This window comes from Myodes glareolus, chromosome X (assembly GCF_982192425.1).
Source record: "Myodes glareolus chromosome X, mMyoGla1.1, whole genome shotgun sequence".
In the NCBI taxonomy this organism is placed as follows: Eukaryota; Metazoa; Chordata; class Mammalia; order Rodentia; family Cricetidae; genus Myodes; species Myodes glareolus.
Window position 1 is genome coordinate 101,700,984 of NC_142053.1, and position 144,179 is coordinate 101,845,162.

Genomic DNA, 144,179 nt, shown 5'->3' on the forward strand with positions numbered 1-144,179 from the left:
AGAAATCAGATCATTCACCCAAAGGGTAAATGTCAATCTTTATTTAGCACATGTAGGCTTATATACTTGGAGGCAAGAGGATGAGAGCCCCCCTCCCACCTGGGAGTGAGATCATAGTGTTGACCACTTGGCACCAGCAGCCTGAGCCTCCATGCAGAGGGTATCAAGCTGGGAACCCTGACAGACAGATGGGAGGAGATTTAGGGCACCTGTGAGGATCTTCCTTAGCAGGTGAAATTATCATAGCAATGACAGAAACAAGGCTTTTAACTAATTCCCTCAGGCTGCCAGAATGAGCAGGGGAAGCTAAGCTGGTTAGTGTAAACAATTCCTGCATCCTGTGTTTTGGCCTCAAGGAACAGGGAAGACAGGGCTCTACAATGAGCACCTGATTTTCCACAAGGGAGCTAAAGGTATACAATGGAAGAAGGAAATCATCTTTAACAAATGGTGCTGGCATAACTGGATGTCAACCTGTAGAAGAATGAAAGTAGATCCATATCTATCACCATGCACAAAACTCAAGTCCAAATGGATTAAAGACATCAACATTAATCCGACCACTTTGAAACTTATAGAAGAGAAAGTGGGAAGTAGTCTACAAGATATAGACACAGGAAACTACTTCCTAAGTAGAAGCCCAGTAGCACAGACAATAAGAGAAACAATGAATAAATGGGACCTCCTGAAACTGAGAAGCTTCTGTAAAGCAAAGGACACTGTCAGTAAGACAAAAAGACTACCTTCCGACTGGGAAAAGATCTTCACCAACCCTCATCAGACAAAAATCTGATCTCCAAAATATACAAAGAACTCAAGAAACTAGACACTAAAACTCCAATTAACCCAGTTAAAAACTGGGGTACTGAACTGAACAGAGAATTCACAACAGATGAACTTCGAATAGCCAAATGTCACTTAAGGTCATGCTCTACCTCCTTAGCAATCAGGGAAATGCAAGTCAAAACCACTTTGAGGTACCATTTTTCACCTGTCAGTATTGTTCTTTTTTTAAAAATAATGATGATGGGATGGCCCCAGGTGGCTCGCAGAGTCCAACAAGGATGGCTGTGAGTCCCTGCAGCCCATGCGGCTGGGGGAGTCAGGTGGGCGGTTACGTCGGATAAAAGACTCATAGGACATAGTATTATTTAAAGAAGAGGGAGACATTTATTGCTTAAAGAAGACAAAAACAGAGAGAGAACAAAGACACACGTATACACGAGACGAGACAAACACACACACACCTGCACACGCACCCACACACACACGAGAAAGAAGTGAGAAGATGGCGGCCTGGGGGGGGGGTCCAAAGTGGCTAGGGTGGGCGTGGTTAGCTCTTAAAGTGAGTCAATGGAATAACATTTCCGGATCCTTTTTATAATAAAAAGTAGAAGGTTTGACATTACAGGTTGAAGGAATTGGGGCGGCGAATTCTCAAGACTGCTTCCAGCTGATTTGTGGGCGTCGTCTTTGGGGGGTGTGGGGGTGAGGGAGATCTGAGAGAAGTTGGGTGTTGGTCACATCCTGGCATAGCTGGTTTCTGCTCCCGACAGGACAGGTGTCTGTGGCATGGAAATCTCTGGTGTCTCTTGTACCTGGTTAGGGTGTTGGCAGAGCAGAGTACAAAGTTAAACTGAGAAAAAAAAATTTAGGATCAGGGAATTGAGGGGTTTGTATCTGACCTGTTTATGGTGGGTTTTTTAATTCGGCTCCCTGGAACTCTATTGTATTAAGAACTCCTTGGGTTTGTAAAAACAGAAATTATAATGAAAAGTATTTTTATTTGGTGAGACAATTTGGCAAAACCTCTCAGCTATCAGACTGTCAGAGATCTTTGAGAAGGATAAGATTTTATTTGAGTTACTGATTAAACAATGACAGAGAACTTACTTGGTTGGCACCCAGAGCTACTCTTTTTGGGTCCTCCCTGGTCGCTGAAGGTTGCATTTGACCTTTTTTGTTTAATGCAGAGCCTGTCAGGCTTCAGAAGACCCTGTGGGCTAAGAAATCTGTAGGAAGACAGGTCTACCTTGACCTGGGCAGGTAGGCTGTTAATTCCAGTGATCCTGTCCATGTTTGGAGGTCTCCAGTTTAGGTGATAGGCAGTTTTTGCCCAATGGTCAGCACTTGGCAGTCGAAGCAAACTGCAGATGGGCACCCCCCCCCACACACACACACACACGAGAAAGAAGAGAAAAGATGGTGGCGGGGGGGGGGGGCGGGGGGAGGTCCAAAGTGACTAGGGTGGGCGTGGTTAGCTCTTAAAGTGAGCCAATGGAATAACAGTCAGAATAGCCAAACTCAAAAACACCAATGATAGCCTATGCTGGAGAGGATGTGGAGTGAGGGGAACACTCATGTATTGTTGGTGGGAATTCAAACTTGTGCAGCCACTGTGAAAATCAGTGTGGTGGTTTCTCAGGAAACTGGGAGTGAACCTCCCTCAGGACCCAGCAATTCCACTATTGGGAATATACCCAAGAGATGCCCTATCATACTACAAAAGCATTTTTTTTCAACTATGGTCATAGCAGCACTATTTATAATAGCCAGAACCTGGAAACAACCTAGGTGCCCCTCAATAGAAGAATGGTTAAGAAAGGTATGGAACATATACACATTAGAGTTTTAGTGAGCGGTAAAAAAACAATGACATCTTGAATATTGCATGCAAATGGATGGAAATAGAAAACGTTTTACTGAGTTAGGTACCCCAGACCCATAAAGAGGAATATGGTATGTACTCACTCGTAAGTGGATTCTAGCCATAGTTAAAGGTCTTTGAGCCTATAATTCATGATCCTAGAAAAGCTAAATAAGAAGGTGAACCTGAAGAAAATCGTATGGTTATCCTCCTGGATATTGGAAGTAGACAAGATTTCCAGGCATACTTGGGTGCACTGGCGGTGGGGGATGGAAGTAAGGGGAGATGGTTAGAGAGAAAGGAGGGCAGGAGGGTAGGGGATGGCTTGAGGGAATGTGATGGGGGGAGGGAGGAAGGATGGATATGGGAGCAGGGAAGTATATATCTCAACTAAGGGAGCCATTTTAGGGTTTGCAAGAGACTTGATTCTGGAGGGGTTCCCAGGCCCAAGGAGAGGTCCCTAGATTTTTCCCTGGGCATCAGAGAAGAGGGTGCCTGAACCGGCCTTGGCTCATAACCATACTGATGAATATTTTGCATATCACCATAGAACCTTCATCTTATGATGGATGGAGATAGAGACAGAGACACATATTTGGAACACTGGACTTAACTCCCTAGGTCCAAATGAAAAGCAGAAGGAGGGAGAACGTGAGCAAGAAAGGCAGGACCAGAGGGAACCTTCATCTGACAATAGATGGAGATAGAGACAGAGGCACACATTGGAGCACTGGACAGAGCCCCCAAGACCCAAATGAGGAGCAGAAGGAGGAAGAACATGAACAAGGAAGTCAGGACCGCGAGGGGGGTGTTCACCCACTCATACAAGGGGACTGATCGAATGAGAGCTCACCAAGGCCAGCTGGACTGGGACTGAAAGAGCATGAGATCAAACCGGATTCTCTAAATGTGGCTGACATGGGGGCTGTCTGAGAAGCCATTGACAATGGCACTGGGGCTTGTTTTGTCTGCATGTACTGGCTCTTTGGGATCCTAGTCTGGTTGGATGCTAGCCTTCCTAGACCTGGAGGGAGGGGGGAGGAACTTGAACTTCCCACAGGGCAGGAAACCCTGACTGCTCTTAGGACTGGAGAGGGAGGGGGAGAGGGAGTAGAGGGGAGGAGGAGAGGGGGTGGGGGGGATGGGAGGGCATGGGGAGGAGGGGAGGAAGTGGAAACTTTTATAAGCAAATAAATAAATAAATTTGGAAAAAAAAATGGTGTGGTTGAACACTGGTGGCAGAAAGACTTTAGAAGGGAATGTATGAGGGAAATCAAGAGATAAAAGGGATGAGGGATTACCTCAAAGATAGGGTATATGAAAAGCTACAGTGAAACATTTTATCTCATAATCTAACTTTTAAAAAAGAAATGACAGGGTAGTAGAACACATGAGAAAAGAAAGAAGAGTCGTAGAGAACCCTGAGTATATGATTGTTAGACAGAGATGGCAGGGAGGAAATGTTAAAGGGGAAGGTAGTGGATGAGTGAAGCAAAACTAAAGATAAATGAAAAACTTTATAAAAACCTAATAGCTATTAATCTAATTTCAAATACAATTTAAATAATAAAGAGTTTACGGCTGAAAACCTGCCTCATTTGTTAAGATCACCAACTACCCTCCCAGAAGTCCCACTTTCAACTTCCAGAACCCACATGACAGCTTGTCACTTTCTTTTATTCCATCTCCATATGATCCAATACCTCTTGTGACTTCCAAAGGCTCATATATACATACACGAGAAACACACACAAATACATAAAATTAAACAAAAAATTAAAAGTCAATTTATTAAATTTTTAAAGAAATATAGTTTTCTCTTATATTTTATTCATTAAATAAACTAAATAAATCTTATTAAATCCAATCCTTTCAATGTCCTCTTAATTCATTCTTTTTCCCTCTTGTTCCTCCTATCTGCATTTTACTTCCTTTTTGAACAAATTAAAATCTTGCTTTCCTCTAGTTGATTTGTCATTGGCAATTTGGTAGCTACTGCTGAAGGGGAGACACTTTTCTCTAGGAATGTAACCTAGTAAGTTTAGCAGGCGCTGGTGAAGAGCTGAAAATCTAAGAATAATATATGAACAGCATAAATTGGCCTTACTAGATTCAAAGAGAACAAAATAGTACACAACATGAGTGGATAGAGAAGGGAGTGGACTGAAATAAATTATCTAAAATACGGAAAAAAACTGTAATTTTTTAAAAAAAAAACAAACAAACTTGCTTTACAACTTTAACATTTATTTTCTGTTCTCTTTTTGCTCTCAGTCCAACCTGACATTAAAAGTGTACAGTTTGAAAAGTTGTACTCAGATCTGGATGACAATTGCAGGACAAATTTGGTATCAGTTGGCTTTTAGCAGCTCCCTTTTTCTTTCTCCAGGCTTTGGGAACACAAACTATAAAATTTTCCAGCCTGTTTCCAGTCTATGTTTCTGCCACTGGGTGGTGCTCACAGTACATGTTAGATCTTCTGTTTGCATGACTACCACACAAAGAGTATCTGGAAACCAAATAACACATGGATTTGTTTATTTGCTGGTTTCATTTTGTTTTGTTTTTCAAAAGTGACTGATGAGGTTGGGGAACTGTTAATTTGTATCACATTATGCCTGTTTTTAAAGTTGATTGTGATTCTCGATTCATTCTGTAATCTTGAAAGGGCATGGCTCTCACATCCCATAACTTGTATTGATACAACTATAGTGGTAGTCATATTTGATTATTAACCTACGGAAAGGCTGCTAACAATCAGAACAGATCTGAAAAGCTCAAGTGCACTGAAGGGGTCATCAAAAATGTAGCCTTGAGAGTATTTCTTTGCCTCATGTTTAAATTTCTGAATTTCAAATAATTAAAAGTTATGGATAGAAACACTGAAAACCTTATTTCTGAGAATGGTATAGCCAATGCATTTATAATCACACAACAGCTTGGTTACCTGTCATAAGCCTCCATAAGTGTGAGCCTTGCAATAGTTAATCACAAATAGGGGCAGGCCATAATTCTACCTCTTCATGCAGAAGCACTGAATTCTGAGGAGGTAAACTCATTATCTTCATAATGTACCTCCTGAGGAACTCCTTATGCTCCAGAGTACAATTCCAAACTCATAGTCCGCAAACAACCCTGGTTAGACTCAATGAACACTCAAAACAAACAGGAATGAAAGTGGGGAAAGGACTTGCAGAGAAGATGGGTTTTAGTAAAGGTAGAAGTAGTATGAAAGCAAGTTGGATGTTACAGTAATCTGATTATAATGTATACAAGTATAAAACTATTAAAGAATAAATTTAATACATGTTATTTAAAAAACACAGAACAATGAGTGATTGTTTACACAGTATGTGTGGAGTCCCTGATTTGCTTTCAGGCGCCCCTAGCAGTGAAAGGAGGAAAAGAAGCAATAAAAAGACAAGATTTCTTTTTAAAATCAAAATTTATACTGTTGACAATGTTGAAGTAATGCTATGGTGTAATATACAAAAAGAATCAGAAGCTAAATGATTACAAAATATATATCGTTTTCTATCTGGAGGATGTGCCTACAATTTTTCAGTATTTTTTTTGTTTAAAAAATTTGAATTTATACCTAAAACTCATGTGATTATATCTCTTTCTTCCTTGATTCATTTATACGCGGTTTTGTTGTATCTTTTGCATTAGTCAATTACTAATCTGGGCATTAGTAACAAAGATTCAAGATGTAAGAATATTGGTATTTCATTTTTAACTTTGAATTTGTTTTAGAAAGAATAATATGAGTCAAAGAGGTCCTGATTATTTGAAAATATATTGAAGTCTCTTTGTGCCACTCCACAAAAATAAAATTTCTTAGCAATAGAAAATTAATATTGCACTAATATTAATCAGTGCTGGAATTCTATCTATATAAAGTTTGATTATAGTTTTTTCTTGCATATTTTAATTAACATGCAACACTATTCATTTCAGTATATCATTTTATACATGTTTTCATCTTTAACTTCAAAGTAGTTGCAATCTTTTGAAAAAGAATAAAACATTCTTTATTAATTTTTAAAATTTTCTTTTATATTTCCTTGAATTTTGTTCTTTAATTTCTAAATAGAACCTGCGGAAAAATTAAGGCACAGAACTTACATTTCCAGAGGAAATTTTAATAGTGTATTTGTAAATTTTATACCTCTCAGCGATATGTGAGTTTCCATGTCAAAACAAATTACTGAAATCTACATATATAAATAGATTCTGAGGTGTCTCCAAAAGACTCATATTCACCGTGAAAATTAGAATGTAGCCTTTCTTGGTTATTTGATATACGTACTTGTGAGTATTTAAAGGCCTCACTTTTGAAATCATTTTGGATCAGGTAGGCACTACATTAGTAACTGATATCATTGTAAGAGAAAAGCAAAGGAAATTTGGATACATGTTTAAAGACACAAAGAGTAATGTAAAGGTCATGAAAAGGCAATGATTGGGTCATGTTGCCACAAATCATGGAAGACCAACTATTTTCAAGAACCAGAGGGATGTAAGAAAGGGGTCCACAATACATTGGTGAGAGCTTTGAGAAGAAACTTTTTCAGTACCTTGATTTTGGATAGCTGGTATCTTGAATTGTGAAAAATAATTCATTTCAGTTTGAAAAACTGACAGTAATTTATTAAGGCAACCTTAGGAAATTTATGCATATATCGGGAAAATTTTACTTCTAATTAATCTTAAAAAGTCAATTCCAAAACCTAGTTTGTAGTTCTCACAAATTTTTACTAAGTTCTCAACTTTAGGCAAAAGAAAAGAAAGGTAACCATAAGAGTAGGTTTTATCACAAATTTCTTTGTCCTGCCTTATATTGTTGCTGATGTTTAGCCAGGCTTAAGGTAATGCCTGACTGATACTATTTCACAGTAGCTCATAACTGGTTTGCTAGAAAGCTTCAAGGACTGAAACAAGAGCCAAGATTCATAGAAAGGACTGGTAAAGATTGTGGAGAATATACTCAAACAATTCTAAAAGGTGTAATAGGCAATGTGTGTAGGAAGAAAGACAAAATAAATAAAATTCCTAGTCATATCTTTATCAAGAGCAGCGATTAAAAAAAAAAAACAAAGAAATTCTTTTACCTTTGAAGGACTATTTTGTTTTCTTCTTGTTTTAAAACCAAAAATAAATCTTCATTAAGTTGGCAAGTTGCATTGTTCACATAAGTATCCTCTATAGACCTCTGTGTTAAAAGATGCCTAGAGCTCACAAATTGTAAAACATTTAAGAGTGGATGGAGTGGAAGGAAGTTAGGTCATTGTAAGAAAATGCTGAAAGGGGATATTGAAATCTTGTTATTTTCCTGTCTCTATCTTTACCTCCAGCCACAAAGGAAGCAATTTCCTCTACTTTATACTCACAACATTAGAAACTATTTTGCCTCAAGCCAAAAAGCAACAATGTCAACTGACCACAAACTGAAATCAACACATACTTTTCAAACTCCTCATAATTCTCTGAAGTATTTTGTTAGACCTGAATTCAACATAGAAGAAGAAAGTAAACGGCATATGTATCTCCACACTGAGTAAGACTTCTAAACTACAATTTCATAGTTTAGATTAAAGTACTTTTCAGCATTACCTTGTATTAAGTAACTCATATGCTCCTTAGAAATAGAGAGTGTATTACCAACCTAAAATTGCATTTAATTTTATTGCATAACATTTTCCTTAGTATTTATCCCTACATGCTGTATTCATTTTATGGTATATACTAACATCATATCTATGTTTTAAAATGCACACACTTCCATGATTCTCTATTTGATTTCTAATACAAGTAGTATATGTATATGACTCCAATGGTATCATATATCTCAACGATAAAACCATAAGATACTCCATATTGGATAAATTTAGATGCTTGCTTCTACATATTTCCAACTACCTCATTTATTGGAAACAAACCCTGAAGGGCTGTTTATTACTAAGTATATCCCCCTTATTATCAAGGATAAACTAATGGATTTTTTGTGACATAACCATTCCTCATACAATTATATTGTATGAAATACGAAAGAGAGAAAATGCAACCTTTAATTTATTTTGATGTTTTACATAATAAATTGCATATAACTGCTGGATAAATTCATGGCAAATTAATTTTAGGGTTGCAAACCTTATAGTCTATGTTAATAGCTTCAACATTATTTTTTAAATTACCTGACATTAATTTCTGTCTTTGAAAACATCATATACAAAATAAAAATCAATGATTGATACACCTTTTATTCTGAATATATATTAGATACATAATAAATTATTTTCTATTACTACCCAGCTACTTTTAAGGGGCTCTAAAATATTTAATTTCTACTTGTGGATGTAGACTGTTAATTGAGGAAGTTTTTTTTTTTCAGTGTACTTTCTATGGAATGACTAGAGAGACAGCACAAGTGGATGAGAAAAGTCTAATTTCCTTGTGAACACAGGAGGGCGCTAAGAGGTTTGTTTTTGCTTCATCATTGTTTTAGTAACAAAAAGGCAATATGAACATTGGGGCCTATTATTTTAGGAAACAATCACTACTCTCCTACGTTTCAGTCTATTATATGGCATTATTTCATGAATGATTGCATTTTGAAGTTTTTGAAGTTTTTTTTTCTTTTTTATGAGGCTCAATTTAACATTTTTGGCATTGGAAATTTTCTGACTATTCTGTATCTCTGCAGTCATTTGGATCTCACAAGGTTAATGTGATTCAATAGGATGAAAGCAGACCATTTTCTGTGTATTGAGTGCCTCAAGGACATTCCTCCATTTTGTGAGGTAATTTTCTTCCTTTCTAATACTTCTATCTCCTGTGCTTTAGATAAAATTATAAAAACTAGTGCATTATAACATCTGTAATTCTGATAAAAAAATTAGCTCTTAACATATAGCACCCTAAAATATGAACAGAACAGTAGGTTAAATAAAAGATATTTTTACTTTATGTGAAAATAATAACTACCATTTTAAATGAGATTATCATATCTGGTCTGTGTAATAACACAAAGACATATTTTATGGATTTTATTTGGTACACAAATATGTTATCAAATGATTTATTTCAATTTTACATATTAGGAAACTGAGAAAACAATTCATCAAAATGTGTAATGAGTAAGATTTGATCACAATTATTAATGCCTAATTATACCCAAAGCAATAATTTTCTGATACTCAGTAGTATGCTTGTGTTTGTATCAACTTTATATAGGAGCATGTTAGAAATATCACTATTAAATTCCCACCACAAAATTACTGCATCACACTCATCATTTTAACAATCTCCTGTGGTGATTTGAATGAAAATGCCACTTATAGACTCAGATATTAGAAAGACTGGCCCATGGTTAGTAGAAATATTGTGAAGGATCAGGAGGTATGGCCTTGGGAGTTAAATCACTGGGAGTAGCCTTGGAAGTTTAAAAAGCACAAGCCATTCCCAGTTAATTTTTTTTCTTTCTTAAACTCTTGCTTGATCAAATGTAAAGTCTAAGCAACTGCCCCACTGCCATGCTTGTCTGCCATACTCAGTAACATGGTAGTCATGGATTCCAACTCCCTAGAACCATGAGCCCTAAATTAAATGTTTTCTTTAGTAAACAGCTTTGTGTTACTTGTAATAGCCAGAACATGGGAAAAACTTAGATACCCACAACCTAAGAGAAATCCTGTTGAAGAGAGGAAGAAGGGATTGTATGAGCCAAGGAGTTCAAGGTCATTACAAAGAAACCTACAGAAACAAGTAAACTGGGCTCTTAGGAACTCACAGAGTCTGTAATGACAGCTGGGAACCGGCATGGGACCGACCTAGGTTCTCTACATATGTGGGACAGTTGTGTAGTACGATCAATTTGTGGGACTTTTAACAGTAAGAGCAGGGCTTGAACCTAAAGCTTTGAGTGAATTTTGGGAAAATATTCCTCATAATTGATTGTCTTGCTCAGACTTAATACAAGGGGAGGACCTTAGTCCTACCTCAACTTGATAATGCCCTGCTGACACCCATGGGAAACCTGCTCCTTTCTGAACAAAAAGCAGAGGAGAAGTGTGGGAGTGGGGTAAAAGAAAAATGGGGGAGAGGAGGGAGCAAAAACTGTGGTTGGGATGTAAAATAAATAAATGTGATTAAATAAATTTAATTAATGAAAAAACTTGTTTTGGACATGGTGTTTGTCTTTTTGATAGAAAAGTAATAAGACAAGTGAAGTGAATTTAAGTTGACTAAATATAAAATATACTTTAATATAAGCCTGGAGTACTTGTCTCCATAATGACCTCAATAGTATACAGGAATCCTTCCTGTCCATAATGACATATGTATATATAAAATGTGAGACACCATGACCCTGCTGATTCAAAAACTGTGTACAGAATTGAAACCTTTATGTGCATACAGTTTTCTCTCTTTATCCATGTATTAAGAATAAACCGTTTTTCCTGTATAGTTTTGCTCTTGTTTGTTTGAATCAACAAATATAGAAAATACAATCATGAAATATTAATAGTATGTATCATCTGTACATATTTCAGAAAATGATTTAGAAATTCAACAGTGTAAGAGTTCAATTATAACAGAAAAAAATCAAGAAATTATAATGTTACATTGCAATAAATGTTAAAAATAATGCCTTTCAAAGTATCATATTGTGTTTTATTCTCACATCTTGTGGTGATATGAGAAGGTAAATGCTGCCTACATAAATTATTAAAGAAATGAGTCACTTAGTCATCCTCCAGTAGCAATAAGAATACAGATGATGTATTTGATACTATTATTCTGATGTAAGTTAAAGAAGTCCTATGTGATAAACAAGTATATACAATACAAATGCATACTGAGTAAATGAAAGATTCATGATATACCCAAGGGAGAATATGACAGCAAGAGTTTTCATCACAATTCTCAGTATAGCATACAATTTAAAATTTTGGAGTTGTTGATTTCACGATTGTTCTATTTAATACTTTCAAGCCATGGGTATCCATGAATAACTGAAAATCTGGACAGCAAAGTTAATGAAAATGAGGGAAGGAACTAATGTAGGTATTACAAAAATTGGTATTAACCAAAAATTCTCTTTAAACCAAACTTGAGTAGGCCTTTTCAGTGTTCTGTTCCTGACTGTTACTTACAATATATACAAATATTGCCATCTTCATTTGAGTTTCAATGGGAACACTACTGGGTCAGTTTTAAGAAATATTTATCCCTTACCTTTGACAGCTGATCAAATACCTCATCTCTTTGTCCTCTTTGATATTAATTGTTCATCTCTTACCTTGTATACCTTATCATCTCTTGGCTTTTCAACAGCACTCATATTAAGTTGTTTTGCTAAAATGCTGGAAGGCCCCTCGTTTTATACTTTGTTTTTAGTCTTAAATTATTGACCCTTTTCCTTGGCTATAAATTTCCATTTGTTTGTGTATTATTAATTTTATCAATAAAATATGATTTATTATCTTTAACAAATATGAGTTTTGCTTTTAAACACTGCTCTAATATATGATTTCTAAAACCATGATAGTACAGTACATAACTTGACTTCTTTTCCAAAATTAATTACAATAGGAAACATCAGAATACATATGAGAAAATATCTCCATTATTCACCAGTTTATAATAATCCCAAAATTCTTGTATATAGAACACACTGTAAATTACTGCTAAATTAATAAGAGGAATCCTTGATTTCTAACTATTGACCCTCCAGGGAGATTGGCACACAACTTTAATCCAGAATACATGTGAGAAAATATCTCCATTGTTCATCAATATGTAATAATCACAAGATTCTTGTATATACAACACACTGTAAATTACTGCTAAATTAATAAGAGGAACCCTTGATTCCTAACTATTGACCCTCCAGGGAAATTGGCATGCAACTTTAATCCAAGAACTAAGTTGACAGAGACAATCAGATCTCAGTGAGTTTGGGACCAGCTTGGGCTATGGAGCAAGATACCATCACAAGCAAAGAAAAACAGAAATAATGAACAAAGCAAATTCCTGACACCTATTTAAACCTTTGTTTATCAGTTATAAATTCTTACCTATTTTTACAGCAGGAGGCCTCTGAATAAAATCTGTTTAATAAAATACTCTTCTACTAAAATAAATAATGAATAAATTGGATCATTTCAGTCTTATTTTTCCTGTCACTAGTATTTCTTCCTGCTTTATTGTATTTCCTTTAAATATAGAAACCCTTCCACTTCTTGCTTAAGAATATGAGCAAAGAAGTCAAAACCATGATTGGGACATCCACTGAAACTGTTTGTCTGAGCTAATGAGAGCTCACCAACTCCATCTGGACAGGGAAGAAAACAACATAGGACCAAACTAGACCCTCTGAATGTGGATGACAGTTGTATGGCTGGTGCAGACTATAGGGCCACTGGAAGTGGGACCAGGATTTATCCCTAATGCTCGTACTGGTTTTTTGGAACACATTACCTTTGGATGGATACATTGCTAAGCTTAGATAGAGTAAATAGGGCCTTGGGCTGCCCAAAAGCAATGTGCTTTACCCTCTCTTAGGAGTAGATGAGGGTTTGTGGTGGGGAAGTGAAAGTGACAGGAGGAGGGGAGGGAGTGGGAATAGGGATTGGTATGCAAAATGAAAAAAAATATAGTTTGTTTTCTTTTTAAAAAATAAAATAAAATAAAAAGAAAGAAAAGAAACTTTATATTCCACCACTATCACAGTATCTCTCATTCATCTCTCAGGAGGGTGATTGAGAAAATGAAAGGTCAAATATTTATTCAACTTATATAAGGAAACCTAATATAAGAAAGAGTTAACAGTGTTTACCTGTTTATTATAACTAATTACTACTTCTATTACCCAAGGGAGAGGTTGGTCATAATAGCAAACTCTCTAAAGAAATGCATTGAAATTTTTTTAAATTAACAGATTCAAGAAAAGGATGCCTCCAATGACCTTAAAAATTCTTAGTGGAAATAAGGAGGTAGGAAAAGCAAAATTATACGATAATATAGTTTTAGACAATTTCCTGTCTTTTCATTATGATTTCCTTGAAATGTGTCTTTTGATGTTTACTAGATGTTTTATAAATGAATAAACTATTCATCAAAAATTATTTTAAGTGGATTTTATTAATGATGGCAAGAAGAGAAGGAATATATTGGACATTTTATTCAGCAGTATCGACAATATTTGAGACATAAGTGTATTTGTTAGCTTAGTATGCAAAATTAGTGTGCTACAATGGTAGGATGTGGATATCTTCCATGTTGGGGTTCCCCTTAGAACATATGGTTAATATTATGTTGATGCTTTTTAATATAAATTAGTTGGCAATGGTGAACAGTCATCTTTAAAATTTGTCAGAGTCTGATTATATATTTCAGATTTAAATAGATATTTTCCTTACTAAGACAACTGCAGAGACCTCTTGCGCTAAGTATAAATTCTTATTTTAAAATTTAAAGCAAACTAGATTTAAAAATAAATTCTTGAGGACATAGGTGAATGGTAGAAATGGAGCTGCACAGACTGCTCTGTGGTCAAGTATACTGAGTGCTTGATAGCAAAACTGGGTTCTGATTTCAGGCCAGACTTCTGTACTGGGAAGCTTATAGTTCCAAGGAGTCTGATACCTACTTGCCTCCTTGAGCAAGTGTGCTACACATAAACTTACCCAGGTGCATACATAAAAACGTAAATAAAAATACAGCTTTAAAACATGATAGAAATAAACTCTCAACTTAACTAGATATCTACTTATAGAGCCCAAAACCTCTCTTGTCTGGTAGTTACCTTCAAACTCACTGCTCAGGCTATCTGCTTTCAAAAGTTTACCCCTTCCATTCCTTTCCATCTCTTCTCCTCAAAAGCCAAAATCCTGACTCTGTTTATCAAGACACTCAGTGCATTGTTTCCGTCTGAAGTGTCAGTCCCTGCCTGACTCACTCAGTGCACCTATAAACTTTCACTGCTGAGTTGGCGCATTTTTTTAACCTCTTGCTAAGAATAACATTTTTATTCTTTCTCCCCTTGCCAACTCCATTTGCCCAACAAGTGTTGTGATATCCATCATGTTTCCATTATTGTTTCTTTTCTCTACTTTCCAAAGGTAGTCGTCCAAAAACATTTTTAAGTTATTTTATCTGTAAAACCAAGAACCTACTAAAGGGATCCCGATAAAACAAGCACTTTGACTGTAATGAATTAGACAAATTTTTCATGATGAAATTATTTATAAAAAGAAGCTAAAACAGCTATATTATGGAAAACAAGTTCAACTGATATCCCAAAGTCTCTTGCTACTCATTTCTCTCTATATTCTTTTCTTTTTTGTTAATAGTTACTTCTCTTCAGTAGTTTTTGAAGAAGAACAAATAAGTTAAATTTCCACTTTAAGCTTTTCTTTTTAATTATTTGTGAACTCTCACTAGAGATGAATACCATTGGCAATGTTGATATTATCTAAACTTAAGACACCATAATTGTCATTGTCAGTTCAAAGAAATATTTCTGTTTAGCTGAAACAGGCAATACATTTATTTGATTTAGCTGACATAGGGTCACAAAATTTGTTTGAAGAAAGTATTGAATCCAAGACAAGAGAAACGTACAAGTTCAGTGACTACTATTTCTCAGCACACTTTACTTCTCTGTATATTTATCTTGTTTCTATTTAAATATGTTTATGTAAAATGTACAGCTTGATGATAGAGAACTTTCCTAACATTTGTGAAGACCGCGGTTCAACTCCTAACACTGCAAAAAATAATTTTGTTGGCCAGGTCTGAGGGTACAGATCCTTAATCCCAACACTGAGCAAGCAGAAGCAGGTGGATCTCTATAAGTTTGAGGTCATCCTTGTCTACGTCTCAAGATTCATGGTTACGTAGAGAGACTGTTTTAAAATAATCAAATATTAATTAATTACTTAATATGTTTATTTTAAAATTAACAAAAGAATAATATTTGGACAAAAAAAATCAACAATTTTTCCCCTGGAAAAAAGACAGCTTCTAATTCATAGTTTATAAAATATAGTTCAGATGGAAGCTAAACAGAAATCTGGGAGCTAAAGAATACTACAAAGTCACACTGAACAACAAACTTCACACAACAAATTTATTGGGAGGGAAAAAAGGGAAGTGTGACTGCTTCTGCTCGGGTGAGAATCAACAGCAAATTGAACAGGATACAGAGCTTATATGAAATTCATGGGAATGGAATGAAACTTTTCAGAGTGGAGATTTCCAGGGTCGATATTTTGGGATTCCATGTCTAGAAATTGGGCTTTTTGCTCTGTGGGACAGGGGCAGGATCCAGCATTTAGGGCACTTATAATATTCTGTGGGAGGAAACCAGGCAGTTAGAGGTCCTTGGGGGAAGGGCCTGGCCACTTGTGTGCCTGGAAGGTCCTACACATATTCTTCTATTTTCATATTGTTGCTATATAGATTACTGAGCGGAAAGAATAAAAAAAAGTTTAGTAGCTTTGTAATTCCACTTTGTGATGGAGAGTAGAAAATGAATGTTACATTAAGTATAAATCAATTCATTTCTAACCTTTAATTGATGTTAGATTCTGAATTTATACCAGAAATGTTAAAATAATTGTGTTGTGATTACATTACTTATTTAAAACTGGTATGCAGTTAATTTACCCATGTTACTCAACGAGTTTCAGCGCTGGAATGGGTAGGGCTGTATGAACCATTCTAGAATGTGTGAGTGAATACAATTGAAGTCTAATGGTCAAAACCACATAGTCAAGTGGAAAGAAAGGGCCACAATGATTGTGTTCTTCTCCCGGATCTATTTATTTTTCCCTTTACAACTAATCATTTCAGAGGATCCAAGACTAAGGAATCAAGGATCATGAGTTATAGCCATCCTCTTCCTAATGTGAACAACTTTGTAAACACCACTTCAACCAGCACCCTGAAGCATGTATTTCACGAATTTGGGCCTGTTGGTGATGTATATATCCCCCAAAACCACTTACCCAAAGAACCTGATGGCTTTGCCATCATCAATTTCTACAACAAATGTGATGTTAAAGATGCTATGGATGCCTTAAATGAGATTTTACTGCATGGTTATAAACTGCGGGTGCAGATGGTACACAACAATGATCCACTGTATATTCAACCTGTCTGTGGCCAGGGAGGGCAACACCATTTCAAGAAAGAGAATCATGAATTCCAGAGTCACAGTAAGAGACACTGTTGTCCCACCAACAGGATCTAATCCAGATCTCACAACAGATCTTCTCCAGAACCCTCAGAATCCAGATCTCAATCTCATTGCTTGCACGGAAGATTGCCATCAACCAAAAACTCCAACTTCAGCTCCTCAATGTCCAGTTATCAGTTGTCAGATACTCCCTGCCCAAGGTCTAGAAAGCTTCCACAACCAAAATAGAAGAAATCCAAATCTAGATTTTCATGAAAACATGACTTCAAATACACTGAGAATCTTGATACTGTATTCTATTATGCTCTCTTTGAATTGTTTGAATGCTAAGGAAGGAGCAACAGCTACTAAAAGATATTTGCTTATAAATGTTACTGAACTAATCCAAGATAGATATTTTAAAAATATCTTGACTTCAAAATTGAAGTCAAAAGGTATGATACTTTGGAGATGAGGTTTTGTTTTTGTTTCCACAGAAAATGAGAGGCTGTGGATTCATTCTGAATAAACAAAAATCAGGTTCGATCAAGGAAGATCACCTGAGAAATCTCTGATAGGAACAGATGGTCCAGATGTCAGAGTTCTACATCCAGAACAGATTCAAGATGCTCCTTGAGATGATCAAGACTCAAAGGATATTCCAGTCAGGACTTGATGATAATTATGAATTTTCTTTAGGTACCCATAAGCTTATCAACATTCCCAACTAGCCTTAAGTAGCCTGGAATACTACGGCCATATTCCCTACAATTGGACTATGGATATTTTCCTTTGTTTAAAAAAACAAAAAAGAGGGGGAAATGGTATGGGAGAATTGTCTGTATTCTGTCAATCATGTTTTAAATAAAAGTTGATTGGCCAGGGAGGAAGTGTAGACGGGAAAACCAGATAGGAAGTAGAGGTGGAGTAAAGAGAACAGGAGTATTCTGGGAAGCAGGAAGCCCATTCCTCCCACTCCTGCCCAGACTCCAAAGAGGTAAGATGTGACCTGCCCTGCTGAGAACGGAACTGAGATGTGTGGCTAGCATAGATAAGAATAATGGGGTAATATAAGCTACAAGAGCTAATAAGAAGCCTGAGCTAAAGGGCCAATCAGTTTTATAACTTGTGGAGATCTCTGTGTGATTTTCTTTGGGGCTTGCTGGCTGTGGGGTACTGGACAGGCTAGAAACCCCAACAAGCAGGCCCCTTCATGTTACATGTGTGTGTGCGTGTGTGTGTTATTGTCAAAAAACATGTGGTTGTTTCTGTATGGGCTTTTTTAGAGTCTTCATTCTATCCCATTCAGTCACATTGAGTTTTTTTGAGTTATTTTCTGTTGGTTTTTTTTTTTTGGCACACATGCCACATTTTGGTATTATGGCTTTGTGCTCTGTGGTATAGTTTGAAATTAGGTATTATAAATGTGCAATGATATCCTTTCTGCTAAGCATCACTTGGGTTACTCAGAATATTTTAAGATTTCATATGAATTTTAGGAGCGTGTTTTCTATTGCTACAAAGAATTTTATTTGAATTTTTGACAAAGGTTACATTGAATTTTTGGATTACTTTGGAACTGAGCAAGTATTTATAATTTTGAATTTAACAATACATGGAAATGAGAAAGTCCATTTTCTAGATTCAACTTTGATTTTTCTTTAGTGTTGTAAAAATTTAACTGTAATAGTCTTTTATCTCATTACTCTACTTTTCTTCCTGATATTCTATTAGCTTTTAAGCAATTGGAAGTGAAGTTATTTACCTTGATTTTCTAGAAACATGCTCATTGTCAATATATAAGATAGGTTTTTTCTTAAAATATTTCCTAAATCACAGAGTTTTCTGATAAAATACTTTGGAAGTTTTAAAGATAACATCATACAATCTATAAGATGAATTTTAGGACTCCATTAAACTATGTTGAGAGCTTGGATATTTTTGTGTTATTTTTAATTTTAGAGAAACTTTTTCAGATTTCCCCACATTTATTATATAATTTGTTGTAGGTTTCTCATCTGTGGTAATGATTATCTAACAACATATTTCTTATCTGCATAGCTTTTTAAAAACTTTCATCAACAAGGTAATTTGAACTTTATCAAAGGCATGTTCTGTGTCTGTTGAGACAGACATGACCAAATCATGTCTGAAGTAGTCTGTTTATGTGGTACATTACATTTTGTGATTTTCATACATTTAAATATTCTTATAATGTTTATAATGAAATAAATTTGATTGTGGCATATAGTTTGAAAATTATTTTTCACTAAATTGGCAAAAAAATAAATTGTGTATATACTCATTAGAAAAATGTTCTACAGTATTCTTTTGATGGATCTTTAGTTGGTTTTGGTATAATAACATAAGAGTGTGTAGAATGATTTTTATAACACACATTCTACTCACATTCTATAGAATATGTTAAATAGCATCATTGTTATTTGCTCTTTAAAGATATGGTAGAATTCAGTGATGCATCTGTCTGATCTAGGTATGTTTTTCTTCTTAGTAGTAGTCTTTCTCAAGGCTTTGATATTGTTGCTATAGATATTATCAAGACACATAAGCCTTCCTAGGCTTATATTAATATGCATAATGTGTCCTAGTTTATCTAAATTTATAATCTTATGGTATCAAATGTAGATTAAAAAATTCTTTAATACCCTCCTGAATTTCACTAATATATGTGGTAAGGTCCTCAGTTTCATCTCTAAAGTTATTGATTTGAGTCCACAATTTATTTTTATTAGTTTGGCTAAGGATTTATTTATTTATTTATTTATTTTACTTTTTGGAAAATATCTTTTCTTTTTATTGTTTGAACTCTTTCAATCTAAAATATGTTAATTTCTGCCCTGACCTTTATTTTTTCATTCAGCCTTCTATACTGAATTTGGTTATTGATTTTTCTGGTTTTTCTGTGACCTCAATATAGATCATTGAATTATATATCATTAAATTATTATATATGTCACTAAAAAATCATATCCGTCTGATTTTTAATTTGAATATTTGTTATTATAAACTTTAGAATTTCTATTCCTGTTTGTGAAATGTTTAGGTAAAATAATGTTTAATTTTCATATTACTCTACTGTGCTGTACATAAGCTTGCAAATTTCCAGGGTCTGGAAAATTTTCTGTCACAAATACATTGAATAGATTTTCAGTTGTTTTAGTTCTCATCTCAGCTTTTGGATTTTTACTGAAGATGGTGCCTTGATAATTTACCAACATCACTACTTACTTAACTGATAATTTCTGCTCCTTTGCACTTTTTGGCTATCCTATCAGACTTTTTCATAATACACAATATTTACTATATTTTTTTTCTTTTTGAAATAGAGTTTTTTCTTTATTATCTTAACTCAGATGATTCACAGTGTCATCAAGAGACAGCTTGAAATCGATCATCCTACCTTTTAAGTAAAAGCACAAATATTTTGTGGAGACCAAAATCATGAACTATTATTATAGAACTGACAAAATTTCTTTTGAAGTAGTAAATAAAACAGGTATAACCAGTTTCATCAAAACGATGAAATGTGGTAAGTTTTTTTTCATTTTTAAGTATTTTTATTCTTTTTATTGAGATACAAATTTTTCTCCACTTTCCTTCCTCCATCCCCTCTCTTTCTCTTTCTCTACCCTCTCCCATAACCCCCATTCTCCCAATTTACTCAGGAGATCTTGTATTTATGTATTTATTTATTTACTAAACATTTCCACCTCCTACCCGTCTCCCTTTTCCCTCCCCCTCCCCACCTCCCCTTCCCTCTCTAGTCCTAAGAGCAGTCAGGGTGCCCTGCCCTGTGGAAAGTCCAGGGTCCTCCCACCTCCATCCAGGTATATAAAGGTGAGCATCTAAACAAACCAGGCTCCCACAAAGCTAGTCCATGCAGTAGAATCAAAACCCAGTGCCATTGTCCTTGACTTCTCAGTCAGCGCTCATTGACAGCCACATTCAGAGTGTCCAGTTTGATCACATGCTGTATCACTCCCAGTCCAGCTGGCCTTGGTGAACTCCCATTAGATCTGTCCCACCGTCTATGTGTGTAGACACAGCCCTTGTGGTCTTGACTTCCTTGTTCATGTTCTCCCTCCTTCTGCTCCTCATTTGGACTTTGGGAGCTCAGTCTAGTACTCCAATATGGGTCTCTGTCTCTATCTCTATCCATGGCCAGATGAAGGTTCTATGGTGATATGAAAGATATTCATATCTTGTGTGTGTCTATGGGACAAGGTCGGTTCAGGCACCCTCTCCTCCGTTGCCCAAGGAACAATCTGGGGACCTCTTCTTGGACCAGGGAACTCCTCTAGAGTCAAGTCTCTTGCAAACCCTAAAATGGCTCCCTTAATTAAGATATTTACTTCCCTGCGCCCATATCCACCCTTCCTCCATCCCACCCATCCCATTCCCCCAAGCTCTCCTGAATCCTCCCCTTCTCCCGTCTCACTACCCAATTCCCCTTACATCCACCCCCCAACCCCATGCACCCAACTTTTGCATGGCTATCTTGTCTACTTCCAATATCCAGGAGGATAACTGTATGATTTTCTTTGGGTTCACTTTCTTATTTAGCTTCTCTAGGATCACGAATTATAGGCTCAATGTCCTATAATTATGTCTAGAATCCACTTATGAGTGAGTACATATTATATTCCTCTTTTTGGGTCTGGGTTACCTCACTCAGTAAAGCGTTTTCTATTTACATCCATTTGCATGCAAAATTCAAGATGTCATTGTTTTTTTACCGCTGAGTAAAACTCTAATGTGTATATGTTCCACACCATTTTTAACCATTCTTCTATTGAGGGGCACCTAGGTTGTTTCCAGGTTCTGGCTATTACAAATAGTGCTTCTATGAACATAGTTGAAAAAAATGCTTTTGTAATATGATATGGCATCTCTTGGGTATATTCCCAAAAGTGGAATTGCTGGGTTCTGAGGTAGGTTGACTCCCAGTTTCCTGAGAAACTGCCACACTGATTCCCAAAGTAGTTGCACAAGTTTGCATTCCCACCAACAATAGATGAGTGTTCCCTTCACTCCACATCCTCTCCAGCATTGACTATCATTGGTGTTTTAGATTTTAGCTATTCTGAAAGGTGTAAGATGATATCTCAAAGTCGTTTTGATTTGCATTTCCCTGATCGCTAAGGAGGTTGAGCATGACCTTAAGTGTCTTTTGGCCATTTGATCTTCTTCTGTTGAGAATTCTCTGTTCAGTACAATAAGACATCATAAAGAGATCAAGGAGATTCGAATTGGAAAGGAAGAAGTCAAACTTCCATTATTTGCAGATGACATGATAGTGTACATAAGCGACCCCAAAAACTCTATCAGAGAACTCCTACAGCTTATCAACACCTTTAGTACTGTGGCAGGATACAAGATCAACTCCAAAATATCAGTTGCCCTCCTATACACAAAAAACAAAGATACTGAGAGGGAAATCAGAGAAACATCACCTTTCATGATAGCCACAAATAGCATAAAGTATCTTGGGGTAACTCTAACCAAGGAAGTGAAAAATCTACTTGACAAGAACTTTAGGGTTTTGAAGAAAGAAATTTAAGAGGATACCAGAAAATGGAAGAATCTCCCATGCTCTTGGATTGGGAGGATCAACATAGTTATTTATTTTTATACTAAACATTGAAAATTATTTGAGATGGCATTTCAACTCATTTTAATGTATATTTAGAAGATGATTAATGTTATTCACCAATTTCATCTATCTAAGTATCATTTGTATTGTTTTTTTTGAGACATCAGGAATGCAACACCCTTGACAGTAATTAGAAACGCTATAAAACTCAACTCAAATACACCTGAAATAGAGATAAATGTGTTCCCCAATAAGACACATGAGAATGTCATGAAATAATTGTGAATTGCCAAAAGTAGGGGTAAGGATGTACTTGTCTATACAAGAGGGTCAAGAAAAGCTCCAAGGTAACCAACAAAATAAAGAACAGTTTTCTTATACAGATGTTAGGTCCCCAAACTGAAGAGTGTTGGTGTTTCAAAAATTCAGTTTTAACCAGAAAGCTACAATTTTCTTCCAGTGAAAAATAGGGTTGAACATTATCTTTAAAAATCCCACTATAATGAGTTATTCCTTATTATAGATTTATGTCAAGATAATGAAGAGTCTATTATTGCAGGTTTTATTTCTTTGCTGTTGTCTTAGATGTATAAGTCTAGGTTCAATATATTTTGGTTTAATAGGCAATTTATGTCAATTCCAGATTTTAGTAATATTGAAAATTATTTAAACTATTTGAAAGATATAAATTTCATTTAATTTTGTCAGTATTTTAAACAGTTTTATAACTTGACCTCATGAATTATCAAAATCACACCATTAAGGAAATAGTAAATCTAAGTACTATTTTAAAATTAATCAATACAAAATGTTCAAAATCAGCTCAAAATATAATTTTAAAGAAAATTCTAGTACTGAATAATAACTACAGTATACTTGGTTAAATTAATATCATTACTACAAGCTGCAATACAAACTGTGATGAATTTATTTTGATGAATCTTCTATAGTAATCTATTAGATTATAATGTATAAGAAAATATTGAAATATTACGTTTTCTGATTCTCTTTTTAATTTCTCTAGAATTATTAAAAATAACATGAATCTTTGCAAAGGGATTTGAAACCAAATGCCCTTTCTCCCTTTATTGGTAAAACTACGCTGTTTTATTAGGAAATGTATTAATTTTTAAAATACTTAACTATGTAAAATATTCAAATATTAGTTTTCCCAAGCTTACTGTTTATAGACAAAGTTTGTGCATACTATTTTATGATAGATCATTTTTTTGAATTCTTTTTTCATTTCCTTTTTGGTGTTAACTGGTCTAGGAGATAGGTAGTCTTGTGTGATATACTTAGAAGGAATTTTATTAGGAGACTGGCTAAACTTTTTGTTACAGTATGAAAGTATGTTAGATGAGGAGTAAAGAGAACTATATTTTTCAGTAACAAATTGAGTAATTAAAAAATTGTGATATCTTTAAATAAGCAAATTTTAAGATTTGAAACCCAAATTAATAAATCAGGACTAGTCTTTCACATGTTTCTTGCAGGAGAAAATAGGGAAAACAAGCAGAGGCAAACAGAAAATTCAGAATCAGAGATATTTGTGCAATCAAATCTATCAGAAGAAAGTAGATCTGAAACACTGACTGGAAAGCTACCTATCACAAGTCACATGGGAATTAATAACCAAGATCTTCTCAAAAAGGGAACATGTGATGAAAATAAGTCACCTCTAAATTTACAGAATGGAGTGTTAAGCTGGTCCCACTTTACACTGTGTGTCTTCAGAGAATCTTAGGGAAATTGACACAGATATTTTACAGAATTGAGCACCACCAGAGTAATATAGTAGGTAGCAACTCCAGAGTTTAACATTTTGGAGTTTCTTTCTATAATAAATACCATTTCAGTAGAATATTCACCAGGCTGTTTCTGTACTACTTCTGTGAGTCTGAATAGTTGAGTTTATTTTAATTGTAAATAGGATCAAGTGTCATTTCAGAATTTACAGAGATATCTTACATTGTTGCAAATCATATTTGATATTTTTCATTGCCTTTATTTGTATGTTACAAAGTCAAGAGGCCAACATCCTCAATACTAAACTTACATGCTGCAAACTCTAATTAAGTGGATCCAAAATGGGGAGAAACTTGTTAGTAATGAAGTAATTGTGAAATAGGATAACACCAAGGAAGGATTCTGATATGACACACATCTGGAAAAGAGAGACAAAGAATACTGAAAAATACCTGACAATTATCTCCAATATAGTTATGGAGACCCCAAAGTTAAGAACACTGATACTGAGAAATACTTCACTAACTTTCCTACTTCTTACTCTCTCACGATGTGAAATATATATTATTATCATAATTATTATAATACTATGGACAACTAAATAGATTAGTCTATTCAACTCAAAAATCATAGTAAGAGAAATTGCCTATCAGATCAATAACTAGATAGAAGGTATTTAATATAGACCATGCAAATAAACCAAACTATCATAGTAAACTGAACAATTAATCTGTTTTACAGTTTTTCTTCAAAAGGAGCTCTTGAGAAAAATGTTATCAGCATGCAACCAAAGATAATAAATTTGTGGAGTTTTATATTGTTGTTGTTATTATTATTTAAAATCATTCAGTCTATATTTCTTATGAACTTTCCTGTTAGATAATGGTATTTCCTATCTTTTGTAACATATCTCTGTTATTTTGTATGCCTTATTTTTGTGAACTCAGGCATGTAACCACTTCAATAACACAAAGTAATGGTGAAAAAGCTCTATAATCAAGTGCTCTGAACTGAAAACAACTGCATCTATTCCTGAGGAATAGCCTTTTTATGTTTTAGACACAATTGTGAATAATCACAACCAAAGAAAAATGTGAGGTTACTAACATCTAGTATGGTCTAGTGTGATTATATCAAGAATATGTTCAAACCTCTTACAATTCACAGAATGTTTCCCAAAATAATCATCTGAGTCAAAACCAAAGGTTTAAGTTTTGAAAAGTAAACTGCTCTAACAACACATAATATTACTTTTCTCTTCCACTAGTTATGTGGAGTATTACTAACAAAAGTCATAAAAGTTTGTTCTTAAATGTGGCCTCATATACATCCAAAGAGGAGTCCACTTTAATAGTTGGGTTGTTCCATATGCCATAACATCCATGTTATAATTATTCTAATCATTTAGACTAATAATAAATAAATATAAATTCAAAATTCTTGTAACAATGAGTTACAAAAACCCTTTACAAATTGTTTCATTAAGCCCATGTCTATAATATTCATAACTTAAAATAATGTTTCATATTTAAGACCATAACATGCAAAGAACATAAATGTAATGTTATAGATTCTGAAAATAATTGACAATTATGCATTTTAGCTAAAGCCTAGTAGTTTATTTAACTGGAGGATACTTGTTTGGTGATATTAATTGCCTTATTGTGAACTGTAAGAAATATTTTGGCATACCTTCCACAATGGTATATAATTTTATGCAAATAGTAAAATGCTAAAGATTTCTACTGATTCCCAGTACATTTTTCTCAAAATTTATTCAGTCTATAAAAATGAATTTTAAATGCTTCTTTCTTTAAAAATTTAGTCTGTATAATTTGAGAAATAGTCTATAAACATGAAATCTATATATAATATGTTCAAAATTTACACTTTCCAGACCTCAAAACTCTTGTGGCCTCAAAACTCACAGACATCTGCCCACCTCTGCCTCCCGAGTGCTGGGAATTAAGGCATGTGCAGCCACCGCCTGGCTCATCTATATTTTTTACAAGGGGCAATTCTAATAAAGAACAGATATTTTCATTCAAACAATCTTAAAGTATGACAAAAAGTGAAAATATAAAGATAACAAATTTGGGACACAAAATGAATACAATTCAACCAATTAGGATGTCCATAGAGTAACAAGTGTTAAGTTTATAAATGGAAATCAATGCTATGAAATTAGAATTTGTTATTTATGTTGAATTTTACAATACATAATTTGGAATTCAACCACAAAAATGTAGAAAATCTACATTCTGAGTCTAAATATTTGGAGATATACATATCCAAGGACTATCACCAGAGCAATGATTTCAATTGACCTAGTAGAGAACATATAAGAAGTGAAACCTCAGAACTGTTTATTGATATATCATAGATGAAAACTAAGTGACCTTAATTAAGTAATTTAAATATTTTATAAATTTTGGTGATACATGTCATAAGACTTCTTATCAAAAATGTGAATGAGATATAGATGGACTTACACAAAATGAGACTCCAGTAATTAAGTTGCAAATTAGGAATCTTTTTCAAGTTTTCCAAAAAATAATGTCTTTTCAGTAAAAAATTCCCAGAAACAACTATTAAATATGAATATGGAGAATGTCATATTTGTGAGGTAGCAGTAAACTGAGTCTGAATTTTCATTTTAGTATATTTTTGATATGTGCTTCCCCAATGTTTAAAAATTACTTATTTTTATTATGCTAGTTCCTCTGTATATTTCTTCTTTTGAGACTTCATAAATACAGCCTCTTCAAAAGAAAATCTGAATGCTGTTTACCTTTAATCAATAAGTCTCAGTTGACAATAATCATTTCCCTCCCTAATGGAACTTTTTAAAAAGTGATTATGGGTTGACAAATTGAGGATGGGATTAAAATAATAAATATCCTAGTGATAACTAATATTCCAATGATGAGACTTTAGGAATGCTATCAAATATCATTTGATGCACAGGACTGCTTCCAAATAAAGCCACATGCCAGCCACCAAATCAATAGTGATTATATTGATAAATATTGCTCTATCTCCAAGATGGCTTTTACTCTTCCAGGGGTAAATAAATTTTACAATCTAACAAAGGTGAAGTAAAGTATGTTGGTACTTGAACATGTTCTTATATGCATACAATGAAAATTACATAGTTGTCAGGTCCAAGTGGAATCTTCATTTCCCAAATGTTATGATACTCCAAAAGTGACAGTCTTAGCTCTGCTGCAGTTGAACTATAAAAGAATTGCTGGTCAAGAGATGAAACCCTACAGATGGCATTCCTCAGAAACCCATAAAATGTATTTATTCCAGACAGAAAGGGCCTCTTCCCTTGGAAATATACATGTGGTTACAAATTGTAACAGAGACTGCACTTTTGTTTTCTGGTCACCCAGACACAAATAATCACACAGAAAGTATACTAATTAGAGCACTGTTTGATCAATGGCTCAGGTATATTTCTAGCTAGCTATTATATCTTAAATTTACCCATTTCTATTAATCTATGTTTCACAATGAGGCTGTGACCTACTGATAATGTCCTGCTGTTTTCCTCCTTCAGCAGCTACTTGCCATTTGCCTGACTCTGCCTTGTTTCTCCTTGCATTAAGTTTAGTTTTCCTGCCTAGTTCTATTATGCCCTGTCAAAGGCCAAAACAGCTTCTTTATTAACCAATGGAAATAAAAATATCCACAGCATACAGAGAGGAATCCCACATCAACATATCAAAGCCAAAAACTAACTTCCAGGTTTCTCTGGTTCCTAGTAACACATCATTGTTATGAAGACTAACACCCCCTACACTAGCTTGCTGGCACTTCTCATCTCCCCTACTATTCCTATACTATGCTAATTCACAGGCTGTTCTAGCTAACCAACCCTCCTTCCTTCTCAATAACTTATAACTTGCAATATTGTCCCAGCATTTTTGCTATTTTCTCTGCTTCAAAAAGAGAGCCCTGGCATTCAACACTGACACGCCCTGATGCTTCTGACTGTTCACTCTTTCATATCTGACTTCTACCCAACTATGTAGTGGTTACATCAGTGGTTTCTTTAAAATGTAGCACAATGGATCAACATAGTCATTTGATCTGATTTACAATTTCAGGCCAAAATAACATCGTGGTAACAATATGAGTTATTCATATCATTTTGAATCCAAAACATTTTTATTTGCCAATTTCTTTAATAGAATTATGCTTCAAACAGTTCCATGCATTATCAAGTGGCATACATCGTTCAAAACCCTAGAAATAAAAGTATAAATTAATGAGAAACAAATAAAATTGAAATTTAAACTAAAGCACTAGTATTGAATCTGAACTGTAATGTATTTCTTAATCACATCAATATCTTTACCATGAACTAAAAGAAATTGATTTTTGATAACTACTAACTGGGATTTTTTTAAATAGACATTTTCTGCCTTTCTCTAAAATGTTCCTAAATTTATCTAGAAAAAAAACATTAAGCTTCCCAATATGAATTTAAACTACACTTTTGTTACTTTTAAATCAAGATTGTGTCATTAGCAAATATACTCATTCTAAAATTATTAAATCTTCACAAAGTATCTAAGTCTTTAGGCTTCTTTTTATATGTCTGTGTTTTTTTAACTAAAAGTGGATTCTTCCTCATACTATACATTCCAGACAATCTCCCATCCCTTGATTTCTCCTAGCACCCCCACGTCCCCTTTCCTCCATACGCATTCCCCCTCCATTTCCCTTCATAAATGAACAGGCCTCCAAGAGAAAACAACCAAGTACAACAGAACAAGTTACAATAACACAGGGCAAAAGACTTCCTATTGAAGCTTGACAAGGAAACCCAATATGAACAGGCATAAAAGTCAGAGACATACTTGCTTGCACCCTTAGGATTCTCACAAAATTACCAAGTTAATAGCCATACAATAAATTCAGAGGACTTGGTGCATATGGTTTATAAATTAAAGATTTTGAGAAGTATTTTATGATGAGTCTGATTTATAGAATTCCTTCCCACTTTTTCCCCTTTTGTGATATCAGGTGAAGAAGATCCTTTGCATGATATGCTTAGTTGTGATATTTCTAATTACCAGACAACTACTTTTGAACAATGTGAAGTTATCACTGAAAAAGACCAAAAAGAATGCCAGTCTTGGACAGAAACATCTCTGAGCAAGTCACAAGGTGATGATTTCATTAAAGGGGAGAGTATTATTGATAATTGTGAGAACCCTGCTCTGAAACATGACCATTTACATTTTGCAAGACTTCTTGGGGAAGAAAATATTGAGAATAGCCAGAACCAAGTGGAAAATGCACGATCTAAGTCTATGTTTAAAAGGCCACATATATCAGAAGGAAATTCAACTGATACATTGGTGGCAGTTCCATCTACCAGAAATCAGACAAGAAACAGAAGCAGGTCACCCAAAATTGGAAAGAAAGACCGTGGATGGAAAGTAAGTTGTTTAAACTGGCAACACGATTGTTCTGTTTTATGGAAAGGTTTTACTGTAATTATGAGAGCAAGAGCAGCCAGAGGTATTTGGAAGAGTACAAAATAAACAAATGAGAAGTAGAGGGAACATAGCCAGCCTACTGGACATTGCCAGGGCTATCTGTGAGAGATGGTAGAATATCAGGGAACAGTAAATAGAAAAAACAAAATGAAAATAGCAGTAACTGAAGCCCAGAAGAGTGAGAATAGCCAGGGTGCATGTATTATCAGTAGCTGAAGGAGGAAATCTTTGGGAGACTGGTGTGGGGGCATTGAAATGTACTTGTGAGTAGGAACTAAGGTACCATGGAAGGTAGTCTGGACCTTGATATGCTGACAGAATAGCTATATGAGTGTTTGCTAGAGGTAAAGGAAATTACTACTTTGTAAGGCAGGAAATTGGCTTTACACATTCTTGTGGTGAATGGCTTTTTTCAACCTACCAGACATCTCCCCCATAGTTCAAGTTGAGTTCATTTCCAGATATTTGGGATGCCTTTTGGGGTTTGGATAATTGAAATTTCTTTTAGGCCTGACGCAAGTCACAATTAAATTCACAGAGTAAAATATTATGCATTTTTATCCCATTACCAAAGAATGACTGGAATGTGTTACAGATCATTTTGAATGTGGCATGGAGTGTTCATTAATTTTTTGACAGCCATTTTCAATGGGATTTGATGACATACCCATATATGTTTGCTTAATAATAGTCATCATTTTTGAATATATGGTCTATTTATTGCTCTCTGTTGTGGGAGTAACTTCTGCTGCCTCAACCAATAGTCGCTGAAATACGAGCCCACAGTGCAGCGGGGAACGACTACTGCTCCGTCAGCCAATAGCCACTGAAATACCAGCCCACTGGGGCGTGGTATATTTCTCTTTTAAAAAGAGAAGCAGATTCGGATCAGGCTCTCTTGGTTCCGGTTCTTGTTTCCGGTGCTTGGTTTCCGGCTCCTGCTCCCGGCTCCTGCTCCAGCAACTAGGCTCCCTTCCTGACGGTTTATGGTGTATGTAAGTTTTACCCCCCAAAATAAATAACCCCTTAAAACATAACTGGTGTGGGATTGATTCGCGGATAGCTCTCTTTTGAAGAGTCAGATGTACATCTTCAACGTGCAAAGATTGTTGCATTATACTAACCAAGAAGCTTTTACCTGTAGACAATTGTGTCTATCTGTGATGACATGTTTAATCTTGAGAAACAATTGTGAGCTGTTTAAACTAAGTTTGGGGACCATGCTATTACTTATCTACCATAGAAGAACCAAGAATGCTTATTGTTTCACAAAATTCAAAGGACACTTCCACACTGGAATTATCTGAGCCTAAACTCAGTAATGATGATGTTTAAAAAAATGTTCTAACCCTAGAACTGGTATTTCTCTCAAAATGTGAGCTGTGGATGATTATTATTATTACTATCATGTCAAGGGTGATTGAAATATTTTTTGTTGGTCATAAATATCACCTCAGCTACTTGTCACACCCGTTTATCCAAAGAGTCTGTAATGTTGGTCTGGACTCCAATTCCCAGCCTGCCAAGCACTGACTCCTCCTCAGGGAGGGTCAGGAACACTCACTCAGGAACAAGCAACACGTGGTTTTGGGTTTGCTTGTGTGCTACCTCTGACTTTCCCTCACCATGCTCTCCCAGTCACCCAAGACTGTGCCATCTATTAAATATGAGCAGAGGCAGGTGGATCTTTGTGAGTTTGAGGCCAGCCTGGCCTACAAAAGCTAGTTCCAGAACAGGTTCCAAAGCTACAGAGAAACCCTGTCTCAAAACAAACAAACAAAGAAAAAACCCACGAGCATTTAATGTGGTTTAATCTGGTCTGATTGAAGTTCTTTTTTGCCAGTGGAACAGATTGTCTTAAGATTTCTCCTAACAGTTGGAGTGTCCCACCGAAAGTGTCCATTCCCTTCTAGTGCATGCCCTCTGCCAGGCCAGATTGGCCCCAGGTAAGTTCCTCTTTTAAAGTGCATGCCCAGTAGGGTTTGGGGTGACCCATTTTCTTTTCAGGGTTTCCAATGAAGCTGTGGGCCCATGCCAGAAAACCGACCCATGCAGCAAAAGCCAGACACTTTCAGTGAGATGAATTTTGATTGATCCAGGACAGGGGACATTCAATTTTTCACAGCTCCATCTTCGGGTCAAGAATTGTCCCCGCGGACGTCCTGTGACACACTTGAGTCCCTCCGGTATGTGATGAAAATGGGTTTCTTGCAATTCCAAACTGATTCCAAATTGACCATAAGCGCCTTCTTACAAAAAATCCTTTTAAATTGTGGCTATCTCACCTAAATTAAGAATGTTCCAAAAGCCCACGTTTTTTAGATGCACGTTCTTGCCCCTCCTTCTGTCTCTTTCGCTCTCTTTCCTCATTTGGGTCCAGCGGTTTGTCCTGCCCCAACTTCCATTTCCTCTGCAGCCACTCTGCTCCCCCACTTCATTGCTGCTTGCTGCTTCCCCATCAAACCCAACTGCACCGGGATTCTGCATCAGCTGTTTCCCTGGCCTCTGCTGCCTATGCTGGGATGACTCTGGCCTCCCTCTGCTCCCGCCTTCCTTGCTGCTTGCTACTTCCCCGCCACATAATGGCACCAAGATTTTTAAGTTGGTCAGCTGACATAGTTTTCCAAATGTGTCCTATTTGTCTGTCTGTTAGAATGATGTGACCACAAAATGTTTATTTAAGTGTGTATGTTTTTGTGATGTGCTCAATTTAAACTTCTGTATGCATGTGTGCTTATGTTAAAATATGTAAAATTTATATCTCCAGATTACAACAGCTCTGCAAAAATACAAACACGTGGGTAGCCGCCATTTTAACCTGGCCGCCACCTTTTGTAAGTGCAATCACATGTGCAAGTCCACTATCTTTGGTAAGGGTAACTATATGTGCTAGTATTATACTATCATTGATAAACTGTAACTAATTAAATAAAATACACATCTAAATTTAGCTTATCTGCCCAGTTTAAAATAACAGGTATCTGGTTCTCAAGTGCCTTTATAGATCTGAGATTATGGCATTTTAACAAGAAATTCTAAAACAGACATGCAGCTTCCGCAGGAACATTTAGCTCCTCCAAGAAGACAGAAGACCTTCTGCCTCCACTCCTTGCCTCTGGGCATTGCTGGGCAAAGCAATCCACAAAGCAAAAAAAGTGGCCTTTCACCTCTCCAGCTTTCTGGATGTTTCACCCGGGAATTGATCTGATCATTCTACCAAGCCAGGTAGACTAAATCTTCCCTATACAGAAAAAGTCCTTGGGCTTCTTACACTCAACAGCTAAGGGCAAACACTGCTTCTAAGACTGGTGTTTTCCAATAACTAGAAGAGGATTTGAGATTGCCTGCATAGCTAAAAAGATGTCTCATTTGTGCCCATTTATCCCTCCCAGATCTGTCTAAGGGCATTTGACAACTTAAGGTACTGTTCTTCAACAGGTTTCACAGTCCAGGATTAACAGTTTCAGGTGTATCTTCAGAGGTTCAGAGTTCCCAATTTACTTTAATTGTATTCTAAAATGTTCATACCTTTCATCCTAAAGCAAAAACCATTTGCTATGGTGTAAATCTGTTCCAATTTTCTTACAAGGTCCTGGAAAAGTTCTGCTGCTGTATTAAAATCTGTTCTGGGGGGAAAAAATCCTAACAGTCTCCAGAGCTTTTTTCAAGCATATTTTACAGGTCACTTTTGCTGCCTGGAACAAGAGCAACTCATAAAGTGCTCACCAGATAATGCCAAGCACCTGCACCCGTTCTTGGTACTTTACCATTGATACCAACTCTCCTAGATGAAAGACACCTACCGACTAAAATCTGATTGTATTTGATACACCTGAGCCTCGCCTGTCCAACCAGAGCAATTCCTTGTTCCATTTTTTTCTGGCAGTTAATGCATAGGACCAGTAATAACAATTTTTCCCCTAGGAAACTGCCTTCTCTTCACCCTCAAAAAGCAGCTGCCTAAGGACTCCAGGATGCCAGCAAATCAGATGCCACCCCAGTCACTCTTCTCGCTGAGCATGCCAACTCTCAGCTCTCCCCTCTCCCACATCACCCATGTCTGCAGGAAGTAACCAGACTTGAGCCAACACACATTTATCCAAAGAGAGCCTAAAATGCTGGTCATAAATATCACCTCAGCTCATTGTCACACCCCTATATCCAAAGAGTCTGGAATGTTGGTCTGAACTCTAATTCCCAGCCTGCCAAGCACTTGGACTCCAACTCCCATTTTGCCAAGCACTGACCCCTCCTGGGAGAGGGTCAGCACCACTACCACAGGGTATTTAGGGTCACACTGTAAAAAGGAACACATGGGTTTGCATGTGTGCTCATTCTGCCTTTCCCTCGCCATGCTCTCCCAGCCACCCGGGAATGTGCTGTCTATTAAACACGGGCATGTAATGTGACTTAATCTGGTCTGATTGGAGTTCTTTTGTGTCAGTGGAGTGGCTCATCTTAAGATTTTTCCTAAAAGTTTTCATCATGAAAATGGTATTAAGTTTGAATCTAATAGATTCAAACCTAATCTAAGGATGCCTTAGGTTCTTCAGCATATGCTGCTATATACTATATTATTTCCAGTGTATTGATTTGGTACTATAGGCAATTAATGTCAATTCAAAAAAATCATTAAAACTTAAATACATATGGAAGATACAATTGTCTTTTCTGAACATGCCTTCAACTTTATTAGCATTTTTCTAAAATGTTAATGAGTTGTATTGCTGAAGGTATATCTTTTGTCTTTTCTAGGACTTAAATAGTCATTAAAACTGAAAAAATTCTGATGACTATCTGTCTTAAGTAGATTATTGCTGAAACACTATGACCAAAAGTAAATATGGGTGAATGGGATCATTTCATTCTATAAAATACATCTTTATGTTTACTACATACATTCTAATATGTTTATCACTGGTTATAAACCACTTTCCCCTTCTTTCTCTTCCATAATGAAACTTGAAAAGGATAATGATTTCTGAAATACATTATATTAAGTTAATTATAAGAGCTTTAAGTGTTAATTCATTAGAACAAAATGTGTGTTATAAATAGTTATCATGAAAAAGTATATTCAAGTGATTTTAATTCTATATAAACTTCACTTCATTTTTCATTACCTACAGTAGTTATATAATAATAAGATCATACATTTTCTCAAAATAATGCTAGAGAGTAGCCTAGAAGCAATTCCCGTGAATAATGAAAATTACTTTATAATATAAGTGAAATTGCAAAACAAGTACTTAATCTTACCTAGGGTATACATTGCTTGACCATATTAGTATCTTGACTCTGAGATACAAGAAAGTGGCATTTGACCTGCCTTAAACAATAGAATATCACAAAGATTCCCCTTATATTCTTCCTATTTTGTCTGTTTCACCAAGGATGTGGTTAATAATTTTGGCATTAGATTTTATAACTATGTATCTCTTAGTCCCAAAATACTGGAAAAGGCTGCCAGCTATCTTTCCCTGGCATGGCTTAGGCCCAAGAATTTTTGAACAATATCTCTGTTCATCACTTTGCAGAGGACCTAGTGATTCTCAAACTAGCACGGCTCAGCTCAGACTTGATTTCCAACAAGTGAAACACTGAACAATTGTCATTCACCATTTTCCCTATCTATGAGCCAGAGAATAGTTCTATGACACTTGCCTTAGGTTCCCATGATGGCCTGTGTAGGAAAGAAACTTTTTTGTCTCTAGAAATACCTAGTGTTGAATCAGCAAGAGTCTGCTTTTGCAAAAAACGTTTTACAATTTTAAAATTTTTCTGAGAATTTCATGTGTGGGTATACTTGTATTTACATCATTCTTGCCTATCACTCTCTTCTAAAACTCCAACCATATATGCCCGACTCCTTACTATATATCAGCGAATTACAGAGTAAATATATTGTTGCTCATATGGACATGTATATATGGTCAGATACTTTGGATTGTGGATTGAATGACCTATGGCACACTTCTCATTCCGGGAAGAAATTAATTATCCATACTCTCACAGCATCAATTGACTGCCTGTAGCTCTTCATTTAGGAGTGGTACCTTATAAGGTTTACTCTATCACCATTGGTATGTGGTCTGGTAAGAACATTATGCTTCTTGTTTAAGCAACCATATTGAAAATGGCTTCTTAAAACTATTCCAATAAAATACTGAAAGCAAAGATTTTCTGAACATCTTTAAAGTATGTAGAATCCAAGTTTCCTATTTCATTGCACTTCAAATCTGTACAGTGATGAGTGCAGGCTTAACTGTTTTATAAGTCTATTTTATTTCCTTTTTTTTTTTTTTACTTTGATTCTCCCCTGATTTTCTGCTAGTACAGCTACCACAAGGGCTCTTCTCTCTTCTCTCATACTTCCTTACAAATGTTTTGGTACTTAGTGTATTGTGCAAATTTTCTGAGACACACTGCTCATCTTGAGCTCCATCTACAAATCTCTTAACTGTACTCATTTCATACTAGAAGTATCCCCAATTGGCAATAAGCCTATCAGAATAATTTTACCCTTTTTTATTTTTTTATTTTATTTATTTTAATTTTTTTAATTCATAAAAGTTTATTAATTTATAAAAGTTTCCATTTCCGCCCCTCCTCCCAACACCCTCCCACTCCCCTCTCCCCCTCCTCCTCCCTCTCCATCCCTAAGAGCAGTCAGGGTTTCCTGCCCTGTGGGAAGGTCAAGTTCCTCCCCCCTCCCTCCAGGTACAGGAAGGTGAGCATCCAAACAGACTAGATCCCAAAAATCTAGTATATGCAAAGGAAACAAGCCCCAGTGTCATTGTCAATGGCTTCTCAGAAAGACCCTGTGCTAGCCACATTCAGAGAATCCGGCCTCATTCAGAGAATCTGGTTGGATCACGTGCTTTTTCAGTCCCAGTCCAACTGGCCTTGGTGTACTCTCATTAGATCAGTCCCCTTGTATCAGTGGGTGAACGCACTCCTCACGGTCCTGCCTTTCTTGTTCATGTTCTCCCTCCTCCTGCTCCTCATTTAGACCTTGGGTGCTCAGTCTAGTGCTCCAGTGTGGGTCTCTGTCTCAATCTCCATCCATCAACGGGTGAAGGTTCCCTCTGATCTTGCCTTCTTTGCTCACGTTCTCTTTCCTTCTGCTTCTCGTTTGGACCTAGGGAGTTAAGTCCAGTGTTCCAATGTGGGTCTCTGTCTCTATCTCCATCCATCGCCAGATGAAGGTCCTATGGTGATATGCAAAATATTCATCAGTATGGTTATGGGCCAAGGCCGGTTCAGGCACCCTCTCCTCTGTCCAGAGAACAATCTGGGGATCTCTCCTTGGACCTGGGATCCCCTCTATAATTAAGTCTCTTGTAAACCCTAAAATGACTCCCTTAGTTAAGATATATACTTCCCTGCTCCCATATCCATCCTTCCTTCTCCCCCCCCATTCCAATCCCCCAAGCTTTCCCCATTCCTCCCCTACTCCCTTCTCTCTACTGACAACCATGGTTTTCTTCTATCACTCATCTTATTGGATACCTGCCTCCTCATTTTTCCTTAGTTAATGTCTGGAAACTAGACTACGTCTTGATTGAGCATCCTCTTCCATTTTTATGGTATTTGAAGCAAAATTTCAAAGCACTCTTATATGTTGCCTCTCTATTTTGTCGTTTCTTTCTGATATTTTCCTATTTCATGGTCACAGGTACAGACAATCATTTGTTACACGTGCCTAGTGGTACTTTTTAAGAGTCTACGTATCCTGTTTTTATTATTAAAAATATGGCAGATAGTGAATTAAGACAATACCAATATTGGACAGTAACACTTCACTCAAATAGTCCCAGTCAAAGTAGAGAGGTGATTGTTACTTGTACAATACAAGCTTGACTGCCTGAATCACTATTACTTGCAATTTTTTCCACAGAATATATGGAAAATAACCAGAGGCAAATAGAATATTCATAATCTGAATCAATATTTAAAACACCATGTGTTTCAAAAGAAGATGAACCTGAGATATTTATGGTATATAATAGATCTCAGAAATGAACAAGGAGTATCCCAGGACTTCTGAAGACCAACAGTTGGATTAAATGTAGATAACCTTTAATTTTTCTGAATTCAATACTTTGGAAATTTATGTATAATATATTACCCAAGTCTTTTGAAAATCTTGAAGTAAATAAGGTTCTGATATTTACTAATAAATAGAAACACAAACATTTACTCAACATTTAAGATTGTAGTTGCAAACTATAAGACACTTAAAGGCTTTTCCAACAAGAATGTTACCAAAAACACTATAAACATTAGTGGTTCTCTTGCAGTGAACCGTGATTGTTTTGTCTTTTCTTGATTATGAATTAATTACAGACTGTCTGCTGTTGTAATTAGTAATAGCAATAGTGCTAGTAAACTGTTTTAAGTTAGTAAGAGAGAATCCTGGTGAAATTTTGATATGCTCTTATGTTGCTGATTGCAAATGATATAACATTTTTGTGTGTATTTTACCTTTTGAGAAGTCAAACAAAAGAAAATTTTTATCAGCAAATGAATTTTGCATAATTCTGTTCTCCTCAGAGACATATGTTAACATCTGTAAAACAATTTGGTTGTGATAATGGCTATCTCTGGTTATGTTAATTCTGTCCAGTGTAACAGGGCAAAGAATGATGCCAATCACTTTTTAAATACAAAGAATGCCACCCAGTACATTTACTTTGCCTTCAAAAGTTGGTTTTTAATTAATTTTTTTATTATTATTAATTTATAAAACTTTCCACTTCCTCCCCTCCTCCCAATACCCACCCACTCCCCACACTCCTTCTCCTCCTCCCTCTCCAGTCCTAAGGGCAGTCAGGGTTTCCTGCCCTATGGGAAGTTCAAGTTCCTCCCCTCTCCCTCCAGGTCTAGGAAGGTGAGCATCCAAACAGACTGGGATCCCAAAAAGCCAGTACATGCAGATGAAACAGGTTACAGTGCCATTATCAATGGCTTCTCAGACAGCCCCATGTCAGCCACATTCAGAGAATCCAGTTTGATCACATGCTCATTCAGTCCCAGTCGAGCTGGCCTTGGTGAGCTCTCATTAGATCAGTCCCCTTTTATCAGTGGGTGAACACACCTCTTGCGGTCCTGACTTCCTTGTTCATGTTCTCCCTCCTTCTGCTCCTCATTTGGACCTTGGGGGCTCAGTTCAGTGCTCTAATGTGGGTCTCTGTCTCAATTTCCATCTATAGTCGGGTGAAGGTTCCCTCTGATCCTTCCTTGCTCACATTCTCCCTCCTGCTTCTCATTTGGACCTAGGGAGTTAAGTCCAGTGTTCCAATGTGGGTCTCTGTCTCTATCTCCATCCATCACCAGATGAAGGTTCTATGGTGATATGCAAAGTATTCATCAGTATGGTTATGGGCCAAGGCCAGTTCAGGCACCCTCTCCTCTGCTGTCCAGGGAACAATCTGGGGACCTCTCCTTGGACCTGGGAACCCCTCTATAATCAAGTCTCTTAAAAACCCTAAAATGGCTCCCTTAGTTAAGATATATACTTCCCTGCTCCTATATCCATCCTTCCTCCTTCCCCGCCATCCCATTTCCCCAAGCTATCCCCCATCCTCCCCTTCTCCCTTCTCTCTAACCATTTCCCCTTACTTCCACCCCACACCACCCGTGCACCCAAGTTTGTCTGGCAATCTTGTTTTCTTCCAATATCCAGGAGGATAACTATATGATTTTCTTCAAGTTCACCTTCTTATTTAGCTTCTCTAGGATCACAAATTGTAGGCTCAAAGGCTTTAATTATGTCTAGAATCCATTTATGAGTGAGTACATACCATATTCCTCGTTTTGGGTCTGGGTTACCTCACTCAGTAAAGCGTTTTCTATTTCCATCCATTTGCATACAAAATTCAAGATGTCATTGTTTTTTACCGCTGAGTAAACCACTAATGTGTATATGTTCCACACCATCTTTAACCATTCTTCTATTGAGGGGCATCTAGGTTGTTTTCAGGTTCTGGCTATTACAAATAGTGCTGCTATGAACATAGTTGAACAAATGCTTTTGTAGTATGTTAGGGTATCTTTTGGGTATATTCCCAAGAGTGGAATTGCTGGGTCCTGAGGGAGGTTGACTCCCAGTTTCCTGAGAAACCGCCACACTGATTTCCACAGTGGCTGAAAAAGTTTGCATTCCCACCAACAATGGATGAGTGTTTCCCTTTCTCCACATACTCTCCAGCATAGGCTATCATTGGTGTTTTTGATTTTAGCTATTTTGACAGTTGTAACATGGTATCTCAAAGTTGTTTTGAGTTGCGTTTCCCTGATCAGTAAGGAGGTTGACCATGACCTAAAGTGTCTTTTGACCAATCGAAGTTCTTCTGTTGAGAATTCTCTGTTCAGTTCAGTACCCCATTTTTTATTTTTTTTATTTTTTTTTGAAAGTAAATTTTATTAAATTATAAAAGTTTCCATTTCTGCCCCTCTTCCCAACACCCTCCCACTCCCCCCACTCCCTCTCCTCCTCCCTCTTCATCACTTAGGGCAGTCAGGGTTTCCTGCCCTGTGGGAAGTTCAAGTTCCTCCCCCCTCCCTCCAGGTCCAGGAAGGTGAGTATCCAAACAGACTGGATCCCCAAAATCCAGTATATGCAGAGGAAACAGGTCCCAGTATCATAGTCAATGGCTTTTCAGAAAGACTTCGGGCCAGCCACATTCAGAGAATCCGGCCAAATTCCGAGAATCTGGTTAGATCACGTCCTCGTTCAGTCCCAGTCCAACTGGCCTTGGTAAACTCTCATTAGATCCGTTCCCTTGTATCAGTGGGTGATAGCATCCCTCGCAGTCCTGATTTCGTTTTTCATGTTTGTCCTCCTTCTGCTCCTCATTTGAACCTTGGGGGGCTCAGTCCGGTGCTCCAATGTGGGTCTCCGTCTGTATCGCCGTCCTTCGCCAGATGAAGGATCTATGGTGATAAGCAAAATATACATCAGTATGGTTATGGGCCACGGCCCATTCAGGCACCCTCTCCTCTGTCCAGAGAACAATCTGGGGGATCACTGCTTGGACCGGGGATCCCATATATAATCAAGTCTCCTGTAAACCCTAAAATGACTCCCTTAGTTGAAATATATTCTTCCCTGATCCCATATTCATCCTTCCTCCCTGCCCCCCCATCCCAGGCCACCGAGCTTTCCCCATTCCTCCCCTACTCCCTTCTCTCTAATCCTCTCCCCTTCCATCAACCCTCCCACACCCCATGCACCCTAGGTTACCTGGGACTCTTGTCTATTTCCTACCTCCTGGCGGATAGCTAAATAATCTTCATCAGGTTCATCTTCTTATTTAGCTTCTCTAGGATCACGAATAATAGGCTCAAAGACCTTTAATTATGGTTAGAATCCACTTATGAGTGAATACATACCGTTTTCCTCTTTTTGGGTCTGGCTTACCTCACTCAGTAAAGCATTTTCTATTTCCATCCATTTGCATGCAAAATTCAAGATGTCTTTGTTTTTTACCGCCGAGTAAAACTCTAATGTGTATATGTTCCACACCTTTTTTAACCATTCTTCTATTGAGGGGCACCTAGGCTGTTTCCAGGTTCTGGCTATTACAAATAGTGCTGCTATGAACGTAGTAGAACAAATGCTTTTGTAGTATGTTAGGGAATCTCTAGGGTATATTCCCAAGAGTGGAATTGCTGGATCCTGAGGGAGGTTGACTCCCAGTTTCCTGAGAAACCGCCACACTGATTTCCACAGTGGCTGCACGAGTTTGCATTACCACCAACAATGGATGAGTGTTCCCCTCACCCCACATCCTCTCCAGCATAGGCTATCGTTGGTGTTTTTGACTTTAGCTATTCTGACAGGTGTAAGATGGTATCTCAAAGTGGTTTTGATTTGCATTTCCCTGATCGCTAAGGAGGTTGAGCATGACCTTAAGTGTCTTCTGGCCATTCGAAGTTCATCTGTTGTGAATTCTCTGTTAAGTTCAGTACCCCAGTTTTTAATTGGGTTAATTAGAGTTTTAGTGTCTAGTTTCTTGAGTTGTTTGTATATTTTGTCTGATGAGGGGTTGGTGAAGATCTTCTCCCAGTCAGAAGGCAGCCTTTTTTCCTACTGACAGTGTCCTTTGCTTTACAGAAGCTTCTCAGTTTCAGTAGAACCCATTTTTTCATTGTTTCTCTTATTGTCTGTGCTACTGGGGTCCTACTTAGGAAGAGGCCTCCTGTGCCTATATCTTGTAGACTACTTCCCACTTTCTCTTCTATCAGGTTCAAAGTGGACGGATTAATGTTGATGTCTTTAATCCATTTGGACTTGATTTTTGTGCATGGTGATAGATATGGATCTACTTTCATTTTTTTACAGGTTGACATCCAGTTATGCCAGCACCATTTCTTAAAGATGCTTTCCTACTTCCATTGTATACCTTTAGCTCCCTTGTCGAAAATTAGGTGTTCATAAGGTTGTGGGTTAATATCTGGGTCTTCTATTCAATTCCATAGGTCGACTTCTCAGTTCTTATACCAATACCAAGCTGTTTTCAATGCTGTAGCTCTATAATAGAGTTTGAAGTCAGGGATGGTAATGCCTCCAGAAGTTCTTTTATTGTATAAGATTGTTTTGGCTATCCTGGGATTTTTGTTTTGCCATATAAACTTGATTATTGTTCTCTCAAGGTCTGTGAAGAAGTTTGATGGGATTTTGATGGGGATTGCATTGAATCTATAGATTGCTTTTGGTAGAATTGCCATTTTTCCTATGTTGATTCTCCCAATCCAAGAGCAGCGGAGGTCTTTCCATTTTCTGGTATCCTCCTCAATTTCTTTCTTCAAAGACTTAAAGTTTTTGTCAAATAGGTCTTTCACTTCCTTGGTTAGAGTAACCCCAAGATATTTTATGCTATTTGTGGCTATCATGAAAGGTGATGTTTCTCTGATTTCCCTCTCTGCTTCTTTATCCTTTGTGTATAGGAGGGCCACTGATTTTTTGGAGTTGATCTTGTATCCTGCCACGTTACTAAAGGTGTTTATCAGCTGTAGGAGTTCTTTGGTAGAGTTTTTGTGGTCACTTATGTAAACTATCATATCGTCAGCAAATAACGAAAGTTTAACTTCATTCTTTCCAATACGAATCCCCTTGATCTCCTTATGTTGTCTTATTGCTATTGCTAGAACTTCAAGCACTATATTGAAGAGGTATGGAGAGAGTGGACAGCCTTGTCGCATTCCTGATTTTAGTGGAAAGGCTTTGAGTTTCTCTCCATTCAGTTTGATGTTAGCTGTCGGCTTGCTGTATATTGCTTTTATTATATTTAGGTATGATCCTTGTATCCCCAGTCTCTCCAACACCTTTATCATAAATGGGTGTTGAATTTTGTCAAATGCATTTTCAGCATCTTGTGAGATGATCATATGGTTTTTTTCTTTCAGTTTATTTATATGATGGATTACATTGATAGATTTGCGTATGTTGAACCAGCCCTGCATCTCTGGAATGAAGCTGACTTGATCATAATGGATAATTTTTCTAATGTGTTCTTGGATTCGGTTTGCCAGTATTTTATTGAGAATTTTCGCGTCGATGTTCATGAGTGAGATTGGCCTGTAATTCTCTTTCTTGGTTGTGTCTTTGTGTGGTTTTGGTATTAGGGTAACTGTAGCTTCATAAAAGGAGTTAGACAATGACTCTTCTGTTTCTACTCTGTGGAATACGTTAAGGGGTATAGGTATTAGCTCTTCCTGGAAGTTCTGGTAGAATTCTGCATTGAAACCATCTGGTCCTGGGCTTTTTTTGGTAGGGAGATTTTTGATAACAGCTTCAAATTCTTCGCGACTAACAGGTCTATTTAGATTGTTCACCTGTTCTTGGTTCAACTTTGGTATATGGTACTTATCTAAAAAAATGTCCATTTCTTTTACATTTTCCAACTTTGTGGCATATAAGCTTTCATAGTAAGATCTAATGATTCTCTGAATTTCCTCTGTGTCTGTGGTTATGTCCCCCTTTTCGTTTCTGATCTTATTAATTTGCATGTTCTCTCTCTGCTGTTTGATTAATTTGGATAGGGGTTTGTCAATCTTGTTGATTTTCTCCAAGAACCAGCTTTTTGATTCATTGATTCTTTAGATTGTTTTCTCTGTTTCTATTTTGTTGATTTCAGCCCTCAGTTTGATTATTTCCAGTCTTCTAGACCTCCTGGGTGAATCAGCTTCTTTTTTTTCTAAATCTTTCAAGTGTGCTGTTAAGTCTCCAATGTGTGCTTTCTCCCTTTTCTTTAATTGGGCACTTAGTGCTATGAACTTTCCTCTTAGCACTGCTTTCATAGTGTCCCATAGGTTTGAGTATGTTGTGTCTTTGTTTTCAATAAATTCAAGGAAGAGTTTAATTTCTTTCTTTATTTCTTCCTTAACCCAGGGGTGATTTAGTAGTTGACTGTTCAGCTTCCATGAGTTTGTTGGCTTCCTGGGGGAAACATTGTTGTTGAATTCTCATTTTAGTCCATGGTAATCTGACAAGACACAGGTAGTTACTAATATTTTTTTTGTATCTGTGGAAGTTTGCTTTGTTACCGAGTATGTGGTCAATTTTCGAGAAGGTTCCATGTGCTGCAGAGAAAAAGGTATATTCTTTCCTATTTGGGTGGAGTGTTCTATAGATGTCTGTTAAGTCCATTTGATTCAATACCTCCAATAAATCTCTCAATTCTCTGTTTGGTTTCTGTCTGATTGACCTGTCCATTGGTGAGAGAGGAGTGTTGAAGTCTCCTACTATTAACGTGTGTGGTTTGATGACTGCCTTGAGTTCTAGAAGAGTTTCTTTTACATATGTGGGTGCCTTTATATTAGGAGCATAGATATTCAGAATTGAGACTTCCTCCTAATGAATTGTTCCAGTTATGAGTATGAAATGTCCATCTCCATTTCTTCTGATTGATTTTAGTTTGAAGTCGATTTTGTTAGATATTAGAATGGGCACACCTGCTTGTTTCTTAGGTCCATTTGCTTGGAAAACCTTTTCCCAAACCCTTACTCTGAGTAGGTGTCTGTCTTTGTGGTTGAGGTGTGTTTCTTGTAGACAGCAGAATGTTGGATCCTGTTTTCGTATCCAATCTCTAAGTCTGTGCCTCTTTATAGGTGAATTGAGTCCATTGATATTAAGTGATATTAATGACCAGTGGTTGTTGACTCCGGTCATTTTTTTTTTTTAGGTAGTAGAGTGTATGTGTTTTTCTTCTTTGATTTGTGCTTGTGAATGGTCGCTAGATGTTCGAGTTATTGTAGGCCGTGTTGGGAATGTTGGATTCCTTCGGTAGTGATTTTCCTTCTAATACTCTCTGTAAGGCTGGATTAGTAGCTACGTATTGTTTAAATTTGTTTTTATCCTGGCATATTTTGTTTTCTCCGTTGATAGTGAACAATAGCTTGGCTGGGTATAGTAGTCTGGGTTTGAATCCATGGTCTCTTAGCTTCTGTAGTACCTCTATCCAGGATCTTCTGGCTTTCATGGCTTCCATAGAGAAATCCTGTGTAAGCCTGATAGGTTTACCTTTATAAGTTACTTGACCTTTTTCCTTTGCAGCTCTTAAATTTTTTTCTTTAATATGTGTGTTTTGTTTTTTGATTATTATATGGTGAGGGGATGTTTTTTTCTGATCCAGTCTATTCGGTGTTCTGTATGCTTCTTGAACCTTCATAGGAATATCGTTCTTTAGGTTGGGAAAGTTTTCTTCTATAATTTTGTTGAATATATTTTCTGGGCCTTTGATCTGCAGTTCTTCTCCTTCTTCAATCCCTATTATTCTTAGATTCAGTTTTTTTATTGTGTCTCAGATTTCCTGAATGTTTTGTGAAGAGAATTTGTTGGATTTGCCGTTTTCTTTGACCAGAGCATTTATTTTCTCTATGGTATCTTCAGATTCTGAGATTCGTTCTTCTATCTCTTGTATTCTATTGGTTATGCTTGATTCTGTAGTTTCCGTTCGTTTACCTAGGTTTTCCATATCCAGCTGGTTCTCGGTTTGTGTTTTCTTCATTGCCTCCATTTCTGTTTTCAATTCTTGCACTGTTTCCTTTACTTGTTTGATTGTTTTTTCTTGGTTTCTCAGGGTCTCATTCACGGATTTATTTATTTCTTCAAACTTTTTGTTATATTTCTCATCTATTTCTATACTCATTTCTTCAAACTTTTTGTTATATTTCTCATCCAATTCTTTAAGGGAGTTATTCATATCCTGCTTAAGGAACTCTATTGTTTTCATAATGGCCCTTTTTTCTGCTTCTTCTGGGTTAAGGTGTTCAAGTCCTTCTGTTGTAGGGTCCTTGGGATCTGGTGTTTTCATGTTGTTTTTCAGATTGTTGTATGAGGTCTTGCCTTGGCGTCTGCCCATCTCTTACTTCAAATGTTCTCTATTGGAACTTCTGTTACCGGGTCAGGTTCCCTTCTTGGGCAGGGACTTCACTGACAGAATGCCCACCTTTCCTCAGGCAGGCTATTGAAGCTCAGGCACTCCCACTTTCCAGGATGTGCTTACAATGCAGGCTCAGCTTGCAAGGCAGCTGAGCTGGGGAAAATTTTATGGCCCCAGGGGGGAGGGAGAAATATAGGAATTCGTACCTGGATGGGAGCTGGGATGGCAGGCGGGAGGGGGTAGCCAGCACTGCAGGGCGACCTAGGCGACTGTGGGGTTGGGGAACACCCAAGCTCCTCCTCACCGGGACCCTGCCATGGCCCGAAGCAAACTCACCCCACCGATGGTCCTCTGCTAGAAGTCAGGGCCCCTGCTGGATGGGAGCTGGGATGGCAGGTGGGAGGGGGTAGCCAGCACTGCAGGGCGACCTGGGCGTCTATGGGGTCGGGGAACGCCCAAGCTCCTCCTTGCCGGGACCCTGCCACGGCCCGAAGCGTACCCCATTTTTTAATTGGGTTAATTAGAGTTTTAGTGTCTAGTTTTTTGAGTTCTTTATATATTTTGGAGATCAGACCTTTGTGTGATGAGGGGTTGGTGAAGATCTTCTCCCAGTCGAAAGGTAGCCTTTTTGTCTTACTGACAGTGTCCTTTACTTTACAGAAGCTTCTCAGTTTCAAGAGGTTCCATTTATTCATTGATTCTCTTATTGTCTGTGCTACTGGGCTTCTACTTAGGAAGTGGTCTCCTGTGCCTATGTCTTGTAGACTACTTCCCAATTTCTCTTCTATCAGGTTCAAAGTGGTCAGATTAATGTTGATGTCTTTAATCCATTTGGACTTGAGTTTTGTGCATGGTGATAGATATGGATCTACTTTCATTCTTCTACAGGTTGACATCCAGCTATGCCAGCACCATTTGTTAAAGATCTATCCCTATTCCATTGTATACCTTTAGCTCCCTTGTCGAAAATCAAGTGTTCATAGGTTTGTGGGTTACTATCTGGGTCTTCTATTCGATTCCATAGGTCGACTTTTCTATTTTTATGCCAATACCAAGTTGTTTTCAATACTGTTGCTCTGTAATAGAGTTTGACTTCAGGGATGGTAATGCCTCCAGAAGTTCCTTTATTATATAAGATTGTTTTGGCTATCCTGGGTTTTTTGTTTTTCCATATAAAGTTGATTATTGTTCCCTCAAGGGCTGTGAAGAAATTTGATGGGATTTTGATGGGGATTGCATTGAATCTATAGATTGTTTTTGGTAGAATTGCCATTTTTACTATGTTGATTCTTCCAATCCAAGAGCAAGGGAGATCTTTCCATTTTCTGGTATCCTCCTCAATGTCTTTCTTCAAAGACTTAAAGTTCTTGTCAAATAGGTCATTCACTTCACTGATTAGAGTTATCCTGAGATATTTTATGCTATTTATGGCTATTGTGAAAGGTGAAGTTTCTCTGATTTCCCTCCCTGCTTCTTTATCCTTTGGATATTGGAAGACAACTGATTTTGGGGGGTTGATCTTGTACCCTGCCACATTACTAAAGGTGTTTATCAGTTGTAGGAGTTCTTTAGTAGGGTTTTTGGGGTCACATATGTACATCATCATATCATCTGCAAATAATGAGAGTTTAACTTCTTCCTTTCCAATTCGAATTTCCTTGGTCCTCTTATGTTGTCTTATTGCTATTGCTAGAACTTCAAGCACTATATTGAAGAGGTATGGTGAGAGTGGACAGCCTTGTCATGGTCTTGATTTTAGTGGAATGGCTTTGAGTTTCTCTCCATTCAATTTGATGTTAGCTGTCGGCTTGTTGTAAATAGCTTTTATTATATTTAGGTAAGATCCTTGGATCCCCAATCTCTCCAACACCTTTATCATAAAGGGGTGTTGAATTTTGTCAAATGCTTTTTCAGCATCTTGTGAGATGATCATATGGTTTTTTTCTTTAAGTTTATTTATATGATGGATTACATTGGTAGATTTGCGTATGTTGAACCAGCCCTGCATCTCTGGGATGAAGCCCACTTGATCATAATGGATAATTTTTCTAATGTGTTCTTGGATTCGGTTTGCCAGTATTTTGTTGGGGATTTTTTCGTCGATGTTCATGAGTGAGATTGGCCTGTAATTCTCTTTCTTGGTTGTGTCTTTGTGTGGTTTTGGTTTCAGGGTAACTGTAGCTTCATAAAAAGAGTTTGGCAATGACTCTCCTGTTTCTATATTGTGAAATACATTAAGGAGTGTAGGTATTAGCTCTTCTTGAAAGTTCTGGTAGAATTCTCTATTGAAACCATCTGGTCCTGGGCTTTTTTTCGGTAGGGAGGTTTTTGAAAACAACTTTTATTTCTTCGCTACTAACAGATCTATTTAGATTTTTCACCTGGTCTTGATTTAGCTTTGGTAAATGGTACTTATCTAAAAACAAGTTCATTTCTTGTACATTTTCCAACTTTTGGGCATATAGGCTTTTGTAGTAAGATCTAATGATTCTCTGAATTTCCTCTGTGTCTGTGGTTATGTCCCCCTTTTCATTTCTGATCTCATTAATTTGCATGTTCTCTCTCTGCCATTTGATTAGTTTGTCTAGGAGTTTGTCAATCTTGTTGATTTTCTCCAAGAACCAGCTTTTTTTTTTCATTGATTCGTTGGATTGTTTTCTGTGTTTCTGTCTTGTTGATTTCAGCCCTCAGTTTGATTATTTCCATTCTTTTACTCCTCCTAGGTGAGTCTGCTTCTTTTTTTTCCAGAACTTTCAGGTATGCTTTTAAGTTTCCAATGTGTGCTTTCTTTGTTTTCTTTAATTGGCCCCTTAGTGCTATGAACTTTTCTCTTAGCATTGCTTTCATTGCGTCCCATAGTTTTGAGTATGTTGTGTCTTTATTTTCATTAAATTCAAGGAAGACTTTAATTTCTTTCTTTATTTCTTCCTTGACCCAGGGGTTATTCAGTAGTTGACTATTCAGCTTCCATGAGTTTATAGGCTTTCTGCGGTTAGAATTTTTGTTGAATTCTAACTTTATTCCATTGTGATCTGACAAGACACAGGTGGTTACTAATATTTTTTTGTATCTGTGGAAGTTTGCTTTGTTACCGAGTATGTTGTCAATTTTCGAGAAGGTTCATTGAGCTGCAAAGAAGAAGGCATATTCTTTTTTATCTGGATGAAATGTTCTATAGATATCTGTTAAGTCCATTTGATTCATTACCTCTATTAATTCTCTTATTTCTCTGTTAGGTTTCTGTCTGATTGACCTGTCCATTGGTGAGAGAGGTGTGTTGAAGTCTCCTACTATTAGTGTGTGTGGTTTGATGACTGCCTTGAATTCTAGAAGTTTTTCTTTTACATAAGTGGGTGCTTTTATATTAGGGACATGGATGTTATGGATTGATACTTCCTCCTTATGAATTGTTCCTGTTATGAGTATAAAATGTCCATCTCCGTCTCTTCTGATTGATTTTAGTTTGAAGTCAATTTTGTTGGAAATTCGAATGGCCGCACCCGCTTGTTTCTTTGGTCCGTTTGTTTGAAAAACCTTTTCCCAACCCTTTACCCTGAGTAGGTGTCTGTCTTTGTGGTTAAAGTGTGTTTCTTGTAAACAGCAGAATGTTGGATCCTGTTTTCGTATCCAATCTTTTAGTCTATACCTTTTTATAGGTGAGTTGAGTCCATTAATATTAAGTGATATTAATGACCAGTGGTTGTTGACTCTGGTTAATTAATTAATTAATTAATTAATTTTTTTGTGTAGTAGAGGTTGTGTGTTTTCCTTCTTTGAGTTGTGGTTGTGAAGGGTCGCTAGATGTCTGAGTTATTGTAGGCAGTGTTGACAGTGTTGGATTCCTTGGGTTGTGATTTTCCTTCTATTACTTTCTGTAAGGCTGGATTTGTGGCTACGTATTGTTTAAATTTGTTTTTATCCTGGAATATTTTGTTTTCTCCATTGATAGTGAATGATAGCTTGGCTGGGTATAGTAGTCTGGGCTTTGTATCAAAGGTCTCTTAGTTTCTGCTGTACCTCTATCCAGGACCTTCTGGCTTTCATGGTTTCCATAGAGAAGTCCGGTGTATGTCTGATAGGTTTACCTTTATAAGTTACTTGACCGTTTTCCTTAACAGCTCTTAATATTCTATCTTTAATCTGTACGTTTTGTGTTTTGATTATTATATGGCAAGGGGATGATTTTTTTTTATCCAGTCTATTCAGTGTTCTGTATGCTTCTTGAACCTTCATAGGGATATTGTTCTTTAGTTTGGGAATGTTTTCTTCTATAATTTTGTTGAATATATTTTCTGGGCCTTTGATCTGCAATTCTTCTCCTTCTTCTACTCCTATTGTTCTTAGGTTAGGTTTTTATTATGTCCCGGATTTCTTGAATGTTTTGTGATGAGACTTTGTTGGATTTGCTGTTTTCTTTGATCTGATCGTTTATTTTCTCTATGGCATCTTCAGAATCAGAGATTCGTTCTTCTATCTCTTGTTTTCTATTGGTTATGCTTGATTATGTAGCCTCTGTTCGTTTACCTTGATTTTCCATATCCAGTCGGTCCTTGGTTTGTGTTTTCTTCATTGCCTCCATTTCAGTTTTCAATTCTTGAACTGTTTTCATTACCGGTTTGATTGTTTTTATAGGTTTCCCAGTGTATCATTTACAGATTTACTCATTTCTTCAAACTTTTTGTTATACTTCTCATCCAATTCTTTAAGGGAGTTATTAATATCCTGTTTAAGGGACTCTATTGCTTTCATAATGACACTGTTTTCCACTTCTTGATTAGGGTGTTCAAGTCCCTCTGTTGTAGGGTTGCTGGGATCTGGTGTTTTCATGTTGTTTTTCAGATTGTTGGAGGAATTCCTGCCTTGGCATCTGCCCATCTCTTCTTTCAATTGTTCTCTAATGGATCTTCTGGTACTGGGTCAGGTTCCCCCCTCTGATGAATCTTCTGCTAGAGGATCAGTACCCCTTGCTGGCCAGGAATCTAGCTGAGCTGACACAGGGCCTACCTTTCCACCTGCAGGCTATTGAAACACAGGCACTCCCTTCTACCGGGTTGCACTTCCAGCCCAGTCCATGAGTGCAAGCTGGCTGAGCTGGGGGATTTTATGGCCCCGAGGAGGAAGGGAGGAATAAAGGAAGGGTTTCCTGGGTGAAAGGTGGGATGGGACAGGAGGCAAGAGGGCTTAGCCCCTGCAGAGTGACCAGGGAGTCAAGTGGGTCGGGGAATGTCTGAGCTCTTCCTTGCCAGGCTTCTTCTGTGGGTCAGGAGCAAACTCACCCCTCTGATGAATCTTCTGCTAGAGGATCAGTGCCCCTTGCTGGCCAGGCGGTGCTTTACTTTAAAACCATACTCAAAACTAAGAATTATCGTTTCTCCCTCTGGGTTCAGTATGATTATTGCTATGTAATAAGTGCCAACTATAATGTTTTTTTTCGTAAGATGGTTTCTTATATTTCCAATGAAAGCATGTTACCCATGATCCTAGAAATAAAGCTATAGACTAATAAATTTTAATAGACAAGTAAATTTTAACTTTGATATTTGTATTTTATCTTGAGTAGAACTTTTATTTGAGTTTGCATAGATTGCTAAGCAGGAAGATCACATTGTGTTTTTTCCAAAGGAAGTGCATTCAATTTATAATCTTCATTTTGCTTATGACTGTAGATCCATGGGATCTGATTATTGGTACCTCGAAAAGGCATCTGCACACACAAGGCATACATTCACACAGACAAATAAACATGCACATAACATAAGTAAACTTTTTAAAAAACACTTTTTAAAGCTTCGAACTTTTGGGGGATTGTATTAATATCTTGATTAGATTCTTCTCCATGGTGATATATAAGATTCTGAAACATTGAAAAGAAGTACTCTCTGATAACCTTTAAATTTACATAAATTTGTCTGAAATAAGCTAAGTTATTTCAAAGGCAGCTTTGAAATCCTCTTGCCTTTACTTGTAAATTTGGATTTTTATATTTTGCAAAAGTATTGACTCCATGTGATGATGAATCAAATTCACAATAAAATATTTGAATATTTAGGTGTTTATTTTCTGTTTTTGAAACAGTATCAAAGCAGCATTTGTTCTAATTTTGACAGTTCCTTTCTAATTAACTTGCACTTTATGTTTGCAGATGGAGTAAAGACTTTAGACAATGTGCCTAGTGGTGATTCTGTGAGAGATCAACTTACCCCACTTCAATACTCTGAAAATAGGACAAAAATGGAGACACTGGAATGTGGGTTTTGGAAAAAAAAGTCAGAGTAATACAAACAATGGTGATACCAGTGGAGAGATGAGATCTACCATTAATAATGAGAACTCCAGTCCACAAAATGACCATGTATTACTTTCAGGACTCAGCTATCATGACAGTAATAGAAACAACCAGAAGCAAGTACACCATCAACAAACTGAGGCAACATGTGTACTTATCTTTACACCAGAAGAAGATACAACTGAAATTTCAAAAAAAAGACCCATTTAGTAGAGATAAAAGAAATGTCCAAAGTGAGAGTCCAGAAGTTCTGATGGTTGGAGAAATAACTGAATGTAGGCTACCTCAACTTATTCTGAATTCTACTTTAAAGAAAAATCATTGTGTAGCACCTGAAACTTTTTCTCATCTTAGCTTGCATGAGCCTTTTTCTATTTTTCTACCAGTTTTTCCATTGATAGATAATTTGGTCATATCTGAGTTGCAAAGAAATTATTCTTTCACATCTTCTCCAATAAGAGAGCACACAGACAACGCTGCTCATTGAGGTCAGGCTACATCTGTTTCACCAAATAACTTTATCATTGTGGAAATTAATAAAGAAGAATATGCAAACATCTGTTCATTTTCTAATTAAACAAGTATGCAGAATTCTGAAATAATTTCGGTGTCTCAACTTCAAATACTAGTTTAAATTTTGCAATAGCTGTAGCATCTTATGGAACATCAGGACAAATTCAGAAAATTTTGAAGTTGAACATAATTGCATTGAGATTGATTTAGAAGCTTGTGACTCATCTTCAAGTCAAAATAGTAGAAGAGTTCATTCTAGTAATAGTAGCATTTCTAGTTCTGTTTCTAGTTTTATTTCACATTCTACCAGAAATTCTAGTCCAACTTACTCAGTCATTTCCTTGTCAAGGCCCAGCCAACAGTTTTTGACTGTTCCCAAGATTACAGACAGTGCTATTGTCAGGATCCAGGTACTGGATGAAGGTTCTGTGATGACAACTAAGGTAGTCATCAATCTGATTACAGGGGAAAGTCAGTTTAGGTGCCGTCTCAACTATTGCTTAGATTCTTAGCTGGGTTCATCCTTGTGGATTTTTGGGAGTTTCCTTAGTGCTTGGTTTCTCAATAACCTTCACCACAATGACTCCATCTTTCAAGGTATTGCTTTTCTTGTTCTCCTTCTCTGTACCTTATGCAACTCGATCTTCTTGATTCCTCATGTTCTCCTCCCTGATCTTTTTCTCCTCTCCCTACCCCCTCTGAATCTCCCGCAATGCTGCCAATTTACTTAGGAGATCTTGTCTACTTTCTCGTCCCAGGGTGATCCATGTATGTTTGTCTTAGAATTTTCCTTTTTTCCTGTCTTCTCTGGAATTGTGAACTGTAGGCTGCTTATCCTTTGCTTTATGTCTAATATCCACTTATGAGTGAATACATATTGTGTTTGTATTTCTGTGTGTGGGTAATGTCACCGAGGATTTTTTTCTAATTCCATCTATTTGCCTTCAAATTTCAAAATGTCATTTTTTTTTTACCACTGAGTACTACTCCATTGTGTAAATATACCACATTTTCTTTATTTATTCTTCAGTTTAGGGGCATCTTGATGGTTTCCAGGTTCTGGCTATTACAAACAATGTTGCTACGGGCATAGTAAAGCAAGTGTCCTGTGGTATGGGTCAACATCCTTTGTGTGTATTCCCAAGAATGGTATTGTTGGGTTTCATGTAGATTGATTCCCAATTTTTTGAAATACTGACATACTGATTTACAAAGTGGCTGTATAAGTTTGCACTCACACAAGCAATGGAGGGGAGTTCTTCTTTCTCTGCATCCTTTCCAGAATAAGATGTCATTAATCTTAGACATTCTGATTGGTGTAAGGTAGTATCTCAGAGTCATTTTGATTTGCATTTCTCTGATGGCTAAAGAAACTGAGCAGTGCCTTAAGTGGCTTTCAACTATTAAAGATTCCTCTGTTGAGAATTCTCTGTTTAGATCTCTACTCCATTTAGTTGGATTATTTGGTGTTTTGATATCTAGTTTCATGAGTTCTTTGCATATTTTGGAGATCAGTACTCTATCCAATGTGGAGTTAGTGAAGATATTTTTTTCCATTCTCTAGGTTTTAGTTTTGTCTTGTTGAGTGTGTCCTTTGCCTTACAGAAGCTTTTCAGTTACATGAGGTCCCATCTGCTAATTGTTCATCTCAGTGTCTGTGGTATTGATTTTGTGTATTTAGGAAGTAGTCTTCTGTGCCAATGAATTCAAGGCTGCTTCTCACTTTCCCTTCTATGAGGTTAAGTGTGATGGGATTTATGTTGAAGTCTTTGATCGATTTGGACTTGAGCTTTTAACATGTGGATATATGGATCTATTTGCATTCTACTACATGTAGATATCCAGTTATGTTAGCAACATTTGTTGAAGATGTTCTGTTTATTCCATTGTCTAACTTTAGCTTCTTTCCTAAAAAAAAAAAAAATCAGGTTTTCATACGTGTGCGGATTAGTTTCGGGGTCTTTTATTCTATTCCATTGATTTACCTGTCTATTTTGTGCCAATACCAAGCTGTTTTAATTGTTATAGCTCTCTAAATAGGGATGGCGATGTCCCCAGAAATGCCTTTCTTGTATAGGACTGTTTTGGATATCTTGGATTTTTTTGCTTTTTCATATGGAGTTGAGTATTGCTTTTTCAATGTCTGTGAAGAATTGTGCTAGAATTTCGATGGGGATTGCACTGAATCAACAGATTTATTTTGGTTAGATTGCTATTTTTACTATCTTTATCCCACCTATCCAAAAGCATGGGAGATTTTTCCACTTTCTGGTGTCTTCTTCAGGTTTTTTCTTAAAGGTCTCATCATAAATGTCTTTTACTTGTTTTGTTAGAGTTAACCCAGGATATTTTATGTTGTTTATGGCTATGGTATAGGGTGATGATTCTCTGATTTCTTTCTTACCCTGTTTATCATCTGTATATAAGAAGGCTGCTGATTATTTGAGTTAATTTTGTATCCTGCTACATTACTTAAGCTGTTTATCATCTATAGGAGTTCCCTGGTAAAAATTTTGGAATCGCTTATGTATACTATCATAACATCTGCAAACAGTGAAAGTTTGATTCCTTCCTGTCCAATTTTTATTTCCTTGATTTCCTTTTGTTGTCTTATTGCTCTAGCTTGAACTTCAAGTTCTATGTTGAATAGATACAGAGAGAGTGGGCATCCTTATCTTGTTCCTGATTTTAATGGAAATGTTTTAAATTTCTCTCCTTCTACTTTGCTGTTGAAAGTTGGCTTGCTGTATATTAACTCTATTATGTTTTGTATGTTCCTTGTATCCCTGATTTCTCCAAGACCTTTATCATGAAGGGGTCTTCTTTTGTCAAAGGCCTTTCCCACATCTAATGAGATGATTATGTGTATTTTTTTCTTTCAGTTTGTTTATATGGTGGATTATATTGACAGATTTTCATATGTTGAACAATCCCTGCATCTCAAAGATGAAACCTATTTGACCATGGTTGATAATGTTTATGATCTGTTCTTAGATTCAGTTTGCCAGCATTTTATTGAGTGTTTTTTGCACTAATGTTCTTGAGGGAAATTGACCTGTAATTCTCTTTTTTTGGTTGTAACTCTGTGTGGTTTTGGTACCAGGGTAATTATCATATTGTAAAAAGAGTTTGGCAATGTCATTTCTGTTTTTGTTGTGTGGAACAATTTGAGGAGTATTAGTATTAGTCTTCTGTAAGAATTCTACACTGAAGCCATCTGGTACTGGGTTTTCTTTGGTTGGGAGACTATAGAAGACCGTTTCTATTTACTTAGGGGTTATAGGTCTATTTAAATCATTTATCTGCTATTGATTTAATTTTAATTTTGGTATGTGGTGACTATACAGCAAATTGTCCTTTAAATTTTCCAATTTTGTGGAGTACAGGCTTTTAAAGTATGACTTGATGATTATCTGAACTTCCTCAGTGTCTGTTGTTTTGTCTCCTTTCTCATTTCTGATTTTGTTAATTCTCATATTCCCTCTCTGCCTTTTGGTTAGTTTGGATAAGGGTTTGTCTATCTTGTTGGTTTCTTCAAAGAACCACAGTGATTGCTTTTTCTGTTTCTACTTTATTGATTTCAGCCACAAGTTTGATTATTTCCTGGCACCTACTCCTCCTGGGTTTGTTTTCTTCCTTTTGATCTAGAAATTTTATGTGTGTTGTTAAGTCACTAGTGAAAGATTTCTCTAAGTTCTTTATATAGGCACTTAGTGCTATGAACTTTCCTCTTAACACTGCTTTCAAAGTATTCCATAAGTTTAGAATGTGTATTCATTTTCATTGTATTCTAGAACGTCTTGAATTTCCTTCTTTATTCATTCCTTGACCCAGGGCTGATTCAGTTGATCATTGTTAAATTTTCATTAGATTTGGGGCATTCTCCAATTCATGTTATTGAATTCTAACTTTAGGCAATGGTGATTTGACACAATACAGGGGATTATTTCATTTTTTGAAAAATCTGTTGATATTTGCTTTGTTACTGAATATGTGGTCAATTTTTCAGAAGGTTCCATGAGCTGCTGAAAAGATGGTATATACTTTTGTGTTTGGGTAGAATGTTCTACAGATGTCTGTTAGACCTATTTGAATCATAACTTGTTAGTTTCTTTATTTCTCTGTTAAGTTTCTGTCTGGCTATCTGGTCCAGTTGTGAGAGTGGGGTGTTGAATCTCCTACTATTAGTGTGTGTGGTTTGATATATGATTTGTGCTTTAGTAATGCTTCTTTTATAAATGTGGGTACCCTTGTATTTGGGGTAGAGATGTTCAGTATTAAGACTTCATCTAGATGGATTTTACCTGTTACAAATATGATAAGTCCTTCTTCATCTCATTTGATTAATATAATTAGAAGTCTATTTTTTAGATTAGATCAGCTTCACCATCTTGTTTCTTAAGTCCATTTAGTTGGAAAATTTTTTCCAACCCATTACTCTGAGGTAATATCTGTCTTTTGAAGTTGAAGTGTGTTTCTCGTATTCAACAGAAGGATGGATACTGTTTCTGTATCCATTCTGTTAGCCTGTGTCTTTTTGATAAAAGAATTGAGACTGTTGATAGTAAGAGATATTAATGACCAGTGATTGTTAATCTTTCTTTATAAATTGGAATACTTTCAAATATCAGCCTCTTAAAAAAAATCTAACATCTTGGTAAAACTCTAAAACCTCCTTAAATATTCAAAGTCTTTCAACTGTGGGCTCTCCTAAAAATAAAAATAAATTTTATTTCATAATCATATCAAAGCAAAACCACACAGAAACAGTTTACATCTCAGTACATTTAGGATTCACCTAAGACCATTTGAGCTATTCCAAAGGGCTTTTAAAAGATGCAGAATTTGTCCCATAGGCTCAGGCCAGCTCTACCTCATTGCTGCTGCTCTAAACGGTGAAAATTTCATGGTTCTGACATACCCAAAATTCTGGGGTTTCCTGCTGCAACTGGGTTGCACTTTTACCAAATGCCTCTTAAGGCCATTCTTTACACTGATAGACCTCAGCTTCTCTCCATGACCCCTTCATTCCTGAGAGTTCAACTCTCACTGAGGCTGCATCTTCAGCAATAGTTTCTCCTTGCTTTTCACAGTGTCAAATCTCATCTGTTCTTCACGACACCTTCATGCCTGTATAACAAGCACCATGTAGGACTTGCATTTGACAAGTTTTGCTGCTCAATGCATGGAACCTTAACTGTCTTTAACACAGCTTCTGTGTGCTGATCCTGAGGAAACACTTTCCAGAAGATTTTAAATTAATGATGTTGGTGTCTTTGTAATTGCTACTATTTTCTTATCTTCAGCTGACCAGCATCAGTTATCCAATTTAAGCAATAGTTTCACTTCTGTGGTGCTAGTCACTTCTTAATTACACATGAGTGCAGCTCCAGATCACCATAAAATATTTATTTCTTAATTAATTAATTAATTTTCCAGACCAATCACCATTTCCCTCTCTCCCTACTCTCTTACAGTCCTCCCCAACTTTCCCTCTTCCCCACTCCCATCAGCTTAACCTTTCTCTTTATAAATTTGCAGGCCTTCCATCTATATGAGCCATCCATGGCACATCAAGTTGCATTAAGAATAGGTACCTCATCTCCTATTAAGACTGGATAAGGAAACCCAGTAGGAGGAAAGTGTGTCAAGAGCAGAGAATAGACTCAGAGAAAGCCCCTGTTCCCACTGCTAGCAGTCCCATAAGAAGACCAAGCTATACAACTATAGCATATACACATATGACCTAGGTCAGTGCCATGTAAGTTCTTTCACTGAATGTTCACTCTCTGTGAACCACTATGAACACAAATTAGTTGATTCTGTGGTTTTTCTTGTTATATCCTTGGCTACTCTTTCTCCCATAGTGCTGCCTTCCCCTCTTCTGCAGGATTCTCCAAGGTCTGCCTAATGTTTGGCTAAGGGTCTCTGCATCTGTTTCCACAGTTGCTTGATGAAGCCTTTCTGATAGCAATTAGGGAGCAATGCTCTACAAGTATAACAAAATACCATTAGGGATCATTTCACTGGTTTCTTTTTGTCATTAATGTTGTATTCTCTCCTTGGTCTCTGGTCTATCTAACCTCTGAGTCCTGGCCCTCCAGGCAGTGTTGGAGTGGGTTCCCTCTCATGGTGTGAGTCTCAGGTTGTATCAGTTATTGGTTTGACACTCCCATAATTTCTGCTCAAACTTTGTTGCAGTTTATTTTTGTAGGCAGGGTAAATTGTAGATCTAAGGTTTTGTGGCTGGGTTGGGGTACCAACCTCCCAATTGGAAGTCCTGCCTAGTTATAGAATATGGGTAATTCAGACTCTGTATACCCCATTGCTAATCCAGGGTCACCCTCATACATTGTTGGGAGTTTCCATTTCACTAGGCTTCTAGCTCATCCCAAAGATGCTCCTGAACCCAGTTCAGTACTCTCTACCTCCATCTTCTCTCCTATCTGATTCCTCTTGTTTCCATGCCCACTCCCACATGTAGACCCCTCTCCCCATTTACCTGTGATGTCTATTCTATTTCTCCAATCACAGTAAGATCCATGTGCACACCCTTGAACTTACCTTCTTACTTAGTTTATTTGGGTCTATGGACTATAAAATAGCTATTGTTTACTCCACAGTTAATATCCACCCATAAATGAGTACACACAATACTTCTATTTCAAAGTCTGTATTACCAAACTCATCATATTCTTTTCTTGATCTGTCCGTTTCCCAGCAAATTTCATGATGTCATTGTTTTTAACAGATGAGTGTTACTCTGTTGTGTAAATGAACCACATTTTCTTTATCCATTCTTAGGTTAATGGGTATCTAGTTTGCTTCAAGCTTCTATTACAAAAAAAAAGCTTCTGTGAACATAGCTTTTAGTGAGTCTCATTGTGGTATGTAAGATCATCCTTTGGGTAAATGGCTAGGAGTGATATAGCTGGGTCTTGAGGTAGGTGGCCTCTGAGTTTTCTGAGAAATCCACATATTGATTTCCAAAGTGGCTGTACAAATTTGTACTCTCACCAGCAATGGAGGAGTGTTCCCTTTGCTCAACATCCTTTCCAGCATGAGATGACCGTTGTGTGTTTTTGTTTTTATTTTTATCTTAATCATTCTTATTGGTGTAATGTGGAATCTCTGAGGTTTCTTTTATTGATTTACATTTCACTGATAGCTGAGGATGGTGAAAACTTCTTTAATTGTTTATGAGTTTTTGGATTCTTATGTTGAGAATTCTCTATTCACATATGTACCCCATTTAAAAAATTTTAGCGTTTTGTTTGGTGATATTGAGCTTCTTGAGTCATTTGTATAATTTGGAAATCAGCCCTCTGTCAAATGTGAGGTAGGTGAATGTCTTTTTCCACTCATAGGCTGCCATTTTGTCATATTTAGAGTGTCTTTTGCATTACATAAGCTTTTCAGTTTCATGAAGTTCCCTTTATTAGTTGCTGATTTAATGCTTGCACAACTGGTGTTATGTTCAAGAAATTTTCTCCTGTGCTAATGCACTGATGGCTAATCACTACCTTCTCTTCTATCAGGTTCAGTGTTTCAAGATTTAAGTTGAGGTCTTTTATCCACTTGGACTTAAGTTTTGTGCAGGGTGAGAAATAATGGATCTATTTGCGTACTTCTACATACAATTATCAGTTAGAGTAGAACCATTTATTGGAGATACTTTCTTTTTTCCATTGTGTATTTCTGGTTTGTTTATCAAAATCAGGTGCCTATAGGAACATTTGTGTCTTCAATTTGGTTGCATTGATCAACCTGTCTGTTTTTATGCCAATAATATGTAGATTTTATTACTATTTCTCTGTGATACAGTTTGAAATCAGCTATGGTGATTCCTCTAGAAGTTACTTTATTGTGCAGTAATATTTTAACTATCTGGGTTTTTTATTTTTTATTTTTTTTAAAGTAAATTTTATTAAATTATAAAAGTTTCCATTTCCGCCCCTCTTCCGAACACCCTCCCACTCCCCCCACTCCCTCTCCTCCTCCCTCTTCATCACTTAGGGCAGTCAGGGTTTCCTGCCCTGTGGGAAGTTCAAGTTCCTCCCCCCTCCCTCCAGGTCCAGGAAGGTGAGTATCCAAACAGACTGGATCCCCAAAATCCAGTATATGCAGAGGAAACAGGTCCCAGTATCATAGTCAATGGCTTTTCAGAAAGACTTCGGGCCAGCCACATTCAGAGAATCCGGCCAAATTCCGAGAATCTGGTTAGATCACGTCCTCGTTCAGTCCCAGTCCAACTGGCCTTGGTAAACTCTCATTAGATCCGTTCCCTTGTATCAGTGGGTGATAGCATCCCTCGCAGTCCTGATTTCGTTTTTCATGTTTGTCCTCCTTCTGCTCCTCATTTGGACCTTGGGGGGCTCAGTCCGGTGCTCCAATGTGGGTCTCCGTCTGTATCGCCGTCCTTCGCCAGATGAAGGATCTATGGTGATAAGCAAAATATACATCAGTATGGTTATGGGCCACGGCCCATTCAGGCACCCTCTCCTCTGTCCAGAGAACAATCTGGGGGATCTCTCCTTGGACCTGGGATCCCATATATAATCAAGTCTCCTGTAAACCCTAAAATGACTCCCTTAGTTGAAATATATTCTTCCCTGATCCCATATTCATCCTTCCTCCCTGCCCCCCCATCCCAGGCCACCGAACTTTCCCCATTCCTCCCCTACTTCCTTCTCTCTAATCCTCTCCCCTTCCATCAACCCTCACCCCCCCATGCACCCGAGGTTGGGTTTTTTATTTTTCAATATGAAGTTAAGCATTATTATTTTAAGTTCTATAAAGAATTGTGTTGTTATTTTGATGGAAATTGCATTGAATCTTTAGATTACTTTTGCTAAGATTGCCATTTTTACTATGTTAAATGTATCAACTCATGAGCATAGGTAATCTCTATATCTTCTGATATGTTCTTCAATTTTCTTTCTGCAAACAGTTAAAGTTTTTGTCATACAGGTCTTTTGCTTGCTTGGTTAGAATTACACCAATATATTTTATATTATTTGTGGCTATCATAAAGGCTATTGTTTCCCTATTTTTTCTTCTCAACCCATTTATAATTTGTATATAAAAGGGCTACTGTAGTGATATTTCATCTGTATTTTAATAAAAAATGTTTGCCTGAGAATCAGAGTATAAATCAGCCACTCTGGTCAGCCTTACAGATAAGGCAGTGGTGACACATACTTTAAATCCAGTAGCCACACTAGTTTGACTTAGAAACCAGATGGTAGTGGTGCACACTTTTAATCCCAGCCCTAGAGAAAAATATAAAATGGGAACAGATAGCTGTGAGACACATTCTCATTATAAGGTTTCCTGGAGGTAAGATTGCCATTTTAGACTGAGGTCAAGGTAAGAATCTATCACTGGCTACTTTGTTTTTCAGACCTTCAGGCTGAACCCCAGTTTTTCTCTGAGTTTTTGTTAATCTTTCTTTATTCAGACTACTGAGTCTTTTGAGTTTATATTGTATCCAGCAACTTCTCTAAAGTTGTTTACTGGCTGTAGGAGTTTCCTGTTAAAAATTTGGGATTGCTTGTGTATACTGTCATATCATCTGCAAATATCAATGATTTGACTTTTTCCTTTCCAATTTGTTTCACCTTGACCTGCTTTAGATATCTTATTGCTCTAGCTAAACTTTCAAGTACTATGTGGAATACATATGAAGACTTGTTTTGTAGAAAGCCTTGTGATCCTTGATTTTACTGGAATTGCTTTGAGTTTCTCTCTGTTTAAATTGATGTTGGCTGGCAGTTTGCTGTATATTGATTTTGTTGTAGTTTGGTATGTTCCTTGTATCTCTGATCTTTCTAAGTCTTTCATCATGAGAGGGTGTTCAAATTATTCAAAGACTGTTTCAGATTTTGAAACTGTATCATCTAATGAGATAATCATATGTGTTTTTGTTTGTTGAACCATCTCTGCTGCTCGGGGATGAAGCCTACTTGATAATTATATGGTAAAAGGGCTAGATAAATAAACACTTGGTAATTCTGTAGAAGAGCCAGATGAATAAACACACCCTGACCCTGAAACCAAAGTCAAAGAACCACACCCTGAACTCAGCAGGAAAACAAACAAGCCCTGAGCAGGTATAACAGCCAATCCTTGAGAATGAAAACAACTAATCCTTGAGCATGAAATACAGCCAGTTCGGAGTTTGTACAAGCCCAAGGTTTAAAAACTGATCATTTGCCACATTGAAAATCTTCACCCTTGAAAAATTTTGACCCTAAGAAACTTTTACATAAGTGTGTACTTGTTCAGCTTGGAGCTGCCTTTTTCCACCCTGGCAGAGGCAGTCATACTCCTAGATTCCTCCCCCACCCAATAAGTTTGTTGAATGAGTTTTGAGTAATTATCTTTTGCTAGTATGAGGAGGGGCACAGAAGTAACAACTTACACCTGAGCAGAATAGAGCTGAGAAGGTCTATAACATCTTTTGCAAGAACAGGAGAAAAATTGCTGCATTCCTGTGTGAATCCCCCCCCACACACACACACACTGGAACAGAGCTACAGGTATTGCCTGGTTTACAATGGCCAGAATACCTTTCTCTTCAAAGTTGTAACACAGTTACTGCCTGGGTTCTGATGGACAGGATACCTTTCACTAGAGAGCTTGCCACAATAAAGGTGGATGTTCTTTTGGATATGTTCATTAATTCAGTTTGTAAGTATTTAATTGAGTATTTATGGGAGAAATTCGTCTGTAATTCTCTTTCTTTGTTGAGTCTATGTGTGGTTTTTGTATCAAGGTGTTTGTGGCCCCACAAAATGAAATCAACACTGTTCCTTCTCTTTCTATTTTGTGGAATAATTTCAGAAGTACTGGTATTAACTCTTCATTAAAAATCAGTAGAGTTCTCTTTCTGCTACAACCATTTGGTCATTGGCTTTTTTGGTTGAGAGATTTTAATTGCTGCTTCTATTGCCCCAGAACTTATAGGTGTATTTAAATTATTGAATTGCTCTTGATTTCATTTTGGTAGGTGGTATCCATTAAAAATAGTTCATTTCATTTTTATTTTTTAGTTCATTGGAAGATGGGGTTTTGAAGTATGAACTAATGATTATTTGGATTTCCTAATGTTTGTTGTTATAACCCCCTTTTCATTTCTGGTTTTGGTAATATGGATAATTTCTCTGCATTTTAGCTGGTTTATGTAATGGTTGTTTGCCTTTATCATTGATTTTTTTCAAAGAACCAACTCTTTGTTTCATTGATACTATATATTATTCTTTTGATTTCTATTTTATTGATTTCAGCCCTCAGTTTGATTATTTCTTCCTTCCTATTCCCCTTGGAAGTGTTTGCCACTTTTTCATTCTAGAACTTGTAGGTGTACTGTTAGGCCACCAGTATGAAGTATCTTTAATTTGTTTTTCTTTTTTATTTTATGTTCATTAATTTATTTATTTTACATTCTGCCTGCAGTTTCACCTCTCTCCTCTCCTCCCTTTACCTCCTTCTACCTCCCATCTATGTCCCATATCTACTTCTCCTCTCTTTCTGTTAAGAAATGGCAGGGTACACATGCATATCAACAAAACAAGACACTTAGTGCTATGAATGTTCCTGCTTTCTTCATGTCCCATAAATTTGTGTGTGCTATATATTCATGTTCACTGAATTCTAGGAAGTTTTTAAATTTTTATTTTTTTTCCATGATCCAGTGATGTTTCAGTAAAGAGTTGTTTAGTTTCCACAAGTTTGTAGACTTTCTGTTGCTTCTGTTGTTGAAATCCAGCTTATTCTTTGGTGGCCTGATAAAGTACAGGGGTTTAATTTAACTTTCTTGTATCTGTTGAAATTTTCTTCATGACTTAGTATATGTTCAGCGTGGATATTGTTCCATGAAGTACTGAGATGAAGGTTTATTTTGTGTGTTTGTGTGTTTAGAAGAAATGTTTTGTAGCTATCTGTTAGGTTTATTTGAGTCATAACATCTGTTAGTTTCCTTATTTCTCTGTTTACTTTTTGTTTGGCCTGTCCATTAAGGAGAGTTGGATGTTAATGTCTTCCAAAATTAATGTGTGAGGTTTTGTGTGTGATTTAAGCTTTAGTAATGATTATTATTTTTCTTTTTTATTACTTTATAAATAATACCAATCAAAATTTCCTCTTCCTTCCCTCCTCTCACTTTCCTCCCACTCTCCCACTCACCCTCCTCCCTTCTCCCTCCAGTCAGTCCTAAAAGAGGGCAAGGTACCCTGCCCTGTGAGAAGTCCAAGGCCCTCCCCCCTCCATCCAGGCTTAGGAAGGTATGCATCCAAATAAAATACGATCCCCAAAAGCCAATACATGCAGTAGAGATAATCCCAGTGCCATTATCATTGGCTTCTCAGTCTGACCCATTTGTCAGCCACATTCAGAGGGTCCAGTTTGATCTCATACTCGTTCAGTCCCAGTCGAGCTGGATTTGGTGAGCTCCCATTTACTCAGGCACACTGTCTCAGTGGGAGAATGAACCCCTCGTGGTTCTGATTTCCTTGCTCATATTCTCCCTTTTTCTTCTATTCAACTGGACCTTGTTAGCTCAGTTCAGTGCTCAGATGTGACTTTCTGTCTCTATCTCCATCAGTCGCTGGACGAAGGTTCTATGGTGATATTCAAGATAGTCATCAGTCTGACTATGGAACAAAGCCAGTTCAGGCACCCTCTTCTCCACTACCCAGGGTCCTAGCTGGGGTCATCCCTGTGGACTCCTGGGAACACTTCTAAAGCAAAGTCTCTTGCCAACCCTAAAATGGCTCCCTTAATTAAAGTATCTCCTTCTCTGCTCCCATATCTGTCCTTCCTCCATTTCAGCCATCTCACTCCCCCAAGATCTCCCCAATCCTCCCCTTCTCCCTTCCCTCTCCACTTCTCCTCTTCTTCCCACACCACCCCCAACCCCATGCTCCCAACCTTTGGCTGGTTATCTTGTCTGCTTCCAATTTCCAGGGGGAATCTACATATGTTTTTCTTTGGGTTCACCTTATTACTTAGCTTCTCTAGGATCGCGAACTACAGGCTCAATGTCCTTCGTTTATTTTACAAATGTGTGTGCCCTTGAATTTAAGGACTAGATGTTAAGAATTGCAGTGTCCTCTTTTTGGACCTTTCTTTTGTTGATATGTCACAACCTTCTCCATTTTGTTGAATAATTTTGGTCGAAAGTTTATTTTGTTAGATATAGAATAGCTACAAAGGCTTGCTTCTTAGGTCCATTTGCTTGGAAAATCTCTTCCCAACTCTTTATTCTCAGATGATGTCTATCTGTTTTAAACAGTTTCCAGAAAATATGACCTTAATGATCGAGGTTTATTTTGAAGTTAAGCTGGTTAAAGCTCTCAAGATCCAGAAAGATTCACTATGACATTCAAGAATCTGGCTAATTGGATCTGGGGGTAAAATGAAATAAATCAGCTCACATATATTACAGCTACATGTTCTATATTCCCTGGAATGAAGAAGAAATGAGAAGAAGCAGCAGATTTATGGCTGATCTCCACAAAGCTTTCAGTTTATGTAGGCATACAGACAATTTAACAGTCCCATAGGTGGTAACAATAGTATCAAGCATGCATTTTCACAGTCACAAAAACTAGTGGATCTGAGAAGGAGTTACTTTAAATCTCAGAGAGTTCATGGCTGGGAGCACAGCACTGGAAGCTATTGTGGGCTTGATTTGCTTTAGAATCTAGCTGGTAGAGTTAAAAAGGAATCTGTTCTGTGGACTTTACTTTTGATTCCATCAGGGTGTCCAAGTGAGACTTTTCCCTCTGAAGTTAGTTTTAGTGATTCAGGACTTTTTCCTCTATAAACAGTTAATTTCTTGGTCTACAATCCAATTTTAGTTGAAACCAAGGTAAAGGATAAATTCAGACTATTAATAACATGTTAGATTAAAGTACAATAGATTATACCTTTTGATAATTTTGAGTTATCTAATAATAATACCTTTTTTATTTACCTTACTCAAAAGTAATACCTTTTGAGTTTGATGTTAGAGCAGACATATTGCCTCCTGTGTAAGGTTCCTTTCTTATCCGTGAGTGTTGTCAATAAAGAAAGTTTGTGGGGGATCATATTTTGGCTGTGAGAACAAAGGTTTTACTGAGTGAATCCTTTTTACACCATGGATTCATGGTGTGTGGGTAGGTATCTGGTTGCCCTTACAGGAAAAGAGAGGTTTATATCCTGCTGAGATTCTACAGAAGGGATGAATGCCATAGATTAACAATATTTCTACAGAACTGACAATGATTTATCAAAAAAAAAGCAGGTGTCCTCGTAGTTACATAAAAATGGGTTACTCCAAATAGATGTGTACATATACACTTCCCATGTATTAGTCCAATAGATCAGTCAGCTGTACATTCACTGTATAATACTTGGGAGATCACCACACTTGATGATGTTTTTATCTGTGTGATCATTGCTAATTTCTCATATCCAGCTGACAAGCATCAATTATACCATCAAAGCAACAGTTTCACTTCAGTGATGCTGGTCACTTTTAATTGCAGTGACTACAGCTCCAGATGACAAGACACACCACAAATTCTTAACAACAACAAAAAAATCACACAAATGGCCTGGTAGAATTTTTCCTTCCTCTGAAACTTCACAGTCCAGCACCGCCCCTCCCTTTGTTTGTCTAACTTGATGTCAATATTGTGCCTATCTTCTAACATTCTACAGAATAAGCCTCTGGTCCCTGCAACACTTGTGAAGCTCCAAAGATTTTCCACAATCCTCTCCAAAACAAATGGTCAGATATATCAAAACTATACCTCATTTCTAGTAACAATTTCTGTATTAGTTTGCATTTCTACTGTTATGATAAAACACCTTGATGAAAATCAGCTTAGGGAAGAAATAGTTTATTCAACATACATATTCTGGATCACAGTCTGTTGATGGAAGACAAGGGAGGAACTAAAACAAGTAAGACAGAGACCATGGATGGGTGCTGCTTACATGCTTGTTCCTTAAAGTTTTCAAAACCTCCTTTTATTGAATCCAGTACTACTTGCCAGGAGTGTCTCCAAACAAAATGATCTAGGTCCTACTCTACCAATTACTGATTAATAAAATACCCTACGGTCTTGCCTACAGTCTGGTTTTATGGAATAATATTTGCAATTGAGATTCCTTCTCAGATGACTCTAGTTTGTGTGAAATTGATGTAAGAACTAGCCAGCACACTTGATTGCTATGTACTTTTGTATGATGTCACATATATTGTAAATGCTTGATATGAGACCTTGGGCCTAGAGAAATTATTTGCTTCCCCAAGCATTTGTTTCAGAATGGAAATAACTTTTAATATTTTTCTTTTCTTTTCTTTTCCTTTCTTTTCTTTTCTTTTCCTTTCTTTTCTTTTCTTTTCTTTTCCTTTCTTTTCTTTTCTTTTCTTTTCTTTTCTTTTCTTTTCTTTTCTTTTCTTTTTTGAGACAGGGATTCTCTGTGTATCTCTAGCTGTCCTGTCCTGTAGACCAGGCTGGCCTCAAACTCACAGAGTTCTGCTTGAATCTGTCACCTGGAGTGATTGTATAAAGGCATGTGCCAAAATCTCCCGGCTCTGTTTTATGTATCTTATTTTACAGAAAATTCTAATTTCACAATTTTACAGGTTTGGAAGGAAACTTAAAATTTATCCAATGTGGCAATGTTCCTTATTCAAGAAAGAATACTTTAACTATGGTTTAATAAGTTTCAGATATATCCTAAAAGTTTTATCTAATAATATGTGTCTCAGGGATTTTACAGCCTTGGCCAGTATGTTGTGTATTAAAAAAAAATGGCAACCAATCCAAAATTAATTAAGAATTAATGTAAGAATTAATATAATCATCCACAGTCAAATGAAAAATGGTGTCACTATCATAACTTGTTGTTAAAAATCTTAACACCCTTATAATCTTGTCTGATATTCTTGCAGCTTGTCCCAATCCTTTACACCTTAGCTTTTTCTTATACTCTGTACAGAATCCTTTCAAAAATAGGTACTGCACTTACAAAGTGTTATGGAATAGGAACATATATAGTTAATAATCATTTTCAATGATAAAAAGATAGAATTAAAGAATTTTGTGAACAAAATTAAATATGATTCAAAAAGACAAGTATATCATCATTGTTCACAAGTGCATGATCTGGATTTAACAATGGATGGATGGATAGATAGATAGATAGATAGATAGATAGATAGATAGAGGAAAAATGGAAGAAAGTTTAACTACTTTGAAAATAAAAGTTTCAAAATAAAATTATATATAAACATATATATATATATATATGTATATACATATATGTATCAGAAATGAAAGAAACAAACCTAATATTTTACACATTTATAAAGTTAATAATTAACAAGTAGAAACATGGAAGATAATCAATAAATAATTGAGTACAAAGAGACACTTGCAACAATATTTTGCTTAAAAATTCATAGAAAGTATGTATTTCCTATAGCTTCTAATGACCAGTATTTATAATAGAGGGTCACCCAACAAGAGAAATGACCTTGAGATAGATAAATGCCACTGTCTGAGTCAAACCTGAAAGTAGAAAACTGCGAATATAAACTCTCCTTGGCCTTTCTTTTCTCAGTTCATCTAATGTTCTGATAATAGTTCCAGATCAATTAATTTATTTTACTAAGACAAAGTATCTGAGATTTATCACCATCCAGTAGCACCACTGACTGTGAACCAAAATTCACTTTGAAGAAATTGTTTATTAATTATATACAAAACAATATACAATGTTAATTATATAAAATTAAAATAAAATGTTAATATTTGAAAGTAAAGATGTGAAAACACTTGGGAACCCAATAATTTTGCATAAAAGGGACTCAACCTCTTTTATACTTCTAAAGACAAAATTTTCTCTTTGGATAGAGTGTATAGTTTACAAAATATACCAAATGAAAAAAAATTTGCTACCTAGAATGTTCTTTGCCCAATTTAAAAATTTTCTATGATGTGAGCATACAGCCTTGATTGTCATACTTTATGAAAATCTTCATACTGAAAGCTAATTAATTTAATAGATATCTCACATATTTAATCTGTCATAGTCTAGGTTGCTTACATATTTTATAGTATTTTGCCTATTCATTTTTAATATCTGTCAACTATTTTTCAAGCTGTTAATTTTCATGTTGATGTTTGTATTGGCATAGAATGTCCCAGGGCAATACCTGGTACTAACGTTAGAGTTTGTAAGTATTGTTCTTTGTTAAGTATTTTCTCTTAGAAGAACCTGTCCACCAACAAAACAATCCTGATCAGACTGTGATGCGGGAGAATTGTCTGTATTCTGTCAATCATATTTTAATAAAACGCTGATTGGCCAGGCAGGCAGTATAGGTGGGAAAACCAGACAGGAAGTAGAGGTGATGCAATGAGAACAGGAGAATTCTGGGAAGCAAGGAGGTTCCTCTGCCACTCCTGCGCAGACCACCGAAGAGGCAGCATGTAACGTGCCCAGCTGAGAAAGGTATGGAGCCATTATGGCTAACATAGATGAGAATAATGGGTTAATATAAGTTATAAGAGTTAACAAGAAGCCTGACCTAATGGGCCAATCAGTTTATAATCTTATGGAGTCCCGTATGTGATTTTCTTTGTTGCTTGCCGGCTGTTGGGGTACCAGGAGGGACAGAAACCCCAACAATCCAGCCCTCATGTTACAAGACTGGATCAGACTGAATTAAAGATGCCCATGTTTAATGGAGTGCTGCCAGGTTGCCCTGGGAAACATGGAGGGGGGAAGAGAGAGAGAAGAGGAGACCACATGGAACCTGGAGGCCATGTATTCATTCTCTGGAGAACAGTTTAAATAGCCTGTGGGAGTGGTCCTGACCTTCCCTGGTGGGGGACAACCATTTGATGGGCTTTCTTGACTCTCCCTGGGTAGAGGTCACCTTTTGGTGGACTTTCTCAGAGGTGGAGTTTGGACTGAGGCAATTCCCAGAGGAGGGAGCTAATGCCAGGAGCTGAAGGGAAGCCCCCAGGCAAATAATCCAGACTTTTTGTTTAAAGGGATGCCAGGGAGCTGGAGTGATGCTTCTGACCAAACATTTCAGACTTTTTGGGTAAAGGGGTGCGAGCCAACTGAGGCGAAGCCCCTCAACCAAACATTTTAGACTCCTTGGATAGAGGGATACCAGATCAAGTCTGTCTTCTTCCTGTGGACATGGGGCAATGTGGGAGAAGTGAGAGCTCAGAGTTGGTGGGTGTATGCACTGCAAGAGGTATGGCTGTATCAGCATCCACTTTACTCACTTTACTGTCATCCTGGAGACTCAGGCAGATGTTTATTGAGGGAGATGAGAAGGCAAGTAACTAGGAGAAAGATATTTTGTAATCATTGGCCCTATGAATGGGACTAGGCATAGGAAGAGTCATTAACTGCCTGAAAGAATGGGACAGAGAAATGTCCTGGTTGTACAGGTGAGGCTTGGGTGTATACATGAGACACAATAGCAAATAAAACCAGATTTTAGTTGGTAGGTGTCCTTGATCCAGGAGAAGGGTACAAATGATGAAGTCCCAGGAGCTGATGCAAGTGTTGGTATTGTCTGGAGAGCACTTTGTAAGTTGGTCTCTGCAGACTGTTAGTTTTGTTTTTTTTTTTTTTTTTGGATTTGCACATAAGCTTTATTCAACAGGTTTCCAAAGCTACTTAAATTTTTTTTTCTCTGTAAATATTTTACTTTTTAATAAAAGAAAACAAACTATCTTTTTTTCATTTTACAAACTAACCCCACTTCCCATTCCCTCCCCTCCTTCCATTCCCTCCACCTACCCTCCCTCCTTACCCCCATCTACTCCTCAGAGAAGGTAAGTCACATTGCTTTGGGGAAGGCCCAATGCCCTCCCTACCATATCTAGGCAGAGCAAGGTATCCATTCAAAGAGAATAGGTTCCCAAAAAGCCAGTACAAGCAGTAGGGATCAATCCTGGGGCCCCTGCCAATGGTACCGCAGGCTGCCCCAGCCATACAACTGTCATCCACATTCAGAGTTCTAGTTTGGGCCCATGCTGCGTCCTTTCCTGCCTGGCTGGAGCTGGTCAGCCCCCACTAGCTCAGGTAAACTGTTTCAGTGGTGTACCCATCATCGACACAGACACATAAAGCAAGCATACTGTAGAAACACACCCATATACTCACACGAACATAAAACCATCATACTGTGGAAATGCACTCACATAAAACAAGCATATTGGGCCGCATTATTCTAACAGACAGACAAACACTTTTAGGAACCTGCGTCAGCTGACCAATTTAAAAACCCTGGTGTAGGCTGCAGAAGTCAGGCAAGCACACAGGTGGTCCCATTAAGGACCAGATTAGCAGATGCTGTATTGAAGAACAGAAGCATAAGGATGGAATACCTAGGCAGCTTAGAGTGTGAGAACAGGAGGACTGGATCCATTGTAGGGAGAATGCCAGCATTACATATTACATAGTAGGAATACAGAAAAACAGCGTAACAACCTACCAAGGGAATGAGGTCATTAAATTTATTTCCAGAGCCCAGAAAATTAAGAAATCATTGAAGAGAATATAACTTGATAATTACTTTCAGGAGCATAAAAGAAAGAAGCCTAAGTATATGAGTAAAAGATGAACCAACGACGACTTTGAACCTTAGGATTGTGGGTTAAGCTAAGTGACAGAGTGTTAACATAGCGTATGTGAGGCCTTGAGTTCCAATCTCAGGACCTTCAGAAAAGAAAAACACATGTTTTAAAAATAAAGACATTTCTCATGATAAGAAATGATATTTTGGAGTGATACCTTGTGTTTTAATAATAAAAAAAAAACTTGTCTGAAGTTCAGAGTAGAAAAAAGTTGCACTGATCAGCTTTCAGGCCAGGCAATGGCGACACACACCTTTAATTCCAGTAGCCACACTAGTTTGCCACAGAAACTGGGCAGCAGTGGTGCACACCTTCAATTCAAGCTTTACAGAGGACTATAAAGTGGGAGGAGACAGCTCTCACTCACAGTCTTACTTTGAGATTCCTGGAGTCAGGATTGCCATTTCGAGAGGTAAGAGCCAGTGGCTGGCTGTTTTGCATTTCTAACCTTCAGGTTGAACCTCAAATTCTTTCTCTGGATTTTTATTAATTGTCCTATAATATTCACTGCTTTTACTTTTAATTTGTTTCATAATGAGGCTAAATTTGTCTTATCAGCAATGCATTTGTGAATTGCCTGTTAAAGTTACATGTTGTTTTTAAAAGTATTAAAACAGATTTATCTATTTTCTATGATATTATATTAATTTACAATAAATATTATGCATAGAAATTAGTACATACATATGTGGATGACAGATATAGAGTTAGAGGAATAGCTAGAGGTAAAGGAGGAGAGATGGAAAGACAGAGAAAAGGAGGGAGAAAAGGAAGAGAAAAGGAAATTAAATGAGAGGGGAGGAGAAGAAATAAGGGAAGTAAGAAAATGGAACTCCATCATTATGCAAATGGATATAACAACTGAACTAGAAGATAAATACTATTATATATTCTGCATGTGAGTAATAAGCCTTTACTGTATGCATCCTTCAATGTTTATTTATTTTTTCTTCATGAGAACTAATATGTTAGGGGATGGGATGATATGATTGATGGTGGACAGACCCTTCCCAGTATCCTTTCCTAGGCATCTATGAATAGGGCAACCCCAACTGAGTGGACAACTGAACAGTCATTATTGTAGCAAAGTAGTTTTGTATATACTTTAAGTACTCATTTAAGAAACAAGTACTCATTAAAAAACTGAGGTTGTAGATAAATTGGAACCCATATACACAGTTTGTAGAATTTTAAAATGAATGTGCATTTGTGTATAATGAAAATTATTTTTCTTTATGTTCTCAATAATTTCTAATTTCAAGAATATGGTTGGTTAGTGAATTTTTTCGCTATGTTGTTTCCCCCTTTCACTTCTTTTTAAATTATATCGCAATTTTAAACATTTATACTAAAAAATCCTTTTGTCATTTTCCACAAACTTACCCAATAATACCCTCCCCAACTGAAAGTTGTTTTTCCATCAAGTACTCTCCTAACTTCCACATCCTCTTTTTGTGTGCAACACACTGATTTTAATTAGAGATTCTGGCAGGGACACATTTGGGAGATTACTTACTGTATCAAGAATAAGTTCTCAGTGGATACACCACTGTAGAAAAATGGCATTTTGTAATCTCAACGCCAATGACTGCCAATACTCTCTAGAGTTGGGGAAATATCATGTGCCCCTCCTTCAACAATGATCAAGGGTTTAATCTTTTGCAGGTCTCAGTCACAAAACCACATCTACAGTAAGTTTATGTGTGTAATGGATGTGCCATATTCAGATATCTTTTTACTGTACATGTCTCCATTATCTGGATCTCAGATTCTGTCTCTGTCCTCTTTTCTTTTTCCTGAACATAGGAGAGGTTGGTATAACTATCACATTTGCATTCTATATAACTAGTTTCCAAAAACTTTTGCAATAAAATTGACAAAGTATAACATTTAAGGAACCAACACAGAATGACTATTGATCAGAGTAGCCATTGCTTTGAAAGTATATGTAACTTATGTGGAAAGCTATTACATATTTAAGTTAAAAATATGTGGTATTCATGTAAGAATATGCCTTATAAAAGAGTTAAGAACAAATACACTATTGTTATGACAGCATAAATGTAATCAAAATTGTACTTGAGATAGTATTATAATATAGACCACTCACTAAGATAGAAAAAAATCTTATGTGTGAGGGTTAATGAAAGAATGGGAAATATTTTTAGGTTTCACTCCAGAGAAAAAAATGAAAATCATGTGCTTTCACAATGAACATAAAGTGACAAAATAATAATTTTCATAGAAAATATCTTCTTTCTGGTTACTAGGCACTAGAAAAGCACTTCAGAGGGCCTATTTAAACTCCAAATTTAAAGAATTTTCTCTATACATTGTATCCATATATACAGTTATTAAGAAAGTCTTAGAAATAATATGTTTTCCAGAATGAAATTGAGTAAGAGCTACAAAGACCTAATAATGAAAATTTATAGTATATAGTGAAGAAAACAGAATTGAAAAAATTCACATCAATAATATATCAATATGCCTGGCGCTTGAAATAATTCCTTCATGTTCATAAGTTATTCATCTCAATAACTAGAAAAAACAGATTAGCATATTTTAAATCTAAAATAATGTTGGTTTCATCACTGAATTTTTGCAAAATTTAAAAGTCTAAGTTGACTTCGTCATGGTTAATTTTGGTTTCACATATTTTTATTTTGCACACAAAAATGAAAAATTGAATTTTGAAATCAGGATAGGCCTTGATGCCATATATAGATGACAGATAGATAGATAGATAGAATCAACATCTTATAATCTAGTGATTACTATATGCAACATTCTTGATATTTGCTACATTTTTCGTTGCTAAAACAAAATCACAAGATGAACAATTAAGTATTTGTTTCTACTCAAAATTGAAGGATGAAATTCACAATGGTATAGCATTCATGATAGTAGAACCCATAATCAGGAAGAAGAGAGACATGAATACTACTGCTCAGCTTCCTTTATATTATTTATTTATTTATTTGCTCCAGGACCCTAGCCAAAAGAATTGTGTTATCCGATATTAGAGTAGTTTTATCCCCTCAAATAAAAAACCTATACACTACCTCAGAGGCATCTCCAGAGATTGTATTTATAGTGATTCTAAACTCTGTCAAAATGATAGTCAAGATTTGATATCACATAGATTTTAACTTATAGTTATCTTCAAATTGATATTTCAGAGATATTTATTATTTGAAGGATACTAGAAAATATAAGATTTTTATACCATACTATTTCACAAAAGCATATTTATTGGAAATATTTGTATATCATTAAAACAAATGTATTAAAATGTATTTTTATTTACATATTTTTAGAAATTCTTAAAGTCCAAAAAACCTGAAGTCCAATATGGAAATTGAACATCTAAAGTATTACTGTATCACCGTAACAATTCTCTTTGCTTCCTGTCACCCCAGGCACACACAACTTTCTTTTATAAAACAATTAGAAAGAGAATAGAGAAATTAAATTTCATCCTTAAATACTTCATGATATGTTTTTTACAGTTAGGATCATGCTATAATATATCTATGACAGCCCTAATAAGAAAACAAATACTAAACAACTATTATTAATTATATTAAAATGTTGTAAGGGGAACAGTGGGCCACTTCACGCCACCCAGTTCCTGGCTAGTTTACCCAAAATAATTACATGGAAACTGTGTTTATTTAAACACTGCCTGGTCCATTATATCTAGCCTCTTCTTGGATAACTCTCACATCTTAATTAACCCATTTCTAATAATCTGTATATCACCATGTGACCGTGGCTTACCGGGATGAGTCTAACCTACGTCCATCTCAGAGAGGAAAGCCATCACTTCTCCCTGACTCTGCTTTCTTTTTCCCAGCATTCTTTTTGGTCTGCTCCACCTATCTAAGTGGCTGTTCTATCAAGAGGCCAAGTCAGTTTCTTTATTTGACCAATGAAAGTAACATATAGACAGAAGGCCTTCCTACTCCATTAAAATTATCTGAACTTCATCTAAAATGTATATTTTAGTTGTTTTCATTAATTAATTTCCTGTAATTGAATAAGCTTCAAGATTGTATTTTGCTTTAGTTCTCTGTGATCCATTCTTATGGATCCATTCTTATGGATGAGCAGTTACTTTAAACTTATAGTTGTTCCTTTATGCATGTGTGTATTCATATTTGTATGTGTGTATAATTTTATTTCTGTGTTTGCTTGCTTTTTAGTGTGAAATCATATATGTGCACATGTGTATAAATGACAGAGGACTCTCTCAGATGTAGTTTCTTAGGAGCCATTTAACTTGGATTTTGAAAGAAAGTCTTTCACTGGGTTGAAACTCGCCAGGTAACCTAGGTTGGTTTTCAAGTGAACCACAGATATCCAGCTGTTTTTTTTTTTCTCCCCAGTGTTTAGATTAGAAACAAATAGCAACACACCCAATTTTCTTGATTATATTCTGGGGATTTAACTCAGGTTCCTATGATTACATAGAAAACATTTTCAGAACTAAGTCAGTTGTTCTCAACCTATGGGTTATGACCCATTTGGGGCCACACTCAGCTTTTTACATGGTACATCAAAGACAATTGGAAAAAATAGATATTTACATTATGATTCATAACAGTAGCAAAACTACAGTTATGGAGTAGCAATGAAAATAATTTTGTGTTTGAGTACACATGGCTTTTTCTTCTGGGCTACCTACCAGCTGCCAAATCATGACAGCGATTTATTATTAGTTTTATCTAGCTTAGGCATATTTCTAGTTAGCTATTTTGACAATGTGTTTTTCTTTTTGCCTTGGAGCTTTTTATTCTTTCTTACTTTGTTGCTGTCTCTATGTCTGGTTGACTGATGGCTGTCTGGCTTCTGAACCTGGGTATTTTCCTCATTCTCTCCTCACTCTTCTCTCATTCTGCCTTTCTCCTTCAGCCAAGATTTCTCCTCCTATTCATTCTCTCTGCCCACAAGCCACATCTATCCTGTCTCCTGCCTAGCTAGTGACCATTCAGCTCTTTATTAGACTAATCAGGTGCCTTAAGTAGGAAAGGTGAAGCAAATGCAACACATCTTTTCACAACTAAACAAATGCAGCATAAACAATTGTAACATATATTTGCCTTGCTAAATAATATTCCACAAATGTTGGGGGTTGTAGGTACACAGGTTCCCCATTTTTCCGAGGTGCTATGCAGGGCTTTTCTGCTGCCTGGTTCCACTGCATCAGCTTGAGGGTGTAGTATAGAACTGCCCTCTCCTGTTATGTTAATTTCACCTACGTCCCAAGGGTGTAGCTTAGAGAGAACTCTCCCTTTACTGTTATGGTAATTCCACCTGCAAGCAAGGTTCTCGCCGCCCGCAGGCAAGGTTCCCGGGTCAGCTTTTCTCTGAGCCTGAGCACGCCCACCTGGCTTCCTCTTTTCTCTGTTCAGCTGCTCTCCGACCTTGGGTGCTGTCCCCTAACTTTTCTCTTTCCTTGATCCTAATGGGGGGCTGGTGTCCTTTTGCCCCACAGTATATATACCCGACTTATGCTTAATAAAGCTGCCATTTGCCACTTGCTCCTTGGCAGATGAGCCGGTCTCTTTGTATGTGTGTCATCTGTTTTAACTCCTAGGACGATCGTCCATTCTCGTGGGCTCGAGTCAGGAAAAGCGCGTGCCTGTTTCGAGGTTCGGGTGTCCACAGAAAAGTGCAGAAGCTTACAGGGGGTTACCATATACAGAGCTATAGTAAAAAGCCACAGCATTAGAAAGATTTCAATCTACTAAACTCTATATGCTGTCTCCCCATCCCTAGTACTGTAATATGTTCTCACTCAAGATTCCAGTGAAAGTGTGTTAATGCTCACATTCATATTAAATGTCTTTAAACACCTCAACCAAGTGATTCTGTAACATTTACATTACATATCATCAATATACATATTATTTTAGGTCATGAAGCTACTAATGACATATGATATAACCTCTGATTTCTGTATTGTGTCTTGTGTTCCATTTGTAAATAATAACTCATGAAAGTGATCATGCATTGTTTTCAACATGTTTTTGGCATATGGCTTAAGCCACTAATAATATTTTTACTACAGAGGTTAGTGTATAATTGTGTAATACCTCACATATTTATTTTCTAATGTTATATATCAAGGGAAATTTGTGTATATATTCTAAGTCTTAAATTATTTTCTAAAATCATATCTTTAATTGATTATTCATCCACATAAAATCATTGCTGTCATCACTTTTCTTCTACCTACAGGTTTTCACTAAAGTCATTTCCAAGTGGGTTGCTGCATCTTTTTTGGTATATGTCTTATGAAATTTATCTATTTTGCATGTTTATTCCTTTTGGAATTGAATTACACATAGAAAAATTCAAATTTAAGCACATGGCTTTAATTCTAGCACTCGGCGGCAGAGACAGGCAGATATCTATGAGTTTGAGAACAGCCTGGTCTACAAGAGCTAGTTACAGGATAGCTTCCAAAGCTACAAAGAAACCCTGTCTCAGAAAACAAACAACAACAACAAAAAAAGGAAAAAAAAATAAAATCTCTTGTCAAGGCTGGATGTGGCCGTACATGCCATTAATCCCACCACGCAGAGACATAGGCAGACAGATTTCTTAGTTTGAGCTCATCCTAGTCTACAAAGCAGCTTCCAGGAAAGCCAGGTCTGCACAAAGATTACCCCATCTCTAACAACAACAAAAAGCTGTTCTTTTTCTACTCAAGTCCATAAGGTCAGAAACAACCATACTTTTGAAATTATTTTAAAGTTTTATTTAAAATATTAAAATTGTTTGGATTGAAACAGTCCTCATTTGATGGCAATAATAGATATAAAAGAAATATTACTAAGAGATCCAAATGACTTTATGCATAATTCTTACACAGTCTATGCTTTCATGCTTTATCACTTGTTTTTGAAATTCACTGAGTGCCCAGAAAAATTTAAAAATAGAAAAGCAAATATTTTTCTTAGTTTCTTCTGCCTCATCCTTTTACTGAGAAAATAAACAAATAGTCAATTGTTTAGATACTTACTAGTATTGTGTTATACATGACCATTTAGTTTGAAAATTTTCCCATTTCTTTTCATGTTTAGTATTGTGTTGAACTATGTAGACACTAGAATCAGATGTGCCCCATATCTTTAACCAGGAAAGAGTAAATCAAATACACACTGTAAATCAAAGACTTTAAAAATGATAACAGGTGCCAATTAAGTAGATGTAAAAAATAAGTACTTACCAAATTTATTTAAAATTCCCAATAAGCCATTGACAATACTTTATTAAAGTTTAATTATTATGATTTCTATTTTATCTGCCAGGTCATTAATAATCCATTTTCACTCTATCTTTAGTGGTTTAAAAACTATGATGATCCAGTCTTTCTTGGTAAGATTACAAAAAGAGGAATGCTGTTGTTTAGATAGAGTTTGAATATAATCAGTCTTTTTCACATTCATTCTTGCCATGAAGCCTTCTTCTTTTATGTAATGTATTCATTCAAAAGACTATTTACCACTAGTCACCTTAATGTGGCCACCAAACATTCAATTTTCTGCCTCAAAAAATTTAAGATAAACAAATATTCTTTTTTGGGGGGAGTATAACAAAGGTTTATTTATTAGGGTATAAACTCAGAGAAGGAGTAGTTATCCGCAGTCCTTTGTGTGCATTGGGCATTGGAACCGAATTCAGCAGTCAAGAGGTCCCTACACTCTTTTTTTTCAACTGTCTGAAATTTATTAAATTATAAAAGTTTCCATTTCTGCCCCTCCTCCCAACACCCTACCACTCCCCCCACTCCCCCTCCTCCTCCCTTTCCATCCCTAAAAGCAGTCAGGGTTTCCTGCCCTGTGGGAAGTGCAAGTTCCTCCCCGCTCCCTCCAGGTCCAGGAAGGTGAGTATCCAAACAGACTGGATCCCAAAAATCCAGTATATACAGAGGAAACAAGTCCCAGTGTCATTGTCAATGGCTTTTCAGAAAGACTCCAGGCCAGCCACATTCAGAGAATCCGGCCACATTCAGAGAATCTGGTTGGATCACGTGCTCTTTCAGTCCTAGTCCAACTGGCCTTGGTGAATTTTATTTTATTATCAGCAACTTGATAAATTGCAATAGCATTAGAATATAGAATGATACAGAGAATTAATATAAACATGATCTTTCTATATACTACCATAATTTTTCTTTGGATAAGGAGTAATGGCATATTCTGCAAGGACAAAGTATTCTAGACATACATATTTAAAAGGGACCTTTGGAGTTGCAATTTCTAAAATGAATATTTATCAAAATGAATTTTGTCTCTATATTTTAGTTCAATGAATTATAGGTCCCTAATTTTTAAATTTGCAAGACTTAAGTAGCCTAAATCAAAGCAGAATACATTTTCTAAGTTATTCAATGGAATTTTAATGCTGTCTTAAAATACGACTTATTCTATATGATAAGCTAAATATCCATTCTAAAGCCAAATATATATTGTTCTTAACTTTTAAGTGTTTATAGTCAACTGGAAAAGAAACAATGAAAATTGAAACCAAATTCATGCAATTTTACAAGCTGTAAAAGTCTTAAAATAAAGAATAGACTATTTTTGAGAAACAGAAATAATAACCATCATGGTATATATTGAATATTTCTTTGAAGATGTCCTAGGAATAGTAGTTAGCTCCACTGGAAAAACAGGTAAGCTGGCAATTTGATAAAATGAACGATGTCCAAAGACAAGCTTTCTTACTGTCAGTGATGGAAATATAGAAAAAGAAAAGACAGGCAAATCTCAAATGGCATAGGACCAATCTTCACTTCACTCTGATTAATGTTTTAGTCATTTGAGTAAATGACAAAAGCTTTGCTGAATGATACTTTCAATGCAGAACCCACTTACAAAATAAAACCTCATTGTTCATTATGAAAATTAATGGACTATCTTCTCTCATTCACATTTTGACGTTAGAGCATGATCATGTTTGGAAATGAACAATAGAACCTAATCTTGAGTTCCTATTAAAGAATTTTGAAATTTTATCAACAAAAATGGTTAGGCATATTCCTCATTTCCCTGATCCTTCTGTAATTTATCTTTAGAGCACTGTCTTGTCTTTCCTATCATAATGAAAGAAATAGTCTTCATTGTGGCTGATAATCATTCTGTCTGTATTTTTATATTGTCATAACATTTCCAAGGACCTTCATCCATCTGACTCACATACCATTGTTTTCTTTGTTCATTTACTTGTACAATCCCTCCAAAAAATCAAGAAAATGATAATTTAAAGCACTTCAAATTTTCAAAAAAATTTCTGTATATCTTTTTGATGTCTCACCCTTTACTCTATTATTACCAGCAATATTGCCATTCCATTAGTTTATTTTATACTTTTAGTATCTTTGGGAAATAATATGAATTCTCCATTTTTACTTCTTTATCCCCATTCTTTTGTCAACCTGTTGAAATGTAGCTCATCCTCTAGTCACTAACCCAAGAAATATCATTAATATCACATAAAATTTCTGGATTTCTTTAAATGAAATCATGTATAGGTTACTTTACTACTAAAATCCAATGTAGTGTTTCTCACTTCCATATTCCTGAGATTCCCTTTCTCCTTCATTTCTAGGATTAATCATCATTTTGGTTACAATATCATGATTTGTGATTTCCAGGGAATCCTTCTTGAAGTTTTTCAAGAATATGTATAATTGTAAATGATATACTGTTTGGTAGGTGCTTCCAGCCTTTATTTTTTCCCATTTTCAAGAAAAATGTTTATTGGAATTTTGTTACTATGTATTTATTTTATTAAAGAATTTGGACATGCAGAGAGTAGTGTGCTTGAATTTATGTACTTATATATTTACTTATTTTGAGTTCTGGTAAACAATGGATGAGGAGAAGAAATAGAAAATAAATAAAAGAAATACTTAATTGCTTAAGATTTTTTATGAGCTTGGATAAACATTTATTGATAGTTTTTTTACATATCATGTATTTCCTTAAGGTATACAATATTATATTTGACATAGTTTTGACAAGTGTAAAGTTTGTAGAAAATATTTTCTGTGAAATGCTTTTTTAAATTTATTTATTTATTTGTTTATAAAAATTTCCACTTCCTCCCCTCCTCCCCATATTCTCCCATTCTCCCCACTCCATCTCCTCCTCGCCCCCACTCCCTCTCCTCCTCCCTCTCCAGTCCTAAGAGCAGTCAGGGTTTTCTGCCCTATGGGAAGTTCAAGTTCCTCACCTCTCCCTCCAGGTCTAGGAAGGTGAGCATCCAAACAGACTAGGATCCCAAAAAGCCAGTACATGCAGACAAAACAAGACCCAGTGCCATTGTCAATGGCTTCTCAGACAGCCCTCATGTCAGCCACATTCAGAGACTCCGGTTTGACCATATGCTCATTCAGTCCCAGTCCAGCTGGCCTTGGTGAAATCTCATTAGATCAGTCCCCTTGTATCAGAGGGTGAACGCATCCCTCACGGTCCTGATTTCCTTTTTCATGTTCTCCCTCCTTCTGCTCCTCATTTGGACCTTGGGGGCTCTGTCCAGTGCTCCAATTTGGGTCTCCGTTTCTATTTCCATCTATCGTCAGATGAAGGTTCCCTCTGGTCCTGCCTTTTTTGCTTTTTTGCCTTTTTTGTTCTCCCTCCTTCCGCTTCTCATTTGGACCTGGGGAGGTAAGTCCAGTGTTCCAATATGTGTCTCTGTCTCTACCTCTATCCATCGCCAGATGAAGGTTCTATGGTGATATGCAAAATATTCATCAGTATGGTTATGGGCCAAGGCCAGTTCAGGCACCCTCTTCTCTGCTGCCCAGGGCACAAACTGGGGACCTCTCCTTGGGCTGGGAACCCCTCCAGAATCAAGTCTCTTGCAAACCCCAAAATGGCTCCCTTAGATGAGATATAAACTTCCCTGCTCCTATATCCATCCTTCCTCCCTCCCCCCATCCCAATCCCCCAAGCCATCCCAAATCCTCCCCCTCTCCCTTCTCTCTAACCATCTCCCCTTACTTTCACCCCCACCCCCGTGCACCCAAGTTTGCCTGGCAATCTTGTCTATTTCCAATATCCAGGAGGATAACTATATGATTTTCTTCAGGTTCACCTTCTTATTTAGCTTCTCTAGGATCACGAATTATAGGCTCAAAGACCTTTAACTATGGCTAGAATCCACTTATGAGTGAGTACATACCATATTCCTCTTTTTGGGTCTGGATTACCTCACTGAGTAAAGCGTTTTCTATTTCCATTCATTTGCATGCAAAATTCAGGATGTCATTGTTTTTTACCGCTGAGTAAAACTCTAATGTGTATATGTTCCACACCTTCTTTAACCATTCTTCTATTGAGGGGCACCTAGGTTGTTTCCATGTTCTGGCTATTACAAATAGTGCTGCTATAAACATAGTTGAATAAATGCTTTTGTAGTATGTTATGGAATCTCTTGGGTATATTCCCAAGAGTGGAATTGCTGGGTCCTGAGGGAGGTTGACTCCCTGTTTCCTGAGAAACCGCCACACTGATTTCCACAGTGGCTGCACAAGTTTGCATTCCCACCAACAATAGATGAGTGTTCCCCTCACTCCGCATCCTCTCCAGCATAGGTTATCATTGGTGTTTTTGAGTTTGGCTATTCTGACAGGTGTAAGATGGTATCTCAAAGTTGTTTTGATTTGCATTTCCCTTATCGCTAAGGAGGTTGAGCATGACCTTAAGTGCCTTTTGGCCATTCGAAGTTCATCTGTTGTGAATTCCCTGTTCAGTTCAGTACCCCAATTTTTAATTGGGTTAATTAGAGTTTTAGTGTCTAGTTTCTTGAGTTCTTTGTATATTTTGGAGATCAGACCTTTGTCTGATAAGGGGTTGGTGAAGATCTTCTCCCAGTCGGAAGGTAGTCTTTTTGTCTTACTGACAGTTTCCTTTGCTTTACAAGATTTTTGACAGATTTAAAGAACATGGCAAAGAGTACTGAGGTTTGGTTGAACAGGTTGGAGGAGGTAAGCTAAAATAAACAAAACAATCAACTGTCTTTTAGTATTTATATATATTATATTATATATAGTGTAATATTTATATATATATTTTATTGCTTTGCCTAAGTTTGATGAATACTAGAAGAAAACACCAAGTACTCTATTATATTTGTTATACTTAGACTATAATTAATGTGCTTCTCTTTTTAATTGACTTACTTGCACATTGAAATACAGAGGTAGAATGGTAAAATAATTTTTCTTTTGCAAAAGTTAATTGACCTGTGAACTTATTCAGTATTTGTTGTTGTGCGAACTTGTGCCCCAGATATGAAAATCAGTAAGGCATTTACTCAAAAAGTTAAAAATAGATTTAGTACATAATTCAGCTATACCACCGTGGTGGTTTAAACAGGAATTTATCTCATAAACTCTCGTGTTTGAATGCTAGGCCCATAGGAACTGACACTATTAGGAAGTGTGGCCTTGTTTCATGATGTGTGTCACTGTGGAAGCAAGATCTGAGGTGCTCTTTGCTCAAGCGAGACCTAGTATAGCATAAGTTCTAAAAAGTCCGAATTCTGAAATGGGGGAAATGCTGAAAGATCCAACAGGTGAAGGAACATAACCACAGTCACCTTACCTACTGAATTTGCCAGCCAAAAAAGAGAGTTTCTGTTCCCTCCGGCTTTATCACTCTTCTCTTCACCCAGCAATATAATTTCCTGTCTATCTGTAGAGATCACCAGATCTCTATGCTTTGCTAGGGATCCAGCTCCACCATCTGGTCATCAGGCAAGCTTAATTGTATAAACAGATATCACCACAGTCTAGTATAGAGTTTACTTTGGTTGTCTGCAGAAAATGATCACCATAGTACCAGCATCCAACAACAGATGGGAACAGAGATAATGATCCATATCGGAACACTGGACTGAGCTCTCAAGATCCATTTGAAGAGTGGAAGGAGTGAGAGTATGAACAAGGAATTCAAGACCATGAGGGGTTCATTCCCTAAGACAGTTTGAGCCAATGGGAGTTCACCAACTCCAACTGGACTGAGAGTGAATGAGCATGGGAACAACCAAGCCCCTCTGAAGGGGGTTGACAGCTGGGGCAGACTGAGGGGCCACTGATAGTGACACTGGGATGTGTCTCTGCTGTATATACCGACTTCAATGGATTCTATTCTCTTTGTATGTTAACCTTGCTCAACCTAGATGTAGTAGGGAGGGCCTTGGACTTTCCACAGGGTGGGGTACATGGCACTCCCTTAGGGATGGAGGGGTGGGGATAGGGTCTTTGGAGGGAGAGGGAGGGGATTGGGAGGAGGGGAGGGAGTGGGAATTTGGATTGAAATTATTTAAAGTAATAATAAAAATGAAAAAAAAGATGCCAAACTCTCAGCTCCTTCTCCAGCTTGATGTCTGTCAGCACACTGTTATGCTACCTGACATGACGATAATGAACTAAATCAGTGAGACTGTAAGCTAACTCTAATTAAATATTTTCATTTATAAGAGTTACCATGGCTACAATGTCTCTTCACAGCAATAGAAACCCAAACTAAGTCACCCACCCTTTGGCATATACCCCAAGGACTTATGATAGTGATGCCTGCTCTTCCATGTTCATAAATGCTATTGTCACAATAGCCAGGAAATAGAAAAATCCTAGATGGCTTTCAACTGATGAGTGGAGGTGGTACATTCACAAAATGGAATATTTTTCAGCTGCTAAGAAGAATGAAGTTATGAATTCACAGTAAATGGGTGACAATGAAATAATACTGAGTCAAGTACACTGACACTCAGAAATGCAAACATCTTTTGTTTTCTTTCATTTGTGCTTGTTAGTTTAAAATCTTCAGAAATATATGTTTCATTTAGAATACTGACACATGTTAGAAAAAGTAGTTAAGAGGTCACGCAGGGAGCAGAATGTTATGTGAGATGAGAAGGGAAGTAATGGTATATAATGTTAAAGGGAATAAAGACAGAAGAAAGGGTAAATGAGTTGGGAATCAGGAGAGAGGGTAGAAAGAGTTTTAGGCTGATGAATAACTAACATTAAGATGTTTTGAAATATCATATGGAAACTTTTATTACACATGCTTCATAAAATATATATATATACATATATACATTTATACTATTTCAGCATATTGGCAATATAATTATCATCCCTTCCTTTCAAAATTATCATGTTGAAAAATATAATGTATTTATTTGACAAATTCTGATATTAATTTATATTTTCGTTTTCATATTCTTTTTATGTTTTCAACTATGAAAAATTGGTTTCCTTCTTATTTTATCAATAATTTTCTTCACATATTTCCATAATGAACAATCTTTAAAGGAAAAATAATATGAAGCTAAAATTAAGTGTTTAGGAATTTTCATGAAGACATTTTAAATAAGGGGGACTGTATCTAAGAAACTTAAAAAGCAGGTAACCTAGGCAGAAACATATACACACATCCCATAGGTGTCAAAAGAGAGAAAAATGTCACATAAATCCTAACTACACTGAGAAATAATTAAACATGTTCTGTTGTTACAGACAAAGGAAACTTCCAATGACACTATAATTTAATTGAGAATACAAGTTATTGTATAATATATTGAAAACCATTGCTTAATTATAAGTTCTCAAAAAAATTTTATTGAATGATAATATCTGAAAACAAAATTATTATAGCGATGCTCTTTATGACACAATTTTAACATATATTCGTTGCTTTAAGAAACTATGAATGATTCAATTGAATAAGGGAGCAAACATTTTATATTTTTAATATGCTTTTATAGAAAGAAGACTTTATAATATATCACACCACCTTAGAAGAGTCACTTTTAATATCCAACCATGTTAATATTGAGTTCTGTGGCTAGCTTAGGAATGATGATTCAAAGATATGAATTCTTATGAAGTTGTGAAATTAGTTTTAATTAATAATTTTATATGCCAACTGGACAAAACACATAGTTCAAAAGATCATGTAGAGCCCAGGCTCAACGTATATATCTACATCAAATTTCCTCCCCCTATGGTTCAAGAAACCAACTGAGAGAGAGGGAGGGGAAAGATCCTATGAGCCAGTCTACTGGAGTCTGCTGTGAAAAAATCTTTCCTAAAAAAAAAAGGCTGCATAAACAAGACTGGAATATTGGCAATGTAAATGGATTTGGTATGGTTGAAAGAAAAATTTTCTGTGGGATCCCATCCCACAAAACTACAAGCAATTCATGACTCATGGGAGAAGAATTAGCTTATCCACCCCCACAGTGACAACATTTGTCCAACAAGATCATATCTACTTAAACAAAACCACATTTCTTAATAGTGCTACTTCCTATGGGGTCTAATTACATTCAAACTACTGCATGGCCCCTATAAGATTTTAAAGATATCACAATGCAAAATGCATTTTGTCGACCTTTAAAAGTCTCCATAGTATATTATAGTCTCAACAATGTTTAAAATCCAAAATTCAAAGTTTCTTATGAGATTTATACAATTTCTTAACTCTAATCCCCTATAAAATCAAAATAAAACAGCAGACCACATGCTTCCAACATAATAGCAAAGTATAAACATTGCCATTTCAAAATGTAGGAAGGGGAGCATAATAAGTAAATACTGAACCAAATAAGAACAAAAGCCAGCTGTTCAAACTCCAAACTCCACTTATCCATGTCTGATGTCAAAGTGCTCTTCAGATCTCCAAATTCCTTCAGCTTTGTTGACTGTAACACACTTCATTCTTTGGGCTGGTTTCACTCACTGTTAACAGCTCTCCTTGGCATTATCACATGATTGACATTTCTAACATCCTGTGATCTCCAAGGCAATCCAAGATTCAACTTCATAGCATCATACATTAATCTCATTAAGCTTACCTTCAAGGACACCCCTGACACACGCCTTGCCTCAGCAGTTTTCCTTAGGTATGGAAGCAGATTTCATAACCCATTTTCTGTGATTAAATCTTCAGGCAGAACCACATGGCCAAAGCTTTCTGTTTTCTACCTTCAATGCTTGTGGCAGTTCTGAAACTCGTTGTGTAGACTAGACTGGCCACAAACTCAGAGATCTGATTGCCTCTGCTTTCCCCGCGCTGGGATTGAAATTCTGCATTATCATAACCAATGTTATGATTTAAAAAAAAATGCTACAAGATTTCTGGTGTCAGTAGGCAGCAGAAATGCTGTAGGTCTCCAAATGGTGGTGGCGGGCCATGTGGCGGCAGGCAGTGGACCCTGGGAGCAGCCAGTGCCAGGCAGAGACAGAGACAGGTCCCTGAGCGGTGGCTGTCCCAGGCAGGGAGACACATGGTGGGCAGGCAGGAGACAGAAACATGGATAGACATGACATGTAGAAATGAGATTAAATATTTATTCAGAGAGCTATGAAGGGGAGGCAAAAAGGGGAGAAGGGAAGTGAGGGGAGAGAAGGGAAGGAAGCAGAGAAGTGGGGAGAGAGGCAAAAGCGAAACTGCCTCTCTGAGAGGAAGACGAAAAAGAGAGCGAGCTCAGGCTGGAAGCTGAAGATCACCCTGCATCAACAGATGGGAGAGGGAGTGGGCGTGGCTTGTACAAACAATCATAACACCCAACTCTAAACTCTTTTCTTTAATTAAAAAAATTGGAAATTTTGCTGAGTGGGATCTTGCCCTGAGGTCACCATTCCCTCTATTCCATTTTTTAATCTGTTAATCAGTGGTATGATTTGACAAGCTATGGGGGTCTTTCTCAAGAATTTTCAGAGGAGAATATTAATATATGGCCTAGATATTATTCTTGTGATATTTTGATGAAGAATGTGACTTCCTTTTGCCCTTGTCTGCAGCATCTTCCTGAGGCTAAAGTGAATAGTTTTGAATTACCTTGGCAGAGAAATTTAAAAAACTGCCTTTTGAAGACTGTTGTTATTAGTGGTAACTCCAATGAAGATTTATAATGAAACAGTGTAAGCTGAGCAGGGTAAATTACAAAATTTAAAACTTTAGTTATTTGCTGACGATATGATAGTGTATATCAGCGACCCCAAAAAACTCTACCAAAGAACTCCTACAGCTGATAAACACCTTTAGTAATGTGGCAGGATACAAGATCAACTCCAAAAAATCAGTTGCCCTCCTATACACAAAGGATAAAGAAGCAGAGAGGGAAATCAGAGAAACATCACCTTTCACGATAGCCACAAATAGCATAAAATATCTTGGGGTTTCTCTAACCAAGGAAGTGAAAGACCTATTTGACAAGAACTTTAAGTCTTTGAAGAAAGAAATTGAGGAGGATACCAGAAAATGGAAAGACTTCCCCTGCTCTTCGATTTTGGGAAACAACATAGTAAAAATGGCAATTCTACCAAAAGCAATCTATAAATGCAATCCCCATCAAAATCCCATCAAACTTCTTCACAGACCTTGAGAGAATAATAATTAATTTTATATGGAGAAACAAAAAACCCAGGATATCCAAAACAATCTTATATAATAAAGGGACTTCTGGAGTTATAACCATCCCTGACTTCAAACTCTATTACACAGCTACAGTATTGAAAACAGCTTGGTACTGGCATAAGAACAGAGAAGTCGACCTATGGAATCGAATAGAAGAACCAGATATTAACCCACAAACCTATGAACACTTGATTTTTGACAAGGGGGCTAAAGGTATGCAATGGAAGAAGGAAAACATCTTTAACAAATAGTGCTGGCATAACTGGATGTCAACCTGTAGAAGAATGAAAGTAGATCCATATCTATCACCATGCACAAAACTCAAGTCCAAATGGATTAAAGACCTCAACATTAATCTGACCACTTTGAATCAAATAGAAGAGAAAGTGGGAAGAAGTCTACAAGACATAGGCACAGGAGACCACTTCTTAGGTAGAACCCCAGTAGCACAGACAATAAGAGAATCAATGAATAAATGGGACCTCCTGAAACTGAGAAGCTTCTGTAAAGCAAAGGACACCGTCAGTAAGACAAAAAGGCTACCTTCTGACTGGGAGAAGATTTTCACCAACCCCTCATCAAATAAAGGCCTGATATCCAAAATATACAAAGAACTCAAGAAACTAGACACTAAAACTCTAATTAACCCAATAAAAAAATGGGGTGCTGATCTGAACAGAGAATTCTCAACAGAAGAACTTCGAATGGCCAAAAGACACTTAAGGTCATGCTCAACCTCCTTAGCGATAAGGGAAATGCAAATCAAAACAACTATGAGATACCATTTTACACCGGTCAGATTAGCTAAAGTCAAAAACACCAATTATAGCCTATGCTGGAGAGGATATGGAGAGATGGGAACTCTCATCCATTGTTGGTGGGAATGCAAACTTGTGCAGCCACTGTGGAAATCAGTGTGGCGGTTTCTCAGGAAACTGGGAGCCAACCTCCCTCAGGACCCAGCAATTCCACTCTTGGGAATATACCCAAGAGATGCCCTATCACACCACAAAAGCTATGTGTTTTTGTGAACAAAAAATATATGTTCAACTATGTTCATAGCAGCACTATTTGTAATAGCCAGAACATGGAAACAACCTAGGTGCCCCTCAATAGAAGAATGGTTAAAAAAGGTGTGGAACATATATACATTAGAGTTTTACTCAGCGGTAAAAAACAATGACATCCTGAATTTTGCATGCAAATGGATGGACATAGAAAACGCTTTACTGAGTGAGGTAAGCCAGACCCAAAAAGAGGAATATGGTATGTATTCACTCATAAGTGGATTCTAGCCATAGTTAAAGGTCTTTGAGTCTATAATTCGTGATCCTAGAGAAGCTAAATAAGAAGGTGAACCTGAAGAAAATCATATAGTTATCCTCCTGGAGATTGGAAATAGACAAGAGTCCCAGGTAACCTCGGGTGCTTGAGGGGGTGGGTGGAAGGGTTGTTGGAAGGGGAGAGGGTTAGAGAGAAGGGAGTAGGGGAGAAATTGGGAAAACTCGTGGGACTGGGATGGGGGAGGGAGGAAGGATGGATATGGGATCAGGGAAGAATATATCTCAACTAAGGAAGTCATTTTAAGGTTTACAAGAGACTTGATTATAAATGGAATCCCAGGTCCAAGGAGAGATCCCCAGATTGTTCTCTGGACAGAGGAGAGGGTGCCTGAACCGGCCTTGGTCTATAACCATACTGATGAAGATTTTGCTTATCACCATAGATCCTTCATCCGACGATGGATGGCGATACAGACGTAGACCCACATTGGAGCACCGGACTGAGCCACCCATGGTCCAAATGAGGAGCAGAAGGAGAAAGAACATGAAAAAAAAAACCTCAGGACCGCGTGGGGTGCGATCACCCACTGATACAAGGGGACTGATCTAATGAGAGTTCACCAAGGCCAGTTGGATTGGGACTGAACGAGCACGTGATCCAACCAGATTCTCTGAATGTGGCCGAATTCTCTGAATGTGGCTGGTCCGGAGCCTTTCTGAAAAGCCATTGACAATGACACGGGGACTTGTTTCCTCTGCATATACTGGATTTTTGGGATCCAGTCTGTTTGGATACTCACCTTCCTGGACCTGGAGGAAGGGGGGAGGAACTTGAACTTCCCACAGGGCTGGACGCCCTGACTGCTCTTAGGGATGGAGAGGGAGGAGGAGGGGGAGAGGGGAGTGGGAGGGTGTTGGGAGGAGGGGCGGAAATGGAAACTTTCATAATTTAATAAACTTTGAAAAAAAAACCTAAAAGAAAAGGCATAGTCCAGTCCACACCCCTCTGCTTTCATCAAGCATATAAACAATGGATAGAATAAAAACTCAGAAAAATCGTTAGAGAAGATGTTGTTCTAGAATATAAATATCTATACATTTCAGCTCAAGATAATATAAACACCTCAAGAACAATAAAGAACAAATATACTATTTCACTTTGCAGTTTGTGAATTAATTAGCATAGCAACTCTATAAGAGAATTGTATTCCCTTTAAATCTGAGGAAACTAAGACTCGGAGAATCAGACATCAAAGATAATATACTCAATAAGAAAGAAAAATGGCACAGTTGAGGTAGACTGGTAATCTATTTTATCGCTATAATATTTGGCTGAGTATATTTGGCATGGTTTCTCAACAAGGACACCTATAAGAACCAATAAACTATTTGGATTCATAAAAAAAGAAATGAAATTGATAAATCAATATTTCGAAAAGACAGCTTTATGTCTATATTTACTGCAGCACTATTCATAATAAGTAGCAAAATATGAAATCAACCTAGGTGCTTTTGAATAAGTAGATAAAATGCAGTGTATGCATATGTAACAAAACATTATTCTTCCATAAAAATGAATGTAATTCTATCACTTGAAGTACATAGTAAGTGGGAAACATTAAGTAAAATTATATGTTTATTAGAATTATTTACAGTTGCTTTTTTGCTTGTAAATGAAATGACTTCATTCTTATGTCTGAAAAGAAATCCATTGTGTAGGTAGCATATTTTCCTTTGTTTTTACTCACAGGGATAGCTATTCTTGGTTGTCAACCTGACTACATCACATCTAAAACTAAACCTCCAAAACTGATGGCACACCTACGAAGAAGTTTGATTAATTGGAAGTAGGAAGATATACTTCTGACCAAAATATCTGAGATAAGAAGACAAGTCTGTAATCTAGATCTTTTGAGTTGGGAAAGGAACTGGCTATTAATTCAAATCTAATGTGAGCCACATCTTCTGCTCTAAGACTATATGAGGACATGGAAGAATAATTTGCTTTTTAACTACTTGCCATTGCCTTGCTAACAGGGTTATTCCCTCACAAACATTATCACTTACTTCGTTGGGATTCCAGTGTATACGGAAGGCCAGTTGAGACATCCAAACTCATGAACTGAGCAACTTCTGGATTCTTGTATTTTCCATTCATAGGCAACTATGATTGGATTAGTTGGACTACTCTCTGTAAGTCATTCTAATAAACCACTTTCTATATAAACAAAGAAATTTATTCTATAAGTACTCAAGGGAGCCCTGACTAATACAGACACCAAAGCTAATTCTATAATTTAGTTGCATTGGAGATAAAATAAAGGCAGACATTCAGTATCTCTGTGATATACTGACTTGAAGTCCTTTAGGTAAATTCCCAAGAGAGGTGTATAGCTTGGCAGACAAATATGTGTTTTCTTATTTGTGGATTTAGAGTTTATAAATTATATAAATTTATTTATATAAATTAAAATATAATTATATTTTAAAATTATAAAGATTTATAAAATAGTACAAAAATAAAAAAGTAAGGAAAATGTGAGAAATTGGAAGGTATGATAAAGGAGAATATACTACAAATACAATATATACAGTGTATTTAACAATTAAAATTATTTTAATTTTAAAATTTCCAGTATAATGACAGAAGGATAAGAGAAAGAGAGAGGGAGAGAGAGAAACAGATAGAAGGAAAAATAAAGAGAAAATAGAGAGACAAATACCACATGTTCTTTCCTTGGTGTGGAAGCTAAAGATACTTTAAATCTGAATACAATCTGAATATGTAATTAAATATAATGAGAACTGAGTTGGGGAGATGGATAAGTAATGTTATTCTGTATTCTAATGCACTCTATATATTTGTTGAAATATAACACTGATTCCTGCAATTTTGCATAATGAATGCATGTGAATCAAAAATGAAACAGTTTTGAGATAAATAAGTACCTTTTTCATATTCAAAACTTATTTTCAGCCTGGGAGATAAGAAACCTACCCATAATTTTAAATCACTGTAATCTGTTTTTTCTCAATTTGAAATTATTCTGGAAAATGTGAACCAAGAAAAATAAATAGTCCAAAATGTAAGACTTAGACTCACCCTTTACAGGTAGTTTTGATCAAGGTATATACATGGAAACGCATATCTATTCTGCAAGATCAGAGGTACAATGTAACACAACTTCTTTCAATTCTAAAATAGAAACTTAGCCAGAAAAGTAACTGTTAATAAAAAAGTCGTGGAGGTAAAAGGATGATCTAAGATATGTTGGAGAGGGTAATGGAGGGCAGATGGCAGGAGGGCATGGGGCATATTTGTAGCCAAGCTATGTTATATACATGTATGGAAATTTTAAAAAGTAAAAAATAAAAAAGTAAAATAGTTGCACTTGTATTAGCTATCTGAGACTGATCATCATAAACAGATGGAACCTTCAGATCCAATCATGAAATCTCTCCGTTTCTGCAACAGAACACCTGTGGCAGGCTTCCTTGGCCCTGTTCCCATATGCTATGTATCCCACAGATCTTCCACTTATAGGCTCCCTCCCCACCAACTTTTCTTTGTTCCAGTTTTAAATCCCAGCAGAAATCCCCTATTAACCCATTGGCCCCACCTCCCAGGTCAAACGCAGGCTTACGGCAGATTTCTCAACTCTCATTCTGATCCTATAGATTCCCAAAACCCCAGTCTCATTTTGAGTTCTTTAGCAGAAAACCTGCTCTGGTCTATCTTTACTCACTTATGCAATCCCCAATAGATCACAAAGATTTTCTCCTGCAACTTCCCTTCCACCAACTCATCTCTTTACCCCAGCCTTCATCACCAACAGGCATTCTTTGGAACACAGCAGATGAACAGGTAAACTAACTGAAGACCTTCATGAAACCCTATTCTCCTGCAAACCCAATCTCTCAGTCTAATTCTTATCTCTTTAACAGAACACCTGCTGTAGCCTTTCTTTCCCTTGCTGCCCATATCTCCTGTGAATGTTATTGACCTTACCCTACTATTCTCTCCCTACCCACTTGTTTTATCCCAGGCCCAACTCCATCAAACAAATCCCTGCGAACCTACAGACTGCCCCTGAAAAAAAGATCTTTATAGGCATTTACTTCTTTCTGTGTTCCTTTAGATCCAATACCCTAGACTCATATTCAAACTATAGAAGATTAGTTTGCATGACTTCTCTTTACTGTCGTCCCATATTCCAAGGAGGCAGAATAAGCAGTTCTTCATGGAACACTGATCTCTTCCCTCCTGTGAACCCTTTCAGAATGTTTGCCTATTATCATTTCTAAATGTCATCTTACTATACCCAGAAACATATTTTACCTGGAATACCAAGTAGCCATAGCCTTCAGGCCCAAATAAAATCACCTATCAGGCAACACACAGCCATCACATTTTCTTAAAATGCATAGAGAAAGCAGAAACAAAGGGAAAAACACCCACCCAACAAAGACAAATTCATAAATCAGAACCTGGACCTATAATCATCCCAATCACAGGGGAATAAAGACTGCATAGACCCAAGAAATAAAAACCAGGAAAATATATATCTACTAGAACCCAACTATCCTTCCATAGAAGGCCCTAAATAAGCCAACTGAACTGAAGCAGAAGAAAAAGACCTTAAAGCCTCCCCTATATCAATGATGGAGATCTTTAAAGAGGAAGTGACTAAATCCCTTAGAGAAACCCAGGAAAACAAAAATGAATAGCTTAAGGAAAGGAATAAAAGTGTTCAACACCTGAAAATGAAAATAGAACCAATTTTATTCTATTAGAATTCTATTAATGGAATTGAAATTGAAGGAATTCTTGAAATGAAAAATTTAGAAACTTTTCAGAGGCAAAATGCATGAACATAATATAAGTGATGGAAGAGAGAAGATCAGTTGATGAAGATACAATAGAAGAAATGGATATATTGCTCAAAGAAAATATTAAATCTAATAAGTCTCTGACAGAAAACACCAAGAAAATCTGAGACACTATGAAAAAAACAAACCAAAGAATAATGTGAGTATATGAATGAAAAAAATGTTCTCAAAGGCTCTGAAAATATTTTCTACAAAAGTATAGAAGAAAATTGTCCTAACCTAAAGAACAGGAAGCCTATAAAGGTACAAGAAGCATACAAGTCACCAAATACATTGGAACAAAACTGAAAATCCTCTTGCATCATATTAATTAAACACTAAAGATACTGAACAATAAATACTGAAATCTGCTATTAAAAATAATAACATATAAAGACATACCTATTAAACTTACACTTGGTTTCTTAATGGAGATTCTAAAATACAGAAGGAGGTGAAAATGCACTCAGACTCTAAGACACCACAGAGGCCAGCTCATATTACTATACATAGAAAAAGTTTCAATGAACAAATATGTAATAAGATATTACCTGATAAAGTCAAATTTGTATAATATTTGTCTAGCAATTAAGCTCAACAAAAGTGCTAGTAGGAAAACTTCAATCTATTGAGGTGAATTAAAATCATGAAAACCAGTAAACAAATAGTCTCAGACATACAAATTCAAAAGGGTATCACCTACAGCACCACCAATAACAACTACAAAATAACAGAAATCAACAATTGATCATCAAAATCTCTCAATAACAATGGTCACAATTCCCCAGTAAAAAGATCTTAACAGAATGGATGCTAAAAGAAAACAGGAACATGCAAGATCAATAACATAACATCCAAGATAGACACTCCCTCAAGATAAAGAATTGAAATATATTTTCAATAAATAGACCCAAGAGGCAATATAATTCAAAGAAAACCAAATCAAAAGAGATAGAGAAGGATACTTCATACTCATCAAATGAACAATCACAAAGATTACATTTTAGTTCTTAACATCTATGCCCCTGCCCCAAGCACAATATTTCCCATGTTTGTAAAAGAAATACTACTACTGTTTAAATCACATAGTGACCCTCATCCACTGATAGTGGGAGACTTCGTTATCGTCTTCTTACTAATGGACAGGTCATTCAGCTAAAAATACATGAAGAAATGTTGTAGCTCACATACGTTATAAAAACCAAACGGATGCAAGAGCGATGTAGAGAACATTTCACTCCAAAACTGATCACATACTTGAACACAGAGAAAGCTTCAACAGATGCAAGAAAATTTAAATTAGTCTCTGCATCTTATCAGACCACCATGGATTAAAGCTGGGTATACAACTATATGACTCTTGGGTATTTACCCATAGGACGCATTGTTGTCCTACCAAAAAGTAAACTGCTCAAATCATGCTCAGTGTTGTTGTATTCCTAGTATCCAGAAACTAGAAACAACCTAGATGTTCCTCCCCAGAAGAATGGATAGAAAAATTGGTTTACATTTTCACAGTGGTTTATTACGCAGCTCCTAAACAATGACATAATAAAACTTCTAGGCAAATGGAATTAACTAGAAAAAAATCATCCTGAGTGTAGCAATGCTCAGACTCAGAAAGATAAATATAATGATATATTCACTTATTTGTGGATATTAGTCATTAAAGAAATGATAACCACACTAGAATTTATAGGCTCGGTGAGGTTAGGTATAGACAAAGGGGCTAGGGGAGACAAATGGATCTCCTGGGAGGAGGAAATAAAATAGATTTCATGACTGTGGCTGCTGAGAACTACAACTGGAGGAATTAGGAGAGGAGATAGAATAGAGGGAGGGAATGTTCAGAGAGACAGCTAAACTTGTGAGGGTTTGGAATGATGATTTGTGTCTTACTTATGGTTTCTATTGCTGTGAAGGGATACCGTGACCACTGTGGTAGCCCACACATGTCTTTGCTTCCATCTAGAGTCAATACTGACTTAAAATAGTCATTTGAATTCAAGATTGTCTGCTCTGCTTGCATCAAATATCCTTGAGGACTGTGAGCAAGTTCTGATTAAGCCCTTGGGAAAAAGCAATTTTGCCCATGAGAAAGAACACATTATCTTCTAAGATTTGGACTGTTGCATCTCAGCAAGAGACACTTATCCTTAGAGATTAGAAACTGTTTAGCTGAATTAGATAGTGCACCTGCTTGAGATTCCTCTCAAAGACAGTGCAGAAAGGTGGCTAGCTGACTGCCATGCTCTTTTTTCTGCCTTTTGTCTGTAATAAGTATATATGCTGACTGAGAAATTTTGGGCTGTTTAGTATTCACCTTCAATCCTTACAGTCTAGCCTTTGCTTCTGTTTTCATTTCTCTTAATCTGCCTTTTCCTATAATATTGTGCCCCCTCCCTGGTACCCCACTATGGCAGACCACAGGAATTCTTAAAAAGGAAAACATTTAGATGAGGTGACAGCTTACAGTTTCAGTGATTTAGTCCAGTATCATTATAGGGCACATGGCAGAATGTATGTATACATGGTCCTGGCTCTTCTCTATATCCAGGCAACAGGAATTGAACTGTGACACTGGAAGGTATCTTGAGGATAGAAAATTTAAAAACCTTTAACCACAGTGACACACTTCCTCCAAAAAGGTAATACCTATTGCAACAAAAGTCACACTTTATGAGTTTTTGAGGGCTAATTACATTCAAACTACCATTACATGAAAACTAGTGCAATAGAAACTTCCTAAAATACATGAAATGATCTTAATGGGGTCTCCAAATAATGATGGAGACAGAGTCCCAACTGGTATATCATCATCAAGAGAAGAATCCAGAAGTGGTACTGGGTTGCATTCAATGGAATTGTTGGCCAAGGGAATCTCATGAAAATCTCCAAACAACCCACTCTGTTGCTAAGACAATTGTTAGATCTCTGCAGATTTGCCAAGGACAATACCTACACACCCATTGAAAGTAGAGAAGTTGAGCTAGTTCCTACAAGGAGCCTTCACATTCTACCTTATAGTATGTTTGTTGTGGCAAGGTACCCTGCAAGCCACCAAAAGAGAAGAATAAACACCAAACCAATCAAAAAGAGTTCGACCTTCAAACTGTTCGGCCTTCAAGATGTACTAGGATAATGATGGCACAGAACTTGTGAGAATGACCAAACAATGTCTGAGTTCACTTAGGACACACTCACTGGATTTAAACCCATACCTATACTCTGGTGACCAGCAACCACAGATTGGGTAGTTTAGACACTTGGGGTGAAACCAAACACTAGTGGTCTAAAAATAAAATAAAATGGCTCCTAGTGATAGTCTGCTGTACTTGTAGATCAGTGCATTAATCAATCATCATCACACACTAATCCTCCTGCAGAAGAAGGGAATAGATGATGAGACAGACAGGCAAACATTATTTAGTGAGAGAGTCCTTGGAACACACAGCTCTTGATGGAATGCTTCCATCAAAGTTCTCCACTCTGAGCTCAGGGAATCCCGTGGAAGAGGAAGAAGAAAAAGCATAAGAGCTAGAGGAGATGGAGGACATCAGAGAGAACAGGGTCCTGTAAATCATCTGAGCCAGGCTCATATGCACTCACAGTGACTGAGTCAGCAAGCGCAGGGTCTGCACAGGTCTGTGCCAGGTGCTGTGCATATATATATTTATAGCATTCATCTTAGTATTTTTTTCTATTTTATTTATTAAAAATTTCCACCTCCTCCCCCTCCCATTTCCCTCCCACTCCCCACACTCCCCCTCCCTCTCCAGTTCTAAGAGCAGTCAGGGTTCCTTGCCCCGTGGAAAGTCAAAGGTCCTTCCCCCCTCCATCCAGGTCTAGGAAGGTGAACAACCAAACAAACCAGGCTCCCATAAAGCCAGTTCATGCAGTAGAATCAAAATCCAGTGCCACTGCCTTTGGCTTCTCAGTCATCCCTCATTGACAGCCACATTCAGAGAGTCTGGAGAGCTTGGGGGAATGGGATGGGTGGGATGGAGGAAGGGTGATATGGGAACAGGGAAGTATATATCTTAATTAAGGGAGCCATTTTAGGGTTATCAAGAGACTTGACTCTAGAGGGGTTCCCAGATCCAAGGAGATGTCCCCAGCTTGTTCCTTGGGCAGCAGAGGAGAGGGTGCCTTAACTGTCCTTGTCCCATAGTCACACTGATGAATATCTTGAATATCACCATAGAACCCTCATCTGGCGATGGATGGAAATAGCGACAGAGACCCACATTGGAGCACTGGACTGAGCTCCCAAGGTCGTCTTAGTATTTTTATGGGAATCCTGAGTATGCAAACATATGTGATATTGTCTGCCATTATACAATTTTCAAATTTATTTATTTATTTAATCAAATGAACTTACCTCTGTAATAGGTTTTAAGTAAATTGTTGTAAGTATAATAAACTTTACTGGCCAGAAGGTGTCACAGTTGCTGGCATGAAAGTCTTTGGGTGTGCTTAAAAATTCCATTGGTATATACCCAAAGGTGGTGTTGTTGGGTCTTGGGGTATTATAATTTCCTAGGTAGGAAAAAACCTAATTGCACTCATTCTGTGCCTGAAGTGAAGAAATGTATGCTGGGAAAAGAGATCATGAATTGTCTCAATTACAAGGGCTGATACTGTAACATATAGCTAATTATACCTTTTTTCTAAGTGCTAGATTATTCATTGTAAGTAAAATTATGTAAAGGGAGGACTTCAGTTTGTCTTAAAATATAGGTGCATGGATATTTCATAAACACATTGGCCACTGACTGACTTTCACTTATGCAGAGCAATGATTTCTAACATGAAGGAGTGGGGAGATTACTTATTGGTAAGGAACTTTGTTGCTTTGGCAGAGGACCCAGGTTTGGTTTCACTCAAACATCCAAGTCAGCTCTCAGCTACCTTTAATTCCAAATGTATGTCTTCAGACACCCTTTTATACTCCTGAAGGCAACTTTATGCATGATATCTATATATCTATATATCTCTATATATATATATATGTTCTATGGCAAATCCCCATACATACAGAATACAGAAATAAGTATATAACAAATACAATTTTAAAGCAATAGCTTAGAACATGGTATCATATCAAATTGTCTTAATAATTTTAATTGTGAGCTGATTTAAAAAGACAAATATCTTGGAAAGATGTTTCATTTAACTATTCTTTAGCATAATACCCATTTGACTCATTTTCTTCAATAATGATTAGCATTAGCAACATTTATTCATAATGTGATTAGGAAAATGGTGCTCTATAAGATGGTGATTGAATAAGTTAATAGAAACATTTACCTCAGGTACTTGTTTTTATAACCATTTTAAAGTAAAGCTGCCTTAAAAATTTTCTAAAGTATTATTTAATAAGAGTCATATATTCACAATCAAAATGACAAACATAAAAGAGTTCATAAAATTTCATATAATGCAGTATATCATGTTGCAATGCACAAAGATTTACATTAATCGGAGCTAAGAAACACTTAATCATATAATAAGAAAAGTACAGTTTAATAAGTATACTTGAAAATTCAATGCATAATTATTTCCAGTATGTCTGGCAGTATCTTATCAGTTTATTTCTTCGTTTGTATTTTCCTTTCTGTGAAGAGACACTATGACCATAGCAACTCTTATTTAAAAATACAATTAATTTAGGGGATTCACTTACAGTTTCAGAGGTTCAGGCAATTATCATCGTGGCATGGAGCATGAAAGTATGTAGTAGAGGTGTCCTGGAACTGAGACTGCTATATCATGCAGGTAACAAGAAATCAACTGATTCCCTGAGCAGTATCCTGAGTATATGAAACCTCAAGGATCCTCCCCACAGTGATACTTTTTCTTCAACAAGGTCATAACCACTCCAACAAAGTAATACCTCCTAATAGTGGCACTCTCTATGTGAATATAGGGTTGTGGGATTAGTGGGGACATTTGCATTCAAACTATCACAGTCTTGATTATAGGAAATATTTTATTGTTGTACATGTATGTTTTTCTGTACTATGGACATAAAGCTAGCAATATACAATACAGCTCGCTGTATTACAAAGATATGGGTACTGAATATACATTTAGGCTGACTAGCTCTACCTTTCTAAATATATATCTAGGGCATGAAGTATATTACCAGTAGAGTTTCATTTCCATAAGGTATGTGGTGTTTTATAAATATATATGTGGCCTTCATAGATAAGTAATTAAGTAAACTGTATGTGAAACAATTCTTTGTATAGAACTGCTTATTAAATTGTCTTTGTTTTTACAGATTTTTTTCTTTTTTAATGTTATTTATTATTCTTTTATTTATTTTACATCAAGACCACAGCTTTCCTCCCTACTCTCCTCCCATTCTCTTCCCTCAACTCCCATCTCTTAATGCTCCTAAGCACTTCTTCTCTGTTTCTATTCATAAAAGAGCACGCCTCCTTTGGAATCCCCCCCCCCCCAAATACACGAAATAATAAATTGCACTGAGACTAAACACCACCCCTTCTATTAAGGCTGGGCAAGGCAATCAAGTGTGAGGAATAAAATTCCCAAAGCAAGCAAAAGCAATAAGTTCAAGCCATACTCCCACTGCTAGGAGTCCCATAAGTAGACCAAGCTATACAACTATCACATACATACAGAATGCCTAGGTTAGTACCATGCAGGATCCCTGATTGTTGGTTCAATCTTTGCAAGATCCTCTGATCCCAGGTTAGTTTATTCTGTGGATTTTCTCTTAGTATACTTGATGCCTCCAGCTACTGCAGTACTTCCTCCCCCTCTCCATTAGGATTCCATGATCTCTGACTAATGTTTTAGTGTGGTTCACTGCATCTGTTTGACATCACTTTATGAAAGTGGCCTCTCTTATGCCAATTCGGCTAGACATCATTCTAATGTATAACAGAATATCATTAGGCATCTATATTTTGACTATTTTTCTCCACTCCTGTTTGGTTTTTCCCTTGGTTTATGGGCTGTCTAGATTATAAGTCCTCATGTTCCAGGAAATTTCAGGCGTTAGCTCCTTCTCATGGCATGACTTTCAGGCTGTATTGGTCATTGGTTGGAAACTTCCACCAACTATGCACCACCCTTACTTCAGCATATCCCATAGAAAGGACACACTATGGTTGAAGGCTATGTGACTTTGCTGTTGTCTAATCCCTCCACTGAAAGTTTTGCCTGGTAACAGGAGATGACCAGTTCAGGCTACATATCCCCTATTGCTAAGAGACTTAGCTGAAATCATTCTTGTAGACACTTGAGAGTTTCCCATGCACTAGGTTTCTACCTTATCCAGTTGTGTCTTTCAGTACTCACACCATTCATCATCCTCACCTAATCTCTCATGTTCACTTTCCCAGCCTACCACAGTTCACCCATGAAAGCTCTTCTATTTCAATTTCCAAGAAATAACCAAGAGCTTCCTTGAACCATGTTCTTTACCTATCTCTCTAGTCTGTGGATTGCGGCATGGTTATTCTTTTCTTTATAGTTAATACCCACTTATAATTAAGTACAAGCCATCTTTGTTCCCTGTGTCTGGATTGCTTCTCTTAGGATGGTTCTTTTCTAGTTTCATTAATTTGTCTGCAAGTTTCATGATGTCATTGTTTTAACAACTGAATAATACCATCTTGTGTAAATAAATGTACCACATATTCTTTACCATTATGTTGAGGAATATCTAGGTTGTTTTGAGGATCTGGATTTTACTAATAAAGCTGCTATGAACATAGTTAAGCAAATGTCCTTGTTGTATGGTTGAACATCTTTCTGGTATATTTCCAACAGTATTACAGTTAGGTCTTGAGGTATATCAATTCCCTATTTTCTGAGAAAATGTCACATTGACTTCCAAAATGGCTGTATGAGTTTGCACTACCAACAGGAATGGAGGTGTGTTCCACCTTGTTCCATATCCTGGCCAGCATTAGCTGTCACTTGTATTTTTGACCTTAGCCATTCTGATAGATATAAGATGAAATAACAGAGTTATTTTAATTTAGATTTTTCTATAGCTTAGAATGTTTAACATGTTAAGTGTTACAGACCTCTGAGACTCTTCTGTTGAGAATTTTCTGTTCATATCTATACCCCCTTTCTCATTGGATTAATTTCTTTCCTAATATTAGTTTATTGAGTTCTTTATGGATATTTAATATCAACCCTCTATCAGATGTGGGGATGGTGAAAATCTTTTAACCTTATTAATGCTGCCATTTGTTATATTGGCTGTGACCTTTGCATTAAAGAGCTTTACATTATCAGGAGGTGGCATTTATTGATCTTAGTGTCTGCATTATTGCTGTTCTATTCAGGAAGTTGTCTCCTGTGACAATGTGTTCTTTTTTACTTTCTTTTCTATCAGGTTCACTGTATCTGGATTCATGTTGAGGTCTTTGATCCACTAGACTTAAGTTTTGTTTAGGTTGATAGATATAAATCTATTCAAATTGTTCTACATGCAAAATCCAGTTATATGAACACTATTTTTAGAAATGCTTTTTTTATTTTTTCCATTGTATAATTTTTGTCTTTATGTCTAATTCAGATAATCATAGGTTGAAAGATTTACATTTGTGTCTTTGATTGGATTCCATTGATCCACTGTCTATGTTTATGCCAATTCCCTCCTGGCTTTATTCCTTTAGCTCTGGGGTAGAGCTGGAAATCAGGGATGGTAATACTCCTGGAAGTTCTTTTATCGCACAGTATTATTTTAACTAATCTGTGTTTTTATCTTTTTTCTTATGAGTTGAATATTATTCTTTCAATGTTGTTAAAACTGTTTGTAAATTTTGACAGAAATTGCACTGAATCTCTAGAATGCTTTTGGTAAGATGGCCATTTTTATTATTAAACTTACAGATCCATGAGGATCAGAATTTTTCTCATCATGCTGATGTCTTCTTGGATTTCTTTCTTCAATGACTTGAAGTTATTTTCATACAAGTTTTTCACTTGCTTGGTTATACTTACTCCAAGATATTTTATAATATTTACGGAATTGCGAAGGATATTATTTCCATGATTTCTTTCTTACCTGGTTTGTTGTTATAGAGGAAGGCTACTAATTTTTTGAGTCAATCTTACATCCTACCTGCTTAGTAAAGGTGTTTATCAGCTGTAGGAATTCCCTGGTAGAATTGTTGGGGTCACTTATGTATTCTATGATATAATTTGAAATAATACTTTGACTGCTTTTCTCGTTTGTATCCCCTTGATCTCACTGAGTTACCTTATTGCTCTAGCTGAAACTTGAAGTACTATATTGAAAAGATATGAAAAAAGGTGAACATCTTATCTTGTTCCTGACATTAGTGGAATTGCTTTGCGTTTTTCTCCATTTAATTTGATATTGGTTATCAGGTTGCCAAATATTGCTTTAGCTATCTTTAGATAGATTTCTTATCTTTCTGATCTCTCATGATTTTATCTCATGTTAAGAGAATTATATCATGAAGTGGTATGGTGATAGATTTGTGAAGGACTTTTTCATTATCTAATGAGAAGATCATGTGGCCTTTCTCTTTCAGTTTGTTTATTTGGTGGATTACATTGATAGATATTTTTATGTTCAACCATGCCTGCATCTCTGTAATGAAACCTACTTGATTGTGGTTGGAGATCTTTTTGATGTTTTCAGGGATTCCACTTGCATGTATTTAATTGAGTGTATTTACACCAATATCCATGAAAGAAATTGGTCTCTAATATTTGAAGACTTCATAGAAAAAATTATTAGTACTTATAAAATACCTGGCATAATATAGAATGTGTTAAATGAATTAAAGAGAATTAATAAATGACAATCTGATAATATTTACTTTTATATTAGTCAATGCAGGAAAAATGTCATACTTATATATTTAGACATGCATATTATTTCTTCATTGAATGTGGGCATATAACCCATGCTTGTTTATTGATTGTCCTTAGACTGTCTCCCTGAGATAAAGACAGTGACTGCACTGATAGGACACATAGGTGAGTGTTTGGCCCCCTAGCCGAATGGCCCAATCTCTAGGCCCGAGCCACCAGATCAAACCCTGAGTCTCTCCACAAACCATCTCAGCTGCACGAGAGGAGACAGTTAGCAGGGAAAGCTCCTGTTGGCAGGCTGCTCCATCCCCCTATTGGACCCTTGAATCTATCAGTCCCACTAAGTGCCCAAACCCACTCATCCCCTGCAACCTCAGGGGTTCCCTGAAACACCAATTGCAAACAATTAGAACTGAGAAACAGGCACTGACTGCTCTGATCAGATCAAGTGGCACAGATACTGATATCACAGATTGAAGGAAGAAATGGGTAGATACCTTCCAAGAATACATTCTACAAGCTAAAGAGCAATTTAGCACCACCATAACCTAGTGATTATAAGACAGCAAGACCTGAGCATCCCAAAGTAGAAGAAGCAGAATAAAATGATATAATAACAACTTTATGAAGATGATAGAGACCTTTACAGAGGGAATGAAAAATTCCCTTCAAGAAATGGAGGAAATGAAAAAAATGGAAGAAATTAGTAAATCTCTTAAAGAAAGTCAAGAAAATGCAAGGAAACAAGTGAAGGAAACTGTTCAAGATGTAAAATTTGAAATAGAGGCAATAAATAGAAAATGAACTTAGGGAATACTGAAAATGAAAAATCTGGGTAAATGAACACAAACTACAGATGGAGGCATAACTGACTGAATGCAAGAGATGGAAGAGAATCTAAGGCATCGAAGATATGATAAAAGAAATAGATTCAGAAGTCAAAGAAAGCATTAAAACCAGCAAAGGCACAACACAAACTATCCAGATAATCTGAGATATAATGAAATGACTAAAACTAAGAATGATTGGGATAGAAGGAGACTACCAGGTCAAAGGCACAGAAAGTATTTTCAACAAAATCATATAAGAAAACTTTATCAACCTAAAGAAGAAAATGTCTATGATGATACAAGAAGCTTGCAGAACACCACATTGCCTGGATTAAAAAAAAGTCCCCTTGCCACATAGTAACAAAAATAATAAATATACAGAATAAAGAAAGAATATTAAGAGGGGCAAAGAAAAATGCCAAGTAACATGTAAACGCAGACCTAATAGAATAGCACCCAAACTCTTAATGGAGACTCTGAAAACTAGAAGGTCTGGACAGATGTTATGCAGACAATAAGAGACCACAGATGCCAGCCCAGACTATTATAACTGGGAAATTTTTCAGTTTCCATAGATGGAGGAAACAAGGTATTCTACAACAAAACCAGATAAAAATAATACCTTTATACAAATCCAAAGCGACAGAAAGCACTAGAAGGAAAACTCCAAACCAAGGAATTACCTGCACACATGAATACACAGGAAATAGATAATCCCATACTAAAGAAGGGAAACACACACACATACTACCACCATAAAAGTAATAGGAGTTAACAATTATTGGTTATTAACATTCCTTAATATCAATCGGCTCAATTTACCTGTAAAAAGACAAAGATTAAAAGAATGAATATGAAAACAGGATTCTTCCTTCTACTTCACATAAGAAACACACTTCAACTTCAAAGTTACCTCATTATGTCAGATTAAAATTTAGGAAAGCATTTCCAATCAACTGGAACTGAGAAGTAAGCTGCTATAATTATCCTAACATCTGACAAAATAGACTTTAAATTGAAGGCAATAAAAAGAGATGAAGAAGGACACTCAATATTCATCACTGAAAAAATTCATCAAGAAAAATTTCAATTCTGAACATTTATGTCCCAAATAATAGGATACCCACATTTGTAAAAGAAATAATAACAAAGCTAAAATAACACATCTAATCCCACAATGTAATAGTGGGAGAATTGAACACCATACTCTCTCCAATGGACAGGTCTGCCAGACAGAAAATTAACAGAGAAATAAGGGAACTAACAGTTGTGATGACTGAAATGGGCCTAACAGACATTTTTTAAATTTATTTATTTATTTGTTTATAAAAATTTCCACTTCCTCCCCTCCTCCCCATACCCTCCCTCTCCCCCCCCCACTCCCTCTCCTTCTCCCTCTCCAGTCCTAAGAGCAGTCAGGGTTTCCTGCCCTGTGGGAAGTTCAAGTTCTCCCCTCTCCCTCCAGGTCCAAGGAAGTGAAAGACCTACTTGACAAGAACTTTAAGTCTTTGAAAAAAGAAATTGAGGAGGTTACCAGAAAATGGAAAGACCTCCCCTGCTCTTGGATTGGGAGAATCAACATAATTATGTTTTATGAATATAATTATGTTTCCCATCAGTGTTTTGTTTTAATTATTAAAGTTATTATAAAACAGTGGAAAAACATCCCATTGCAATTCCTATATAAATGTCATTAATATTCTTCAAAGAAATGGGAAAAATTGCATGGAACTGTTTAAAAAAACTAAACAATCCAAGTTACTTTGAGTCAAAAGAAAAGAATGCTACCTAACTTCAAAGCAAACTACACGTGCGAAGTAATTAAAAATATCAGAAAATCACATATAGACAAGCAGAACAGAAGAGAAAGCCTGGAAGTAAATCTTCCCATCCATAGCTAATGAATTTTCCACAAAGGTGCAAAGAACACTCTTTAGAGAAATGAGGGCACACTTCTACAGCACATAAACTAAAAAGGGCAAATTACAGTTTCTTCAATAGTATTGGGTTATTCTCCAGAGTTGTTGATTGAACTGACATTGGTGGATTGTGTGCACTTCAACCTACTTTAGCCCGTTGCTTCTCCATCATGTGTCATAAGTACAGATATATGTCTTCACTGATGAGAGGATTCATTCAAATATATCTTTGTCATATTATATTGACTAGCCACAATAAACATCACTGCTTAATAAGATAGTAACTTTTCGGCAATGTTTAAATGAGTTACTTAAATAAAGGACCCAGGTAATTTATTTGGAATCTGTTCATATGAGTTATTACTATTATAACAGCCAAGCTATTTGAATAGACTCTCCAGGGTTGTTCACAGAAAAGTTCCTGATTTCCAATCCCTGATTACTGACCTTCCCACATTAGATGCCACTAGTCAAACAACAAATAATTTCCACTTCCAGGTCTCCATTTTCTACTTTCAGTAAAGCCCACTTGGATATTCTGTAGCCTGTCTGTGGGCCATCTGGAGAACTCTACCATACCCTGTACTGAAGGTGTTTTCTCTATTGCTCCAGAGCAAATATAGCTTTCATTTTAGTGCGTGCCCTACGTACATCTTGGTGTTAGAAATTGTGATGACTGATGCACCATCTAAAGTTCAAAAGAATTACTGCCAACCTTGAATCAGCTGTCAGCAGTCACATGTACCTAAAGCTATATGACTTATATGTTTACGCATTCATGACCTTTCCCTATGATCCTCAAAAATTTGCCTTGGGATATTCAAAAAGGTTTTCCCTGTGCAAATCATGTAAGTGGAAGTCATACATCAACATGTCTTTCTTCTTACAGATTCAAGCAAGATATTACATTGTCTTCTGTGATATCTTCAAATCAAGCAGTGACAACTGCAGTTGTGGCCTCCAGGCCATGGTGTGTACTTTCTACATGGAGAAAGTAAACTAACCAGAATTTTTTGAACTTGCTTGAACTGGTTATAAAAGGAAGCAGTCACCCGTGTGATTTCCTGAAGCAAAACTTCCTGTACCTTCAGGTGAAAGTGATCAGTGAGACCCGCAGCTATGTGATCAACCTGTGTAGGATGTGAGCCTCAGAAAGCAAAATGTATGTGTACCTAATGGCCAAGAACAGTCTGGTCAATACCAAGGAGAACTGAAATGAGATGCTATTCCTTGAGTCATTAGGGCAGAAGCCCTATTTCAATTGCAATTTGTTTATTAGTTTTTTTCCTTCTGGTTTTGACTGTTTAATTAAATAAAATTAACGTTGTTCTCAAAAAAACTAAAGTTTTACTTCTGTGTGGAAAATTTTTAGATTAAACCCCTGTAAGTCTAAAATGTCCATGATTCTCTCCATATACCCATGACACTATCCTTTCGAAATTCAAGATCTCTGAAGTGCGGAGAGTAAAAAGCTATTTAGGGTCTTTGGAAAATGCCAAATCCTACTTCCCTTATAAACAATTGGCATTGACATTTTGTGGAGGATATTGTGGGGCCATAGGTCTGTGTACAGTATAAAAATAGGTTCTTTAGAGAAAAGATAAAGAAAACAGACGTGAGAACAGTTTAAAATGAAGACATCTTCAATTTTATATCTGATCCTTTAATGAATTGTGTAAATATTAAACTTTATTGATTATGGGGAATGAAATAAGGTCCTTAGAAAATAATAAACTGCATTTTTGCTTCCCTAGCCCTGCATAACAGTGATAATAAAAAATCAGATTTATCTTGGTTCCTTCATAAAGAGTAGAATGAATTTCTGTCATTATTACTGTGGTGTATATATGAAATTGAAAATTTGATGATTTTTTTAGGATTTCACTCAATTGTATTATTTCTCTCCATAAGTAACTTTAATGTATACGTACATGTGCACCTATATATAAATATTTATTTCATATGATTAATATTTATAGAAATATATGAATTCACTATACTAGCAACAGCTTTTATTTCTGAATCTTAAACATGATACTGAATTTTTGCTTAGGAAAGTACCATTTTTAAAGCCATTTAGTGACTGTGTTATTAGAAATGGTAACAATTTTCTAAGTGTCTCCTAAGCCTGGTTGCATTTCTTCTTTAAGATTCATGCCTCACACTTTTTTTTTAATTTTTTTTTATAGTTATAAACGTGGGTTCTTCCTGATTGGGGAAGGGATTTATTTATCAAGGAAGTAATACCAGAAGCCATGTTTGGATCCATCCATCCATTCAGTCTCGGGAGCATCTTTTTTTTTTTAATTAAATTATAAAAGTTTCCATTTCAGCCCCTCCTCCCAACACCCTCCCACTCCCCCCACTCCCTCTCCTCCTCCCTCTCCATCCCCTAGAGCAGTCAGGGTTTCCTGCCCTGTGGGAAGTTCAAGTTCCTCCCCTCCTCCCTCCAGGTCCAGGAAAGGTGAGAGTCCAAACAGACTGGAGCGCCAAAATCCAGTATATGCAGAGGAAACAAGTCCCAGTGTCATTGTCAATGGCTTTTCAAAAAGGCTCCAGGCCAGCCACATTCAGAGAATCTGGTTGGATTACGTCCTCGTTCAGTCCCAGTCCAACAGGCCTTGGTGAACTCTCATTATATCAGTTCCCTTGTATCAGTGGGTGCTCGCATCCCTCGCAGTCCGGATTACTTTTTTTATTTTCTTCATCTTTCTGTTCCTCATTTGGACCGTGGAGTGCTCAGTTCGGTGTTCCAATATGGGTCTCCATCTGTATCGCCATCCAACATCGGATGAAGGTTTCCTCTGCCCTTGCCTTCTTTGCTCACGTTTTCTTTCCTTCTGCCCCTTATTTGGACCTAGGGAACTAGGTCCAGTGTTCCAACGTGGTTCTCCGCCTCCATCTCCATCCATAGCCAGATGAGGGTTCTATGGTGGCATGCAAAATATTCATCAGTATGGTTGTGGGCCAAGGCCGGTTCAGGCACCCGCTCCTCTGTCCAGAGAACCATCTGGGGATCTCTCCTTGGACCGGGGATCCCCTTTATAATCAAGTCTCTTGTAAACCCTAAAATGATTCCCTTAGTTGAGGTATATACTTGCCTGATCCCATATCCATCCTTCCTCCCTCCCCCTCATCCCAGTCCCCCGATCTTTCCCCAATCCTCCCCTACTCCCTTCTCTCTAACCCTCTCCCTTTCCGACAACCCTCCCCCCCATGCACCCGAGGTTACCAGGGACTCTTGTCTATTTCCTACCTCCTGGCGGATAGCTAAATAATCTTCATCAGGTTCATCTTCTTATTTAGCTTCTCTAGGATCACGAATAATAGGCTCAAAGACCTTTAATTATGGTTAGAATCCACTTATGAGTGAATACATACCGTGTTCCTCTTTTTGGGTCTGGCTTACCTCACTCAGTAAAGCGTTTTCTATTTCCATCCATTTGTATGCAAAATTCAAGATGTCATTGTTTTTTAACCGCTGAGTAAAACTCTAATGTGTATATGTTCCACACCTTTTTTAACCATTCTTCTATTGAGGGGCACCTAGGCTGTTTCCAGGTTCTGGCTATTACAAATAGTGCTGCTATGAACGTAGTAGAACAAATGCTTTTGTAGTATGTTAGGGAATCTCTAGGGTATATTCCCAAGAGTGGAATTGCTGGGTCCTGAGGGAGGTTGACACCCAGTTTCCTCAGAAACCGCCACACTGATTTCCACAGTGGCTGCACAAGTTTGCATTCCCACCAACAATGGATGAGTGTTCCCCTCATTCCACATCTTCTCCAACATAGGCTATCATTGGTGTTTTTGAGTTTGGCTATTCTGACAGGTGTAAGATGGTATCTCAAAGTGGTTTTGATTTGCATTTCCCTGATCGCTAAGGAGGTTGAGCATGACCTTAAGTGGTTTTTAGCCTTTCGAAGTTCATCTGTTGTGAATTCTCTGTTCAGTTCAGTACCCCAGTTTTTAATTGGGTTAATTAGAGTTTTAGTGTCTAGTTTCTTGAGTTCTTTGTATATTTTGGAGTTCAGACCTTTATCTGTTGCAGGGTTTGTGAAGATCTTTTCCCAGTCAGAAGGTAGCCTTTTTGTCTTACTGACAGTGTCCTTTGCTTTACAGAAGCTTCTCAGTTTTAGTAGGTCCCATTTATTTATTGTTTCTCTTATTGTCTGCGCTGCTGGGGTTCTGCTTAGGAAGTGGTCTCCTGTGCCTATATCTTGTAGACTACTTCCCACTTTCTCTTCTATCAGGTTCAAAGTGGTCAGATTAATATTGAGGTCTTTAATCCATTTGGACTTGAGTTTTGTGCATGGTGATAGATATGGATCTATTTTCATTCTTCTACAGGTTGACATCCAGTTATGCCAGCACCATTTGTTAAAGATGCTATCTTTCTTCCATTGTATAGCTTTAGCTCCCTTGTCAAAAATCAGGTGTTCATAAGTTTGTGGGTTAATACCCGTGTCTTCTATTTGATTCCATAGGTCGACTTCTCTGTTGTTATACCAATACCAAGCTGTTTTCAATATTGTTGCTCTGTAATACAGTTTGAAGTCAGGGATGGTAATGCCTCCAGAGGTTCCTTTATTGTATAAGATTGTTTTGGCTATCCTGGGTTTTTTGTTTTGCCATATAAACTTGATTATTGTTCTCTAAAGTTCTGTAAAGAAGTTTGATGGGATTTTGATGGGAATTGCATTGAATCTATAGATTGCTTTTGGTAGAATTGCCATTTTTACTATGTTGATTCTCCCTATCCAAGAGCAGGGAAGGTCTTTCAATTTTCTGGTATCCTCCTCAATGTATTTCTTCAAAGACTTAAAGTTCTTGTCAAATAGGTCTTTTACTTCCTTGGTTAGAGTTACCCCAAGATATTTTATGCTATTTGTGGCTATCATGAAAGGTGATGTTTCTCTGATTTCCCTCTCTGCTTCTTTATCCTTTGTGTATAGGAGGGCTACCGATTTTTTGGAATTTATCTTGTATCCTGCCACATTACTAAAGGTGTTTATCAACTGTATGAGTTCTTTGGTAGAGTTTTTGGGGTCGCTGATATACACTATCATATCGTCTGCAAATAACGAAAGTTTAACTTCATCTTTTCCAATTTGAATCCCCTTGATCCCCTTATGTTGTCTTATTGCTATTGCTAGAACTTCAAGCACTATATTGAAGAGGAATGGTGAGAGTGGACAGCCTTGTCGTGTTCCTGATTTTAGTGGAAAGGCTTTGAGTTTCTCTCCATTCAATTTGATCTTAGCTGTCGGTTTGCTGTATATTGCTTTTATTATATTTAGGTATGATCCTTGTATCCCCAGTCTCTCCAACACCTTTATCATAAATGGGTGTTGAATTTTGTCAAATGCTTTTTCAGCATCCAATGAAATGATCATATGGTTTTTTTTCTTTCAGTTTATTTGTATGATGGATTACATTGATAGATTTGCGTATGTTGAACCAGCCCTGCATCTCTGGGATGAAGCCCACTTGATCATAATGGATAATTTTTCTAATGTATTCTTGGATTCGGTTTGCCAGTATTTTTTTGAGTATTTTTGTGTCAATGTTCATGAGTGATATTGTTCTGTAATTCTCTTTCCTGGTTGTGTCTTTGTGTGGTTTTGGTATCAGGGTAACTGTAGCATCATAAAAAGAGTTTGGCAGTGATTCTTCTGTTTCTATATTGTGAAATACATTAAGGAGTATAGGTATTAGCTCTTCCTGGAAGTTCTGGTAGAATTCTGCATTGAAACCATCTGGTCCTGGGCTTTTTTTGGTAGGGAGATTTTTAATAACAGCTTCTAATTCTTCACGACTGACAGGTCTATTTAGATTGTTCACCTGTTCTTGGTTCAACTTTGGTATATGGTACTTATCTTAAAAAATGTCCATTTCTTTTACATTTTCCAACTTTGTGGCATATAAATTTTTGTAGTAAGATCTAATGATTCTATGAATTTCCTCTGTGTCTGTGATTATGTCCCCCTTTTCATTTCTGATCTTATTAATTTGCATGTTCTCTCTCTGCCGTTTGATTAATTTGGATAGGGGTTTGTCGATCTTGTTGATTTTCTCCAAGAACCAGCTTTTTGATTCATTGATTCTTTGGATTGTTTTCTGTGTTTCTATTTTGTTGATTTCAGCCCTCAGTTTGATTATTTTCAGTCTTCTACTCCTCCTGGGTGAATCAGCTTCTTTTTTTTCTAGATCTTTCAAGTGTGCTGTTAGGTCTCCAATGTGTGCTTTCTCCGTTTTCTTTAATTGGGCACTTAGTGCTATGAACTTTCCTCTTAGCACTGCTTTCATAGTGTCCCATAGGTTTGAGTATGTTGTGTCTTTATTTTCATTAAATTCAAGGAAGAGTTTAATTTCTTTCTTTATTTCTTCCTTGACCCAGGGGTGATTCAGTAGTTGACTGTTCAACTTCCATGAATTTGTTGGCTTCCTGGGGGTAGCACTGTTCTTGAATTCTAACTTTAATCCATGGTGGTCTGACAAGACACAGGTGGTTACTAATATTTTTTTGTATCTGTGGAAGTTTGCTTTGTTACCCAGTATGTGGTCAATTTTCGAGAAGGTTCCATGAGCTGCAGAGAAGAAGGTATATTCTTTCCTATTTGGGTGGAATGTTCTATAGATGTCTGTTAAGTCCATTTGATTCAATACCTCCAATAATTTTCTTAATTCTCTGTTTGGTTTCTGTCTGATTGACCTGTCCATTGGTGAGAGAGGAGTGTTGAAGTCTCCTACTATTAGCGTGTGTGGTTTGATGACTGCCTTGAGTTCTAGAAGAGTTTCTTTTACATATGTGGGTGCCTTTACATTAGGGGCATAGATATTCAGGATTGAGACTTCCTCCTGATGAGTTGTTCCAGTTATGAGTATGAAATGTCCATCTCCATCTCTTCTGATTGATTTTAGTTTGAAGTCGATTTTGTTAGATATTAGAATGGCCACACCCACTTGTTTCTTAGGTCCATTTGCTTGGAAAACCTTTTCCCAACCCTTTACTCTGAGTAGGTGTCTGTCTTTGTGGTTGAGGTGTGTTTTTTGTAAACAGCAGAATGTTGGATCCTGTTTTCGTATCCAATCTCTAAGTCTGTGCCTCTTTATAGGTGAATTGAGTCCATTGATTTTAAGAGATATTAATGACCATTGGTTGTTGACTCCAGTCATTTTTGGGGGGGGTCATAGAGTGTATGTGTTTTCCTTCTTTGAATTGTGCTAGTGAAGGGTCGCTAGATGTCTGAATTATTGTAGTCAGTGTTGGCAATGTTGGATTCCTTGGGATGTAATTTTCCTTCCAGTATTCTCTGTAAGGCTGGATTAGTAGTTACTTATTGTTTAAATTTTTTTTATCCTGGAATATTTTGTTTTCTCCGTTGATAGTGAACGAAAGCTTGGCTGGGCAAAGTAGTCTGGGCTTGCATCCATGGTCCCTTAATTTCTGCAGTACCTCTATCCAGGACCTTCTGGCTTTCATGGTTTCTATAGAGAAGTCTGGTGTAAGCCTGATAGGTTTACCTTTATAGGTTACTTGACCTTTTTCCTTTGCAGCTCTTAATATCCTTTCTTTAATCTGACTGCTTTGTGTTTTGATTATTATATGGTGAGGGGATGTTTTTTTCTGATCCAGTCTATTCGGTGTTCTGTATGCTTCTTGCACCTTCATAGGAATATCCCTCTTTAGGATGGGAAAGTTTTCTTCTATAATTTTGTTGAATATATCTTCTGGACCTTTGATCTGCAATTCTTCTCCTTCTTCTACTCCTATTATTCTTAGATTTGGTTTTTTTTTATTATGTCCCATATTTCCTGAATGTTTTGTGATGAGAATTTTTTGGATTTGCTGTTTTCTTTGGTCAGGGCGTTTATTTTCTCTACGGTGTCTTCATAATCTGAGATTCGTTCTTCTATCTCTTGTATTCTATTGGTTAAGCTTGATTCTGTAGTCTCCGTTCGCTTACCTAGATTTTCCATATCCAGCCGGCCCTCGGTTTGTGTTTTCTTCACTGCCTCCATTTCAGTTTTCAATTCTTGAACTGATTCCATTACCTGTTTGATTGCTTTTTCTTGGTTTCCCAGGGTATCATTCACAGATTTACTCATTTCTTCAAACTGTTTGTTATACTTCTCATCCATTTCTTTACTCATTTCTTCCATTTTTTGTTATATTTCTCTTCTATTTCTTTAAGTGAGTTATTCATACCCTGTTTAAGAGACTCTATTGCTTTCATAATGACACTGTTTTCCACTTCTTCCGGAATAGGGCGTTCGAGTCCTTCTGTCGTAAGATCACTGGGATCTGGTGATTTCATGTTGTTTTTCAGATTGTTGGAGGAATTCTTGCCTTGGCGCCTGCCCATCTCTTCCTTCAGATGCTCTCCAATGGCTCTTCCCTCCGCTGGGTCTTCTTCTACTGGATTAGTGTCCCTTGCTATCCAGGAATCACTTTGCCTGCAGTCTTAGCTAGCTGCAGGCAGGCTATTAGAACAAAGGGACTTCCTTCCCTTTGCACTCACCACCTATCCAGACCCGTGGTGCCCACCCTGGCTGAGATGGAGGAATTTAAGCCCTGAAAAAGGGAGAGGGGAGGGGAGGGGTTCGAGGCCAAAAGCTGGGATGGCGTAGCAGGAGAGAGGGATTAGCTGGGGGAAGCTGCCCCTTTGGAGTAGCCAGGGAGATAAGGATGGCGGGAATATTGTGTGTCCCCTCACCGGTCCACACACTTACCCCTGCACAGGATCAGAGCCCCTCGCTGGTCAGAAGAGTCCCTGCCTGCGGTCTTAGCTGCTGCAGGCCGGCTATCAGAACAAAGGGACTCCCGCCCCTTTGCTCTCGCCGCCTGCCCCGGTTAGAAAATACTGAGACATTGTCTAAGAGAATTCATGCTTTTGAATGTATTAATTGGAATGTGTTGAAGGGTTACGATAGATTGATAGATAGGGTGTCTCTTCAGGAAGGCAATATGTATGCCATAAATGTTACATCCAAGGATGAGACTTTATCTTTATTGGACAGGCTTCATACCTTGGAATCCTCAATGCAGGCAATAGAACAGAATGCCTGACAGGAGAACCAGACTTTACAAAAGGCAGTGGTAGAAAGATTTAAATAATTGAGGAATTTATCAAAATTTATGAGCAGGGACAAAAGGTACAGAGACAGAATTTAGCCTCATTAATACATACCAAACTCTTGGATGGCTTACCCAGTGTTCTAACTGCCAATCCAGTTTTCTTGGAAAGATCATCTGGCACAAAGTACCCTAAGGTAGTCAAAGAATATACATGGGAACCCATACATATGAGTGATCTAAAAGAAATAAAACAAGCAATAGTTTCTTATGTCTTACATTTACTCTTTGTTAGGGATATGGTCAAAACATGAGCTTCAAGCAATAAGGCAATCCCACAAGATTGGTTTCAATTAATTTAATCAGTCCTAGAAGTTCGACCACAGATTCTCTGGAACTGTTTTTGGAGAGAAGAGGCAAAAATTTTAGAACAACAGGGAAAAGAGAAAGGACTTGAGTGTTCCTAAGATCAAATTCTTGGTGAGGGACATTTTTCTGATCCTCAGGACCAGGCTCTTTATGATAAACACACCCTGTCCATATGTAGCACAGCAGCCTTAAATGCTTCGGACAGGGTTTATGAACTAGGAAAGAGAACTGAATCATATATTAGGGTCAAACATGCTCAAAGAGAACCCTTTAGTGACTTTTTACAAAGATTTAACTAAAGCTATACAAATAGGAGTTACAGACTCTCAAGGTAGACTTGCACTATTGAATATTTGGCTTTGGAAATGCTAACTTGGAATGCAAAAACATGTCTGGGCCTTTAAAGGTCAGATAAGCACAAATAGATGAATGGATCTTGCATACAATAAATGTTGAGACATTTGCCTATAGTACCGAAGCACGGGTAGGAGAAGCAATTTCCAATGGTGTGAGGTGACACTAAAATTTCAAATGTTTTAATTGTGGTAGAATAGGGTATCTGAGGAAGGACTGTAACAAGAAATTCCTAGGAATAATATGTCTTCTAGGAACAGCAAGAATATGAAGACTTAGCCTTTGGGTTTATGTAGGAGGTGTTGCAAAGGCTGATATTGGACCAATGAATGTAGGTCGAAAAGACAGACAAGGCAAACCAATACCATCAGGAAACTCCTTGGGGGGTGAGGCTTTCACAGGCTCCCATGTCAAATGTAGTCCAATCATTTCCAGTTACTGTGGAGAACATGTATCATGAGAAAAATTTAAAATTCCAGTGCCTACTGTAAAAAACCATACTGGACTGGATGACAGAATAGGCATGGAGGATGAGTCAAACTAGAAGACATATATTCTAGCAGACTTCTATAAATAATCAAAGACAAAAGCTAAGAGTGTATATAAATGGCATTGTAATTGAGGGCTTGATAGACAAGGGTGTAAATGTAAATACCATTACTCTAGAATCTTGACATCCAAGTTGGCTTCCTCAAGGGGCAGATATTCAGTTGCTAGGCTAGGAAATGAATCCCTGTCTCAAGTGAAACAAAGCATGAGATGGTTTGAATGCATAGGTCCTGAAGGACAGAAAGGAAGCCTGAGTCCAGATGTAACTAATATTTCAGTGAATTTATGGGGTCATGACTTATTGCAGCAATGGAACACCAAGATTAACATTCCTGCAGTCCCGAAAACTTATATTTCTGGGGAAGATATTATAAGGTATTATAGACAATGGTAACCGGCCATTCAGTCTGTACAAGAACACAAAGCAGCTAACAAACCTTCAGAAGGACTAATGATCCTGCCTTTGAAATGGTTAACTGAGAAAACAATATGAATTAAACAAAGGCCTTTAATAGAGAAGCTGAAGGCTTTAGAACAGCTGGTACAGAAGCAAGTAGATTCTCACTATATTGAGGTATCTCCCAGTCCTTGGAATTCTCATGTATTAGCTGTTAAAAAGAAATTTGGAAAATGGAGAATGGTGACAGCTCTTAGCTGTCAACAAGGTTATTTAACCTATAGGCCCTCTAAAATATGGAATTTCTCTGCTTTCTCTATTACCAAAAGGATGGCCTCTCATAATTATTGATTTAAAGGATTATTTCTTCACTGTACCTTTACAAGAAAAGGAAAGAAAAAATTTGCCTTCACAGTGCCTACTACAATAATTTTCAGCCTACTAGGAGACACCAATGGACTGTCCTCCCACATGGAATGCTCAAAAGACCCACCCTGTGCCAATACTTTGTCAGTCAGCCATTGGAAACAATATATAAGCAATTTCCTAAGTCTACCATGACATTTTGTTATCTGATTCAAATGCAGATACTATAGAAAGAATGTTTGAAGAAATAAGAATGTTTTGCCTAAATGGGGATTACATTTTCTCCTGAAAATATTCAAAGAAAACATTCTGTCAATTACCTATGTTACAAAATAGCTTTACAATAAATTAGAACACAAAAGGCACAAATTAGAAGAGACAGATTGTGGACTCTTAATGACTTTCAAAGATTCTTAGAAGATATTTTCGGTCCATAACTGGTTGTTGGGATAACACCTGATCTAATAATTCATTGAAACAAAACCTTAGATGGTGACAAGGCTTAAATAGTCCCCCAAAATTAACAGCTGAAGCAGGAAAAGAATTGATGATTGCTGAGTAGAAATTACAATATCACATGTAGATAGGGTGAATTCAAATCTTAATTGTATTCTACTCATATTGCCTTCCAGAATTTCCCCTATAATAATTTAAATGAAAATATTAAATATTATTTCAGAATGGATTTTTTTTACCACATAAACCAAATAAAAAATTGAAACCTTATGTGGAAAATGACTCTGAATTAATTATAAAAAGTAAATTGAGACTTCATCAGTTAGCAGGCATAGACCCAACAGAGATTATAGTGCCACTTACTACTGATGAAATTAAAAAAAAATGAGAAGACAATGAAGCATACAAAGAGCTTGTGCTATTTTTTTTGAAGAAATTAGGAGCAACTACAAAAAAAGCGATGGACTTAACATTATAACGAGAACTACTTGAATTCTTCCCCGAATTGTATGTGATGCACCGAAACTGGAGCCTGTACATTTTATACTGATGCAAATTAATCAGGAAAGGCAGGTTACAAGTCAGAAGAATTAAGTAAGGTGAAACAAAGCCCTTATAATTCTGTCCAGAAGGCAGAGTTGTTTGCTAATTTCATTGTAATAAGGGATTTTAAAGAACATCTCAGTAAAGTGGCTGATTCACAGTGTGCAGAAAGAGTTATCTTGCATATTGAAACTGCTAAATTTATACCAGATGATACAGAATTCACTTCATTATTCATTCAGCTTCAAGACATAATTAGGAAAAGGTTTTGTCCGATATACCTAACATACATCTGATCTCACACGGAGTCTACCAGGTACTCTAGCACAACATAATAAAGAAATTGATTATTGATTGGAAATGTGCTGAAAGCCTCAGAATTTATTGAAAAGTATTTAGCAAAGGTTTAAAGAAAGAGTTTCCTTTTGCATAGCAACAAACTAAGGAAATTATAAAGAGATGTCCTACTTGTTCTTTCTATAACCAATACCTGCAGGTAGTAACCCAAAGGGTACTCAAAGAAATGAGATCTGTTAGATAGATATGTTCCATTTTACAGAATTTGGAAAATTAAAATATGTGAAACACACCATAGACATAGAGATCACTTTACACAAGGAAAAGAACCATAAAGGGATGAGAATGAAAACTTGGTACAGCAAGACTTGATCAGTCCGATTGGATCACGATTTCTAGAGAGTTCTATACTGTGGACACATTTAAACATAGCCAAACTTTGGGAAAAATAATCTACATGACAATTTACCAAAAAAGCTTTAGAGATGGCCATATCAATATTCCCTTTCAAAATAACAAATCACCTTTGACTTTTACAATAAGAATGAGCTTTATTGGCTAAAAAACAGAGCTCAGGGCTAAAAACTAGATGAAGGTTTATAAATAAGCATAAAGATAGATTCTATAGATTGAGGATGCACAGTTCATGGGTCTTCATTTATTAAGATGAGTTTGAGTTACTAAGAAGCAAAGTCGAGATTTAGAACCTACAAACTATTGGGATTGGGGGGGGGAATTCAAATGGAGGCTGTCTCTTAATAGTGAAGCAAAGGATCCCCAGTTTTTCTTATTATTTTCACCCCAACATTTAGGGGGGTAACAAGGCATCATATTTTCTTAGACTGAGAAAAGCAGAGGCCTGTATGATTAGTAGTACAGGTTTCTCCAATGAGCACTCTAAGTTGTACTTATAGACTGATTGACCCATCTCACTAAGCACATCTTTCAGCTTTCTGTTTTCTCATTGCTTGAATTCAATTAAATTCAATGAGCATGTGTTCCAAGTAAATAAATAAGCTGTCATTAGCAGGCCAAACTTAAAACATAGAGTTGATTCAGCCAAGTAAATTATATTTACATTTTACCTAATTTCAAAGGTTAAAGTACAAATTCAATATGAGAATGTTTTCATAGTTAATGAAAATAAGAATGTAGCTAGGGAATGTTTTCATTTATCATAGTTTCATTTGTAAAGACATGATGCTACACAGTCATTGAACAATTTCACATGAAGTTTTGTATATTTATGCAATAATCTTTTATAAGTTCAGAACAAAATAAAGAGTGGGGGCTGGAGAGTTGGCTCAGTGGTTATGAGTACTTCTTTCTCTTAAAGAGGACCTTGCTTTAAGCTCCAGTAACCACTTTGCCACCTACAACTTTATGTAACTCCTCTGACCTTTGTGGGCCCAAGGCACACATGTGGTACACATACATGCTTGGAAGTAAAACACTAACACACATGAACAAAGAAATAAACTAGAACACTTAAAGAAATATAAGTGATTATCACAGTAATAGTTATCTCAGTAAACTATACTAAAGAAATAGCATCTTGTGGAACCTCCCATTCTTGTTATTGATGTTATATTTAATTCATTTTTCATACAAAGAAGTTACTGATCTATAATAAAATAAAATTTGACTTTGTATTTTATGCAGCTTGATTTTTTCTATCATTTTCTTTGTTGTTAAGACATTAATCTTTTGAAAATGTTTTGGTGCAATGTTTTTAATCCATTTAACATCATTACTAGGTCTTTGCTTTGTACTTAGTAAGAGGGATATTGCAAAACCATCTTTTAACGTGTTATTTTGAACTGATAACAACTTAAATTGATAGCATATAAGTACACATTTATTCCATTTGCTTATCTGTAGTTTATATTCCTTGGGTACACACTATTAATATTAATCCTGAATCCATTGCATGTTGAGACCTTTTATAGTTATCTCAGTGATGAGACAAGTTTAGCTTGAGGTATTAGAAAGTAGTCACCTTTCTATATCTCAGTAAACAACTGAGATATTTGTAAGTCATACATTTATGCCAGTGTGTCATTGTCTTCTGCGAAAAATTATAAGGAGAGAAATCTTACAAGGTCAGTTAATCAGAAATTTCAGACCATTAAGATATCTCTATAATGAAGTTTGTCATAAAAGGGTTGGCATGATTTTTTACCTGAAAAGTCAAAGAATTATTTGGATTCTTTTTTCAAAACTCTAAGCTTAAAAATAAAGCCAAGAAATGCAGCTACTTTCTGTTATTAAGTAATTACACAAGCATAACTTCTGACTAGGAATTATTGGCTGAGATCATTAAAGAACGTTGTTGAGGGAGTCAATAATAAAATTATAGATAAAATATAGAAAGGGACTTCTTGAAATAGTTACTCAAATAAGCATATTTTGCAACTCATAATACTTAGTAAAAAATGAAAATTACATGAGAAACAGTGATTTTCTTACCTTTTCTGTGATTTGTAATGGGTGATGTTTACCATAATGCTACCAATATGAATGTAGCTCTTAAATTTATTTCATTCCTCTGGAGATCTCTATTATAGAGATGGAAGAAAGTAAAATGTTTTGTTATATTTCTCTCAAATACAGTAATCTGTTTTCTAGTGTAAGAAAAAGGAAAATATTATATTCTAGAAATTATTATTAGACTACCCTAATGGAAGGAATGAATTTATAGTAGACTTGCTCCATAATACTGGCATAGCTTATCTAATAATTTACACCAAAATTTTTGTTCTCTATCAGATAAAAAAAATATTTTGCATTCATTCATGGAGGAAATTAGTATTCTGGATTTGCATGGTGGAAAAATTTAGGAACTTACAGGAACTCATTGAAACTGGACATTTCTGAATGTTTTGATTCACTTCTGTAACCTCATTATGGTAGTTTGAATATAATTGGTTCTCATAATATAATTGGTTCTCATAATCTCAAAGGGAGTGGCACTATTAAAATGTATGGCTTTGTTGGAATGGGTATGGCCTTATTGGAGGAAATGTGTGACTATGCTTGCAGGTTTTGAGGTCTCTTTAATTTTCACTCAGTGTGACATTCAACTTCCTGTTGTTTGCAAGATGTAAAACTCTCAGATATTTCTCCAACATCATCTCTGTCTGCATTCATCTATGCTCCATGTTGTTATAATAGACTGATCATCTGACTTTTTACATGAATCAACCCAATTAAATGTTTTTATTTGTAAGATTCCATGGTCATGATATCTCTTCAGAGCAATAGATACCCTAAGTAACACAGAAGTTGGTGCCAGGGACTGAGATCCATCTGTGATAAGCTGGGCCATGTTTTTGATTGAAATAATGTGGACTTTGGTACTTTGGATTAGGAATGTAAGGGAAGACTTTAAGTGATGCTTAATGGGACATTCTAGTAGAAGCATGGAAGACAGTGGTGCTGAATATGATTTGATGAAGTGTGGGAGTCTTCCTCAAGAGGTTTTAGTGGAGAATATTAACTTGTGATCTAGAAATCATTCTTGTGATATTCTAGTGTACAATGTGGCTGCGTTTTGCACTTGTCTGAAGAATCTGCCTATGGCTAAAGTGAAGAGTTTCAGATTAATTCCCTTGGCATAGGGAATCTCAAATGAGCCTAATATAGACTCTGCCCTGTGGTTATTAGTGGTAATTATAATGGAGATACTTAATGAAAAGGAGAAAGATGAGCAGGAGAAATTACATAATGTAAAATTTAAGGATAAAAAACACTATAATATGGAGTGAAATTAAGTCATGTGTTCTGGGAGATGAACAAAATAAGAAATGGAATAAAGGGAGTGGTGGTCTCAGGGAAACATCCCACTGAACTTAATTTCCAATTTGTGAAACAACAAAAGAATAATTTAGAGTCCTGTGTGGTGGGCATACTTTTAATCACAGCACTGGGAAAGCAGAGACTGGTGGATCACTGAGTCTGAGGTCAGCCTATGTTACAGATCCAATTTCAGGACAGCCAAGTTTAGGCAGTGAATGACAGAAACCTGGTGCACATGTAATAGCGGGACATTTGTCAGCCTTACTCAGCTTCTGTCGAATAATCCTTTTGTGTACTGTGAAAGTATGCTGCTCTCATTGTTAATAAAAACCTGACTGACCAATATCTAGGCAGGATCTTCAAGGTATAGAGAATTCTGGGAAAAAGAAGAGTAGAGTCTGAAGAGTTTTGAGCCAGAATCAGAAGAAATAACATGTGAAGTTCATAGATTAGGTAAGTGAACCTGGGTTAATTTAAGTTATAAGAGCTAGCAAAAAAAGTCTAAACTATCGGTTGAACATTAATAACTCAGTGTGGTTATTTATGAACTGCTGCAAGAATAAAAAGAAATTCTGTGTACTCATAGCAACAGAACTTGGCAGCTTTGTTCACATGATTCTGGCTTTAGAAATAAGAAATGAGTTACATAATCTGCCTCCACATTTAAGGAAATGCTGCTGAGTTCAGGCATGTGTAAGGGGAGCCCATGAATGGAAGTCTATAGAGCTTTGAAGTTTGAAGTTAACTGCCTTATAGACCCCAAGCTGTTAGATGTGCCACAGTTACACAGTCATGGGATACCTGTCAAGGAGAACTGATAACAGGGAGTAGAACAAAACCAAGAGAAAGAAGTATGCTGTAGTAAAATAACTGAACAAAATTGGTGACCTAAAAGGTATTTTGATGGGGCTGGAGAAATGGCTCAGCGGTTAAGAGCATTGCCTGCTCTTCCAAAGGTCCTGAGTTCAATTCCCAGCAACCACATGGTGGCTCACAACCATCTGTAATGAGCTCTGGTGCCCTCTTCTGGTCTGCAGACAGAATAGTGTACACATAATAAGTAAGTAAATAAATAAATGAATAAATAAATAAATAGTATTTTGACAATATACATGAAAATATAGATTTGAGAGTTTGCCAAGCTGGTTTTTGGTCTTGCTTAGGTTCAGTATTTCCTCACTATGCTCCCATCTCTGAATTGCATTTTGGAATGAAAATGTATATTTTGTACCATTATTTGTTAAAAATATGTGATCTTTTTGATTTTGATTTTTACAGGAGAGTACAGTTAAGAGATTGTATGAACCTCAGAAGAGACTTTGAAGTTTGGAATTTAAAACATTGTTGAGACTGTGACAGACAATGAGTTTAAATATATTTTGCATTATGATATTGATAATTTATGAGGGACAGGGAGTGGATTGTGTTAACTTGAATTTAATTGTCCTCCATAAACTCACAGGGAGTGGCACTATTAGAAGGTCAGGCTTTGTTCTAGTGGGAATGGTCTTGTTGGAGGAACTGTGTCACTGTGGGCATGTGCTTTATGTTTTCCTATGCTTAGGATATAACTTAGCATCTCAGAAAACTTCCTGTTGTCTGCAAGATGTAGGACTCTCAGCTACTTCTGCAGTGACACATCTGCCTGAATGCTGATATTTTCCCTGTCATGAAGATAATGAACTGAACCTCTGAACAGTAAGCTGCAACACAAATTAAATGTTTTTATTTGTAAGAGTTAAAACAGTCATAGTGTCTCTTCAAAGAAATAGAAACTGTACATAAGACATTTATTATTCCTGAAGCTGATGCAAAAGTATTGTTATTGGTTCACATTCTCACTGGGATATGCAGTCAATTATATACCATTCATTAGTGTGGAGTAAAAACCTACCTATATCAAAGAACAAAACAACAAAAAAGAGAACAAAATAAAGAGGGAGAAAATTAAATTATTGAGATGACACAGATTGGAAAGAGTATCTCTGGCATTTTTTAAATGTTCTGAAGAGACAAGAGAGTGAGTTATGAAAAATAATTTTGGAAAGAGAAAAAGGTGGAAAGACTCATGAATAGTTTTGAAATTATTTTCTGTTGTCAAATAAATATTTAAAATTTGTATTATTGAACTTAATATTAAGTTTAAGAACTCATAAAGAATCGACAATTTTTATTTTGTGATTCCACGAGTGTGTGCATGAGTGTGTGCAAGTGTGTGAGTGTGTGTGTGTGTTTTAAATAAAATAAAATAACACAGGGATTGTGATTCACTTGTGTCCTAATTGTTATCCTGGTTTAATATGGAGAAGCCTGGTTGTATTGCAAATTGAATTCCATTATAATACTTGTGCCAGCATGTACAACAATTGTGCTATCATGGTTAATCTGTAACAATTCAATGACTGTGAGTGGTGAAGGGAAAGACACAAGAATACATCTTTGAGGATGATTCTAATACAACATTCTCAAAGCCATGCCAGCATTTCACTCAGAATTTGCCAATTTCTTAAACCAGTACAATTTCTAACTGCCTTCTAAATCTTTATTTTTAAATCCAAAAATAAATGTCCTGTGTTGTCACTTCCTTTCTCCACTCTGTACAAGTCTCCAGACCTTTATGGTTAACTTGTGGCTAACTCCACCCTCTGATCTCCAGGCAAGCTTTATTTGTCATAATACAAACAAAATATCACAATACAGCCTAGTCACAGTTGAGTAAACAAACCAATGATAGCAGGACAATTGTACTACAAAGAAAAGTCTCCTATCTCTGAATCCTGATTGTTAAAAAAATGTAGCTGCACCTTCTCACAGATATTTGTGTTATTCAGACTTAAAAGCTCTGTAACATTCTGGCTTGGTGTCACAGTTCAGTTCCCAACTTGGTTCTGTCACACTGATTGGTCAGTAGCAGTTAGATTAGAATATGGTTTTCTTTTCTACATTGACTTGGGTTATGAGCTGTGTTGGATCCAAGTGGACTTATAACAAAACAATCTCTTTACTGTGATCACCTACAAAATGAAAACAACAAAAATAGATCATATATTCCCAACATACAGTGCCACAGGATATGCATTATCATTCAAAGTGTAGGGAACAAAACATAATGAGAAAATACTGGAACAAAGGAAGACCAAAACCCAAAAACCAGTTGGACAAACTCCAAACCCTGAATCTCCATGTCTGAAGTTAAAACACTCTCCAGATTTTCATCTCTTTCACCTTTGCTGACTGGCAAAATACTAGTTTCTCTTTGACTATTTCCACTCCATTCTAGAAGGTTTTCTCAGCAAATATAACATAACACTGGCATCTCCAACATCTTGGGATCTTCAAAGCAATTCATGCTTCACACAAGGGCATCTCTAGGTCTCCATATATGGACACTCTTAACGCATGTCTGGTCTCAGTGGTTCATTAGTCTGAAAGAAAGATTCGATAACATCTTTTCTTTTCTTGACCCAAAACCAAAACCACAGAACCACAAGATGTCAATCTCTATGCAGGCCATTTTCTTTCAAAGCACCACAACATTTGTTTAATCAATATGTTTTAAATGAATTTCTATTACATTTCTGCCATTAACAGAAAAGTTTTACTATCCTGAAACTTTCATTCTAGCTTATAGAAACTTTTAATAATTAATAGTCAATAAAATAATGTTATTTCAAGAAGTAAAAGATGCTTAAGCAAAAGATATTAATCAGAGAAAGATTACTATGATTGGGAACAAAAAAGAAGGGTCATTGCTTTCTTTTAATAGTATATTTAGCAGAGACCTTTCTTGGAATTTGATACTTATTTTTTTTATTCATTTTACATACAACCACAGTTCCCTTGCCACCTCTTTGTCTGCTTCCTCCTCCTCCTAACCCACTCCCTATCTGCTCCTCTGAAAGGGTAAGGTAAGGCCTCCCATGGGGAGTTAATAAGACCTGGCATATTCAGTTGTGACAGGACCAAGCCTTTTGCCCTGCATCAAAGCTAAGCAAGGCATCACTACTGGTCAAAACACCCAAGTCAAAAAAGAGATTCCCACCAGAGAAGATTTACAGGTGAGAATAGTAGCAAATATTCTATATAGCAAACAACACTTTCTTACATGTGCTAGGTAAGCAATAAGTGTTGATGTATATGCAGGTGTTCATTTCTATGAGATGATGAATCTACAAAAGTTCCCAGGCTGTGAGAAAAAAATTCATAGGTGGCTTAGAAAAAAGAAAAGTTCTGTAAATTACTGAAAGTTTTCTGAAAATAATCAGAAATGTTTTAAGTCCAGGTGAAAATAACATTATGTAAATTTCAACAGCATAGTTGTATGTTGCAAATTTCTGTTCATTCAACTACACAGCTCTGGAAACAACATAGGAAGGAGTCTTAAGCAAAGAGCAAAACTTCTTATATTAGTTCTATTAGTAATGTCATTTTAATCAGTTGTTTCCCTTCTGAGAATCTGTTTCCTATTATGAAAGAAAATGAGTATTAAGTCCAATTAAACCTACTATATAGGATGATTAAATGAATACTAAATACACAAAATTTATACTCAAGAAGTACCTAACTATAAATTTTATTTTAAAACCGGCAATAAAAGTTTAGAAATATCACAAACACCAACATTATTTCTTAATGCTGTTTCAACTAATAATACAATATACAATATGGATGCATTTTTCCTTAAAATGCTTGCATTTCAGTAAGATAATAAGGCAAAAAAGTCAAATAATAGTAATGTGTAAAAGAGTAATGAATGTTTTCAATAAAATTAAAGAAGGCAATAATGTATATTATAGAAGGGGAATTTTTCAGTTTTAACTAAAGCATGAAAGGAAAGTAAATCTATCTCAACTGTCCATTTCTAGTGAGCATAGAAGTCAGTCCAACCATTATGGCATGCTTAACTCCAGAAATCTTTGACAAGTTTATCTACCTGCTGAATTATATTACTAGTATCTTGTGTCCATGAAACACATTATTCAGATCAGAGGTGGCTATACATCCCATACAGTTGCTATGCCCAATATAGAATGTTCAAAGAGAATTCTTGCTTTGCAGAAACAACTGATCGGATATCCCATGTGAATTGAGAACAATGATAGCAGTCTTGCAATCTGAAGAAAGCAACCTCATCTTGGCCAAAGATCATATCAGCTAGCCCATGCAGATTCAAAAGTCCTACTAATTGGTAAAGGTCTATTTCAATTAAAATATGATCTAAGTTTTGAGAGAATATGATATAATATATTCTGAATGCTGAAAAGCAAAACTCAAAAGAAATAAACGAAGAATATCACTGCCAAATAGGAATCATATACCTGACAAGCTCTCATTTAGAAATAAAATAGACATATTTACTCTCTCTCCATATCTGTTTTGATTTCCTACCTGGCTTTACTTTGCTAAGCTATCAGTCTAAAGAGCTATATTCATCAATCAATAAAAGCAATACATATAGAGAAGGACATCCTCCATCATCCGCCCTTTTCTGTCTAAATAAAAAGGAAGGTTTTATCTTTAACATTGTAAAATTACATATAATAAAACAGGTATCAAGCAAGATTTATATTTTCAATATTTCTTTGTGAAAAGTCAAGTTCTTAAAACATTTTAAATGCAATATTCTGTAGTCTTTGAAATGTTGAAGATTATCTAACTGAAATATATCTCTATATATCTAGAAAACCTAACTAGCATGATAACTAGTTTGACTATTAAAATGACTGTCTATTAATCTGCAATTTTTAATTATACATTACTTTTTAAATGAGCTACACAAATATAGTATTTTAAATAATAACATAAATACATATACATGGTATAGCAAATCCATCTCAAATTTGTATCAGTAGACCAAAATCCATACCAATATAAAGTATTCTTCTTTATATCATATCTCCCTTCTTCTTTTTTTAGAGAGAGATTGACTATGACCATTTAATAAATTATAATCAACCCACTTTAAATAAAAACAAACATTTATAACAATCATTTGGGAATTTAGGCATAGTTTTCTTCAAATTATTTTATGTTGTTTGCTTGGTGAAATATATTTAGGGTTCATAGGGACCTTTTTTGGGAATCTTATTCCACTTATTCCATCAAACCACATTAACCTGGAGAGAATCCACAGGTTCTTATCTTCTTTGGAAAAAAAAAACAAAACCTCTTTTCCAAATTAACATATCCTTAGATTCAAATTTTGAAGTCAAGATACCTTTAAAATATATATGTTGGTTTAGCTTATCAGCCTATACAATGAAATGTGTGTCTGTACTTAACTCTTTCACAGTAAACAAAAGTTAAAGAAAACACAGTAGTATACATAATCCAGACTCTATGTTCATATTCCATCTTTAAGTGGCTTATTTTTTTTTACTCCTTTAATCTATGACTATCTTTAGCCTGTCTTTTTAAAGATTTTGTTTTATTTTATTAAAAACTATTTACTTCTTTTTTATTTATTTATTAAAACTTTCCACCTCCTCCCCACCTCCCATTTCCCTCCCACTCCCCCCATTCCCCCTCCCTCTCCCTCTCCAGTCCTAAGAGCATTCAGGGTTCAATGCCCCATGGGAAGTACAAGGTCCTCCCCCCTCCATGCAGGTCTAGAAAGGTGAGCATCCAAACAAAACAGGCTCCCACAAGGCCAGTACATGCAGTAGAATCAAAACCTAGTGCCACTGTCCTTGGCTTCTCAGTCAGCCCTCATTGACAGCCACATTCAGGGAGTCCAGTTTGATCACATGCTCCATCAGTCCCAGTCCAGCTGGCCTTGGTGAGCTTCCATTAGATCAGTCCCACCATCTCAGTGAGTGAACACACCTCTCATGGTCCTGACTTCCTTGCTCATGTTCTCCCTCCTTCTGCTTCTCATTTGGACCTTGGGAGCTTAGTCCAGTGCTCCAATGTGGGTCTCTGTCTCTATCTCCATCCATCGCCAGATGAAGGTTTTATGGTGATATAGACAAATATTTTTTGAGAAGTGTGTCATCATGCTCTCCTTCATAAAGAAAAAAGGCACACTCTCAGCAAGTAATTATTGAAGAGTTTATCACCGTGAAACTTGAATTATGATAAATGATAAATAATATAATTGATTTTAAAAGAAAAGTATATAAGTTAATTGAAAATATAAAGTTACTCTACAACAAAAAACTCAAATTCAGGATAATCTATTGTTAATAAGGTTTATTAGCTATGTTTAATATGAGTATAAATGTTAAAAGTCAATTTTTTTTGGTCTGGGGACATAGCTCATTCCTAAATGACTTGCTTAAGATTCACAAGGCCCTGAGTTCAATATTCACCACTACAAAAAATAGAATTAAATATCAATTTTTGTATGATCACCTTTTAATGAACATATATAATAAAAACTGTAAATTGTCATTTCAATAGCAAAATTCAGAGCAAGTAGATATACAGAACTTTATGTATAAACCTAAGGTTTTATGAGATTAAAGATAGATTTCCATGTGTGCAAATAAAGGTTTTATGTATGCTTTATGTTATCTATAAAAAAGGAAAAATGAATGCATATTTATGTCAAAAGAAAAATAAAATCCATGTATTAGTAGCACATGCCTTTAATCCCAGCACATGAGAGGCAAAGACAGGCAGATTTCTGTGAATTGGAGGCCAGCAGGAACTTCATAGAAGAATATCATAAAGAACTAATGGAATAAAAGAAAAAAACAGTCAGAGCAAACTATTATTGTAAAATTTACCAGTACTTGAATGTCATTAAATTATCTGTCTTTGTGGTAAGTGTTTGTGTATGTGAGGGGGAGAAATATTTGTGTGTAAAATTTAGTCTTTATATAGTCTTTAGAAATAAAATACTGTCAAAACAATCTGAATAGGTTTGTGAAAAGTAGAGAAGTAGAATTGTTGTTGCCAAGGGTTAAAGTATGTGAAAACTTTATTTATATTGTTTAAAAGACAGAATTTTAACATTCTCCCATTGGAACTCTTATGTAGAGAACGGATAATATTTTGGAATGGATATTTTGCTATGTAAACAGTAAAAAATTACAAACCTTTGTAAAAAAGATTACTAAATTGATGAATGAAGGAAAATTAAGACTTTAGTAATTAACAAGAATGGATACAATGGAAACTGTGGCACCTTTTAAATAATGTGAAAAAATGTCTCATTATGGACAGAAAATGAACCTTGGCAAAGAGATTTCAGTAAATATTCCTGATATATTCACAACAAATATTCCCAAACAACACACTTCATTTTATAAAAGGAACTATTTGGATGCTTTTTCGCATTGTATGGGCAATTTCTGGGGCCCCAATATCATATAGTGATGCAAATAAGTGAAAAGACAGGTTATAAGTCAAGAATTAAAGTAAACTGGCTCAAATACCTTATGATTCTTTTCAAAAGTAAGAATTATATGCTATTTTCAAGGTATTATTAGATTTTTCAAGAGCTTTTTAAATATAGTAACGGACTCTAAATATGCAGAAAGAGTTGTTTTTCATATTGAAACTGCTAAACTTTTTCAAGATGATTCAGAATTAATTTTATTATTTATTCAAATCTAGAAATAATCTGAAATGAAAGCAATTTTTATATATAACACATATCAGATCCCATATAAATCTATCAGACCCTCTAGCACAAGGTATTGATGAAATTGGTCAACTATTGGTAGGAAATGTGCTAAAAACTTCAGAATTTCATTAGAAACACCATGATAATAACAAATATTGGACAAATCTTTTTTGATCACTAGGCACCAGGCCAAGAAAATTATGCCTAATACTCCTTGTATAACCAAAGTCTATTACCTGCAGGAAGTAACCCAAAGAATACTTAAAGAAATAAAATTTGGCAAATAGATGTACTGTATTTAGTGGAGCTTGAAAATTTTAAATATGTGCACCATAACGTAGATACTTATTCAGAATTTTAATTGATAATTGCTTTGAGGTCTAAAAAGTTTGATTCTATAATTATACATTTATTAGAAGTGATGCCAATATGGTAATATTGGTACAATTAAGACTGCTAATGCTCCAGCATATGTCTCTAGTGAAATGAAACATTTTTTGTATATTATAGCATTAAACATATTGCAGTTTTACCACAGAATGCTACAGGCAAGCAGTTATACAAAGATCTAATTTCACTTTGAAAAGATATATGTTCTGAACATAAAGAGGTAATAATTGTTTCCAGAGATAGATTACACTGTGCTTTATTAAATTTGAAAGTTTTAATTGCTAATGAGAAAAAACAGCTGTATAGAGACACTGGATACTGAAAAAAACAAAACAAAATAAAAAATTAAAAAATAGCTGAATTAAATCAGCCTGTACAGTTTAAGGATATGTTGAATTCAAAATGGAAACAAGGATTTATGTTATTTTTATTTATGTAATATTTATATTTATTATATTTATATTATATTTATATTATGTAATTTTTATTGGCTAACTCATATCTTAATTTAACCAATCCCATTAATCTGTGTATCACCATGAGGTCGTGATCTACCAACAAAGTTTCAGCATGTCTGTCTCCGGCAGCGGCTCCATGGCTTCTCCTTGACTCTGCCTCCTTTATCACAGTATTTAGTTTAGTTTTCCCTGCCTACATCTGTACTTTTGCCCTATCACAGGCCAAGAGAGTTTCTTTATTAACCACTGGAATTTAGAGCATATAGAGGGAAATCCCACATCAGTCTAGAGATGGTACAACCCACATGGGCTGTACCCTTACCCCATTGTTCACTGAGAAATGCCATACAGTTGAATGTCATCCACACATTCCCTGAAATGAGGTTCGTTTCTCTTATGACTCTAGATTGTGTCAAGGTGACACACAAAACCACCCAGTACAACTAATCCCATGTAAACTTTACACACAAACACATCACTAGTAAGACACTTCCTTACTTATTCTTCCCCAAAATCTTAAATAACTTTAAAAGTTCCACAGTTTTTACAAGTTCACTGGTTTACTGGTTCCTTGTTTATCACAGCTGATTCTTGAGTTCCAGAAACAAAAGTCATGGGAATTCAATTAAAAAGTGACAGATGGCCCTGACTGAGTCTTTAAACCTTCTTTTGAAATTTTGTATGCCATCACCTGTAGGGAGCCACCTGGAGGCACAGGTGGTCCTGCAGTTTGGAGGTATACAAGTCCATACCTGGCTTAGCCACGTGGGGCTGAGAACCCTTGCCTGCACATGCGCAGACCAGCAAACGGCATTAACCACTCAGGACAGCATTCAAGCCTCTCCACCGTTTAAAAGCAGCTGCCTCTGGGCTCTGCTTCCTCTCTCTAAACTTTCTCTTGTCCCTGCGCTCTCTCATCTTTCTCTCTCTAAGCTTTCTCTTGTCCCTGCACTCTCTCTTCCCTTCCCCCAATTTTCCTCAATCGAGTGCTCCGAATAAAGACGTGATCAGGGAAGGAATTCTCGTTTTTCGTGGCGTTCATTCCTGCTGGTCAGGAAGCGCGCCGCAACTGGTGCTGAAAGCCCAGGAAAAAGCTGAAATCAGACACCGGATTCTCAGAGAGCTGAGAATTTCAGAACCCTGGACATGTGGAGCGGTGAGTGACGTCAGTTAAATCCTCCAGAAAGGGGAGGAAAAAGAATGGAAAAAGTATAGGCCTAAAAAGAAAAGAAAATAGAAAGAATCAAAGTTAAGGTATCTGAAAGAAGGTACAGAAAGCAACGGGGAAGAAAAACCCCTTAAGTTCAGTGCAGGAGTTTGAATAAACAGCAGCCAAAAAAGTGAGGTAACTAAAGGCGGGACTATGAGGACGATGGGGTACGGGAGACCGCGGCTTCTGCCCCCTCTCCGTCCACCTGCATACTCGCTGATAGAGACTCGGGGCAAGAGTCTCTTAGGGAGGCGGGCTTGATCGTGTTTGACAACTGCCTTCCCTGTTCTTAAAGAGCCACAGAGTTTTTGAGGTGATTCTCGTCTAATTTTGATGGGAGAGCTCTATGCTTGACTCTCATATGCATGTTTGGAGTGCTGGACAACTGTTGCAGCAGCTAACTGACACGGAAGTAGCCAGGCACGGTGGCGCACGCCGGTAGTCCCAGCTACTCAGGAGGGAGATGCAGAACTGCACCGGAGAGTGCTAACTCGTCCGGGAGGCATGGCCATGCTAACCAGATGCTGGCGCGAGTTCGCTGGAGTCCGCAGAGGCTTCTACCAGGTCGCTGTGGCGATGTAGGTGGGCTAAAGTCCGAATGACATCAGAGGCTATGTGTCCCGGCCTTCTGGCGGGGCTATGGTTTTCGGAGGACTTTTTCAGCACCTGAGCAAACTTGCCCTGACTGAGGCGGAAGCTGCGGGGTGAGCAGCAGCGCCGCTAAAGACCGAGAGGGGCCTAACTCTGAGCTGCGTTTCCATAGCAACATGGGCGGGCACATTCAGGGTGCACAGTTCGCAGGTACAGGATAAACCGGCGCGCGTGCCCGCGCACGGCCCGGGGCGGGGCCATGCCTTCGTTTGGGCCATGCGGAGCGCGCCACAATGGGCCGTGCCTCAGAGGCAGAGCTGTCGTAGCCGCCGCTGCCGCCGTCCGCTGCTGCTGCTGCTGCTCACAGCCACGGCCGCCAAAAATTCACAGTCAGATAAAAACATTTATCCCCCAAAAAATGTACATCGTCCCTTCTTCAGCAGGAAGCAGCCAGATTCGACTGTCGACGCCCATTTTCCCTCAAAGTCTTCAGGCAGAACTGGTTGTAACTATCATAATAAAAGCGCATCAACCTGGTTACCCGTATCCTAGGTAACAGAGGCGGACCTATTGCCTCAGGCAACGGGTGAAATAAACAATACTAGGCCTAGAGGTTTTTTTCCATCTGAATGGGGCCTGGAGAGATGGCTCAGAGGTTAAGAGCACTGCCTACTCTTCTTGAGGTTGTAAGTTCGACACCCAGTGACCATATAATTAATTTGGTTTTAGACAAAAGAGGGGGACTAGCAGTGACAGCTTCCCCCAGAGAAAGGATTTTTTCTCTTGCACTCTTTACACTTAATTTTTTAATTCAAAATTTTGCTGGAAAAACAGCAACAGACAGAGACGCTCTGTTTGAAAGCAATTCCATCTAATTCTAAGGCCTGCTTTAATGGCACAGGCAAACAAGATTTGCTCTTTGGAGCAGAGACCTACCGGTCTCTAAGTTCAAAACCAGCCTACTTCCAGTACTGATTGTGCTGAATTTTTACACTGAGATTTTTAGTATTCTTAAATGTTAATTTGGGAGGAGAGTTTTGTTTATGTTTTTCTAGAAATGCTGACATACATCTGGATGCCAGAAAGACTGACAAGAGAAATAAAGAAGAAAGATGATCCAGTGGATGCTGAGTGTCCTGCTGTGGAAGATTCATGCAGAGGCAGCAGAGATGACCTTCTGGGCGGTGTCAAGAGCAGCTGTTTCACGTTATCACCTTGAGCAGCACCCTGTGCAACCTCTTATCTCTTAACAATTTTCTGACTGACTCTATTTTGCCTTTTCCTTCCTTGGGAATGGGTGGGAACAGAGATATTCCTGGCATGCTGTGTCTAGGTGGAAGTGCTGTATGTCTTTGATTGGTGTGCTACCTGCTGGCCCAAGTGAGGAGGGACAAGGTCTTTGTGGCACAAGCCTTGGCAGCCTTGGAATGTGTATCCTCACCCCAAGTTTGGCTCTCAGCCTTAAAGAGCTCATAGGCAATTAGCCATGCATAGCCTTTGCACCCTCTAGGGACCAGATAGTCCCAAAGGCACAGAGGAAGGTATGCATTGGCGAAGGGTGTGTCTTGCTTTTCTTTTCTTTAATCGGTCCACACATCATGAGGTGGGGACCAGATTGGAAAATAGTTTTGCCTTATTGCTCTTAGTAACAATAGAAGGGGGAGCTGTAGGGAGCCACCTGGAGGCACAGGTGGTCCTGCAGTTTGGAGGTATACAAGTCCATACCTGGCTTAGCCACGTGGGGCTGAGAACCCTTGCCTGCACATGCGCAGACCAGCAAATGGCATTAACCAATCAGGACAGCATTCAAGCCTCTCCACCATTTAAAAGCAGCTGCCTCTGGGCTCTGCTTCCTCTCTCTAATCTTTCCCTTGTCCCTGCGCTCTCTCATCTTTCTCTCTCTAAGTTTTCTCTCCTCCCTGCACTCTCTCTTCCCTTCCCCCAATTTTCCTCAATCGAGTGCTCCGAATAAAGACGTGATCAGGGAAGGAATTCTCGTTTTTCATGGCGTTCATTCCTGCTGGTCAGGAAGCGCGCCGCAATCACCCTCTGTACTTCTCCTGATATTCTTACCTTACAAGTCCCCATAAAACATTACACTGAAGTCTCCATATTCAGTGACTTTTCAACCCCAAAGTTCCAAAGTCCTTCCAAAATCTTCCCCCAAAATAGTTAGATCTGTCACAGCAGCATCCCACTATGCTGGTGCCAGTTTATCTCAGTTAGCATTTCTATTGATGCAACAAACCACCATGACCAAAAATCAATTTGTGGAAGAAAGGGTTTCTTAGGGTTAAACTTCAGCATTGCTCTTCATTATTGAAAGAAGTTAGGGCAGGAACTCAAACGGAAGAATCCCAGAGGCAAGAGATAATGCAGAGGTTATGGAAGAGAGCTGCTTACTATCTTGCTTCCATGATTTATTCAGCCTATCTTCTTATAGAACCCAGAATTACCAGTCCAGGGATGTCACCAACAACTGGGGAATGGGACCTCCCATGTTGTTCATTAAATAAGAAAATGCCTTACAACTGGATCCCAACAGGTCGTTCCTTCAATTGACCTCCTTCCTCTGATTATTCTAGCATGTGTCAATTTTTACACACATAACCACAGGAGTTCTACTTCCCTCAGTTATATAAGTCACTAGTTCTAAATGAAGTATATACCAATAAGGAGCCCATAGCTTCACCATTAGCCTGTCCTCCACCCATGAGAGAAGGTATCTGGTGGAAGGTAACAGTACAGGAGGTGCAGGAGTTGCTTCGGGTTGGTAAGTAGACTCAGGCTGCATATAGTGAGGGGAAAGGAAGGGATTATTGGAGAAATTGTTTGAAGCTGGAACTGTGAGGGAGGGATGGGTGTGTAAGAGGGAGTGTGGGCACTTGTGACACTGGCAGAGATGCTGGGGGAAACATGGTGTGCAGAAGGGGATGAGAAGAGGTAGAGGGGAGGTAGTATGTCCTTCTCTGGTACAGGAAAGACTGTAGGCAGGACAATTCTCTGGAGTTTGTGATAAGAGCTGTAGTTGAGTCATCATTCCTCAGCAAGGGCAGGGGAGGTCTCTTGTTTTCTATGGAGGGGGGTTCTGCTACCAGGCAGCATGAAGCCACTATATAGGCAACATGTTTGAGGTGAACAGATTTTACAAAAACTTTCTGCTGTGTTGACAGAATTGTAGAGAGTTTAAAGGTTCCCTCAGAGGATAATCAATGTTGAATGCTAACCATTCAAGTTGACAAAGATTTCTAAGTTTACCAGGAAAGACAGTTTCCCCTGATTCAGACACCTTTATTTCTGAAAATCTTTGAAATGGAGTAAGAGCAGTTCAAGGGGTGAGCAGATGGCAGATAACTTTGGCCCATTTTTCCAAGTTTGAAACACAGAGCAATAAACAAGTAGCTAAATGAATGTATAGACACAAACTGACAGACACAGACTCACTGGCACACCAAATACACATAGAATTAGATGTTTCACCAGTTTGACACAAATCAAGTGTCCCATCAAGGGGGCCCAAGAGACAGATAAAGTGGTGGTTCTCAGTACCCTCAGAATTCCAAAGCATTGCTATAGCCGGGTTCTTTCAGTGAATCAACCGAAGGAGCACAGATCCAAATTTATATAAACAAGCTTAACTCTGGAGGTCTCAGACTTCTGAATAATGTGCCTAAGTGCAGATGACTACAAACCAGGGTCTTGGGTATGTCCCGCGCTACCTTCTCGCCAGCAAGAATGACGCGGGGCACTTAGGATACTTCTGCAGTAAAGCTTTAATGCATCTTGAGAGGGAGAGCATCAGCTTCCAAAGCGGAGACCCAGAATGAGGGGAACCCAGCCCTTATAAAGGAAACAGTCCTCGCTCCTGACGTGTCACACTTGGATTGGTCCACTGCCCATTATCCCAGATGATGCCTCGGGAGTAGGCAGGGACGCAGCCGCAGCGGTAGAGAGTTACCAAGCACGTGCGCTGGGATTAAAGGCGTGTGCTACATCACCTTGAACTCACAGAGATCTGCCTGTCTCTGCCTCCCAGGCATTGGGACCAAAGGCGTGTACTACCATGCCTTGAGGTCACAGAGGTTAATCTGCCTCTGCCGCCCAGGCATCAGGACTAAAGGCGTGTACCGCCACACCTTGGGGTCACAGAGGTCAATCTCTACCTTTGTTCCTAGAAGCAATGGAGAATGTGGTCCGGCCCTCCACATTGGGTAGAGTGAATAGCATCCCTGAAATGCCTCCAGATGTTCTAGGTTTCACTTGGATCCAACACAACTCAAACACCAAGTCAATGCAGAAAATCAAAGTTTATTGTCATCAAGGCACTACCATTTTGCCTAGGATGCAGAACATACTCGAGACCTAAACTGTAAATCTAACCAAAATGCTACAGAGCTTTTAAGCCTGTAAAACAAAAACATCTGGCCCAAGTTACAGTTACATTTTTCACCAATCAGGATTTAGGGATTAGATAATTTCCAGAGGATTTTTATATGTGGTTCAATATTTCAGTTCTCTTTGACTGATTTACTCAGTTACAAATGGGCAGCTTGCCCAACATCTATGTCTCCACTTGCAAGACAGGATGTCAGTTACCCAGGTAGGTTCCTGGGAACTTTAACTTTATTTGACTCCTGTTAAAAGTGGGAGTTATACTCACAATGGTTTAAGTTCAATTCCTTCTTATAGCATGAGTCTCAGAAGAGATTTGAACTTTAGATTTTCACATAAGATTGAGACTGTTATAGACTATGGGACTTCTGAAGTGTGTCTGAGTACATTTTTACTTTATGATGTGAATTCAAGCCTATGTGGTGGTTTTAAAGAAGATGACTCCCTTAGAGAGTAGAACTATTAGGAGGTGTGGCTTTGTTGGAGTAAACACAGTTTCTTCTATTGCCTGTGAAACAACATGCAGAAATCTCAGTTCCTTCTCCAACATTATGTCTTCCTGCATGCCACCATTTCCCACCGTGTTGACAATGGATTAACCCCTGAATTGTAAGATAGCCCAAATTAAGTGTTTTCCTTTATAATAGTTGTCATGGCCATGGAGTTTTGTCACAGAAATAGACACCCAACTAAGACAAATATTCATATAGCAGTTTTATGTTCCGTATTGTACATAATTATAACTAAACAATGCTCATGGTGTTAATTGAATGTGAATAAAATTCATGGAACACAGATTGTGTCTTATAAAATTACATTTGGGTTTATGAACTCATTGTACAAATGTTTTCTTACTTTCAGGGAAGCATAAGAGCCAAAGTTAACCTGTAAGCCCCACTTTCCCAAGTACAAGTTAACATCCTATAATGCATAGTACTTGGGCATAACAAGCCATATGTTTACACTCCCCTAAATAAGATTGTTTAATACATCTTCACTGCTTATGCTTGATCACATGTGGGTGGGAAGTTTATAGGCAGGAAATATGTCATTATGTATTCTTCCCTGTAATTGGATCAGATATGAAATACAATAAATTGTGGATTTTGTCTTCTTAAGTCCCTGAAAAATCTGACTTGTGGCCACTCCCTGATCCCAAGGATGGACTTGAGCAGAATTTTTAATCCTGGCCAGTAATTAATTAAACATTCTTCATATTTTGCTCAAAGTTGTGGAACTGTATTTCTCTCACAAATCTCAGGATTATCATTTAGAGTCCCCAGGCAAGATGGAGTGTTCACCATACCCTTCTATTTGTGACCTTCAGGGGACAGAACTACTCCAGGGGCACACACTTTGGAAATGTAATCCAAGTCCTTTTGGGCCATGCTTTTAGTCCTTCAGACCATGCAATGAATGACCATAATCAAAAAAAGAGATAATAAGCATTTTTATGTAGGTCTCTTTTCGGTAAGACATAAAAGCTTCTAGTTGCCAGAGACATTTATCTCCATAGTTTCCTGATTCTGGTTTTGAGGTACCCTGGTCTGGATACTGGGAAGATCTGACAAGGTTTATGCACCCCCATTCAGTATAAGGAGACATGTCTCCCTGACTACTAATTAATTATGGTTAATTGGTGTTCAACCAGAGCCACCAAATTTTCTGACCTGCTTTGGGGCCCTGAGGATGCCTGAAGGCACTGGGGCCCCTTAAGAAAAAACTCAGACCAGAGATTACACACAGACAACACCCAAACACCAATTTTCAAATTGAAACCAGATGCAAAAAGATTTTTTATTAAGCAAGGCAAAGAAACTGGGTGGCTTGATTTGCATAAGGCAAACAGCAGCAAATAGCTTTGAATGTGATAATTTTAAGTGGGAAAAAGTGGGAGGTCTGGGTTAGAATGAGATAGGGTGTATTAGTAAGTTTTGATTGGATTGGGTATTTTAATTAGGTTAGTAAAAATAATGAATTTTGATTCCTAGACCTTGGTGTTTTCATAGTTGCACCTTCATGATGTGTCCTAGGAATGAGTCATGGAGAGACCTTGATGGTCAACTTAAGAAATATAATCTAGCAGTTTAGAGAGAGGGAGAAACACAAAAGGTAAAACTTGGCCAACAATTGGTGATTGCTTAAGAAAGTTATCTGACTCATGGAAAGGTGTTTGCAGAAGCCAGGAGTCCTCACAGAGATTATCAAAGAGTTCACCAGTGATATGAGTGGAATTAGTCCTGGAGATAGAAGCATTCTTCCAAACATTAGTTCAAAGGGCAGAAGATTGTTGGGCCAGTCAGACATAGAGTGAAGGTGGACAGGAGCTAGTGGGAAGGGTTTAACCCAGTTGAGTTGAAGTTTCAGAGTGAGTTGGGTTAGTATCTCTTTTAGGTTTCTATTGTTGCATTATACTTTACTAGAGTATGGTGAATGATATGGAATATGAAAGGCCAAGACATTCATGAAGCTTGGTCTTGAGAGGTGAATTCTGAACCATTAGTTCATTAAAGGAAAGAAGGGAGTATAAAACAAGAGACTATGTTAGAGAGAAGAAGAATGATTGTTGATACCCTTTTGTTTGAAGTTGGACAGTTCTCAACTGATCCATATAAAGTATCAAAACAGATATTTAAATAAATACTTAGTATCTATTTATATCTATTATCTAATATTTATATCTAATATCCAATAGATATTTAAAGCATTTTACAGTAGGCATGTGGGTAAGGTAAATCTGCCGGTTGCATCAATAAGCAATCATTGGGCATGGTAAGGTGGAAATTTACAAAAGTCAATCTGCCAGTTGTGTCCAGCAAGCAATCTCTGGGCATGGCGAATGGAAAATTTAGGGAGTGGGTTTAGTTCTATGATATACATTGAATGTTTATGTTATTTTCTTTTAAAAAAGTCTTATCTGCTGGGTTGAAAATCAAGCCTGGGTGTTGTAATGATGGAAGGGATTTAGTATAGAAGTGAAATACTAGCTATAAAGAGAGGACCTGAGGAAACAAGTTCCACCGGGAAACAAAAACAGAATCCTTCTTCTGCATACAAGAAACACATCTCAACCTCAATGATAGGCATCGTCTCAGAATAAAGGGTTGGGAAAAAAATATACCAATCAAATGGACCTAAGAAACAAGCAGGTGTAGCTATCCTAACATCTAACAAAATAGACTTCAAGCTAAAAACAATCAAAAGAGACAAAGAAGGTCATTTCATACTAGTCATAGGAAAAATCTATCAAGAGGAAATCTCAATACTGAACATCTATGCATTGAAAGCAAGGGCACCCTCATATGTAAAAGAAACACTTCTAAAGATTAAATCATACATTAAAGCCAACACACTAATAGTGGGATACTTCAACACTTCATTCTCACCACAGGACAGGTCAGTCAGTCAAAAAAATTAACAGAGAAATAAGGGAACTAACAGATGTTATGACTCAAATAGATTTAACAGACATCTATAGAATATTCCATCCAAACAGAAAAGAATATACCTTCTTCTCAGTGCCTCATGGAATCTTCTCAAAAATTGACCACATACTCGGTAACAAAACAAACCTCAACAAATACAAAACAATTGGA

The 144,179-nt window shown here is 36.9% G+C and overlaps 2 pseudogenes; both read left to right on the forward strand.

Moving 5' to 3' along the window:
• Positions 1-16,538: 16,538 nt before the first annotated feature.
• Positions 16,539-17,084, forward strand: LOC125410323 (uncharacterized; annotated as a pseudogene).
• Positions 17,085-22,756: 5,672 nt separating this feature from the next.
• On the forward strand, positions 22,757-109,907 carry LOC146889104 (uncharacterized; annotated as a pseudogene).
• Positions 109,908-144,179: the final 34,272 nt, after the last annotated feature.